Consider the following 144,179-nt stretch of genomic DNA (forward strand, 5'->3'; position numbering starts at 1 on the left):
GGGTGAAGGCCGGCATCACCTGTCAAAACTCTCAAGATGCCTTTTCGCAGGCTATGTTTTACGGCAATGTGTGGTTGCAACAGTGTTGCAGTGTGGCTCCGATGCACGTCAGCGTTGCGTTGTAGCCCCGCATATTGTTCACAGAGCAGGCTACTGCAGGTTGTTGTCGATGTGCTGCCGAGCTGCTGCTGGTCGAGGTGTGGGGAGTATGTGACACGGCCTCGGCTGTGAACGCTCCTCTCTCTGCCAGCCTCACTTCCCGACGAGAGCACTGCGGAGGGGAATCGCGCGAATCAGCATTATATCGATTCAGTCCGAAAGTTGTCCAGTGCATACGTACAGGAACGTAGAGGTGGACAAACGAGACAACCAGGCATTTAGTAAGTGCGATATGTACGTGTGCATTCAAAGTTGTAACTGCACTACTGGCCATTGAAACTGCTACACCAAGAAGAAATGCTGATGATAAACGGGTATTCATTCGACAAATACATTATACTAGAACTGACTTGTCATTACATTTTCACGCAATTTGGGTGCATAGATACTGAGAAATCAGTACCCAGAACAACCACCTCTGGCCATAATAACGGCCTTGATACGCCTGGGCATTGAGTCAAACAGAGCTCGGATGGGGTGTACAGGTACGGCTGCCCATGCAGCTTCAACACGATACCACAGTTCATCGAGAGTAGTGACTGGCGTATTTTCACGAGCCAGTTGCTCGGCCACCATTGACCAGACGTTTTCAATTGGTGAGAGATCTAGAGAATATGCTGGCCAGGGCACGAGTCGAACGTTTTCTGTATCCAGAAAGGCCCTTACAGGACATGCAATATGCAGTTGTGCATTATTCTGCTGAAATGTAGGGTTTCGCAGGGATAGAATGAAGGATAGAGCCACTGGTCGTAACACATCTGAAATCTAACGTCCACTGTTCAAGCTGCCGTCAATGCGAACAAGAGGTGACCGAGAAGGGTAACCAATTGCACCCATACCATCACGCCAGGTGATATGCAAGTATGGCGATGACAAATACACGCTTCCAATGTACGTTCACCGCGATGACGCCAAACACGGATGCGACCATCACGATGCTGTAAACATAACCTGGATTCATCCGAAAAAATGACGTTTTGCCATTTGTGCATCCACGTTCTTCGTCGAGTACACCATCACAGGCGCTCCTGTCTCTGATGCAGCGTCAAGGGTAACCGCAGTCACGGTCTCCAAGCTGATAGTCCGTGCTGCTGCAAACGTCGTCGAACTGTTCGTGCAGACGGTTGTTGTCTTGCAAACGTCCCCATCTGTTGACTCAGGGATCTAGACGTGGCTGCACGATCCGTTACAGCCTTGCGGGTAGGATGCTTGTCATCTCGACTGCTAGTGATACGAGGCCGTTGGGATCCAGCACGGCGATCCGTATTACCCTCCAGAACCCACCGATTCCATATTCTGCTAACAGTCATTGGATATCGACCAACGCGAGCAGCAATGTCCCGATACGATAATCCGCAATCGCGATAGGCTACAATCCGACCTTTATCAAAGTCGGAAACGTGATGGTACGCATTTCTCCTTCTTACACGAGGCATCACAACAATGTTTCACCAGGCAACGCCGGTCAACTGCTGTTTGTGTATGAGAAACTGGTTGGAAACTTTCTTCATGTCAGCACGTTGTAGGTGTCACCACCGGCGCCAACCTTGTGTGAAGGCTCTGAAAAGCTAACCATCTGCATATCACACATCTTCTTCCTGTCGGTTACATTTCGCGTCTGTAGCACGTCATCTTCGTGGTGTAGCAATTTTAATGGCCAGTAGTGTATTACATATAACTAACTTCATTGTACAGTTGTTTCATGGACGCAGAAAACGCTGAACTGACTAAGGTAGCTTCGGGATGGCCAGCGAAGTGAACAGATTCTTCCCGCCCACTACTCTGGCCGATCAGTTTCTGTCACGAGGCCGAGTACCAGGGGGCGTCCTCACACAACGGAACGACATCACCTGCGCAATTCTTTTGTCTCCAACACTGCTAAAATGCGCGTCATTTATGTTGGCGGTCGAGTTTAGTTTCTTTCTGCGCATCTGACGTCACAAAACACAGTCAGCCAATGAACAGAGAATGACGTTGCCAGATCTCGACTGCAGTGCATAGCATGGACGAGTGTCTTCAGTTTTAGAAACTTCCAGTCATAAATAAAGTAATAGAACAAAAACAATGTCTTGATAGCAGACTTTCGTTTATAGAAAGTTTGGAAAAAGCATTCTTTATACCAATCGCTTCATATTCTATTAATTAATTAAACCAAACAAGCAATAAGACTCCTAATTCGGGCGATAGCAAGGAAAGGTGTTTGTATCAATCTCACGAACCGCTTTTTCGCAATAAAGAACAGCGGTAATTGTTTATTTCCTATTGTACTTCGACGAAGCGTGAGTAATTCATAGTCATACCAACAGTGTTTGTCAGTATTTTGCGTGACGTGTTACACTCCTCATGGGGTTGTGTAGTCAGACGAGCTGCGTTAGCGTAACGGTTAAGGTGTTGGGCTTCTATGCGAAAGGTTATGAGTTCAGACCTTGTGGGCTGCTTAATATTTTCATTATTTAAATACAATATCGAAGTGCCTTACTTCACGAATTATATTCGTTTGAATGCAATTTTTTTGAAATTTCTAGTGCTTTGTCTCTTCATTAACCCTTTCGCTGCTGCAGACACGTGCTCCCCGCATTCCGCGCTGTGCGCGATTTTGTCATCACTGCACTGCTCGCCTGTGCAGACACATGGTGTTCCCACTGCTTTGACACACTTATCACTCAATTTCACAAAAACTATTTGGCCCAAAAATTTGATTTTTACACGTTTTCTTGACTGATACCTTCCCCCCATAAATGACTTAAATTTGTTTCGATGTTCAACGCAGTTATTATGCAGCATTACATGTAGTAATTTTATATGAAATTTAGGTATCTTGTCCACATTTCATTCTCCACATTGTGGCAACTAAAATCGACTGTACAGAAAGTATACTCTATGGACTTTTACCTCTGCAAACTCTTCAAAATTTCGTGCAATGGTTTACTACATTTAATGCTACACAATAACTGCGTTGAATATCGAAACAAAATTAAGTCATTTATGGGGGGAAGGTATCAGTCAAGAAGACATGTAAAAATATAATTTTTGGGCCAAATAGTTTTTGTGGAATCGAATGATAAGAGCGTCAAAGCAGTCGGAACACCATGTGTCAGCACAGGCGTGCAGGGAGCACGTCTTTGTAGCAGCGAAAGGGTTAATGCGGCCGTGGTGGCTTTACTTAATGAACTGCGCGCTCCCCCCTAAACGTAAGCTTGCGAACCATGCTATACTATAGCGCTGCTTCTCTTGGCTCGTGCGTCGTTTGCAACTGGCAACGCAGCAATCTCCCTTGTCTGGGCGGGCATGCGCGAGCCGCCAAGATACAAGAATTCAATTATAGTCACTCTCTGCCGCAACATATGTCCGGTCCCGAAATCCTAAACCTCGTCAACTGGATCAGCTATTATCAGTACCACAAGAGAATTGATCACTTTGTGTTAAATAGCTATGAACTTAAAAGTGAAAGACACTAAAAGCAATAACAAAATATTTCGAGGATTTGCAAACAACAAAACTGATAGTAGGAATATTAAGCTGTGAAGTGCAGAGCGCTGTATTACATCGTTCACAATAAAAAAATTCTCCAACACCAACTGCGATCAGACAACTGAATTTTTCGCAGCATACTGTTTCGAAAACCAAAATGTGACTCTTCTATCTGACTGACTATGGTAGAGCTTCAACCATGCATTGTGCATTGCAAATGCTTGAAATGGTAATATAAAGATGAAACCTAACCATTAAGAAACGCTTGTAGAACAACATAACTACTTTCAAAGTAATTCTAGCTTTGATACCCTAAATAAAATGTAACGATTCTGTGTCTCAAAACCAGACTCCTGAAGGTGCACTTGAATGGCTACTCCAAGTTGTTCCACACATTCTTATAGCCGTTCAGGGTATCTATGTAACAAATTAAATTTTGTCGTTTGATTAAGTAGCATAGAGAAAAATATGTATGCCCTTGAACTCGATGTGTCCTAGTCCTCGCAATAATTTCGATATTCTTTTATATGGAACAAACGAAGCTCCTCAGAGTAGTCTCTCCTACACACGCTAGGTTCATGTAAGATCGGTATGTTTGTACCTGTATGTTAACTATGAAAACTACTCTTGCTTTTTACTTAAAATGACTTACTATTTATGGAATACCTACCTTAAAGATCACTAATTGTTTAAAAAAGTTTGTTACCAGTTTCAGCGGTTTAAATACAGATAGAAGTTGACAGTGTTACATTCTTCAGATTTCAGCTTGATAATAAATTCAACTGGGAGGAGCACACCACAGAACTGCTGAAGTGTCTTAACAAATCTCTATTTGCAATGCGAATTGTGTCAGACATAGGGGATATAAAAATGAAAAAGCTGGCACACTATGCTTACTTTCATTCCACAATGTCATATGGGATTATTTTTTGGTGTAATACATCAAGCCAAGCTTAAGTTTTCTGGGCAAAGAAACATGCTGTGAGAGTTATATGTGGTGTGAACTCTAGAACATCCTGCAGAAGCCTGTTTAGGGAACTAGGGATACTAACTACTGTTTCCCAATGTATTTATTCCTTAATGAAATTTGTCATTAAAAATATATCACTTTTTCAAACCAACTGCTCAATCCATGGAATCAATACTAGAAATAAGAATAATCTTCACAAGGATTTAAAGTCACTTAGTCTTGTACAAAAATGTGTGCATTATTCAGAAACACACATTTTCAATAACTTGCCAGCAGCCATAAAAAGCTTAACAACCAATGAAATATATATATAAACTTCTGCACAATTTCAGTGCAGTAACGTGTTGATTGTAAATAAGTATTACAGTAGTTGTATTAGACGTTTATTACCTTATAAATAAATAAAAAAACTTTTTTTTTAAATTCAGTGCATTAGTATTTTTAAAATGGCTCTTTCATGTAGTAAGTTTCTTTAATTTAGGTCTATGGTCACAATCTTTTTTGTTTAACAGATTACCGTTTTCGGTCTTCAATGACCATCATATCTGTTCATAAAAACAGATCTGATGATGGTCATTAAAGACCGAAACCGGTAATCTGTTGAACAAAAAAGATTGTGACCATAGACGTAAATTAAAGAAATTTATTACATATACTGTGTTACATATACTGTGTTTTTTCGCGACGATGTCGCAGCTTGTGAAATCTTTCATATAGTGTTCATTAAAAAATGACGATCATTCCACTTGGGACCTGTGGAATTGTACATTAGCTTATTTATTTTAGTTGTAAATATTTGTCATGTATCGTTGTTTTCCTGAATGTTCGACATCCTGGAGGATCTCCTCACTGCGGATCAATTGGGATGAAAATAAATCTAATACCGCTGGAAAGCGAAACTTTTGGCGATGTGACGATTACGCGCAATCAGCGTACCATTATATACACATTTGCATCCTTTCTCTAACAATAAGAACCTGCAGTCTAACTGTTTTTTTATACGAAGTCAGATTATTCTTGCTGTGCACTGCAACATATTTCATCGCACTGTGCTGCAGTTTAACACGGTCAACCACCAGCCAACTTGTCGCTCTCCTACAGGTGTATCTGTGGCTGGTGTTATAATATGGGGAAAAATAATGGTGGCTTAACTGAAAAATTAAGTACACTTACAGGAAAATAATCGCAACACCAAGAAGGAGTTGCGCGACATCAGTGGTAGTTGCCAGGCATTTTTACATCTGAGAGACGATGCCTGTTCACTTTTCACACCAGCCGCCTAGGAGTGGCGTTGGTAACACCTCTGTGACGAAGCAAATCAGGGTTGCTTTAAATACACGCAATAACGGTCGCGATGGTTACTTACATTTAAGATCAGACGAAGTGAGTTGATGAGAGTCAAGAATGCCTTTAAGGAGAGAGAGATGCCATTACCAACAGCTCATTGAGTTTGAACGAGATTGTGTAATAGAGCTAATAGAAACTGGATGTTCCGCCTGAAATTTCACTATAAAAATACAGCGACCAGCCACTTTTTTAAAATGCGTTTTATGTAAGCCACTGTGCATTTCGTGTTTGCACCCATCTTCAGCTGGCAAATTACACGTATCTTCAGTTTCTACAGTGGGACAATATCGACAGCAGTTTGGATGCTGCAGCTGGCCTGTGAAAGAGCAACGATTCCAATCATTACTCGCGAAATTGAAGTAAATGATTGCTCTTTCACAGGCCAGCTGCAGCATCCAAACTGCTGTCGATATTGCACCACTGTAGAAACTGAAGATACGTGTAATTTGCCAGCTGAAGATGGGTGCAAACCCGAAATCCATATTGGCATAAATATAATGAATTTAAAAAAAGTGGCTGCTCGCTGTATTTTTATAGTAAAATATTATTATCCACGCCCACAGAGCTCAACAGCCCAAATAAAATGGACAAATTGTTATCCGCCTGAAATGTCGGAGAATGATGTGGCAGGAATGTAGCAACTGTAGGTAACTGTTGGCAGCAGTGGTCACAGGAATGACCAGGTTCCGGACAGTCACATGACATTACCAAGAGAAAAGACCATCGCGTTCAGCGAATGGTTGTGGCACATCGTACTGCATCTGCAGCAGCAATTCGAGCACCAGTTGCCACCACCGTGATACAACGAACACTTACAAAATGGTTACTTCGAGGGCAGCTCCGAGTCAGACACGCTGTTGCGCGCACTTTACTGACCCCAAACCACCGCCATTTGCGACTTCAGTGGTGGCCACGCGAGAGCTCATTGGAGGGCAGGGAGGAGTCTGTTGGGAATCCTGACGGAAGCGGGTTCTACCACGCTGGCGGCGACGGCAGTGTTCTGGTCGGTAGGCGTCCAGGTGAGGGCCTGCAACCAAGCTGTCTGCGTGCTGGACACACTGCACCTACTCCTGGATTCACGGTCTGGGGCGCGGATTCATACGACACCGGGAGCACTCTCGCGGTTATCGCACGCACCCTGGCTCAGAAACTGAACGTCCGTCTGGTGACTGGACCTGCTGTGCTGCCATTCATGGAGGTGTTTTCCAACAGGATAACGCTCGCCCACATACCGCTGCTGTAACCCAGCGTGCTCCACAGAGAGTCCACGTGTTATCTTGGTCTGCCGGATTACCAGATCTGTCTCCAATAGAGCACAATGCGACCTCATTGGACAACTCCAGTGTCATCTACAACCACCATTAACCGTCAATATATTGACTGATCAAGTTCAACAAGCATGGAACATCATCGCACAAACTGACATTCAGCATCTGTACAACACAGTGAATCCAAGTTTGCATTCAACATTCTGACAGTTACACCGGTTGTTAATGTACCAGCATTTCACATTTGCCATGTTCTCTCACACTTTCATTAACCTGTGATCTCGTAATATGCTACTGCCAGAATTTCATTACCCGACATTGTCATCTTTTTCAGTCATCACTTGCTGCAGCCTTTGTGATTTATCCCACCTCAAACGACCCAGTATTCTGAGGCACAATGCAATCTGTCCATAGTTCATGGTCTGGTGGCCAGCGTTGCTGCCTCTGGATCACGAGGTCCCGGGTTCGTTTCCCGACCGCGTTGGGAATTCTCTCTGCCTTGGGACTGGGTGTTTGTGTTGCCACCACCACCACCACCACCACCACCACCACCACCACCACCACCACCACCACCACCACCACCACCATCCGTGACTGTGGCTAGATTGGATTGTATAAAAATTGGGCTTGTAAAAAATTGGGACTTTATACAGGTGCTCATGACTGCAGTAGAGCGCCACAAAAACCAAACATCACAATGCAATCTATCATTTCATCTTTACTTTGATGTGATTTACGGGATAAAATTCGCTACAGGGATCCAATCTTTCATCCCTGCTGTTGAGTATATACATCGAAGAAGCAACGACGGAAATAATAGAAAGGTTCACGAGAGGGATTGGAATTCAGAGTCAAACGATTCCAATGATAAGATTCGCTGCTGATATTCCTGTCCTCTGTGAATGTGGAATGAACATTCTAAAGAGAACAGAATATGGACAAACTACACAGTAAAAATACAAAAATAATGAGAAGCAGCAGAAATGAGGGTCACAAGGCACTTAATACCAAATCTGGTTATTACACTACTGGCCATTAAAATTGCTATGCCAAGAAGAAATGCAGATGGTAAACAGGTATTCATTGAACAAATATATTATACTCACGCAATTTGGGTGCATAGATCCTGAGAAATCAGTACCCAGAACAACCACCTCTGGCCGTAATAATGGCCTTGATACACCTGGGCATTGAGTCAAACGGAGCTTGGATGGCGTGTACAGGTACAGCTGCCCATGCAGCTTCAACACGATACCACAGTTCATCAAGAGTAGTCACTGGCGTATTGTGACGAGCCAGTTGTTCGGGCACCATTGACCAGACGTTTTCAATTGGTGAGAGATCTGGAGAATGTGCTGGCCAGGGCACGAGTCGAACGTTTTCTGTATCCAGAAAGGCCCTTACAGGACCTGCAACATGCAGTCGTGCATTATTCTGCTGAAATGTAGGGTTTCGCAGGGATCGAATGAAGGGTAGAGCCACGGGTCGTAACACATCTGAAAGCTAACGTCCACTGTTCAAGCTGCCATCAATGCGAACAAGAGGTAAGCGAGACGTGTAACCGATGGCACCCCATACCATCACGCCGCGTGATACGCCAGTATGGCGATGACGAATACACGCTTCCAATGTGAATTCAACGCGATGTCGCCAAACACGGATGCGACCATCACGATGCTGTAAACAGAACCTGGATTCATCCGAAAAAATGACGTTTTGCCATTCGTGCACCCAGGTTCGTCGTTGAGTACACCATCGCAAGCGTTCCTGTCTGTGATGCAGCGTCAAGAGTAACCGCAGTCACGGTCTCCGAACTGATAGTCCATGCTGCTGAAAACGTCATCGAACTGTTTGTGCAGATGGTTGTTATCTTGCAAACGTCCCCATCTGTTGACTCAGGGATCGAGACGTGGCTGCACGATCCATTACAGCTGTACGGATAAGATGCCTGTCATCTCGACTGCTAGTGATACGAGGCCGTTGGGATCCAGCACGGCGTTCCGTACTACCCTTCTGAACCGACCGATTCCATATTCTGCTAACAGTCATTGTATCTCGACCAACGCGAGCAGCAATGTCGCGATACGATAAACCGCAATCGCGATAGGCTAGAATCCGACCTTTATCAAAGTCGGAAACGTGATGGTACGCATTTCTCCTCCTTACACGAGGCATCACAATAACGTTTCACCAGGCAACGCTGGTCAATTGCTGTTTTTGTATGAGAAATCGGTTGGAAACTTTCCTCATGTCAGCACGTTGTAGGTGTCACCACCTGCGCCAACCTTGCGTGAATGCTCTGAAAACTAATCATGTGCATATCACAGCATCATCTTCCTGTGGGTTAAATTTCGCGTCTGTAGCACGTCATCTTCGTGGTGTAGCAATTTTACTGGCTAGTAGTGTACAAAGTAGCAAAAAGTAGGGAATTCTGCTACCTTGGAAACAAAATAACCCAAGGCAGACAAAGCCAATAGGGCATAAAAATCAGTAGAACAGCCGGCCGAAGTGGCCGTGCGGTTAAAGGCGCTGCAGTCTGGAGCCGCATGACCGCTACGGTCGCAGGTTCGAATCCTGCCTCGGGCATGGATGTTTGTGATGTCCTTAGGTTAGTTAGGTTTAACTAGTTCTAAGTTCTAGGGGACTAATGACCTCAGCAGTTGAGTCCCATAGTGCTCAGAGCCATTTGACCCCATTTTGACAGTAGAACAGATAAAGAGAGTATTCCTAGCCAGAAGTCTAGTGGCATCAAACATAGTCCTTCATTTGACGAAGAACTGTCCGAGGATGTACATCTGAAGAACAGCGTTGTACAGTAGTGAATCATGAACTGTGGAAAAATCAGAGAATCTGAGCATTTGAGATGTGTTTCTACAGAACGATGTTGAAAATTAGGTGGACTGATAAGGTAACGAATGAGGAAGAAAGGAACATATGGAAAACACCGACAAAAAGAAGCAGATGGATGATAGCACGTGTGCTGAGACATCAGGGACTAACTTGTACTAGAGGGAGCTGCGGAGAGTAAAAACACTGGAATACATCCAGCAAATAATTGAAGATGTAGATTGCAAGTGCTACTCTGAGATGAAGAGGTTTGGATCGGAAAGGAATTTGTGGTGGTCCACATTAAACGTATCAGATTGATGACTCAAAAAAATGAATGTATGATAAACATACTGCTTGTTAATATTTACTAATAAAAGCAGTCTTGATCACGATTTATTCATCAAGGTGACCGGTTTCGACCACTACTGTAGTCATCTTCAGACCATTGAGTACGTACCTCTTTCTGTTGGAGAATAAGACATTGATCACTGCTGTTCCCGTAATGCATTCAAAAGTAATACTGCTTGTTACTGACCAAGGTGAAATATCATTTCTACGTGATCATGTACAGAGGTGCTATCTCAGATATTTCTAATATTTTAACATAGGTGCCACACTAGTGATATGGCACATGTGAACAGTCGCTGGAGAGCGGATGACGACATCGTTACTGACGACTCTGCGACTCACTGGGTCTCTCACCCTGCTGGTCTCACACACTGCAGGGCGTTTAAAAGTCATTACATCAAAGCTGTAAGTGTGATGGTCACCCCATGGGTAACTACTTTAGTGTAAAATGAAATCTTTACTGACTCTGACGCCAAATGTCACTGGCAGGTCTTTACTAGTCCAGGGACAATGTCACTTCACGAAACTAGAAGGGTCTACTGTAACCAGGTGTGAACCATAGTACCTAACTCAAACACCTAGAGTGATTTTTAACAAGAAAAGGTTAAGAATGAGTAGGCAGAGAAAGGTATTTCAAAAGTGAATTGGGAAATTTAATTTTGCTGTAACTACTCCCTTTTATGCAGGGCACATGACTGGATTACTGGCAACTCTGCGTTCCTATACCCTGCCGCTTGTCAGAGTCATAACCGACACAAAAGGACATTTAGAGTCGCCTGGAAGTGTCAGTGAATATTCTGGTCCCTATCAAAATCTGTTCTTTATACTGTAATCTGTAACCCACACACAGATGACAAAAAGATGTTGAAACATTCTGTATAGTGCTGGGAGTATCACTAGTCATGAATGTATATTTTGGACCAATCTTTCTCATTATTTGGAGCATTATTTAATTAAAAGTGCACTCAGCACATGATACCACATAATGGTCTGATAATGTGATGTGAATAGCGGTGTCACATTCTGGTACAACATAAACATGTGCTGCATGTGCAGAAGTGAATTCTGTCTGGGCTCAGAGCTAAATATGCAATCAACTATAGAACTGATTTAGCAATAAAATATGTAAAGTGAGAATAAAAAAAGGCTCAGCATTATGTAAGCGCACATGGTTTAAAGTAATAAAATAGCAGAAATGCTTCTTGCTAATGGTGTGTTTATAAATCCTACTTATTTTTGCAAGCTTTGGATGAGAAATATATTCAGACTATTTTCTCAGAACGAAGTTTATCTCTTTCAGCTTACTTTAGTGTTCAGATATTTCGCTTCATCTCTCTTTGCTGGCAGCATTACTAGACTAGTTACATTTACGTTTGTCCAAATGAATAACAGCAGAATTAATTTAACAATTTTTTTCATAATGTGGGGCCACAGTCATAATATACACTCCTGGAAATGGAAAAAAGAACACATTGACACCGGTGTGTCAGAACCACCATACTTGCTCCGGACACTGCGAGAGGGCTGTACAAGCAATGATCACACGCACGGCACAGCGGACACACCAGGAACCGCGGTGTTGGCCGTCGAATGGCGCTAGCTGCGCAGCATTTGTGCACCGCCGCCGTCAGTGTCAGCCAGTTTGCCGTGGCATACGGAGCTCCATCGCAATCTTTAACACTGGTAGCATGCCGCGACAGCGTGGACGTGAACCGTATGTGCAGTTGACGGACTTTGAGCGAGGGCGTATAGTGGGCATGCTGGAGGCCGGGTGGACGTACCGCCGAATTGCTCAACACGTGGGGAGTGAGGTCTCCACAGTACATCGATGTTGTCGCCAGTGGTCGGCGGAAGGTGCACGTGCCCGTCGACCTGGGACCGGACCGCAGCGACGCACGGATGCACGCCAAGACCGTAGGATCCTACGCAGTGCCGTAGGGGACCGCACCGCCACTTCCCAGCAAATTAGGGACACTGTTGCTCCTGGGGTATCGGCGAGGACCATTCGCAACCGTCTCCATGAAGCTGGGCTACGGTCCCGCACACCGTTAGGCCGTCTTCCGCTCACGCCCCAACATCGTGCAGCCCGCCTCCAGTGGTGTCGCGACAGGCGTGAATGGAGGGACGAATGGAGACGTGTCGTCTTCAGCGATGAGAGTCGCTTCTGCCTTGGTGCCAATGATGGTCGTATGCGTGTTTGGCGCCGTGCAGGTGAGCGCCACAATCAGGACTGCATACGACCGAGGCACACAGGGCCAACACCGGGCATCATGGTGTGGGGAGCGATCTCCTACACTGGCCGTACACCACTGGTGATCGTCGAGGGGACACTGAATAGTGCACGGTACATCCAAACCGTCATCGAACCCATCGTTCTACCATTCCTAGACCGGCAAGGGAACTTGCTGTTCCAACAGGACAACGCACGTCCGCATGTATCCCGTGCCACCCAACGTGCTCTAGAAGGTGTAAGTCAACTACCCTGGCCAGCAAGATCTCCGGATCTGTCCCCCATTGAGCATGTTTGGGACTGGATGAAGCGTCGTCTCACGCGGTCTGCACGTCCAGCACGAACGCTGGTCCAACTGAGGCGCCAGGTAGAAATGGCATGGCAAGCCGTTCCACAGGACTACATCCAGCATCTCTACGATCGTCTCCATGGGAGAATAGCAGCCTGCATTGCTGCGAAATGTGGATATACACTGTACTAGTGCCGACATTGTGCATGCTCTGTTGCCTGTGTCTATGTGCCTGTGGTTCTGTCAGTGTGATCATGTGATGTATCTGACCCCAGGAATGTGTCAATAAAGTTTCCCGTTCCTGGGACAATGAATTCACGGTGTTCTTATTTCAATTTCCAGGAGTGTATTTCTTTTAAGTCAATACCGCCATTAGCCTGTTTTTTATTTGCAGTGTGTATTTTAAATACGACAGTGTGCCATCTTAGGGACTGTATAACATTAAATCATTTGACAATGGCACTTTAAAGCCGAAATCATGGTCGAGTAAATGTAACACTGCAAATAAAAAAGTCTAATGGCGGTACTGACTTTAAAGTAATTCAACAACACTTATTTTAAAAAAAAACACTTTTATGTGATACTGTTGTGAGTTTTATTTTGACATGTCTATCGACTCCAGGCAGTTCGACAGCCTAGCAAGGTCTAGGGCAGTGTCCCCGTTGTCATCCTCGAGCCCCTCGTCTGCGCCAGACTCGACCAGCACGGCCGCCACCTCTTCGTGGCCGTTTGCTGCTGCACAGTGCAGTGGCGTCCACCCCCGCTGGCCCCTCACATTGGGGTTAGGGGACGACGCCAACAGTAGCCGCACCACTGCCACGTGGCCCTTCTGTGCAGCCAAGTGCAGAGGTATGTCCCCCTTATCATCTCTGAGCTCTCTATCTGCGCCTGCCTCCAGCAGCACTGTCACCACACCTGCGTGGCCATCTGCTGCCGCCCAGTGCAATGGTGTCCATCCATTTCCTCCCCTTACATTGGGGTGAGGGGAGGACATCATCAGGAGCTGCACCACAGCTGTGTGGCCCTTTCGTGCAGCCCAGTGTAGAGGCACAGTTTTCCACTTGTCCATTGCTTCCACCCGTGCCCCACTGTCCAGTAGGCACCTCACCACATCCAGGTACCCCCTTCCCGCCGCCCAGTGCAAGGCAGTTCTCTTGTCCTCATCCTTGGCCTTCACATCTGCACCTGCCGCCAGCAGCATGCTCACCACTTCTGCGTGGCCATTTGCTGCAGCACAGTGCAGTGGCGTCCACTCGTGCTGTCCTCTCACGTTGGGATTAGAAGGTGACAGCAGTAGCTGCACCACAGCTGTGTGGCCCTTCTGTGCAGCCAAGTGCAAAGGTATGTCTCCCACATCATTTCTGAGCTCTCTGTCTGCTCTTGCCTTCAACAGAATAGTCACCACATCTGCGTGGCCACCTGCTGCCGCCAAGTGTAACGGTGTCCATTCATTTGCCCCTCTCCTATTGGGGCGGCGGGAGGACGCCAGCAGTAGCTGCACCACAGCCGTGTGGCCCTGCCGTGCAGCCCAGTGCAGAGGTACAGTATTGTACTTGTCCACTTCTCGCACCTTTGCTCCTCTGTCCAGGAGACATTTCACAACCTCCACGTTCCCCCTGCCTGCTGCCCAATGCAGGGCAGTCCTCTCGTCCTCGTCTTTGGCCCTTACATCTGCACCCGCTGCCAACAGCACAGTCGCCACCTCCGTGTGGCCACTTGCCGCAGCACAGTGTAGTAGCGTCCGCCCGCGCCGCCCCTTCGCGTCGGGCTGAGGAGAGGACGCCAGCAGCAGCTGCAACACGGCCGTGTGGCCCCTCTGTGCAGCCAGGTGCAGAGGCGTGTCCCCCTCATCGTCCCTGAGCTCCTTGTCCGCCCCCGTCTCCAGCAGCACAGTCGCCACACCTGTGTAGCCACACGCTGCTGCCCAGTGCAGTGGCGTCCACCCACGTTGCCCCTTCACATTGGGGTGAGAACGAGATGTCACCAGTAGCCGTACAACGGGCACGTGGCCCTTCCGGGCGGCCCAGTGGAGAGGAACAGTCTGCCACCTGTCTGTGGCATCCACCTGCGCTCCACTGTCCAGCAGACACCTCACAGCATCGATGTATCCTCTTCCCGCTGCCCAGTGTAGGGCAGTCCTCTCGCCCTCATCTTTTGCATTCACATCTGCACCTGCTGCCAGCAGCGTCTGAAGTTCAACCACCGCCCCCTTCTGAGCTGCACGGATCAGGCGATTGTCGTTCTCGTAGCGAGACCACCTCCTGCGCAAAACAATGAAATTCTGTCATTCAATACTGAAAACATGCACATCTCAGGAACATAAAAATTCGAGAAGTAAAACTGAGGACTGTCACAAATACACAATTTTGTAAAAATAAAACATAAGTCTACATTTCCCTTCTTTCTGTGTAACTGAACTGTGGAGAAGTCTTTACATTAAAGTCAATATAAATAGTTGTGCAACATGGCTGCACTCTTCATTCACTAACCACTCTAAACATTTTCACTCCTTTCTTCAATAAATTCAATTTTTATTGTTTCCTGGCAGAATACTGTTGTTAACCAGCGACTCACCCTGGATGCGTGCACCAATACTTCCACAGACTTGCCAAGCTGACAGACAAAAACAATTATCTCTACGAGTTTAAAGATTATTTCCTTATACGACAGCAATGAAGTTGAGTCCAGTTTTTGACAAACCTCGTGGCAGAGTCTCCAAATAATATTGAACGTTACTGTTTGGGTAGAAACCACCAGGTCAAAATAATTAGGATGTTACAATGATGCTAAGTCAATTGCGCTCCCCCCCCCCCCCCCCCCCCACACACACACACACACATACCCACTCACACACACGCACACACTTACAAGCTAAAGGATTATGACTACTGGCTTAATACCACATTGGTCTTCCTTTGGAATGCATGCAGTTCTCAGTAACATGGATTCGACAAGTCTGACAGTTATCTGGATGCAACTATGTGATCAAAAGTCAGCCAGACACCTGGCTGAAAATGACTTACAAGTTGGTGGCGCCCACCATCGGTAATGCTTCATGACAGCTTCCACTCTCGCAAGCATATGTTCAATCAGATGGTGAAAGGTTTCTTGGGGAATGGCACCCCATTCTTCATGGAGTGCTGCACTCAGGAGGTATCAATGTCGATCGGTGAGGCCTGGCACGAAGTTGGCGTTCCAAAACATCCAAAAGGTGTTCTATAGGACTCATGTTAGGACTCTGTGCAGGCCCGTCCATTACAGGGATGTAATTGTCGTGTAACCACTCCACCACAGGCCATGCATTGTGAACGGGTGGTCGATCGTGTTTAAAGATGCAATCGCCATCCCCAAACAGCTCTTCAACAGAGGGAAGCAAGAAGGCGTTTAAAACATCAATGTAGGCTTGTGCTGTGATAGTGCCACACAAAACACGACCACACCAGTGCCTCTGAATTTCACTGTTGGCACTACACACACTGGCAGACGACGTTCACTGGGAATTCGCTATACCCACACCCTGCCATCAGATCACCACATTGTGTACCGTGATTCGTCACTCCATACAAAGTTTTTCCACTGTTCAATTGTGAAATGTTCACGCTCCTTACACCAAGCGAGGCGTCGTTTGGCATTTACCAGCACTCGACCATGTAATCCAAGTTGCCTCACCTACCGCACGACTGTCATAGTACTTCCAATGGATCCTGATGCAGTTTGGAATTCGTGTGTGATGGTCTAGATAGATGTCCGCCTATTACACTTTACGACCCTCTTAAACTGTCGGCTGCCTGTCAACATACGAGGTCGACCTGTATGCTTTTGTGCTGTAGGTGTCCCTTCATGTTTCTACTCCACTATTACATCGGAACAGTGGACCTAGGGACGTTTAGGAGTGTGGAAATACGGCGTACAGACGTATGACACAAGTGACACTCAATCACCTGACCACGTTCGAAGTCAGTGACCTCTGTGGAGCGCCCCATTCTGCTCTCCCACAATGTCTAATGACTACTAAGGCTGCCACTGATATGGAGTACCTGTCAGCAGGTGGCAGCACAATGCACCTAATATAAAAACGAATGTTTTTGGGGGTGTCCGGATACTTTTGATCACATTGTGTATATGGCACCATGTTTCTACATTCAGCCGGTCGGTGTGGCCGTGCGGTTCTAGGCGCGTCAGTCTGGAACCGCGTGACCGCTACGGTCGCAGGTTCGAATCCTGCCTCGGGCATGGATGTGTGTGATGTCCTTAGGTTAGTTAGGTTTAAGTAGTTCGAAGTTCTAGGGGACTGATGACCACAGATGTTGAGTCCCATGGTGCTCAGAGCCATTTGAACCATTTTTTCTACATTTAGGTTACACAATTCCCATAAATTGTGGGCCAGTGGTTTGTGGGCATGGAAGTGACACCTGACAGACACACACATGTGCAATTTGGCCATGATATAGACACGAGTTCATTATCGTGCTCCTCACACCTCTGTAGGGGCAATCTGGCCTTACATTATGGACAGTTATCCTTTGTAAGATGTCATCGACGTTGGGGAAGCTGCAAGTTAGAAGGGATGCAGACGGTGTGGAATAATGTTCACACCATCCGTAGCTGTCATGGTGCCTCTCATTAGTATCACAGGTCAAATGAAAGACCACGTGGTTGTTCCTGGTAACATAATATTACCCCCACCTGCCAATATCTGTAGTGTGGCATGTGTTTCGAGGAGGCATTGCCCTAGATGACAGCTTATCCAAACAATGACAGCGACCTGTTGCATCAAGAGAGGTGTTTCGTTGGACCAGGCCCCACGTTTTCATCGACCCACGGTTTGCTCTCTATGATCCTGTGCCCACTGCAATGTCACTGGCAAGAATGAAAAAACACAGGGATCAAATGCTGCAAGGTCCCATCTTTAGCAACGAGTGCTGAATGGCAAACTTGCCCCTGCACCGGTACTATACTCCATCATCAGATCTGCCACAATCGCCGCCTATCCTGCTTGACTAGAGTGGGGAAGCCCCCAAACTTCACAGTCACGTCCAGCACCTTGCTGCCTGCTCGAGGTTTCACTGTCGTTGAACCACTGTTCATATATGCTCATGAAAGTAGCACGTAAAACAGCTCAAAAACCTTGCCATTTCCGAGATGGTTGTTCCCAGATGCCTGGTCACAACAGTCTGCCCTTTTTTAAAATAACTCATGGCAGTACATATCGAGAATAAAATTAATACTTATCGGAAAAAGTTGTGCATCACCCCACTTCCCAGAACTCCTGAAGATAGACGTTGACTGTGGATATTGTATCACAGACACAGTCCCTTTGAGTGTTCAGAGATGTCTCTAAACTCCCCCAAAGATGTAAACAACCATGCATGAGTAACATATTAAACGGATGGCGTCCGACAGCCGATCACTTCCAGTCATTCCACCAGGAAGGAGTTACATGGATCGTGATGTCTGTTGTTCAACCATGCCTAGACCGTCAATACCGCGTTTCGATCGTGTTTGCATTGTTACTTTGTGCCAGGAAGGGCTCTCAATAAGGGAAGTGTCTAGGTGTCTCGGAGCGAACCAAAGCGATGCTGTTCGGACATGGCGGAGGTACAGAGAGACAGGAACCGTCAATGACACGCCTCGCTCGGGCCCCCAAGGCCTACTACTGCAGTGGATGACCGCTACCTACGGATTATGGCTCGGAGGAAACTTGACAGCAACGCCACCATGTTGAATAATGCTTTTCGTGCAGCCACAGGACGGCGTGTTACGACTCAAACTGTGTGTAATAGGCTGCGTGATGCGCAACTTCACTCCCGACGTCCATGGCGAGGCCCATATTTGCGACCACGACACCATGCAGCGCGGTGCAGATGTGCCGAACAACATGCTGAATGCACCGCTCAGGCTTGACATCACGTTCGCTTCACCAATGAGTGTCGCATATTCCTTCAGAGGCGAGTTTGGAGGCAACCCAATCAGGTTGAACGCCTTAACCACACGGCCAAGCGAGTGTAGCAAGGTGGCGATTCCCTGATGTTTTGGAGCGGCATTATGTTGGGCCGACGTACGCCGCTGGTGGTGACGGAAGGCGTCGTAAATGCAACCATATCGGCAGAATATTTGCGAGGCATTCGTCTGCGTGGACAATTCGCGCCACCATTGTGCACATCTTGTGAATGACTCCCTTCAGGATAACGACATCGCTCGACTAGAGTGGCCAGCATGTTCTCCAGACGTGAACACTATCGAACGTGCCTGTAAGACATTGAAAAGGGCTGTTTATGGACCACGTGACCCAACAACCACTCTGAGGTTTCTACATCGAATCGCCATTGAGGATGGGACAATCTGGACCAACAGTGCCTTGATAAACGTAGATAGTACGCCATGACGAATACAGGCATGCATCAATGCAAGAGGACGTGCTACTGGGTATTAGAGGTACTGGTGTGTACAGCAATCTGGACCACCACCTGTCAATGTCTCGCTGTATGGTGGTACAACATGTCATGTGTGGTTTTCAAGAGCAATAAAAAGGGCGGAAATGATGTTTATGTTGATTTCTGTTCCAAACTTGTGTAGAGATTCCGGATCTCTCTGAACCGATGTAATGCAAAATTTTTTTTGATGTGTGTAGAATTCGTCTCTGTTCAGCTTGTATACATTCTTTACAACGTCATGTGCCCACGACGTCGCCAGGTGGAATTCAGTCTCGCGGTGTAGTGGTCACGACGATTTGGCTCACCGGTGTACATGTATTTCTTTGGCACTTTTATCAAACTAGGGTCAACTACTTGTACGCAGCCCATATCAAATCCACTTCTACCGATTAATGGCTCTTTGTTCACCGTAACTTACATTTCTGTTGTAGCGTTTAGCATTGCAACATACATTTGTTTAGTATTGTGGATCTTATTTCATATTAGTGAGTTTCCTTGTAAGTGCTATGTTGCTCCCACCACGTGATTCAACATTTTGATTTTTAGAAATTATGTTCTTAATTACGGACAATATATAATGCAGCACCAAAGAAACTGGTATACGCATGTGTATTCAAATACTGAGATATGCAAACAGGCAGAATATGGCGTTGCGGTCGGCAATGCCTATATAAGGCAACAAGTGTCAGCCGCATTTGTTAGTTTAGATACTGCTGCTACAATGGCAGCTTATCAAGATTTAAGTGAGCTTGAACGTCGTGTTATAGTCGGCGCACGAGCGATGAGACACACCATCTCCGTGGTAGCTGCGAAGTGGAGATTTTCCCATACGACCATTTCGCGAGTGCACCGTGAATATCAGGAATCCGGTTAAACATCAAATGGCTCCAGAGGGAAAAAGATCCTGCAAGAGTGGGACCAACAACGAGCGAAGAGAATCGTTCAACGTGACAGATGTGCAACCCTTCCGCTAATTGCTCCAGATTTCAATGCCGCGCCATCAACAAGTGTCAGCATGCGAACCATCATCGATATGGGCTTTCGGAGCTGAAGGCCCACCTGATCGCTGCACGACAAAGCTTTACACTTCGCCTGTCCCCAGGTACATTCTTCTGAGTTTAAACACTTCTGCTGGCCACCAAACTCCCCAGACATGAACATTATTGAGCATATCTGGGACGCCTTTCAACGTGCTGTTCAGAAGAGATGTCCACTCCCTCGTACTCTTACAAATTTACGGACAGCCCTGCAGGATTCATGGTGTCAGTTCCCTCCAGCACTACTTTAGACATCAGTCGAGTCCGTGCCATATCGTGTTGCGGAACTTCTGCGTGGTCGTGGGGGCCCTAAACGATATTAGACAGGTGTATCTGTTTCTTTGGCTCTTCAGTGGAAGAAACTTGAAGCACCTTAGATTCCCAGTGACAACAGATTTGGGGTCTGACACTGTACTTTAAATAATCTCACCAAACCTGATACAAAAGCACTCTTAAATTTTCTGCACGTTTCCTTACATATCATTTTGAACCATTTAGATATCTCAGTCGATGTTCAAAGACAAAGTACCTCAGTTGAGATAAATAGTTTCACCTAAAAGATTATATTTCAAATAACAATAATACAAACTTCAATAACAATGCGTTAATAACTTTCAATATATTTTACGTTGGTAAAATCCAATTTAAAATTCGTACTCTCCTTGTCAAACAGGAGCATTTAATCTGACAACCAAGTTCTGCACGGTTTTCATTTTTGCGGTAGGTTTTATTTTGGTGAGATTTTAGCTCTTCTACCCTCATGTGAACTATGTTCAAAAAACATATTATAAACGTGATTTGCGTCTGAACACTACCAGCAATTTGTAAAGGAGTCCAATTTTTCTCTTTGTGCACTCAATCTTCAATAAACTTGACCTCAGTAATTTGAAACTACATAAGTCATAGTTTGACCAGCCAAACTTTGTAATTAAGATGTATGACATGACTGACACCATACCAATGACGTCAGCAGATGCTGTCTGAACTGAAGGTAGGCAGAACCTAACAGAGTATTGGAGAGTATCAGTAGAATGTTAGAAGTCACAAGTTGGTCTTATATACCGGTATATGTGTACAAGGTGGTCCACTGAACGTGACTGTGCCAAATATCTCACGAAAGAAGCGTTAAACGAAAAAACTACAAAGAACGAAACTTGTCTAGCTTGAAGGGGCAAAGCAGATGACGCTATTGTTGGCCCACTAGATGGAGCTGCCATAAGTCAGATGATATCAACTGTGTTTTTTTAGATAGGAACCCCCATTTTTAATTACATATTCGTGTAGTACGTAAAGAAATATGAATGTTTTAGTTGGACCACTTTTTTCGCTTTGTGATCGATGGCGCTGTAATAGTCACATACATATGGCTTACAATTTTAGATGAACAGTTGGTAACAGGTAGGTTTTCTAAATTAAAATACAGAACGTAGGTACGTTTGAACATTTTATTTCGGTTGTTCCACTGTGATAGATGTACCTTTGTGAAATTATCATTTCTGAGAACGCATGCTGTTACAGCGTGATTACCTGTAAATACCACATTAATGCAATAAACGCTCAAAATGAACTCCGTCAACCTCAATGCATTTGACAATACGTGTAAGTAACGACATTCCTCTCAACAGCCAGTAGTTCGCCTTCCGTAATGTTCGCACATCCATTGACAATGCGTTGATACACGTTGTCATACGTTGTCGGTGGATCACGATAGCAAACATCCTTCAACTTTCCCCACACAAAGAAATCCGGGGACGTCAGATCCGGTGAACGTGCGGGCCACGGTATGGTGCTTCGACGACCAATCCACCTGTCATGAAACATGCTATTCAATACTGCTTAAACCACACGCGAGCTATGTGCCGGACATGCATCGTGTTGGAAGCACATCGCCATTCTGTCATGCAGTGAAACATCTTTTAGTAACATCAGTAGAACATTATGTAGGAAATCAGCATACATTGCACCATTTAGATTGACATCGATAAAATGGGGGCCAATTATCCTTCCTCCCATAATGCCGCACCATACATTAACCCGCCGAGGTCGCTGATGTTCCACTTGTCGCAGCCATCGTGGATTTTCCGTTGCCCAATAGTGCATATTATGCCGGTTTACGTTACCGCTGTTGGTGAATGACGCTTCGTCGCTAAATGGAAAGTGTGCAAAAAACCTGTCATCGTCCCGTAATTTCTCTTGTGCCCAGTGGCAGAACTGTACACGACGTTCAAAGTCGTCGGCATGCAATTCCTGCTGCATAGAAATATGGTACGGGTGCAATCGATGTTGATATAGCATTCTCAACACCCACGTTTTTGAGATTCCCGATTCTCGCGCAATTTGTCTGCTACTGATGTGCGGATTAGTCGCGACAGCAGCTAAAACACCTACTTGGGCATCATCATTTGTTGCAGGTCGTGGTTGACGTTTCACATGTGGCTGAACACTTCCCGTTTCCTCAAATAACGTAACTATCCGGCGAACGGTCCGAACACTTGGATGATGTCGTCCAGGATACCCAGCAGCATACATAGCACACGCCCGTTCGGCGTTTTGATCACAACAGCCATACATCAACACGATATTGATCTTTTACGCAATTGGTAAACGGCCCATTTTAACACGGGTAATGTATCTCGAAGCAAATACCGTCCGCACTGGTGGAAATTTTACGTGGTACCACGTACTTATACGTTTGTGACTATTAGAGCGCCATCTATCACAAAGCGGAAAAAGTGGTCGAACTAAACCATTCATACTTCTTAACGTACTACACGAACATGTAATAAAAAAATGGGGGTTCCTATTTAAAAAAGACGCAGTTGATATCCGTTTGACGTATGGCAGCGCCATCTAGCGGGGCAACCACAGCGCCATCTGGTTTCTCCCTTCAAGCTAGACGAGTTCCGTTCTTTGTAGTTTTTTCGTTTGACGCTTATTTCGTGAGATATTTGGCTCGGTCACTATCAATATACCGCCCTGTAATATATATATATATATATATATATATATATATATATATATATATGGTGGGGAAAAATTGCATCACTAAATTTTAATCCTGGATAGCTGATGCCAGTAGAAACCAAAATTACTAATGTTCTGTGGGTCGACAACGCACAATTAATTTTTAAACTACGGAAACTTGGCGCCACGCTCTCCGATTGGCCACAGCACTGCCCTGTTGCTGGATGCTCTGGACAATGCAAGAACGCAAATGCTGTGACTGCCGCAGATCGCGATGTATCCAAGGTGTGGTCCCGACACTTCCATTTTAGTTTCATGGTAAGATGTACCGGGAACAAATCCGTCAACAGCTGTTAGTTCCCGTACAAAAAATCTTTTACAAATTGTATCGGCTCTTAAAAGGGCCTTTTTTTGTAGATAGGGCATTGTTTACTTAAAGCAGGTACTCGAACTATGAGCCGACACAAGCTCGATAACGTCGAACGGTGTTTTGCCGACCTCTTTCAAAGATTCCTGGCATCGGCCTGATGTGATAGGCGGCATGCTGAATGCGATCCATTAATTCCTCTTCGTTTGTAGGTAGTTCGCATCTGGGAGGGTGAACTAGAACGTTGAAGAACCCCGCAAAGGAAAAAGTTCGTTGGCGTGGGGTCTGGAGATCGCGGGGACCATATCCTATGACCATCTCTGCCAATTATCTGGCTGCCGAAGAGTTCATTTAAATATCCCCGCACAGCACGACTGTTATGTGCGGGCGCCCCACCATGCTGCAACCACATGCATAGGCGTACGTCCAGGGGCACATCTTCCAGCAGGCCAGGTAGAGTATCTTGCAAAAGGTGAAGGTAATTTGCCCTGGTAAGTCGAGGAGATAGACGGAACAGCCCCATCAGATGTTTAGGACGGGTGGTAGGGACAGAGCATCGAGTGACATTATACTGAGTGCACTATCCGAAAATTACCTCGAGCAATTAAACAGAGAACCGACTCATGGAGATAACATCTTGGACCTACTGAAAACAAACAGATCCGACCTTTTCGACTCTGTAAGTGCAGAACAGGGAATCAGTGATCATAAGGTTGTTGCAGCATCCCTGAATATGGAAGTTAATAGGAATATAAAAAATGGGAGGAAGGTTTATCTGTTTAGCAAGAGTAATAGAAGGCAGATTTCAGACTACCTAACAGATCAAAACGAAAATTTCTGTTCCGACACTGACAATGTTGAGTGTTTATGGAAAAAGTTCAAGGCAACTGTAAAATGCGTTTTAGACACTTACGTGCCGAGTAAAACTGTGAGGGACGGGAAAAACCCACCGTGGTTCAACAACAAAGTTAGGAAACAACTGCGAAAGCAAAGAGACCTTCACTCCAAGTTTAAACGCAGCCAAAACCTCTCAGACAAACAGAAGCTAAGCGATGTCAAAGTTAGCGTAAGGAGGGCTATGCGTGAAGCGTTCAGTGAATTCGAAAGTAAAATTCTATGTACCGACTTGACACAAAATACTAGGAAGTTCTGGTCTTACGTTAAATCAGTCAGTGGCTCGAAACAGCATATCCAGGCACTCCGGGATGATGATGGCATTGAAACAGAGGATGACACGCGTAATGCTGAAATACTAAACACCTTTTTCCAAAGCTGTTTCACAGAGGAAGACCGCACTGCAGTTCCTTCTCTAAATCCTTGCACAAACGAAAAAATGGCTGACATCGAAATAAGTGTCCAAGGAACAGAAAAGCAACTGGAATCACTCAACAGGGGAAAGTCCACTGGACCTGACGGGATACCAATTCGATTCTACACAGAGTACGCGAAAGAACTTGCCCCCCTTCTAACAGCCGTGTACCGCAAGTCTCTAGAGGAACGGTGGGTTCCAAATGATTGGAAAAGAGCACAGGTAGTCCCAGTCTTCAAGAAGGGTCGTCGAGCAGATGCGCAAAACTATAGACCTATATCTCTGACGTCGATCTGTTGTAGAATTTTAGAACATGTTTTTTGCGCGAGTATCATGTCGTTTTTGGAAACCCAGAATCTACTCTGTGGGAATCAACATGGATTCCGGAAACAGCGATCGTGTGAGACCCAACTCGCTTTATTTGTTCGTGAGACCCAGAAAATATTAGATACAGGCTCCCAGGTAGATGCCATTTTCCTTGACTTCCAGAAGGCGTTCGATACAGTTCCGCACTGTCGCCTGATAAAGTAAGAGCCTACGGAATATCAGACCAGCTGTGTGGCTGGATTGAAGAGTTTTTAGCAAACAGAACACAGCATTTGTTCTCAATGGAGAGACGTCTACAGACGTTAAAGTAACCTCTGGCGTACCACAGGGGAGTGTTATGGGACGATTGCTTTTCAAAATATATATAAATGACCTAGTAGATAGTGTCGGAAGTTCCATGCGGCTTTTCGCGGATGATGCTGTAGTATACAGAGAAGTTGCAGCATTAGAAAATTGTAGCGAAATGCAGGAAGACCTGCAGCGGATAGGCACTTGGTGCAGGGAGTGGCAACTGACCCTTAACATAGACAAATGTAATGTATTGCGAATACATAGAAAGAAGGATCCTTTATTGTACGATTATATGATAGCGGAACAAACACTGGTAGCAGTTACTTCTGTAAAATATCTGGGAGTATGCGTGCGGAACGATTTGAAGTGGAATGATCATATAAAATTAATTGTTGGTAAGGCGGGTACCAGGTTGAGATTCATTGGGAGAGTCCTTAGAAAATGTAGTCCATCAACAAAGGAGGTGGCTTACAAAACACTCGTTCGACCTATACTCGAGTATTGCTCATCAGTGTGGGATCCGTACCAGATCGGGTTGACGGAGGAGACGGAGAAGATCCAAAGAAGAGCGGCGCGTTTCGTCACAGGGTTATTTGGTAACCGTGATAGCGTTACGGAGATGTTTAGCAAACTCAAGTGGCAGACTCTGGAAGAGAGGCGCTCTGCATCGCGGTGTAGCTTGCTCGCCAGGTCTAGAGAGGGTGCGTTTCTGGAGGAGATATCGAATATATTGCTTCCCCCTACTTATACGTCCAGAGGAGATCACGAATGTAAAATTAGAGAGATTCGAGCGCGCACGGAGGCTTTCAGACAGTCGTTCTTCCCGCGAACCATACGCGACTGGAGCAGAAAAGGGAGGTAATGACAGTGGTACGTAAAGTGCCCTCCGCCACACACCGTTGGGTGGCTTGCGGAGTATAAATGTAGAATGTAGATGTAGATCAGATGGTCACCCACAATGCCGGCCCAAATGTTGAGCGAAAACCATTCCCGTTGTTCGTGGACGTACGTGACATGGGGATTACCCCTTGCCCAGTAACTAACATTTCGAGAGTTGTAAAGGCCCTCCCGAAGGAAGGTGCACCCGTCGGTAAACAACAAAATGGCGGGGAAGTCAGGGATCTCGTGCAACACGTCGCATAAACCACCGGTTTCACATGTGCCTGTGTTCACAGTCCGCCACAGAATGTAGGTCTTGGAAAGGATGGAAACTAGATGGATGCTGGCAGTAATCCCTCAAAACCTCACAGAAGAGCCGATGGGTGCAGCCCATGTCGTGTCAAACTGCCCGAGTGCTTGTTGTAGGTGCTTCCTCGAAGTGCTCAAGAGCAGTCTCTTCAAATGCGGCATCGCATCGTGTTCCAGGTCTTCCAGCATCACCACGATGTCCCGCTAGTTGCGGGTGTGGGGGACGTCTTGCTGGGTGCCGTTCCTCACACAACCGTCGAGATGCATGCGCATTACCGTCGGCTAGTCCACAAACAACAACCACATCTCGTTGTTCTTCAAACGAGTGCTGTGCCACCATGACACTATGAGTAAATCGCAGGTGATATGCATGTGTGCTCTGAAGAAAAAAAAAAAAAGTTCAAATGGCTGTAAGCACTAAAGGACTTAACATCTGAGGTCATCAGTCCCCTAGACTTACAACTACTTAAACCTAATTAACCTAAGGACATCACACACATCCATGCCCGAGGCAGGATTTGAACCTGCGACCGTATGAGCAGCGCGGTTCCGGACTGAAGCGCCTAGAATCGTACGGTCATACGGCCGACCACCATGTTTCCATACTTTACTAATGTTGTGTAGGTTGACAATGCACTATTTCTAATTTTGGTTCCTACTGACATCAGCTATCCAAGGTTAATTGCAGCCATACTGGAACAATTCATATACATTTTGAATAAAATAATTTTGGGTACTAGGCCACATCATTATTAAAGCAACTAAACTGCTGACGTTTCAAAAGACTTGGAAAAGTTCTCCTCAGGACAGTTACCTGCTGGATACTTGTGAAATCTTGCCTTATACAGTGTGGAAGGGTTCTTTTTCGATAAAATGAAGATTAGGGACCCTAGGCGGGTCCGCCAAATGTCGGGGGTTTTTAACTAGAATGCTTTTCCTTTTCACTTTCCCTGCTGGATCGGGTCGTTGGCTCTGGCTGAAGGCCTGTTATGAGACCCAACCTGTTAATTAAAACTGTTCCATTACTAATTTTGATTAATATTTAATAACTAAATAGTGTTCAGGGAACTGATCACTACTAAACAAACAAGAATAGCATTGAAAACATTTATTGAACAATAATCTTCCTAACATCAAACTGAACAATGACATATATTTATAAGCGATAAAATCAAGCTAGTAATGGCAATGGCCCTTAAATTCCGAAACTATAACGCATCTATACTTGTTATTTTCTACTGTCTCCCCTTATCAGACGGCATAAAATACGACAGACAAACCTATTTGAATTACCAAATTCTCAGTAAGAGCGTGGCTGGAAAACTGAGCTCTGGTAATCACAGGCGTGCGTAATATCGGATTAAATGCCGAAGCCGAGCATCACGTTACCAAATGCAGCGTCGTGGACAGGTCAGCAAGCTGCCGATGGCGTCTGTGTCGTCGAGGAGCCTCAATTGCAACAAAAATGAATTTATTTTCGCGAACAGGCTACCTGTTCGTAAACTCCTATTCGAAAGCTAATTCTGCTTTCTTTCCGATCGTCTCGCACTCGTTAAGACGGGACTCACCAGCCCAAAGGCGGAATCCGGTAACGTCTTTGATAAAGTGTGGCTCGAGGAAATTGCTCTGCTCCTGTATGCTTCCTGTGAGACAGCATTCCCAACAGTAATTAGCGGAATCGGCCTGTCTCTAACAGTAAAACACGACAGTACCCCAAACTGAATACTAGTTTCAGTTGCAGCTGGCAGACTTATTCAAAGTAATGCACAGCACACTGAAAAGAATTTACTCTCCTACAGCAGAGCCCAAAGCACGACGTCCGCTCGCTACAGGAGCTAAGACGCTTCTCCCCGATAACAGCTCCAAAAGCTTCCCTCTGCAAAAATCAGCACCCCCACGCTATTTTTCGAGCTGGCCAATACCGAGGCTCTAGACCAGCACAGTTCGCTCCCACTATTATTTCCTGGCTTCTTCCAGCAAATTAAAACATTCCGCGCCTTACTGCGCCTGGAATGTTCTGGAACAAACTCCGTTCAAAATTGAACCCACCGATCGTGTCTCTCTGTTCGCCTTCGCGCGGGAAGAGGTCATCGCACTAGCTTAACCGCATTTCTTAGAAAGGCCCAGAAAACGTTAAGCCTCGTGGGAAGGCTCCCTTAGGCGCCAGCTCGTCTCGGCGTAACGCCCAGCGCCACCGAGGCGCCGTCCTTCGAAGGCCTGCCTCTGTTCTCCGCCTACCCGCTCCGGCGGCGCGTCTCCCCCAGAGGGACGCTTTCGCAGAATGCCGGACATTTGCCACGCCGGACATTTGCCACACTTGCCCCTTCGTCAGGTAGCATGAGTAGCGATCCCTCAGGTAAGGGACGCCCTACCTCTTACTACTTCTGTCCGCTTTCAAACCGCTGTCTCCACATCTTACTCGATACAACCAGTACGTAAGGGACCTTCTTCTTCGACATCTTGGCCAAATATAGAGCTTCTTCTCCGAAATCGAAATACTTATAACTTTTGGGAAACGAAAGCAATACCGACGAATATGTCAGTATGTAATTAGTTCTACCAAGTATAAATATAGATCCCTCTGTCTGTAGGTTGCTGATTGCGATAGAAACAGTCCATCGGCATGGGAGCAACAAGGAAGGTCTCGGATGAAACAGCTGCTGAACAGTTCAAAGAAAACTTGAGTCTCATCACAAATAGGTACGCTACTCATACAATTATAGTTGGCACGGACTTCAATCTACCTTCAATAAGTTGACAAAAATACATTTTCAGACCCTATTGTAGATAGAAAACAACTTCTGCAATTGTTCTAAATGCTTTTTTTAAAATTATTTTGAACAATTAGTTCACGACGCCACTCCAATTGTAAATGGTAAAAACACAGTCGAGAGAGTGTCAAGTCCGTAACAAAGAAATTCACCAAAACTAAACGTAAAATATATTTATAAAAGCAGCTAAAAATTCGATTGACGTCTTTCTAAGTGACAGTCTCAAGTCCTTTCAAACTATGTTAGTGAAGACCATATGTGGCTTAAGTTCAAAGGTTCAATGGTTCAAGTGGCTCTGAGCACTATGGGACTTAACATCTGAGGTCATCAGTCCCCTAGAACTTAGAACTACTTAAACCTAACTAACCTAATCACATCACATACAACCATGCCCGAGGCAGGATTCGAACCTGCGACCGTAGCGGTCGCGCGGTTCCAGACTGAAGCGCCTAGAACCGCTCGACCACTCCGGCCGGCCTAAGTTCAAAGAAATAGTGTCAACAGTACTCGAGAGATTCACACCAAATAAATTAATAAGAGACGGAACTGATCCCCCGTGGTACACAAAACACTACAGAAAGCTGCTACAGGGGCACCGAAAAGGGCACGTATATTTGAGACGGACACAAAATCTCCAAGATTGGCGAAGTTTTACTGAGGCTCGAAATTTGGTGCGGATTTCAATGCGAGATGCATTTAATAGTTTCCACAACGAAAGTCTCTCTAGAAATGTGGCGGAAAATCCAAAGATTCTGGTCCTATGTTAAGTAAACCAGCGGAAAGACTTAGTAAGTACCTTTACTGCGCGACAGCGATGATGATGAGGAGGAGGGGAGACGGGGGATCCGACCCTTCGGAGCAGGTAACGGCGTGGCAAGTGCCTGGCGTGGCAAATGTCCGCACACCAGTGGGACGCTTTCACGTGCCGACTCATAATGGTCGGTTGTAAACTTCCGCACCCCTCTGCCCTGTCTTTGAGCGGTGCTGCTCGTCCGCTCCAGCCAAACTCCGTGAAAATATCATCTGAACCCCGACTTCATGCAACATGCGAATTTCTTAAAGTTAATACACATCTTATGCTGTCTGATATTCCCAACTATATTAATTGAAATAGGCTGATTGTCTGATAAATAACATAATAACCGATATGTATCTCGCCTTTGCAACAATTCTTATATTACAGTAAGGTGCAAAATACTGCCACCTTACAAATGTATTTCGGTTATGTGGTGACTACTGATGTCACATATCACAGACGTCACTGGACAATTTGAAGAGAAGTTGTTATGGAGGGGGACAGCTGTATTGTAGGCTGTTGGTAGTGCTACTCTGGTGGCGGATTGGAATGCAGTTCTAGTAGGTGATTAGTCGGCAGTAACATATCGGTTAACTGTAATCTCTCGTTGGTAATTGGAAGGCAACAGCAAATCGACAGCTTCTGTCTAAGGGATTTTGTTTTCCTGCAGCAAAGTGTTATCACCGCACGTCAGCTGTCACGCAGCTGCTGTTTATGTTGTTAAATCTGGGTCGAGTGGTACTGCTGGCTGCTGAACACACACTGCACATCAGACTGGGATCGCTGGTAGCCAGGCTGTAAGTAACTTGTAGCCTTCCTCGTTTTTCATGCTGTTAGCATGTTTGATTGTTTAATAGACTCGTTCCGCTGCAGCATGCATGGCTCGTGAGTAAGCATGGGTGGTTCTTGAAAACAGCTAAATTCCTGCTGGTGTTCTGCTACAGCAGACTTCTTGATCTGTACCAGTCGTATGTAACGTTCGTGCTCCGACATGTGAGTGCGAATGAGTCTCCTCGTTTCAAAACACAGACTTCGGCACATTCACACCAAAGTTGGTAAGCATCTATAGTATGGAGAGCTTTGACGGGATCCTTAGTTGATCTCAAGAGACGTCAGATCATGTGCTCACTCTACAATATGGGTTTGATTTCTCTGCAACGCAGAACGTTGCCGCTGACACGTCTCACACACAAGGTTCACTATGTGATCAAAGTATCCGGACACCCCAAAAACAAACGTTTTTCATATTAGGTACATTGTGCTGCAACCTACTGCAAGGTACTCCATATCAGCAGCCTCAGTAGTCATTAGACATCGTGAGAGAGCAGAATGGGGCGCTCTGCAGAACTCACGGACTTCGAACGTGGTCAGGTGATAGTCACTTGTGTCATACGTCTGTACGCGAGATTTCCACACTCATAAACATCCCTACGTTCACTGTTCAAATGTGTGTGAAATCTTATGGGACTTAACTGCTAAGGTCATCAGTCCCGAAGCTTACACACTACTTAACCGTAAATTATCCTAAGGACAAACACAGACAGCCATGCCCGAGTGAGGACTCGAACCTCCGCCGGGACCAGCCGCACAGTTCATGACTGCAGTGCCTTAGACCGCTCAGCTAATCCTGCGCGGCGCGTCCACTGTTTCCGATGTGACGGTGAAGTAGAAACGTGAAGCGACACGTACAGCTCAAAAGCGTACAGGCCGACCTCGTCTGTTGACTGACAGAGACTGCTGACAGTTGAAGAGGGTCGTAATGTGCAATAAGCAGACATCTGTCCAGACTATCACACAAGAATTCCAAACTGCATAAGGATGCACTGCAATTGCTATGAAAGTTAGGCGGAAGCTGAGAAAACTATGATTTTAAGATCGAGCAGCTGCTCATAAGCCACACATCACGCCGATAAATGCCAAACGACATCTCGCTTGGTGTAAGGAGCATAAACATTGGACGATTGAACAGTGGAAAAACGTTGTGTGGAAACGAATCACGGTACACAATGTGGCGATCTGATGGCAAGGGGTGGGTATGGCGAATGCCCGGTGAACGTCATCTGCCAGCATGTGTAGTGTCAACAGTAAAATTCTGAGGCGGTGGTGTTATGGTGTGGTGGTGTTTTTCATGGAGTGGGCTTGCCCCCCATGTTGTATTGCGTGGCACTATCACAGCACAGGCCTATATTGATGTTTTAAACACCTTGCTTCCCACTGTTGAAGAGCAATTGGGTGATGACAATTGCATCTTTCAACACGATCAAGCAACTGTTCATAATGCACGGCCTGTGACTGAGTGGTTACACGACAATAACGTCCCTGTAATGGACTGGCCTGTAGAGTGTCCTGACTTGAATCGTATAGAAAACCTCTGGGATGTTTTGGAACGCCGACTTCGTGCCAGGTCTCACCGAACTCTCCTCAGTGCAGCACTCCGTGAACAATGGGGCTCCCATTCCCCAAGAAACCTTCCAGCACCAGATTTAAAGTATGCCTGCGAGAGTGGAAGCTATCATGAAGGCGACGGCATACTGAATTCCAGCGTTACCGATGGAGGGCACCAGGAACTTGTAAGTTATTTTCAACTGGGTGTCCGGATACGTTTGATCACATAGTGTATGTACCAACAGGAAGAGTTTATTGTGTACCTTTGTCGGTATTGTCTTCGCTGTACCTCATAGCACGTACGTCTCCACTGTTGTATCCATTCGTACAGAACACTGTCTTGAGCGCGTTCAGTTCATGTTGTACGTGGTTGACGCCACTAATCCAGTGAGCTAACGCTGTCAGGCTGCTTAGCGCGGCGTTCTTTTGTGCTGGACGGCGGTGCGAATCCGAATGTAGGTATCTGTTGGTTTGCATCGGATTCGTATACGCTTTACGTCCCAGATTGCCACGAGGTGTTCCGTAATCCCCCACATCCAAGAAAAGGAGTTACTCCATTGTTTTCCGTTTCTAGCGCGATCTTTATGTTCTCATGTAACCTGTTGATTCATATACATAATTTTCTCTGTGCTGAATGTGGATAATAAGCGGATATTCTGTACACTTTAATTCAAACCCCAGTAGAACCTCATACTGAAATTGAAGCCTGGACCTGTATCTTGGAACAAAACGACATCAACTGAGATCTATACTTCCTCTGGAACTGTTGATTTGGATATTTACTAATAGGATATTCTCAGACTGGGCGAATATTTTCGAACTCACTCTCCAAGGCCAGTTGTGGTGGAGTGCTTCTATGCTCCCCGTACCCTCCTTAAATTGCCAAGCCTACTATGTTTTGTTGTCGGTTGCGTTACTGCCTTCTGTGTTTATTGTTGACACGTGTTACTGACAGGTGTTGCAGTCTCCTAGACCGTGTCTCGTGAACTACGTGCCTGTTCATCACTGTTTCTGCAACTGTCAGATGGTTTGGCAAATCGTTTATGTACACCAAGAACAACAGAGGGCCTAACACAGAACCCTGGGGCACTCCATAGCTAGTTTTTTTTTTTTTTTTACTGGAAGATACTCTTTGCCTTCATGACATATTTGTACTTTCTGTTGTCTATCAGAGAGATAAGACGAACCATTTGAAGGCAAGTCCACGCACCCCATAACATTCTAGTTTCATAAGCAATAAGTCGTGGCTGATTTAATCAAATGCTTTAGATAAATCTAAGAATATTCCACAGCTTAATTCGTTCTTGTGCAAGGCATTTAGAACCATTTTCATGAATTGGAAGACTGCCGTTTCTGTGGATCTGTTCTTTCTAAACCCATTTTGAGCATTAGTCAGTATTTTATTTTTATTCAGGAAGTCAGCCAGCCTTTCATACATTACTCTTTCAATTACTTTAGAGAAACCTGACAATAATTACTGTGGCCTATAATTATTTATGTCAGCTGTACTCTCCTTTTTGTGAAGTGGCTTTATTATGGAGAGTTTTAGTTTTGATGGGAACACCCCTGTCCTGAAAGAAGTGTTAATAATGTAAGTTAGGTGAGTATCTGTAGTGGTAGAACTATGTCTGTCTGGAATTCTGTCAATACCACAAGACATTTTATTTTTTAGTTTATTAATAGCATTTGTAACTTCACATTCTGTTAATGGGTGCAGAAACATTCTTTTCACAAGTTGGTATTTTTATATTTTTGTTGTTTGAATTGCATAGGCTTTTAATTAGGTTCGGTGCTACGTTCACATAATGTTCATTGAATATATTGGCTACCTGTTGAGCATCTTCTACACTTTACCCTGATTTTTAATTTTTAAATTATAGGCCTTGGTTTTACATTTTCCTATCCTATTGTTTATAACTTTCAAAATCGATTTTGATTTATTGCTTCCATTATTAATGTATGAATCATTGCTTAGCCTTTTTGCTGCCTGTAAAACTTTCCTATAGACCCTTCTATATTTCCTATAGTATGGTTTTTTTGTTGTATTTATTTTAGCATGTTTGTTTAGGTTTCTAAGGGTGGTTGCTGATTCTTTAATCCCTTGTGCTACCCATGTATTTGTCTTCTCACTGACTTTAATTCTTTTTAACGGGAATGCTACATCGTAGCAATATTTATAGTGAGAAAACTGTCATATATAAGTTAAACGAAACAAATACTGAAGCCGACCAACAACTAGCATATGTTGATATTAAATTGAGAAATCTACAGGAACTTGGATTGCAACACATTTTCACAGCAACTTAATGTTAACAGTCACCCATTAATTTACCAGCTTAATTTAAAAGATATTAGTTAAAATTTTTTGTATAGAACCTGACACGGATTTTAGCGGCTCGAACTGTCAACACCACTGACATTAATATGTACACTAGTCATCTTTGCAGTGGCGTGAGAATTACACTGGAGCAGGGCTTCTGGATCATCCTTCGTAAAGGAACATTTGAAACTGGAGTTAAACATTCTTGTCTTTTCTTTGTTGCACTCTATTTCAGCTCCCATGTCACGAATGAACTTCCGAGCACTATCTCTGGTGCCACTATAGTCTTCAAATATGAGGAAAATTCCTTTGTGTTTTGTGATGTATATGCCAATAACATTTGGTACGGTAGTCAGTGAAGGGACCTTGCGTTTTCCTTTTGACTGCTGAATTCATTTCATTTAACATCTATCTACTATGCAGTGCTACTGTTTCTTTACGTTGAATATGTACCACAGAGGGTCGTTCCCATCTTGAGCTGCTCCGCTGCGTACATACCTACCCAGTGCTTGGCCAACCAATCCTTTTAAAGATCTCTTACAATATGACGCCACTGTATCTTTATATTAGTTACTGAACCTGTAATTTTCTACTTGATTTTACTGTCCTTCGTACTTCGACAATCACTACTGCTATGACACCTTGAGGTCGCCGATATGTAAACATCTTCAAAGAGCTCAGGTCTGTTTGTTGCCATTAGATCTATTTTCAACATATGTGGGCTTCTGAATTATTTGTTAAAGCAGTGTAGAGAGGAAGCATTTATTATTATTTCGCAAGGTATCTTGTCGCCCCCACTTACATCTGGGTATGACTGTGTTGGCTGATGCTATCAATTGTGAACTAATGCCCACATCTGATACTGAGCCTTTTCCAAACATTCGTGCATTCAGCCTGAGTTTCTGACCTTGCGAATCTGAGTTTCTTGACTATGTGAAGAGCACTATTTTTTTCAGCACTGCTTCAGATTTTGAGAGTTTGTTGTGAATGGTTCAGCAGTTGATTGTTAGGATTTTAACTGCTTCATCAATGGGAGCATTTCTTTGGGTTTGCACTGATACTTCACGATCTGAAACAGTTATCATTACTGGACTGGATGGTGGTAAGTTGTATAACCTACCACCCTTCGATACAGTTAACATACAACCAGCTGTGGGGTCGCAAATGGTGATTTGCAGTGCACATCTGACCCATTTAAGGGCACCGTACTGTTCTCAACCCTGAAGATCAAATGCAGGGAGTCTCAGTCTCGCTTGTCACAGTATGTTCGAAGTCTCCAGTTCAAGTCATTCGTTAGGTGCACAACCAGACCGCCATAGTTCGGGGTACAGTGTGGGAAATCGGTAAATTTCATTACACCTTCGTGGACAAGGCTTGTCTTCTCAACATTTTTAGCCTGTCATTGGAATGATCCAACTATGACATCAGACTCTAGCCGACAGGCGCTATTTGTGCCAACATGTGTCACATTCTTCCGCTAGTTGCACCTTGTTCCCTCAGTGACTGCTGGAATAGCCTCTTCAATATGTTGCGTGAGGCTCTCAGCTATACACACTACATGTAGGTGGTGACTGTTCCATTTCCTTAACAGGTACTATTATTCACTGTAAATTTGAAATGTAGACCATTAACAGTCTCCTGACTTGTCTTTCTTTCCTCACATGCAAAGCCTCTATTGCTAGCTCAGTTTCAGTGGAAGACAGCACCTCAAACTTTTTGGTCAGGGGTATGAGTGTAATTCCCCCAGTTCTCCCTGGTCCCAGTCTCTCCTGCACAATGGCTGTAGACCGACTGATATGTCCCTCACAATCGGGTTGACGTGTGACCATAGATTATGTACTTCGACAAACTGCCTATTGGCTTCTGTCTCGGGTTCTTCGGCCGACGTTCATCTAATGATTTTTCTGACGTTTCGCCAGCACGAGTGGCTGGCATTGTCAAAGCTTCACCCTCCATTGCCGGTGGTGAACTGGAGCCGAGCTCGCGGCCGCAGACTATATGTACCTGGCGCGCCAACGTCCGAGGGCTTCTCCGCGGTCATTTCCGGTGCGGTTCTCCTCTTGCTACCTGCGACGGTCGTTCGCTGCAGTACGGGAAGCCAGGATCCGTTTACCGTGGAAGTAGAAAAGGACAAGAAACTGCCATTTCTAGATGTGCTGGTCACAAGGGACGGCGAAAACCTGGGACACAGCGTGTATCCAAAACAGACACACACGCGGACCGGTACCTGCACAAACTGTCAAACCACCACGCGAGTCAGAAAAGAGGCATGATTAGTACGCTCGTAACGAGAGCAGGACGAATATGTGAGCCGCAACACCTCAAACGAGAAATGCAGCACCTGGAAACTGTCCTGAGGAGCAATGGGTACTCCAAAAATTATATTAGAAGTGTAACAGAGCCGAACACTCGATGTAAGGAACCAGAAAAAGAAATGTCGGGTATGGCCTTTCTGCCATACATTCCCAGAGTGACGGACAGAATCGGCCGTATATTGCGCAAACATGGCGTAAAGACGATTTTCAAACCGACAAGGAAGATCAAAGAGTGTCTTAGATCGGCGAAGGAGAAAAGAGACCCACTTGCAATGTCGGGAATATACCGTATACCATGCACATGCGGAAAAGTTTATGTCGGAATGACTGGACGATCCATCAACACCAGGATCAACGAGCATAAGCGACATTGCAGGTTGAGGCAGGTGAAGAAATCGGCCGTGGCAGAGCACGCACTCAATGACACCGACCACGTAATAAAATTCGCCGACACGGAAGTTCTGGCTGTAGAGAAGCACTATCACACACGCTTGTTTAGAGAAGCTGTAGAAATACAAAAACACGCGGACAGTTTCAAAAAGAAAGAGGAAAGCCTTAAGGTAAACGGATCCTGGCTTCCCGTACTGCAGCGAACAACCGTCGCAGGTAGCAAGAGGAGAACCGCACCGGAAATGACCGCGGAGAAGCCCTCGGACGTTGGCGCGCCAGGTACATATAGTCTGCGGCCGCGAGCTCGCCTCCAGTTCACCACCGGCAATGGAGGGTGAAGCTTTGACAATGCCAGCCACTCGTGCTGGCGAAACGTCAGAAAAATCATTAGATGAACGTCGGCCGAAGAACCCGAGACAGAAGCCAATAGGCAGTTTGTCAACAAGTGGCCACGAAAGCTTTAACAATTTTGTATTATGTACTTCCTATAGACGCTGTGAAAATGGTTGTCCATGTTCCCATGGCGCTTACCATTGTGGCATGTGTGAGACGACATCTGTGCTACAGTCCAAATAAACAGTATTTGATTATTCATTTTTGTCCTAAAAATTTAATTTCTTATGTTGTCTTCATCTAAACAGCCTTTATTAAAGATCTTTTGTAACATACTGATAATTACGAATACATATTTGTAACGAAAACTGGAATTCTGCGTGCAATATGTAATTTAAGAATAAGACGCATTTTTAATTTAAAATCATGATTAAATACGTGTGAATTAGCATATGTTTGATGAATTTTACGTTTAAAAGAGAGGTAGGTATTCGAAATTGGACGAAAAAAAATGAACGACAAAAGCCAGATCAGTGGATTACCACTGTACGACGCCACTGATCCAGCTGAAGTTATGAAGCCCACATCGAGAAATTCGTTAACTTTGGGAAAAACAGTCCCTCAGAAAACTTCAAAGCTGATTTTTTGTAAACTTATGGAAAAACATTAAAAACAATCTGTTTCTCACCACTTTTTAACGGTGTTTTACGCACATGTTTCACTATGGAGCCTCAGCCATTTTCACACTACAGCGCTACAGTCACAGTACAGTGCATAGATTGTGAAGGTACACGATTTTTGTAATAACAGCTACAGAGCTAAAATATGATTAAGAAAAACATCGGTGGCTGCTAATGCATTAAAATGTCTTAAAGTTTCACTTACGATAACACAGTGATAAGACATTTAATCATAAGCAGGACCTGCACTATGAGTGGAACAACATCTGTCTATGCGTGCCACGATTGCTGACCAATCATCACATTTCTGTTTGATTACATCAGGTTCATTATTATGGTGAACTAAGTGTAGTATAACTTCAAATACACTTAACTGCCTCAATTACGATGTGTTTGCTTAACTCTGTCACTGATGTGGCTTGTTGCTGGAATGTAAATTACTACTTTTCCTTCATTTACATCTCAGTAGTAACATTAAGAAGGGACATTTATTTTTCCAGCATCTTCCATGAAGTCGAGTGTCGCCTTTCAGCAGAGATGCTAAAGCAGTGTGCTCAGAGCTCTGGGTAACCTGGAGTACAAGTATTAACGTAGTATGTTTTTCTTTGTAGTGACAGTTTCATCTGCTATGACCAAATGTGAGGGAGACCAGAGGACGCCAAAGAGAGTGAAATGTCTGTAACCCAGACTATTTTTTGTGTGGCACAGCAGGGAACAAAGTGACAGCTATCTACTGGTCATTAAAATTGCTACACCTCGAAGATGACGCGAAACTTAACTGACAGGAAGAAGATGCTGTAATATGCAAATGATTAGCTTTTCAGAGCATTCACACAAGGTTGGCGCCGGTGGTGACACCTACAATGTGCTGACGTGAGGAAAGGTTCCAACCAGTTCTCATACACAAACAGCAGTTGACCGGCGTTGCCTGGTGAAACGTTGTTGTGATGTATCGTGTAAGGAGGAGAAATGCGTACGATCACGTTTCCGACTTTGATAAAGGTCGGATTGTAGCGTATCGCGATTGCGGTTTATCGTATCGAGACATTGCTGCTCGCGTTGTTCGAGATCCAATGACTGTTTGCAGAATAAGGAATCGGTGTGTTCAGGATGGTAATACGGAACGCCGTGCTGGATCCCAACGGCCTCGTATCACTAGCAGTCGAGATGATAGGCATCATATCCGCATGGCTGTAACGGATCGTGCAGCCACGTCTCGATCCCTGAGTCAACAGATGGGGACGTTTCCAAGACAACAACCATCTGCACGAACAGTTCGACTACGTTTGCAGCAGCACGGACCATCAGCTCGGAGACCGTGGCTGCGTTTACCCTTGACGCTGCATCATAGACAGGAGCGCCTGCGATGGTGTACTCGACGACGAACCTGGGTGCACGAATGGCAAAACGTCATTTTTTCGGATGAGTCCAGGTTTTGTTTACAGCATCGTGATGGTCGCATCCGTGTTTGGCGACATCGCGGTGAACGCACACTGGAAGCCTGTATTCGTCATCGCCATACTGGCGTATCACCCGGCGTGATGGTATGGGGTGCCATCGGTTACACGTCTCGGTCACCTCTTGTTCGCATTGACGGCACTTGGAACAGTCGACGTTACATTTCAGATGTGTTACGACCCGTGGCTCTACCCTTCATTCGATCCCTGCGAAACCCTACACTTCAGCAGGATAATGCACGACCGCATGTTGCAGATCCTGTACGAGCCTTTCTGGATACAGAAAATGTTCGACTGCTGCACTGACCAGCACATTCTCCAGATCTCTCACCAATTGAAAACGTCTGGTCAATGGTGGCCGAGCAACTGGCTCGTCACAATACGCCAGTCACTACTCTCGATGAACTGTGGTATTGTGTTGAAGCTGCATGGGCAGCTGTACCTGTACACGCCATCCAAGCTATGTTTGACTCAATGCCCAGGTGTATCAAGGCTGTGATTACGGCCAGAGGTGGTTGTTCTGGGAACTGAGTTCTCAGGATGTATGCACCCAAATTGTGTGAAAATGTAATCACTTGTCAGTTCTACTATAATATATTTGTCCAATGAATACCCGTTTATCATCTGCATTTCTTCTTGGTACAGCAATTTTAATGGCCAGTAGTGTACATATAACGCATACATCTGTCGTCAGTAACTTTTGCTTGGAACATGCATATGTTATAATATGGCATCTGACTTAATGTCGTAATTAATAACCAACCTGATAGCCGAAAAATTGCTGTGACCTGGAGGAAAAAATAGCTTTTTTTCGACAATTAGCGCTTCATGCAATATAGGCTCGAGATTTGACCACCCCAAGCGTTACTGAATGCTACAAGACTCATAAGTTATATGTAACACTTATATGTCGCTTTTACATCGGTGACTCGGCTGTCCAGTGTACAGCACCGAATGTGGATGATCAAACCAAATTCGTATTGGTCTTTTGCTTATGGCCACCACTCAAGTCTTGTATTTTATAACCAACAATGGAAGCATCAGGTAGAAATATCAACAATGTAGGAAAAGACAGATTGCTACTGCCTGTAAAGAAGACACATCAAGTTGCAGACAGACACGATTAAGACACTTACATAAAACTTTCGGCCAAAAGATTTTCATCAGTATGAGAGAAACACACACCACTCAACACAAAAGCAACCACACCTCACGTACACACGACTACCGGAAGGTGTTCTACCGGAAGGTGTTCTACCGGAAGGTGTTCTACCGGAAGGTGTTCTACCGGAAGGTGTTGGTTAATGAGGGCTGAAATTTTCCCAGTGGGGGCAAAATAACCTGCCACCAACGACCAACAGTACCTGCACTTTGACAGTTATTTCTTTCCCACCAAAAAATCCATCCCACGCTGCCTGGCCACGACATGTCTGCAGTGACGAAAGCTCTCTTGCTCAGAATGCTGAGACTCTCACCAAGACCTTCACAGGCATCCACCCAACCCCAGACCTAGTGTGCAACCAGATCTCCTGTGCTATTTCCACTCACAACCCCAATCGTCCCACCACCCCCAAGAACCAGCCACAAAGGAGTGTTCCCTTCGTCACCCAGTAGAGCAAAGTAGACCACCCTGTGCCACAACATGCAGCTGAACATAACGCAGTTGATTTCAATGGCTGCTTTACTACCCAAGCCATCTATATCCTTCCCTCCAACACTTTATTTTCTAAACTGCACAAATGGGAGTTACTCTTACAAAATATTCTCTAGTCCCATAATTATCCTAGCCTCAACCTCTGGTAACAGACTGTTCCCACACATTCCATCAACAGTTTCCACCCCCTTTGTTCTACCCTCTCCTCCCCATTCTCATCTCCCATCCTATTTATTTGCAGCCCCCTGCCAATGCATCCACCCACCTCTCGCCACATCTCTCCTTTTTCCTCAAACTCCTTGCCCCACAACCTCCTGACACTGTGTCTGTTGGCAGTCTAGTCTGTGCACACACCATCAGAAAGCGTTCCTTCTCTCTCCACACCATACACTACTATCTCTTCCTTTCACTGCCCCCTCCAGATTGCTGCTTGCATCCCACATGATAAACTATGTGATCAAAAGTATCCGAACACCCCCAAAAACAGACGTTTTTCATATTAGGTGCATTGTGCTGCCACCTACTGCCAGGTACTCCGTATCAGCGACCTCAGTAGTCATTAGACATCGTGAGAGAGCAGAATGGGGGCACTCCACAGAACTCATGGAACATGGTTAGGTGATTGGGTGTCACTTGTGTCATATGTCTGTACGCCATATTTCCACACCCCTAAACATCGCTAGGTTCACTGATTCCAGTGCCATAGTGAAATGGAAACATGAAGAGACAAGTACAGCAAAAAGGTATACAGGCTGACCTCACCTGTTGACTGACAGAGACCGATGACAGTTGAAGAGGGTTGTAATGCATTATAGGTAGATATCTATCCAAACCATCACACAGGAATTCCAAATTGCATCAGGATCCAATGCAAATACTATTAACAGTTAGCAGGGAGGTGAGAAAATTTGTATTTTATGATCGAGCGGCTGCTCGTAAGTCACACATCACACCGGTAAATGCCAAACGACGCCTCACTTGGTGTAAGGAGCGTAAACATTGGACGATTGAACAGTGAAAAATATTGTGTTGAGTGACGAATCATGGTACATAATGTGGCGATCCGATGGCAGGGTGTGGGTATGGCAAATGCCCGGTGAATGTCATCTGCCAGCATATGTAGTGCCAACAGTACAATTCTGAGGCGGTGGTGTTATGGTGTGGTCGTATTCATCATGGAGGGAGCTTGCACCCCTAGTTGGTTTGCATGGCACTGTCACAGCACAGGCCTACATTAATGTTTTAAGCACCTTCTCTCTTGCCACTGTTGAATTCCAGCATTACCGATGTATTGTGCCACGAACTTTTAAGTTGAAACTTCCTGGCAGTACTGTGTGCCGGACCGAGACTCGAACTCGGGACCTTTGCCTTTCGCGGGCAAGTGCTCTACCAGCTGAGCTACCCAAGCACGACTCGCGCCCCGTCCTCACACCTTTAATTCCGCCAGTACCTCGTCTTCTACCTTCCAAACTTCACAGAAGCTCTCCTGCGAACCTTGCAGAACTTTTAAGTTATTTTCAGCCAGGTGTCCAGGTACTTTTCATCACATAGTGTAGTTGCATTCCGGCTGGAGTTGGCAATCATGTCTACGTGAGTTGTGCTTGCCTGCGTGTATGAATGGTGGGTGTGTTTCTTACAATTGAAGGTTGTGGCTGAAAGCTTTATGTATCTTATTTTATAACCGTTTGTTAGACTCATTTCGGTTTGTTTGATGTGAAAAGGAACACCAAGCAAGTTTCTTTCATTTGATGAGATGATTCATCAAGTTTATGGAACTAGTCACATAGTATGAAACAGTGCAGGACATGAACGACCATCCTTTGGGTTAGTGGAATTATATCAGAATATTGGCAGACTCCTCTACATATTAGTAAATATGCGTAAAATTTTAGGAATATTTCTGTTGAATTGTTGACTAATCTAAGATGGACTGAGTACTCAGTCTACATAAGATCGTCCGCTTTTTCTTCATTACAACACACAGTTTCAGGTAATAAAATGTGGTTGTGATGTAACATAACTAACAATGATGGCTACAATACAAAATTGTTTTAAATTATTTGTTTTTGTACACAAGTCACGTCCTCTTCCATTGATGCTTCCTGTATTCGTCATGGCATAGTAGCCACAGGTTCATCAAGGCACTGTTGGTCCAGGCTGTCCCACTCCTCAACGGCGATTCGACTTAGATCCCTCAGAGTGGTTGGTGGGTCACGTCGTCCATAAACAGCTCTTTTCAATCTATCCAAGGCGTGTTCGATAAGGTTCATGTCTGGAGAACATTCTGGCAACTAGTCGAGCGATGTCGTTATCCTGAAGGAAGTCATTCACAAGATGTGCACAATGGTGGCACGAATTGCCGTCCATAAAGACCAATGCCTCGCCAATATGCAGCGGCGTACGTCGGCCCCACATAATGCCACCCGAAAACCTCGGGGAACCAACACCTTGCTGCACTTGCTGGGCAGTGTGTGTAAGGTGTTCAGCCTGACCGCGTTGCCTCCAAACACGTCTCCGACGATTGTCTGGTTGAAGGCGTATGCGACACTCATCTGTGAAGAGAACGTGATGCCAATCCTGAGCGGTCCATTCGGCATGTTTTTGGGCCCACCTGTACAGCGCTGCATGGTGTCGTGGTTGCAAAGATGGACCTCGCCATGGGCGTCAGGAGTGAAGCCGACAATCATGCAGCCTACTGCGCACAGTTTGAGTCGTAACACGACGTCCTGTGGCTTAAGCATTATTCAACATGGTGGCGTTACTGTCACGGTTCCTCCGAGCCATAATCCGTAGGTAGCGGTCATCCACTGCAGTAGTAGCCCTTGGGCGGCCTGAGCGAGGCGTGTCATCGACAGTTGCTGTGTCTCTATGTCCTCCATGTCCGAACAACATCGCCCTGGTTCACTCCGAGACACCTGGACACTTCCCTTGTTGAGAGCCCTTCCTGGTAGAAAGTAATAATGCAGATGCCATCGAACCACGGTATTACAGTCTAGGTATGGTTGAAGCACAGACATCACGAGCCATGTACCTCCTTCCTGGTGGAATGACTGGAACTGATTGGCTATCGGACCCCCTCCATCTAATAGGCGCTGCTCATGAACGGTTGTTTACATCTTTGGGCGGTTTAATGACATCTCTGAACAATCAAAGGGACTGTGTCTGTGATACAATATCCACAGTCAACATCTACCTTCACGAATTCTGGGAACAGAGCTGGTGTAAAACTTTTTGATGTGTGTAGCTTTGTAAGCGTAGGTTTCGCGGCCGTTGACACGGTCAATAAAATTCTTCTGGGTTTCAGGGCGCATTGTCTTCTGCGAAATTCCGACGTTTCGGCGACTGTTGCAAGGCGCCTTCCTCAGGATGTATTGCTAACTGCTGCATGAGCACTAGTTTGGAATGGCTCTAAGCACTATGGGACTTAACATCTGAGGTCATCAGTCCCCTAGAACTTCTAACTACTTAAACCTAACTAACCTAAGGACATCACACACATCCATGCCCGAGGCATTCGAACCTGCGATCGCAGCAGTCGCGCGGTTCCAGACTGAAGCGCCTAGAACCGCTCGACCACAGCGGCCGGCTGCACTAGTTTGGATACTTATATACTATGGAGGAGTGCTGTCATTGGGTGTGAGGGTCAGGAAGAAGCGTATTAGGAGTCTTTGCATTGCGTGTTGTCATTGGTGGATATGGGCGTTTTCCATTGGAGTTTCCTCTACCGCTTGCCATTGATGGAAATCGGCGAACAGGAGACTGAGCGGCGACTGCAGCGTAGCGCTGCTCACTAACTGCCCAGTATCGACCAGGCCGCGTCATCATCACTGTGTGTTCCCCCCACCGCTGTGGCCCACCGCGCGCCTGTTGCTCTGCGAGAGCTGCCCGTCCGCAAAGCTGTCACAGCTGACAGCCAAGACGCTTCTCTATTCATGTTGTCGGGTCGCTTGGATATTTCTTTAGCCTCTCTCATCTTCCTCCTCCAACTAAACGGCTGTTTCACGGGCTTCTCGAAATTCGATCTTCTTATAAAGCATAGCATAGTCTTCCTAAAGCCTTTGACACACTTTGTTACTGCCAGACGCTTGAATGAGCACTGTTTTGTTGTTGTATACGGCGCATTTCCTTTGCAACTTAAGTTTTATTGTTTTTTTCTTTGTCTCGTTCATGTTTTGTTGCTGCAGTATTATTCTGCAGTTACGGGATACAGTAATATCATTTCTTAGAGTTTTCGTTCTTACCAGTCAAAATCACAAAAATTTAACTGAAAACTAAAACAATGAAAAATTCCCCGAAGTCTAAACAATTCCCGAGTTCTTCCCGGTTTTCTCCCGGATGAAAAAATTCCCGGGTTTTAACTGGATCTCCCGGTTGTCCCTGGTCGCGTACACCCTGTTGGACATGTTCTGAGGCATCAAGGGGTCACCAATTTAGTATTGGAGGGCAGCGTGGAGGGTAGAGCAAGAGATGAATACACTAAGCAGATTCAGAAGGTTGTAGGTTGCACTAGGTACTGGGAGATGAAGAAGCTTGCACAGGATAGAGTAGCATGGAGAGCTGCATCAAACCAGTCTCAGGGCTGAAGACCACAACAACAACAAAATATGAAACAAGAGTTGACGATGGTAAAAAACACAGCAAGCAGACAGATACAATAGTAGACAGACAATTAAAAAACACTGCGAAAGTCTGATTTCTGTTCGCAAGAGAAAGAAAAAAAATCACACCTAGCAACATTATGGGTTCTGTTTGCTACACTTTGGAAAAGACGCACAACGCGTAACACTTACTTAAAATACTGCACTAAAAAGTTGGCACGGAGATGACACACCACAGCCTAGGGCAGAGGTGGGGCAGACAGATGAGGGGAAAGAAGGGTGTAGGAGAGGAATAAACAAGGCACCTTTGGAAAGGAGATAAAGGGTGTAGAGGTGGAGGGTAGGTGGGACACAACAGTGAAGGCACAGCAGTGGGTGGGGTTGGAGAGGAGCAAACAGATGGGGGGCATCAGGTCTACAGGAAGTGCAGAGGACTCATATGTTCAAGGAAAAGGTGCAGATGGGGGAAAGGAATCAGGTCCACATGGGAAACGGGGTGGGGTGCATGGTGCCTGAGGATCTGGAGGGACTTATAGAATTTGGGGGAGGGGGCAGAGATCCAGGTGGGAGTGGCATAGTATGGGACAGGTCAAGGATTTGTAGGTGTGGAGGATGGTACAGGGGTTTAATCCCTAAGTCCAACCTGAGAGGAGTTTAAGGAGATGGAAGTGATTGTGGGCTTTGGATTGGATAAAGTGGAGATGAGGGGTCCAGGTAAGCTGAAGGTCAATGGTGAGTCCAAGGTAGGTGAGGGTGGGTGAGAGGTGGACAGGATGGGTGCAGATGGTAAGGGAGAAAACAAGGAGCCACAAGGAGGGAGTGGTATGACCTACAATGATTGCCTGGGTGTCGGAAGAATTCATTTTTAGGAGCCACTGGTTACACAATGTGCAAAAATGTAAAGATGATTCTGGAGGAGGCGTTGGGATCATTGAAGGATAGGAGCAAGGGCAAGGAAGGCAGTGTCATCAGCAGACTGCAGGAGGTGGACTGGAGGGGGGGGGGGTTGGGGCATATCTGCTGTGTACAAGAGGCAGGTGAGAGGGGAGAGGACAGAGCCCTGAGGAACACCCATGGAGGGGTAGAAAGTGCAGGAATTGGTATTATGGATGCTGATGTAGGAGGAGTGGTGGGAGAGGAAGGAGGCAATCAGACGGACATAGACGATAGGAAGGGTGTGAGTTCAGAGTTTAAACACTGTGATGCCATATGCAGTAATAGGCCTTTTGGAGGTCTAGGGATACAAAAATGGCAGAGCGGCGGGAGTGATGCTGGAGGGAAAGGTGATGGTTGAGGCATAGGAGTTGGTCATCGGCAGAGAATGGCGAAAGGGAGGTGGTGGTGGTGGTGGTGGTGGTGGTGGTGGTGGTGGTGCTGGTGGCGACTGATGCGACAGGTAAGGATGGATACTAAGTCTTACTGATCACCGTGGTGAGACACATAGAGCGATAGGAAGAGACATCAGACGTATACTTGTTAGGTTCAAATGACTCTGAGCACTATGGGACTTACCATCTATGGTCATCAGTCCCCTAGAACTTAGAACTACTTAAACCTAACTAACCTAAGAACATCACACACATCCATGCCCGAGGCAGGATTCGAACCTGTGACCGTAGCAGTCGCGCGGCTCCGGACTGAGCGCCTAGAACCGCAAGACCACCGCGGCCGGCAGACTTGTTAGGTTTGGGGAGCGAAACGACCCAGGGACCCACTGTGTAGTATTTGAGGGTAACAATCTGCATCTTTTGGGAACTACACTTGACACACCCTCGTGAATACTTTGCAACTTGATGTCACTGGAACCAGTGCGGCCTGTACCCTATGGGGGTGATGGGCTGCGCTATGCAGCGCAACAGAATGCATCAGACCGGTAGTTTTTATGCTGGGAGTTTAGAAAATGTGCTCATATAGTGACAGAACTCACTGTGTGTGGGAGATGGTGGCGTCACCGGGCGAGGTAGTTTGGCGGACTGCCGCGGGCGGCGCTGCTGCGGCAGAAGTCCTGCCGCGGTCCCTGTGGCGGCGATTGCTAGGCGCCACTCTGCCATCCATACCTGCCAGAAAATAAAAAAATTAAAATAAAAAAGAATTGGTTGTGCCACACCATCAAGAACTGTGACTCTTCTCCATCGGCTTGTTGTTGTGACGCAAGCCACTGAAAAATGACGACAAAGAAATGAGTTTTAGCTTTTAAGAGACATTTCCTTGACAATCTTAACTTTTGCACATAACTTAACTCTCTGGTGGCGCGCCTTCTGATTTCATGCGACTGGGCGCACAACCGCAATTTCCTCTTCACATATCGTTTTCGGCCAAACCAAAGGGTAAAAACTGAAATAAAACAGATTGTCATTGCATTATTTATTTATTTCAGATAGAAAAAAAAGAAAAAAAATCAGCCCACTCTATTATAATAGGTTACATAAACAAACATCTCCAGTCAGAACAAATTACCACCCTATGGTCATTAGCATCACAAGAGAAACACACAACATTCTGACGAGAATGCTTCTTACAGACATTGTTTCCACAATTGTTGCACGATGTCTTCGCCCTGACATTTTTCTTTTGTGTCGTGCCCATTTGTGACACATTACAGGTGGAGGTTCGTCATGAACTGGACCTCCTTTTCTGAATTTTTTCGAGAAATATTTTTACATCTTTCGGAAGGTTCGTTAGTTTCGCTGATTGTCCTGGATGAGCGTTCATAAGACTATACGATAGGTTTTTTTAGAAATAAGCCATCGTCTGTCTTTATTGTCTGGGTTGTTGTGGCTGAAGATGACGTTCCAATTTATTGCCGCGATATCAAGATGTCGATAGAATAATACTAGCGGCCACCTCCTCGTTGTTCTGACTACTGTATATGATGCACACATCTGATCCACAGTATCCACTCCTCCCTCAGTTCTGTTATAGCCCACATTTACTGCTGGTTTCCCACTCTACTAATTTCACTTTATCATGCACAGGTTTTTTTCTTCTTTTTTTTCTTACTGAAAGCCACTGAATGTCGATTTGCTTTCCCTCGTGTTCCCAGTTTGAAATTCGGGTGAAATTTTTTTTCCCCAAAGTGCTGATGGTGGTCGACTTTTTATCGGGTAGATTCTGAGCTAGACTGTAACAGGTGTAATAGTTATCAGTCGTAACATTTCTGTTCGTGCCCTCTACGGGAGTTACCAGTCTTTCGACATCTTCAGGTTTACATGATTTCAGATATGGCCCAGCGATCTCTTTGCCACACTACACTTCGAAATTGAGGGTATAAAAAGTTTTTGCGTCACTAAGGGCGTATATTTTGATACCGTACTTTGCAGGATTATCTGGAATGTACTGTACAAACCCACCAAGGCCTCTAAAAGCCTGCAGCATTTCATCAATTGTCTCAAATTCACTGACATTACAGTGAGCAATACGTTTATTTACAAATTCTTGGTGAAACTCACCAAGAGGTGCCAGTTTATCTGTAGACCTTCGTTCAATTCTTGTTTCTATATTGTCAAACCTATCGCTCTAAGAAGAAACGGAAACATTTATAACTGAAAAGCGATCGTAAGATAGTAACATCAGATGCCCACAGTTCACTGCTGTTGGCATGATGTCCTTTCATATTGCCAATCAAAAAAAGTGCTCCGAAAGCAGCATGAATTTCTTCTGCTGAAGTGTCTTTGCAATCGCGAGCTCTAGAATAGTTGATATCACTACGTTTTTTCCGAATCCATCTGTTGGTATGAGCTACAATTTCTTTTATTACATTTTTAATGACAAAAAGATAAAACGCATCTGCACTTTTGGCAGTTCTGGTAATGTTTTAGCATTTGTTTTCCCTGTAGTTATGGGCTGCCTAGTCCAAAGAGTTTCACCGTCTTTTCCAGTATAAAATGTAATATGTGCCGCTGTTTTCTGGCTGACTTCTTCCTGCGACTGTTCGGATTCACTACTGTGATTTTCAGCTTCAACAATTTCCTCTTAAATATCAAAATCATCTTCAGATTCGTCACACATCAACACATCTTCCGAAATTTCCGCTAGAATTCGTAGCATTTCTTCAGTATACCTTAAAATATCACTTTCCCTGGAAATAAATATAGCGTATCTGTAAAACACCAAAATAACACTCTAAACAAGAATAAATGATGAAAACGTGTGGTTTGTAGGGGTTTTAGGGCGTAAAACATCTAAGGTCATAAGCAGCCAGTATAGAACCATAGAATGCTGGGACCGCGAGGGCAAAAAACTGTTTCGAGGTCCAGTACAGAAAGGAAGAGAAAACAAATCTAAAACGTCAAGACGTTTCGGAAGAGTATCTAAAAGACGTCGGCAAGACACCAGAATCACGAGGTAGAAGTCAAATCTCTTCGTCATATTACTGCTTTTAAAAAAACTTAAAACGCGAGCCACAGCTAGCACGTCATCCGCTAAAATGTCTGGCAAAGCGAGCGGCAGCCCGACCCTGAGACGTAAGTGGCTAAAATAGGGGCAGAGGATCAGGAAATTTCTGACTGTTAATGGCTGGCTACACAAAGGACAGCTGGGTGCAGGGTCGCCACTCAAGTGGCGGTGGCTAAAGCGGCAGTGCCGTATTCACAACCGAGCTAACATTACTTCCTCATGGCGAGATGGATGGGAGGAAGTCGACCAGGCTGTTGGGAGAGGTTTCATTTCTGAGTTTGTTCCCATGACGGGACCACCAATGGTCATGCCAAAGTGATGGGACACGCCGATAGAGTAAAGTACGAATATAATGCGATGGAACAGAGTAAGAGCCGGGCCGACAGAGATGGACTGCGGCCTTGGCTGCAGCATCAGCAACATCAATCCCAGTAACACCAACATGGCCAGGAACCCACATGAACATCACTTGGGCTCCCCCATCCAGGAACAAATGGGGGAAGTCCTGGATCCGTCGAACGATGGGGTGGACTGGATCTGGATCTCCAGACTCTGAAGGGCACTGAGGGAGTCAGAGCAGATCACACAGCGAGTGAGCTGGTGCCTCTGGAAGCAGTGAACAGCCTGATAGAGGGCAAAAAGCTCTGCAGTAAAAATTGTGCACTGGTCGAGAAGGCAGTATTGAAAGTTGTTATCCCCGACGACAAAAGCACAGCCCACACCGTTGACCGACTTGGAACCATCAGTGTACAAAAATATGCTATCGGCAAGTTATGAGCGAAGTTAGAGAAATTTGCAGTGATAGGTCAGCTCTGGAGTCGAATCCTTCGGGAACAAGCTGAGGTCAAAATGAACACAAACCTATGCCTGAAGCCAAGGTGGTGAAGGGCTCTCACCCATTCTGAAAGTGGCATTAAGTGTGAACTGCAGCTGCTGAAGCGGGTGACGAAAGCAGATGTCGGGGGCCGGAAAGAAGAAACGTACATCTCGTATTGGCGGTCAAGAATGTCATCAAAAAAAGGTCAAAGGTTGGGTGGCCTCGCATGGAAGAAAGCCAACATACATACCTACTGAGTGGGATTTCTCGCCGGTATGACAGTGGTTGTTCACCGGCTTCTGCGTAGAGAAACTGGGCTAGTATGGGAGGCGCCAGTGGCGAGGCGGATCCTCAAATGACAATTAATGCAGTGGGGAGAAGGACGTGGACAGGCGCCCTCCTGTGCACCCCTGCTACAGGAGACACACTTGGCTGCGATTTTACATGACGTGCTGGTATGGTTGAACTGGTGGCACTTATAACACCGCAACGGATTGGGAATGTAAGGGCGCACAGAGATGACCTCATAGCCTGCCTTTATCTCAGTAGGAAGCGTTAACCGATCGAAAGTCAGGAACAATGTGCGAGTGGGCACCAAATCGGCAGCTTCCTTCTCCACAACTCGATGAACAGCAGTAACGCCCTGATCCGAGAGAGATAATTAGTTATTTCGTCCTCCATCCAACCATCAAACAGCCAGGTGTAGGTAACACCGTGCGACAAGAAGGGACATTGAGGCAGGACCTTCATTCCACTTCCTTTTATGTGAAAAACTTGGAGAAAGAGAAGGAAAATCAATTGGGAAGAAGTCCCTGATGATTGCCAGTGTCTCCAACGGCGCGCTCCTTCCAGCCAGAGGACCTCCAAAGGGGAGTCCCCCAACTTAGGTGATTGTCCTCATCTTAGGTCACACCTCCCGAAAGACAGACAGAGGGACCAATCGCCAGAGGAGGAAGGTAACGACAGCTCAGGCAATCACCACTCCCTGGGCCTGGCCTGTACCAGAGGGTAAGTGCAGGCCCTACATGCCAAACTGGAGCCGGGAATTACCCGTTACACAGTCTCCTGCTACACATCAAATGTGTGGGTGGCCGTCACGTACACACAGGGAGGGAAAGGAAAGATATAAAGGAAAGGAAGAAAGAGAGGGTGGCCCCCAGCGCCACAGAGGGGCGCAGTACCGGGGGGGAAAGGGGCGCAGTACCGGGGGGGAAAGGGGCGCAGTACCGGGGGGGAAAGGGGCGCAGTACCGGGGGGGAAAGGGGCGCAGTACCGGGGGGGAAAGGGGCGCAGTAGCGGGGGGGAAAGGGGCGCAGTAGCGGGGGGGAAAGGGGCGCAGTAGCGGGGGGGAAAGGGGCGCAGTACCGGGGGGGAAAGGGGCGCAGTACCGGGGGGGAAAGGGGCGCAGTACCGGGGGGGAAAGGGGCGCAGTACCGGGGGGAAAGGGGCGCAGTACCGGGGGGGAAAGGGGCGCAGTACCGGGGGGGAAAGGGGCGCAGTACCGGGGGGGAAAGGGGCGCAGTACCGGGGGGGAAAGGGGCGCAGTACCGGGGGGGAAAGGGGCGCAGTACCGGGGGGGAAAGGGGCGCAGTACCGGGGGGGAAAGGGGCGCAGTACCGGGGGGGAAAGGGGCGCAGTACCGGGGGGGAAAGGGGCGCAGTACCGGGGGGGAAAGGGGCGCAGTACCGGGGGGGAAAGGGGCGCAGTACCGGGGGGGAAAGGGGCGCAGTACCGGGGGGGAAAGGGGCGCAGTACCGGGGGGGAAAGGGGCGCAGTACCGGGGGGGGAAAGGGGCGCAGTACCGGGGGGGGAAAGGGGCGCAGTACCGGGGGGGGAAAGGGGCGCAGTACCGGGGGGGAAAGGGGCGCAGTACCGGGGGGGAAAGGGGCGCAGTACCGGGGGGGAAAGGGGCGCAGTACCGGGGGGGAAAGGGGCGCAGTACCGGGGGGGAAAGGGGCGCAGTACCGGGGGGGAAAGGGGCGCAGTACCGGGGGGGAAAGGGGCGCAGTACCGGGGGGGAAAGGGGCGCAGTACCGGGGGGGAAAGGGGCGCAGTACCGGGGGGGAAAGGGGCGCAGTACCGGGGGGGAAAGGGGCGCAGTACCGGGGGGGAAAGGGGCGCAGTACCGGGGGGGAAAGGGGCGCAGTACCGGGGGGGAAAGGGGCGCAGTACCGGGGGGGAAAGGGGCGCAGTACCGGGGGGGAAAGGGGCGCAGTACCGGGGGGGAAAGGGGCGCAGTACCGGGGGGGAAAGGGGCGCAGTACCGGGGGGGAAAGGGGCGCAGTACCGGGGGGGAAAGGGGCGCAGTACCGGGGGGGAAAGGGGCGCAGTACCGGGGGGGAAAGGGGCGCAGTACCGGGGGGGAAAGGGGCGCAGTACCGGGGGGGAAAGGGGCGCAGTACCGGGGGGGAAAGGGGCGCAGTACCGGGGGGGAAAGGGGCGCAGTACCGGGGGGGGAAAGGGGCGCAGTACCGGGGGGGGAAAGGGGCGCAGTACCGGGGGGGGAAAGGGGCGCAGTACCGGGGGGGAAAGGGGCGCAGTACCGGGGGGGAAAGGGGCGCAGTACCGGGGGGGAAAGGGGCGCAGTACCGGGGGGGAAAGGGGCCAGTACCAGGGGGGAAAGGGGCCAGTACCAGGGGGGAAAGGGGCCAGTACAAGAGAGAATAGTCCTACAAGCAAGCCCATGAAGGCACGAGACATCGCCCCAAGAGAGGGGAAAAGGACAGGAGAAGACGAGACAAACAGCACAAGGTCTGGGCCCCATGGTCGCCAAGCACTCTGCAGCAGAGTGTTCACTGATATGAAACTTCTTGGCAGATTAAAACTGTGTGCCGGACCGAGACTCGAACTCGGGACCTTTGCCTTTCCCGGGCAAGTGCTCTACAAACTGAGCTACCCAAGCGCGACTCACGCCCCGTCCTCACAGCTTTACTTTGGCCAGTACCTCGTCTCCTAGCTTCCAAACTTCGCAGCAGAGCTTCTGTTAAGTTTGGAAGGTAGGAGACGAGGTACTGGCAGAAGTAAAGCTGTGAGGACAGGGCGTGAGTCGTGCTCGGGTAGCTTAGTTTGTAGAGCACTTGCCCGTGAAAGGCAAAGGTCCTGAGTTCGAGTCTCGGTCCGGTATAGTTTTAATCTGCCAGGAAGTTTAATAAGTAATCAAATATTCGCCACAGTGAGAGCAGCAAAATGGGTTGTACCAATCACAGACGGGAGGTGTGGCAGAGCAGTGGCAGGCTACTCTGCATCGACAGCCAATGCTCGAGCAGAAAGCGTCTGACTGTACACAGGCATACCAACTAACTCCCATAAGTGCTTCTCGCATCTGCAGAAACGCTTCTCCCACCTAACTCATGGAAACGCATCTCCCATGTAACTTGCAGAAACGCTTCTCCCACCTAACTCGCAGAAACGCTTCTCCCATCTAAGGCAGTGTCCTACGTGAGCGACAGAAGCGAGCGACTTCTGGATACGCGAGACTCCAGCGACAAGCAGCAACACCGAGCGAAAACCTTGGGTTTCCTGCGTGCGAGCGACCATGTCGGGCTACAAGATGGCTGCTTAGAGCCAACCAGCTGCTTCTATAAAACGGCGTCCTTAACCTGTAGAATAATGTAGCTGGAGAGTAACGCTACAGAATTAGGTTTACGTAAGACAATAAAGCGAAAAGGAATGCTGTGCATGAAATTTACAAAAAGAGGAATCTCCATGGAGAATTTCGTAAGTATCGTCAACTACGAAGATCACCAGACATGTTCTTCGAATACATGTGAATGTGCGGAGGAGCATTCGACTGTCTCATCAATAAATTAAATACGAATGTTTTTTTCGTGATCAAGAACTTTTAACAGCAATAAATGCAGAGGAATGACTTTTACATGACTAACTGCGCTAAATACAAACATAAGGATACAGTTTGATAACATTGAGTAGTAGCTAGCTGTGGTGGAGGGGTAGCATATGCAGTTCACAAGTATGTGTGAGGGAAAGGGTCCTGGGTTCGATTCCCGCCAGTTCTTATATTTTTACCGACTCAGCTACGATTCTGTATATTAAGTTTTATGTATACTGTTTACATTGCATCACTATTATTAAGGTCTTGCCAAATAACTTGATCTTCACACCTATCGCAGTATATCACACACATTTAATTCCTAATAAATTACAATGAACCATTTAATTTTACATATATTTGATGTTGCGAACGTAATTCATCAGCAGTCAATGTTAAGGCCAAGCGTTTCATTTACTCTAAATACTCTGTAAAAGGAAAGATTACAAAATTTTTGAAAAGAAAGTAAAAACGCTTTGTGTAATAATTTGTCTAAAAGTATCAACTAAAAAATATTAGATGAACGTTTGGTGCACCTCATTTTCTGTTCATGATTTCGAGCATCATTCAAAGGCGCGTAGAACGTACGTTTCTCTGATCTACTTATTTCTTTTACACAAATAATGTTATAAAATATTTCACTAATTTCTTCCATTTTCGACATTTAAATACCGCACCAATGTATGCTTTTATGTGGAAAATAGCTAGGTGCCGGCCGCGGTGGTCTAGCGGTTCTAGGCGCTTCAGTCCGTAACCGCACGACTGCTACGGTCGCAGGTTCGAATCCTGCCTCGGGCATGGATGTGTGAGATGGTTTTAGGTTAGTTAGGTTTAAGCAGTTCTAAGTTCTAGGGGACTGATTACCTCAGATGTTAAGTCCCATAGTGCTCAGAGCCATTTTAACCATTTGAGCCAAAATAGCTAAGTCTTGAACAGATGACATTTTTGACACTTCATTTACAGCAGCTTTTCGTGAAACATTTCAGTTTTTCCTCAGTTTATTAATTAAGTTTTCGTTCATTACCCTAATTACTTCCAAGCAGTTAAATATTTTCATGCCAAACTAGACCTCATGCTGGTCACTTTGATACCCCGTTTACCTGTTTCTCTTCCTTTGTTTGGATATGAAAATTTGGAGAAAACCTCAGAGTGTAAGTTATAGGGAGTCTTGTTTTCGCTCTGCTCACGCGTTTACAAAATCGTATCGAGTGTTAATCACATGATAAAATAGCCCTTTCTGCGTGCTGTCATTTCAAAAATTCATCTTTTCGATATATCCAACCTTTTATGAGATACGACGATTTTTACGACCACTTGATTCCCTAAGCGTAGGAAAGGTTGGGACGGGCCGCAAGCGACCCGTCCGCGGATATCACAACCAATATGTCAAGAGTGAAGAGAGATGTCATTCCGATCTCAACTTTTAAATACAAGTTAGATATATTGGTTACATTTCATATGAAATATGTATGGCCTTAAATGAACTATACGGAAAGTCTAAATGTGATTTTACCTCTTGCAAATTCCTAAAAATTTCGTGCAGCCATGTATTCAATTTCGTGTAGCACAGTAACTATGATGAATAACGAAAATAAATTCAGACCTTTATCGAGCAAAGATATCAAGCTTATAAGATGCGGAAGAATCAAATTTTTTCACCAAATAGTTTTCTTAAAATCGGTTGTTAAGTAATTGATAGCTGCCGTCGCGTCCGCTCCACTCATTTGCCGAGAAGACACGTGGCTGTCACTCTGTGTCACGCGTGCTCCAGCGACAAGATTCATACACGTTTGAACTCAAATGTCGCCAGTCGCAGCGGGAGACAGGCAGCGACACAGATGTCGTTCACGTAGGACAAATGATTCAAATGGCTCTGAGTGCTATGGGACTCAACTGCTGAGATTAGTCCCCTAGAACTTAGAACTAGTTAAACCTAACTAACCTAAGGACATCACACACATCATGCCCGAGGCAGGATTCGAACCTGCGACCGTAGCAGTCGCGCGGTTCCGGACTGCAGCGCCTTTAACCGCACGGCCACTTCGGCCGGCTCACGTAGGACACTTGTGGAACTACACCAGTGATTGTGTTTCGTCTCTTGAAGCTGTCGCGCACTGTCTCTCACATAGGACACGGCCTAACTCGCAGAAATGCTTCTCCCATCTAACTGAGAGGTATATTTTTCCTAACTCGCAGAAATGATTTTCCGAGCTAACTCGCAGAAACGATTTTCCGAACTAACTCACAGAAACGATTTTCCGAGCTAACTCACAGAGACGATTTTCCGAGCTAACTCACAGATACATTTATCCCACATAACCCCCAGAAATGATTTTCTGAGCTAAGTCACAGATACAAAAGAACTTACTGGCAGATTAAAACTGTGTGCCGGACCGAGACTCGAACTCGGGACCTTTGCCTTTCTTGGGCAAGTGCTCTACCAACAGAGCTACCCAAGTAAGACTCACGGCCCGTCCTCAGAGCCTTAAATCCGCCAGTACCTCGCCTCCTACCTTCCAAACTTCACAGAAGCTCTCCTGCAAACCTTGCAGAACTAGCACTCCTGAAAGAAAGGATACTGTGGAGACATGGCTTAGCCACAGCCTGGGGGTTGTTTCAATAATGAAGATACATTTCTCCCACCCAACTCCCAGAATGGTTCCTCCCACCCAACTCACAGAAAGGTTCCTCCCACCTACATCACAGAAATTTTTCTCCCATCTAACTTACAGAAATTTTTCTCCAATCTAACTTACAGAAATTTTTCTCCCAACTACCTCGCAGAAATGTTTCTGAAATTTCAGCCTTGCGTCTGCCTCCATGTGATGAAAACAGCAGAAATGATAATTAGACCTCCCTGGTAAGGAAGATATGTTGCTGGCAGCATTCGTGTACTGTCTAGTTGCAAGTAAGGGAAGAGAGATGGCTATAGTGTCTTCCTCTGGAAGTTACTAAACTCAGTAGTATATTTCATAGCTTCATCGCCACTGACGCCAAGGGCACGCAAAAGAGTCTTTTCCGTGGTCTGGGCCTGCTCTTCAGGGTTCCCAGTCAGCATTTTTCTATTTCTGTTCGGCACAAGTCCCCTGTCTACTTTCTCTCACCTTCAGTGTGACAGTTTTCTGAAGGTCGTATTTGCACATAGCTACATCCTGCCCGTCACTAATCAGTTCTTTCGCATCTGGCAACGTCTATTAATGTGAAAAATGCTGAGTTACGCCAGGTCCGAGTCCAGCTCATGCAACCGACGGGAGCTGTTGCAGCAGTCCTGTGCTCAGACTCACAGAGTGTGCAGAAGGTGTGCTAGTGGTGGGGCGTGTGCCGCTTTCAGGACGCCGGCCAACTGTGGCGTCTCTGCGCCACAGGATGGCCAGCCGAGGCGGTTGGAGGGAAGGTCTCCCAGTAAAGTGGCCTTGAGTCGTGCAACTCAGCGAGTTTCCTTACCGGCAGAGGACGACCTGACACCTCCCTCTGCTCTGTACGTCTAATCCAGAGGTACAGGGTGGAGGAAGTTTTGCTGCGAGATAGCCAGCTGCTTTGGGCACGAAGTGTGCATCCAGTCTGTCGACTCAGATCACGCTGTAGCGGCGACTTTGGTCGGCCTCGGGGCACTCGTCAGCGCGGTTGTTTCCCACACTGTTGTTTCCCTGTCAATAAGACGTCACCAAAGCAGAGGCTCAGAGGCTTGCCTCAGATTTGCTAGGAAAAGGCAGTCAAGAAGGGCTCCTACATTTGAATTCAGGGAGCTAGAAATCGAGCTGCATGACCTGATAAAAAAGTATATACAGGGTGTTACAAAAAGGTACGACCAAACTTTCAGGAAACATTCCTCACACACAAATAAAGAAAAGATGTTAGGTGGACATGTGTCCGGAAACGCTTGATGTTAGAGCTCATTTTAGTTTCGTCAGTATGTACTGTACTTACTCGATTCACCACCAGTTGGCCCAATTGAAGGAAGGTAATGTTGACTTCGGTGCTTGTGTTGACATGCGACTAATTGCTCTACAGTACTAGCATCAAGCACATCAGTACGTAGCATCAACAGGTTAGTGTTCATCACGAACGTGGTTTTGCAGTCAGTGCAATGTTTACAAATGCGGAGTTGGCCGATGCCCATTTGATGTACGGATTAGCACGGGGCAATAGCCGTGGCGCAGTTCGTTTGCATCGAGACAGATTTCCAGAACGAAGGTGTCCCGACAGGAAGACGTTCGAAGCAATTGATCGGCGTCGTAGGGAGCACGGAACATTCCAGCCTATGACTCGCGACTGGGGAAGACCTAGAACGACGAGGACACCTGCAATGGAAGAGGCAATTCTTCGTGCAGTTGACGATAACCCTAATATCAGTGTCACAGAAGTTGCTGCTGTACAAGGTAACGTTGACCACGTCACTGTACGGAGAGTACTACGGGAGAACCAGTTGTTTCCGTACCGTGTACAGCGTGTGCAGGCACTATCAGCATCTGATTGGCCACCACGGGTACACTTCTGCGAATGGTTTATCCGACAATGTGTCAATCCTCATTTCAGTGCAAATGTTCTCTTTACGGATGAGGCTTCATTCCGACGTGATCAAATTGTAAATTTCCACAATCAACATGTGTGGGCTGACGAGAATCCGCACGCAATTGTGCAATCAGATCATCAACACAGATTTTCTGTGAACGTTTGGGCCCCATGTTCTTCCACCTACGCTCAATGGATCAAGTTATCACGATTTCATACGGGATACTCTACCTGTGCTGCTAGAACATGTGCCTTTACAGGTACGACACAACATGTGGTTCATGCACGATGGAGCTCCTGCACATTTCAGTCGAAGTGTTCGTACGCTTCTCAACAACAGATTCGGTGACCGATGGATTGGTAGAGGCGAACCAATTCCGTGGCCTCCACGCTCTCCTGACCTCAACCCTCTTGACTTTCATTTATGGGGGCATTTGAAAGCTCATGTCTACGCAACCCCGGTACCAAATGTAGAGACTCTTCGTGGACGGCTGTGATACAATACGCCATTCTCCAGGGCTGCATCAGCGCATCATGGATTCCATGCGACGGAGGGTGGATGCATGCATCCTCGCTAACGGAGGACATTTTGAACATTTCCTGTAACAAAGTGTTTGAAGTCACGATGGTACGTTCCGTTGCTGTGTGTTTCCATTCCATGATTAATGTGATTTGAAGAGAAGTAATAAAATGGGCTCTAACGTGGAAATTAAGCGTTTCCGGACACATGTCCGCATAACATATTTTCTTTCTTTGTGTGTGAGGAATGTTTCCTGAAAGTTTGGCCGTACCTTTTTGTAACACCCTGTATAGGTCACATAGGATACGGTCGTCGACGCGCAGTGACCAGTTTTCGTCAAAAGCGCCGTGCGAGATCGTTCGTTTGCTCAGAAGGGGGGCCTAGAGAGCCTATATAGGGACAGAGTGGCCATTTTTCTGCCAAACTGCGGTGGGACTTTTGAATGGCCAGTAGTGGAGTACACACTCACCGAATAAAAAGCACTAGACAATATGGCGAAATGATTCGTTAAATGCCTTTCTTTGCAGCTATAATATACTCATCAGTAGCCTGCTACGTACAGCACAGGAAAATTTGATACAGTGGCTGTAAAAATTATTCGTTACTTGCATTTATCTCCTTTAAAGGTCGTTTACTAGACATATTACAATGAAAGTAACGTAAATAAAAAAATATAGTGTATAACATTTGTTTCGTATCGGAAGTGCATAACACTAAAGATTTAAAGTACCTGTATTACGTCAGATGAATGAAACTCGTAAGCAGTTGTTTACTTGTGACATGCAAAAAGTGGGAGACGTATTAGTACTTCTTGTCACGTCTTCAAACGTTTTGGAAATCACAAGTAAACAACTGCTTACGACTTTCTTTCACACACACACACACACACACACACACACATATATATATATATATATATATATATATATATATATATACCTCTCGTAGATAAACGAAAAAGATTACAAAAATCAGGTAATGTTAAATGTAGGCTACTGTAATAACGACCAAATATAACAAGAAAACTAGCGTATCCCTTCTGGCCCACAGTAAGTGGGCCTATTAAAAACTGTCTTCAAGAGTACCTACAATTATTTAGTACGAATAATGTTTTAGCAACCAGGACAACTGTGGAAATTGCGCGGAAATGCTAACATGCCAAATCCACCTCCGCCTCCATTGGAACAACCAAATGCAGCAGAACCTGGCATCGTTTACGAACGTCTGCAGAACGAATTACAGAGGTCAAAAACAATACTGTACAATTACTAACGTGTTTACTTCAAACATGTAGGCCTACCGACTTCATCACAAAACGCTTCATTATTTCAACTCGTATTTAAGATCGCAAACGCTAATTACGTACTAAAAACGATATACAACTAAATCGAACATGCATGCACAACGCATAACAAGTCTTTCAATAATTCAGATATCTTTTAACCGTTTCCAAAACTCCTCTGAACTTCAACTCAAAAGCACGGTGAACGTAGGAAGCGCGAGAGACGATTGGCAGAAAAATGGCGCCAAAGCTAATCAACCAATCACGGCCAACTTCACCTATGGCCACTCTCTCCCTATACAGGCTCTCTACCGACGCGCACGCCCTGAAATCTTCTGGAAACGATTTTACAGAAACTATCTGGCAAAACAGCTTCATTTTTTCTTTACTTGTAACTTTATATGTCAGATGCATTAAGATGTGCCCATCACTTCGTTTGTTGTTGTGGTTTTCAGTCCAGAGACTGGTTTGATGCAGCTCTCCACGCTACTCTATTCTCTGCAAGCTTCTTCATCTCCCAGTATTCATCTCTTGCTCTCCCTCTACGATTTTTACCCCCCACGCTGCCCTCCAATGCTAAATTTGTGATCCCTTGATGCCTCAGAACATGTCCTACCAACCGATCCCTTATTCTAGTCAAGTTGTGACACAAACTCCTCTTCTCCCCAATTCTTAGCAACAAGGATTACCGACCACAAGGCAGTAGCTGCTAGGCTGAATACTGTAATGCCCACAATCATCACAAAGAAAAAAGTACACGTATTTAAAAAAGCTAATAATTTTTAAGAGACAGTCTCCACTCCTTCCGATCTGATCACGTAAGCGTAGAAAAGTTGTGGAATGTTTTCAAAGAAATAGTATCGACGGCAATTGCGAGATATGTACCACATAAATTAATAAGTGGTGGGACTGATCCCCCATGGTACACAAAACGGGTCAGATCGCTGTTGCAGAAGCAGCGAAAAAAGCATGCCAAATAGAAAAGAACGCAATATCGCGAAGATTGGCAAAGTTTTGCAGAAATTCTAAATAGAGCGCGTGCTTCAGTGCGAGATGCTTTTAATAAATTGCACAACGAAATTCTGTCTCGAAATCCGGCAGAAAACCCAAAGAGATTCTTGTCATACATAAAGTACACCAGTGGCCAGACGCAATCAATATCTTCACTGTGCGATAACAACGGTGAAGTTACTGATGACAGTGCCAATAAAGCAGAGTCATTAAACGCGGTTTTCCGAAACTCCTTCACCAAAGAAGACGAAGTAAATATTCCCGAATTCCCATCAAGAACAACTGCGAAGGTGAGAAACATAGATGTAGATATCCTCGGTGTAGCAAAGCAGCTCAAATCACTTAATAAAGGCAAGGCCTCCGGTCCAGAAGGTATACCAGTCAGGTTCCTTTGATAGTATGCAGATGCAATAGCTTCATATTTAGCAATTATATACAACCGCTCGGTCATAGAAAGTTCCCTACCTAAAGACTGGAAAGTTCCCCAAGTCACACCAATACCCAAAAAGGGAAATAGGAGTAATCCGCTGAATTACAAGTCCATATCACTAACGTCGATTTGCAGTAGTGTTCTGAAACATATACTGTACTCTTAACATTATGTAGTACCTCGAAGAAAACGATTTACTGACGCGCACTCAGCACGGGGTCAGAAAATATCGTTCTTACGGAACACAAGTAGCTCATTATACTCATGAAGTAATAAGTGCTGTCGACAGGGGATGTCAAATTGACTACATAATTTCAGATTTTCAGATTTTCAGAAGGCTTTCGACACCGTTCCTCACAAACATCTACCCAAACTGCGTGACTATTGATTTGCGCCTCACTTGCGCGACTGGATTCGTGATCTCCTGTCAGAAAGGTCACAGTTCGTAGTATTAGACAGAAAGTCATCGCGTAAAACAAAAGTAATATCCGGCTTTCTCCAAGGAAGTGTTATAGGCTCTGTTGTTCCTGGTCTATATTAACGACGTAGGAGACAATCTGAGTAGCCGTCTTAGATTGTTTGCAGATGATGCTCTCATTTACCGTCTTGTAAAGTAATCAGACGATCAAAACGACTTGCAAAATGATTTAGATACGATTATGGTGCGAAAAGTGGCAATTGACCCTGAATAAAGAAAAGTGTGAAGTTATTCGCGTGAGTACTAAAAGAATCCCGCTAAATTTCGATTACGCGATAAGTCATACAAAGCTGAGGGCTGTAAATTCAACAAAGTGCTTAGGGACTACAATTACAAATAACCTGAATTGGAACAATCACATAGATAATATCATGGGTAAAGCCAACCAAAGACTGCGATTCATTGGCAGAACACTTAGAAGATGCAACAGGTTGTAACGCCGGAAATGCATATCCTCCTATTTCCATCTATTGTACTGTGAATTTTTTCCTTATTTTTGTTAACTGAATATATGACATTTCTGTGTCTTTACATATTGTACTTGTTTTACTATATATATATATATATATATATATATATATATATATATATATTTATTTATTTATTTATTTATTTATTTATGCATTTTTGTCGATGTATAATTGGTTTGTTTCGTAAATATTATTTGTATTTTTACGCTGGGTCTTGCCTAGGGAAAACTGCTATCGAACGATTACATCGATAGATCGTGTGAAGAATCAAAGTGTGTATGATCTTGGGTAGTGTGAACTCTGCCGCGTGGAGCGCGGGCAGAGAGAGAGTCTGGCTGGAGTAGCGAGTGGAGCAGGTGTGTTGTGTGTAGCTCCCGCGAGTTGCCGCGCTTTCGGGGTTTGGCAGCATGTAATTGCGCTCGACTTGCGATGATAGTTTCTGACATGGTGTCGCGGACGGGAAGCATTAGCTGGCGCACATCAAGAGCCCGTTTCGTCTGGTGACCGTGTTGAGAAGAAGGCGCGCCAACATCCAGCTTCTGCAACAGCGACGGCCGACAATGAGTGACTGTCGCCACCTCTTCGATCGACGGCTTCAAACCTTCAATCAACCAACAAGGAAGACTAAAAGCACGTAAAGTTTCAGAACTGTATGGCAGACCTCAGCTTTTCAAATTGTTCCATTTGCCTCGCAAAATTACAGCAACTTAGCATGAACCTTTGTTGCTCATTGCCCCAATTGCATTGCCAAGCAGGGTCCCTTCCTTTTCCGAAATGAACCCGAGTGTCGTTGAAATTCAAACGCCAGCATTAAAATAATATAATTAGATTTCAATGCTTTAATTTCAAAGTTCAGTTAAAGTATTCATAGCTGGCTACAATATTTGGGATTACACGAGCACAAATGAAGAGTGCGAGTTTTGTTAGCATATTTTATCTTACCTGTGACTGCAGCTCAGCTTGGTACGTACTAAATTTTACTATTGTTAATTGTTCAGAATCATTTAATTCAAGTTCAAAGTTAAATCTCTTATTTCTAAATTGCGTAGATTCAAGTAGCTTTTGAAATGATTGTTGAGGTAGTCCAAGACTAACCGTATTTTACTGTATTTCGATGTGCTTCAGAAAGAAAGTTCACTATTAACTTCAGTCACTAAATTAACTTTCGATTTTCCGGTTTTATTAATTCTTTTGCTACATTAAGTCAGAGTGTAGCGAAATTTATTACTTCTGACAAACTTTCAGTTTTCACACTACATGTGTCAACCTTCAGTTGCCACGCTTCTAGTGCTAATTATATGTGTAATAACCTTTCTTTTTCAGTTACTATAGTAATTGTCCATAGGACTGGCGACCGTAATTTTCCCCAAATCTCAAATATCTAATTACCGCTAGTTAATTGTTAACGTAACGGCCGTACATTTACTTCTTTATTAACTTAACCCGTTTTCAAAATTAATTTCCACCAGTTTCATTTGCATTTTTCCTTTCATTTAGATGTAACCCTTTCCTCCCTCTTTACCGACAGATTAACTTCGGTGACGATTGCTTTCCCAAATTTCCATTAGGTACACGCGGTTTAATTTTTCACTGTCATTAAGGTCGATAAGTGAGGGTGAGGTTACAAGGTCTACCAAAGAGACTGCTTACACTACGCTTGTCCACCCTATTCTGGAGTATTGCTGTGCGGTGTGTGATCCGCATCAGGTGGGACTGACGGATGATTTCGAAAAAGTACAATCGTGGACAAAACTAGCGAGACCCCTCGCCTTTTCGTTATGCTGATCCGCACAGATTTACCGTCTGCTACACAGCATAACAGGCAAAGCGACGAAGTGGTACTCACATACTCTGCACAGGCGTGAAATTGAAAAACTATCCGAGCTTTGTCAGACTGTTTTCAGTCATCTGTAAGACTATACTAATGCTTATTAGTGTGTTAAATACAACATGTAAATATAAGATATAAATAGAAGAAACGATAATTAGTATTAATTGTATTAATAAAAATGAATGTCAGCTTATCGAGATAACTGTTTTAGTTAGACAAAGTACCCCACATCGTTACGAATTAGCAAAATATTATGCACGCTCGGCCGCGAAACGGTCTGTGTTATCGTTCAGATCAGTCATACTGGATCCTAACATAGAAGCTCACTTTTTTACACCACCAAGCGACCGTATACCGCAAGAAGTGCGATACATTTCGCTTATTATGTCTACTCGAGGTAAACGGGTTTTAAGAGTTGGGTAGACAGACGGTCAAGAAATTGAGACTACTAGGCTTCCATTTTTACAGATTTAGGTGACGAAATCCTATGACCGAACTAGCTACGACAGTTACTGAAGATGAGGGCCGCATAAATAATTCCCCTACTCTTTATTCAAATTTGTTCTAGTTGCAGTCGATACATCAGCATATTAAGCGTAGCTACGCTTTCGAACCCGTTTACAGGAATGCAAATAAAGTCCATTTGCCTATACACGTGATAATTCAGATCCCAGTATTAATGCCAATGCGTTTTAGAAGAGCGAGCAGTCCCATTGCTAACTAGCTTAGGGAACACTTCGGCCAATGAACGTATTCTCGCTGTGGCGAGTCTAATGGAGAATTCGAAACATTGTAGAATATGTCGCCGTTTATTTCCTGGGGTGGTGCAGAATTATCCTACTAAATTTATTCGCTAGTAACAGTATTTTGTTATTTCGATAAACATTCCGAATGATTGTAACATGAGCGGTGACATAAAGGTAGAAAATTAATGTTTTTGAATCCAGAAAGCTCTATGCAACAGAAACTGAAAATCATTTTGCATTATCATTGCGAAATTGCGAATAATATAGGGCTGTTTGCCTGGGTTGTCTGCTAGTGTAGTGAAAGGTGTTTGCTACTGCAACGGAGGTCTGGTTTGTTTTGTGTTCTAATTTCGAAGGAGGCAGATAGATTATCAGTAAAGCAATTTCAAGAAATTCTCGCGCCCCCAATACCTTTTATTGCTACTTTTATTCTGTACTGGCTCCCTGTGGATGTCAATATGAAACTCTTGTAGGATTTCATACTTGTTACTGCCTACTTTTTCCGCTTCTGTCAACAGTTGAATTGACTTAAGTGTTGCAATGAAATATTTTTAACTGAATTTCGTTACGAATCTTCACGCACTGCTAAATTTGCACACTTTTATGGTAGGTCAGCTACAATAATCAAGTATCACTTGTCTGAACGTTGACAGACCATTCCGCGGCCGAATGCGCATATATTTAATAGCCAATCTAACCCGATAATTACTTCCGTAGTTAAATCTGGCACGACGACAAACTCTTGTTCAAATCGTGCCCCACATATCTCGAAGTGGAAAAAAATCTGTTTTGTGACCGGTTTACTGGCCTTCCCAGTAGCACCGATAATTTTCACTCCTGCTACTGGCATAACTACGATGCCAGGTCTGTCTTTCAGTAACTCAAATATTTTACCAGATACAGCACTCAATTCTGCACCGGTGTCAATCAACACGTTTAGTTGTAGGTCGTGCATATTAACAGACACTACTATCTGTCTACACTTGTTGTCGACTGTTTCTTTATTTTCCCACAGTAAATCCTCGTCTATATCCAGGCCATTCCAGAAAAAACCATCCGGCTTTGATCCTAAATCCGGTTTATCTGGCGGCTTTTTCAGTCTCTGTTCACATACAGTTTTAATTTCAACACGTTTGTCCTGAGGCTTAGTCTGTAGCTTCGCCTCCAATACCGAAACCTTATCCTGTAACTCGTCAACTAGTGAGTGTTGCTTTGCTATCAATTCACTAATTGTCACCTTCGTTGATTCCTCTTTAATCAGATTGATCTCATCTGCCAATCTACCTGGAGAAATGTGCCCAGTAGTATCTGCAATTACTTCCTCTAGATCTGCGCAACCCACACTGTTATCTTCTGACCTTTAATGTCAGCTCTAACCTCATACACGCTGTAATCTACGTGCTTTTCTACCAATCGTGTCCGGCTATCACTAAAATTTTCGTAATCTTTCTCCTTAATACTCCCGCAATGTTTAAACTGGAGGCTTGCGTCGGATGGGTCGGCTACTTCTACCACTACGACTTTCGGTAAAGTCTGCCGGTTAGGGCCAGAACTTTCTATCACTTCACAAATACTATCTTCCTGTGGGACGAAACGCGGCAAATCCTGCCCGCGCTCCCCATAAACACTTCTCCCATACAGGCCCCTATAATCTCTTAGTTCGTCGTATAAGCGACCGAACTGCCTTAACCAGACCTCATCCCTCTCTGCATCCCCTCGCTCGATGACGGACGTTTTATCCGACATCTGATCTTGTCTCAACACTTGCGAATCATTCTTAAACTCAATCTCCAGTTCCGCTGTGGGTATTACAGCTGCCACTTTATAATCGATTTCCGGAACACTACTTAAATTGTTCTCACTGACAGTGAATGTATTTTCTACTGCCGTGTCTACAGCTGATCTACTACTAGTGGGCGCACTCCTTTCTCCTAACACTGGCACACTCTCCCGCCGTTGATTATTCCATACGGAATTCTCATAACGACTACACCTCTGTTTTCTACTGTTATTGGGCCGCCAAAATTTCTCCACGCCCGGTCGGCCCCTCACCGGCGCGGCTAATGGTTTCCCTGGTTCGTCCCAGCAGATACGCTCCCCGGATGCTGCTGAGGCGGCTGATCACACACACTGGCGTTATTACTATTCTGCGAAGCCCGTATCACGCTAGTATGATACTGGTTTCCGTCATTCCTGTTATTATTTGCATTGTATCGATTGTCATTACGGCCCGAACCACTATTGTTACTGCTGCCAAGATTGCGGTATGCATTATTCCCATAGTTATGATTGTTGTGGTTGCTGTGGTACCCGTTGTTGTTACCACGACCTCTACCAGTATCGCGATTATTGCGCCAATTGTCCTCGTCCTCAACTCTTTCCAGGAAATCATTGATTGTCCTGTAATTGCTTCCTACGTAGCGTTTTGTATCATCTGGAAGCTTCTTGTAGAGTTCCCAAACTATTTCGGTTTCCGTGCGGCGATCACGCAAATATTCCAACTTGCGGATCCAGCCCTCACAAAACTCCTTCATCGAGCCGCGCGAATTCGCATCGAAAGGCCTCGATACGACAAATTCGCGCCAGACACTTTGCTGTTTTTGCTCTGACCAGTATTCAGCCAGAAACAAATTTTTAAACTCGTCAAAGGTCAGGTTCGTAATGTTGAGGTTTAAGCCCCAACGCTTGGCATCACCAGCCAACACATCAATAACCGCATTAATTTTTTTCTCATTAGTCCATGATCTGGGTAAAACTCTTTCACAGTTTTTAATGAAATCCGTCGCGTGTATACCGCCTTTTTTCAAGGGGTCGAACCGCTCCTCTTTCGTCAACAATTCCGAACTATGTGCACAGATTGGCACATAGCTCTGTTTTTCTTCAAGTTTCTTTTCTAATTCCGACACTCTCGTAATCACTTGGCAAGTGGTTGTCGCAAGCGTTTCCACTTCCCTCTTTTTCTCTTCGCAGGTATTAGCCTGCTTCCTCACTTTGGTATCTACTTCGGATACTAAAACCTTTAAAGTTTCCACCTTCTGTTGATCGTCTTTTCTCACTAATTGAATTTGTTCCGTCACCTTATTCTCGATGATCGGAGCAACTGGGTCTCCTACACTTTTCTCGATTCTGCTAATTTCGGAATTAAAACGCGTATTTATGCTCGCAATTTCCGCCTGAACGCCTATCATTTCCTGTTTAAGATTACCGATTTCGGTATTAATCACAACAATATCTTCTTTGATTTTATCAACTTTTGTGTTAACAACTCCAACATTGTTGTTAACAACATTAATAGCTTTGTTCTGATTGTCTAGCTTCCTGTCAATTTTTTCAGACTGAGCTTCTTGCTTGGCAGCCTGAGCTTTAATTTCTGCCGATTGAGTTTCTATCTTGCTAGACTGAGCCTTGATTTCGTTAATCAAAACATTCAATAAATCAGTTAAATTCCCGGAAACTACCGGTTTTACTTCCGTAGCGGCTTCCTCTTTAATTGTCCCCCCGTATTCGTCATCAAGGGATTCCGATTTGATTTTCACTTCCGATTCCGAAACATTTTCTAATGTTTGGAATTCCATTTCTGCTCTTTGTTGCGTCTCGGCGGTCGCGTCTTTCATGCTAGCCGCCTGCCCCTGAACAATGGGTACCGCGGTGCGCGTTTCCCACTGTTCGACCGATTGTTCCGTACCCAAGTCTACCAAATTTTCGTAATTGTTGCCTTCACTCATTTTAATAATTTTCAATATAAATAACAAACTTCAAATCTAATTAGGATTCCTCAGACTAATATTCTCGCTGACGTATCGACCATTTCGTAACCAGTACTTTGTTACGAGATTTGCACAATGCAAAATTCGTGTCCAGAACAACCTCAAATTTGAAGATTGTCCTGTCACCAGGTCGCCACGTGTAACCTCCCCCTCACTTATCGACCTTAATGACAGTGAAAAATTAAACCGCGTGTATCTAATGGGAAATTTGGGAAAGCAATCGTCACCGAAGTTAATCTGTCGGTAAAGAGGGAGGAAAGGGTTACATCTAAATGAAAGGAAAAATGCAAATGAAACTGGTGGAAATTAATTTTGAAAAGGGGTAAAGTTAATAAAGAAAGTAAATGTGCGGCCGTTACGCCAACAATTAACTAGCGGTAATTAGATATTTGAGATTTGGGGGAAATCACGGTCGCCAGTCCTAAGGACAATTACTATAGTAACTGAAAAAGAAAGGTTATTACACATATAATTAGCACTAGAAGCGTGGCAACTGAAGGTTGACACGTGTAGTGTGAAAACTGAAAGTTTGTCAGAAGTAATAAATTTCGCTACACTCTGACTTAATTTAGCAAAAGAATTAATAAAACCGGAAAATCGAAAGTTAATTTAGTGACTGAAGTTAATAGTGAGCTTTCTTTCTGAAGCACATCGAAATCCAGCAGAATACGGTTAGTCTTGGACTACCTCAACAATCATTTCAAAAGCAACTTGACTCTACGCAATTTAGAAACAAGAGATTTAACTTTGAACTTGAATTAAATGATTCTGAATAATTAACAATAGTAAAATTTAGTACGTACCAAGCTGAGCTGCAGTCACAGGTAAGCTAAAATATGCTAACAAAACTCGCACTCTTCATTTGTGCTTGTGTAATCTAACTATTGTAGCCAGCTATGAATGCTTTAACTGCACTTTGAAACTAAAGTAATGAAATGCAATGATAGTACTTGAATGCTGGCGTCTGAATTTCAACGACACTCGGGTTCATTTCGGAAAAGGAAGGGACCCTGCTTGGCAATGCAATTGGGGCAATGAGCAACAAAGGTTCATGCTAAGTTGCTGTAATTTTGCGAGGCAAATGGAACAATTTGAAAAGCTGAGGTCTGCCATACAGTTCTGAAACTTTACGTGCTTTTAGTCTTCCTTGTTGGTTGATTGAAGGTTTGAAGCCGTCGATCGAAGAGGTGGCGACAGTCACTCATTGTCGGCCGTCGCTGTTGCAGAAGCTGGATGTTGGCGCGCCTTCTTCTCAACACGGTCACCAGACGAAACGGGCTCTTGATGTGCGCCAGCTAATGCTTCCCGTCCGCGACACCATGTCAGAAACTATCATCGCAAGTCGAGCGCAATTACATGCTGCCAAACCCCGAAAGCGCGGCAACTCGCGGGAGCTACACACAACACACCTGCTCCACTCGCTACTCCAGCCAGACTCCAACAGAGGATATGCATTTCCGGCGTTACAAGGGGAGGTAGTGTCATAGACATGATACGTGAATTGGAGTGGCAATCATTAAAGCAAAGGCGTTTTTGATTGTGACGGGATCTTCTCATGAAATTTCAATCACCAGTTTTGTCCTCCGACTGCGAAAACATTGTGCTGGCACCCACCTACATAGGGAGAAATGATCACGATAAAATAAGAGAAATCAGGCCTCGCACAGAAAAATTTAAGTGCTCGTTTTTCCCGTGCGCCGTTCGAGAGTGGAACGGTAGAGAGACAGCTTGAAGGTGGTTCACTGAACCCTCAGCCAGGCACTTTGGTTGTGAATAGCAGAGTAATCACGTAGATACAGACCCCGAGTAGGCGGCACTCACCTCAAAACAGACTGCAGCCCAGTGTGGTCAGAAGAAGACTGGACAGGACACGACAGCAAGTGAGGTGCAGCTCGCTGGACAGACCCACGGGCAGCCTGACCTCTGTACCCCCCCCCCCTACCTCCTCCCCACCACTCCACTGTCCCACACCACCCACTCATACACCTGCCAGAGACACCTGCTTCCACCTGGCGACAGGGACGAAGCATCATCTGACCACACCCAGTACTGCAATCTGCGCCGCTCGTGACGCCCACCAGCTCAGCTGTATCTCAAGTGCTCTCCTTCAGATACGACCGTATGAGTCTACCACTAAGCCGCGTAATTAATGATCAGGCAGCCGAAGGCCACAAGAGGCTCTCGTTATCAGGAACACATTCTCTAATAATCCTTTGTGTAACTACACCGACGGAAAAAAAATCGCAGCACCAACAAACAATTAACGGAGAGTAACGAAATTTCGGGAATATACCACGGACCTTGCCGTTGGTGGGCAGGCTTGCGTGCCTCAGCGATACAGATGGCCGTACCGTAGGTGCAACCACAACGGAGGGGTATCTGTTGAGAGGCCAGACAAACATGTGGTTCCTGAAGAGGGGCAGCAGCCTTTTCAGTAGTTGCAGGGGCAACAGTCTGGATGATTGACTGATCTGGCCTTGTAACATTAATCAAAACGGCCTTGCTGTGCTGGTACTGCGAACGGCTGAAAGCAAGGGGAAACTACAGCCGTAATTTTTCCCGAGGGCATGCAGATTTACTGTACGGTTAAATGATGATGGCGTTCTCTTGCGTAAAATATTCCGGAGGTAAAATAGTCCCCCATTCGGATCTCCGGGCGGGGACTACTCAAGAGGTCGTCGTTATCAGGAGAAAGAAAACTGCCGTTCTACGGATCGGAGCGTGGAATGTCAGATCCCTTAATCGGACAGCTAGGTTAGAAAATTTAAAAAGGGAAATGGGTAGGTTAAAGTTAGATACAGTGGGAATTAGTGAAGTTCGGTGGCAGGAGGAACAAGACTTTTGGTCAGGTGAATACAGGGTTATAAATACAAAGTCAAATACGGGTAATGCAGGAGTAGGTTTAATAATGAATAAAAAAATTGGAGTGCGGGTAACGTACTACAAACAACATAGTGAACGCATTATTGTGGTCAAGATAGACACGGAGCCCACGCCTACTACAGTAGTACAAGTTTATATGCCAACTAGCTCTGCAGATGACGAAGAAATTGATGAAATGTAAGGTGAGGTAAAAGAAATTATTCAGACAGTGAAGGGAGACGAAAATGTAATAGTCATTAGCGACTGGAATTCGAGAGTAGGAAAAGGGAGAGAAGGAAACATAGTAGGTGAATATGGATTGGGGGGAAGAAATGAAAGAGGAAGCCGCCTTGTAGAATTTTGCACAGAGCATAACTTAATCATAGCTAACACTTGGTTCAAGAATCATGAAAGAAGGTTGTATACATGGAAGAATCCTGGACATACTAAAAGGTATCAGATAGATTATATAATGGTAAGACAGAGATTTAGGAACCAGGTTTTAAATTGTCAGACATTTCCAGGGGCAGATGTGGATTCGGACCACAATCTATTGGTTATGAACTGCACATTGAAACTGAAGAAACTGCAAAATGGTGGGAATTTAAGGAGATGGGACCTGGATAAACTGACTAAACCAGAGGTTGTACAGAGTTTCAGGGAGAGCATAAGGGAACAATTGACAGGAATGGGCGAAAGAAATACTGCAGAAGAATGGGTAGCTCTGAGGGATGAAGTTGTGAAGGCAGCAGACAATCAAGTAGGTAAAACGACGACGGCTTGTAGAAATCCTTGGGTAACAGAAGAAATATTGAATTTAATTGATGAAAGGAGAAAATATGAAACTGCAGTAAATGAAGCAGGCAAAACGGAATACAAACGTCTCAAAAACGAGATCGACAGGAAGTGCAAAATGGCTAAGCAGGAATGGCCAGAGGACAAATGTCACGATATAGAGGCTTATCTCACTAGGGGTAAGATAGATACGGTCTACAGGAAAATTAAAGAGACATTTGGAGAAAAAAGAGCCACTTATATGAATATCAAGAGCTCATATGGAAACCCAGTTCTAAGCAAAGAATAGAAAGCAGAAAGGTGGAAGGAGTATATAGAGGGTCTATGCAAAGGCGATGTACTTGAGGACAATATTATGGAAATGGAAGAGGATGTAGATGAAGATGAAATGGGAGATATGATACTGCGTGAAGAGTTTGACAGAGCACTGAAAGACCTAAACCGAAACAAGGTCCTGGGACTAGAGAACATTCCATTAGAACTACTGACGGCCTTGGGAGAGCCAGTCCTGACAAATCTCTACCATCTGGTGAGCAAGATGTACGAGACAAGCGAAATACCCTCAGACTTCAAGAAGAATATAATAATTTCAATCCCAAAGAAAGCAGGTGTTGACTCATGTGAAAATTACCGAACTATCAGTTTAACAAGTCACGGCTGAAAAATACAAACGCGAATTCTTTACAGAACAATGGAAAAACTGGTAGAAGCCGACCTCGGGGAAGATCAGTTTGGATTCCGTAAAAATGTTGTAACACGTGAGGCAATACTGACCCTACGACTTATCTTAGAAGAAAGATTAAGGAAAGGCAAACCTACGTTTCTAGCATTTGTAGACTTAGAGAAAGCTTTTGACAATGTTGACTGGAATACTCTCTTTCAAATTCTAAAGTTGGCAGGGGTAAAATACAGGCAGCGAAAGGCTATTTACAATTTGCACAGAAAACAGATGGCAGTTATAAGAGTCGAGGGACATGAAAGGGAAGCAGTGGTTGGGAAGGGAGTAAGACAGGGTTGTAGCCTCTCCCAGATGTTATTCAATCTGTATATTGAGCAAGCAGTAAAGGAAACAAAAGAAAAATTCGGAGTAGGTATTAAAATCCATGGAGAAGAAATAAAAACTGAGGTTCGCCGATGACATTGTAATTCTGTCAGAGACAGCAAAGGACTTGGAAGAGCAGTTGAATGGAATGGACAGTGTCTTGAAAGGAGGATATAAGATGAACATCAACAAAAGCAAAACAAGGATAATGGAATGTAGTCTAATTAAGTCGTGTGATGCTGAGGGAATTAGATTAGGAAATGAGACACTTAAAGTAGTAAAGGAGTTTTGCTATTTGGGGAGCGAAATAACTGATGATGGTCGAAGTAGAGAGGATATAAAATGTAGACTGGCAATGGCAAGGAAAGCGTTTCTGAAGAAGAGAAATTTGTTAACATCGAGTATAGATTTAAGTGTCAGGAAGTCGTTTCTGAAAGTATTTGTATGGAGTGTATCCATGTATGGAAGTGAAAAGTGGACGATAAATAGTTTGGACAAGAAGATAATAGAAGCTTTCGAAATGTGGTGCTACAGAAGAATGCTGCAGATTAGATGGGTAGATCACATAACTAATGAGGAGGTATTGAATAGATTTGGGGAAAAGAGGAGTTAGTGGCACAACTTGACAAGAAGACGGGACCGGTTGGTAGGACATGTTATGAGGCATCGGGGGATACCAAATGTAGCATTGGAGGGCAGCGTGGAGGGTAAAAATCGTAGAGGGAGACCAAGAGATGAATACACTAAGCAGATTCAGAAACATGTAGGTTGCAGTAGGTACTGGGAGATTAAGAAGCTTGCACAGGATAGAGTAGCATGGAGAGCTGCATCAAATCAGTCTCAGGACTGAAGACCACAACAACAAACAGTCATTTAGGTAACATATTTGAAGTGATTAACATTGAAAGATTACTGGACAATGTAAGCGCGAGATAAACCATTGCAGAAGTGAAGTGCTGGCACATTAATAACCGGTGTAACCGCCAAAATGTTGAATGCAAGCTTGCAAATGCTGATGGATTGTATCGCGCAGGTGCCGGATGTCAATTTGTCGGATGGACTTCCGCGCCTTGCTCGGTGAATAATATAAAAGTAATTTCTGTAACATTTGGGACATCATCATTAGTGTATCGCGTCACCTCTGAAAGCATTTCACTTGTGAGAGACCGCGTGCGTGTCAGCACTTGCATGCCACCGGCGCCTTTTTAGTTCAGATGGCTCGACTTGATACGATCGAGAATATTCGCTGCCTCCGGAAAATTTTTAATTTGCAGCTCTAATTGACTCTTCATCACTGCACCCATCACTCATATCGCCGATATACGCCATACAAAAGTATGTCTTTGTACTTGCGGGCCAATATTTGCGTTGAGGTCGCGTAAAACTTACACTATGTCACCGAAAGTTTCCAGACACCCCCAAACACATACATTTTTCGTATTAGGTGCATTGTGCTGCCACCTACTGCCAGGTACTCCATATCAGTGACCTCAGTAGTCATTAGAGATCGTGAGAGAGCAGAATTTGGCGCTCCACGGAACTCACGGACTTTGACGTGGTCAGGTGATTGGGTGTCACTTGTGTCATACGTCTGTACGCGAGATTTCCACACCCCTAAACAACCTTTGGTGACATTAAAAGCAACGGTGGTAACATTAAGAGTGCAACGGCAATTCCACTGTTAAATGCAGAGGAGAGAGCAGATAGGTGGAAAGAATACATTGAAAGCCTCTATGAGGGTGAAGATTTGTCTGATGTGATAGAAGAAGAAACAGGAGTCGATTTAGAAGAGATAGGGGATCCAGTACTAGAATCGGAATTTAAAAGAGCTTTGGAGGACTTGCGGTCAAATAAGGCAGACGGGATAGATAACATTCCATCAGAATTTCTAAAATCATTGGGGGAAGTGGCAACAAAACGACTATTCACGTTGGTGTGTAGAATATATGAGTCTGGCGATATACCATCTGACTTTCGGAAAAGCATCATCCACACAATTCCGAAGACGGCAAGAGCTGACAAGTGCGAGAATTATCGCTTAACAGCTCATGCATCGAAGCTGCTTACAAGAATAATATACAGAAGAATGGAAAAGAAAATTGAGAATGCGCTAGGTGACGATCAGTTTGGCTTTAGGAAAAGTAAAGGGACGAGAGAGGCAATTCTGACGTTACGGCTAATAATGGAAGCAAGGCTAAAGAAAAATCAAGACACTTTCATAGGATTTGTCGACCTGGAAAAAGCGTTCGACAATATAAAATGGTGCAAGATTCTGAAAAAAAAGTAGGAGTAAGCTATAGGGAGAGACGGGTCATATACAATATGCACAACAACCAAGAGGGAATAATAAGAGTGGACGATCAAGAACGAAATGTTCGTATTAAGAAGGGTTTAAGACAAGGCTGTAGCCTTTCGCCCCTACTCTTCAGTGTGTACATCGAGGAAGCAATGATTGAAATAAAAGAAAGGTTCAGGAGTGGAATTAAAATACAAGGTGAAAGGATATCAATGATACGATTTGCTGATGATGTTGCTATCCTGAGTGAAAGTGAAGAAGAATTAAATGATCTGCTGAACGGAATGAACAGTCTAATGAGTACACAGTATGGTTTGAGAGTAAATCGGAGAAAGACGAAGGTAATCAGAAGTAGTAGAAATAAGAACAGCAAGAAACTTATCAGGATTGATGGTCACGAAGTCAATGAAGATAAGGAATTCTGCTACCTAGGCAGTAAAATAACCAATGACGGACGGAGCAAGGAGGACATCAAAAGCAGACTCGCTATGGCAAAAAAGGCATTTCTGGCCAACAGAAGTCTACTAATATCAAATACCGACGTTAATTTGAGGAAGAAATTTCTGAGGATGTACGTCTGGAGTACAGCATTGTATGGTAGTGAAACATGGACTGTGGGAAAACCGTAACAGAAGAGAATCGAAGCATTTGAGATGTAGTGCTATAGACGAATGTTGAAAATTGGGTGGACTGATAAGGTAAGGAATGAGGAGGTTCTACGCAGAATCGGAGAGGAAAGGAATATGTGGAAAACACTGATAAGCAGAAGGGACAGGATGATAGGACATCTGGTAAGACATGAGGGAATGACTTCCATGGTACTAGAGGGAGCTGTAGAGGGCAAAAACTGTAGAGGAAGACAGAGATTGGAATACGTCAAGCAAATAATTGAGGACGTAGGTTGCAAGTGCTACTCTGAGATGAAGAGGTTAGCACAGGAAAGGAATTCGTGGCACGCCGCATCAAACCAGTCAGTAGACTGATGACAAAAAAAATCCCTAGGTCCTCTGTTTCCGATGTGAGACTGAAGAGGATGTACAGCACAAAAGCGTACAGGCCGACCTCTTCTGTCGTCTGTCAGAGACCGCCGACAGTTGAAGAAGGTCGTAATGTGTAAGAGGCAGACATCTATCCAGACCATCACACACGAATTCCAAAGTGCATCAGGATCCACTGCAAGTACTACGATACTTAGACGGGAGGTGAGAAAACTTGGATTTCACGGTCGGGCGGCTGCTCATAAGCGACACATCACGCCGGTAAATGCCAAACGACGCCTCGCTCGGTGTAAGGAGCGTGAACATTGGACGACTGAACAGTGGAAAAACGTTATGTGGAGTAACGAATGACGGTACACAATGTGGCGATCCGATGGCAGGGTGTGGGTGTGGCGAATGCCCGGTGACGTCATCTGCCAGCGTGTGTGGTGCCAAGAGTAAAATTCTGAGGAGATGGTGTTACGGTGTGGTCGTGTTGTTCAGGGAGGAGGTTGGCACCCCTTGTTTTGCGTGGCACTATCGCAGCACAGGCCTACATTGATGTTTCAAGCACATTCCTGCTTCCGACTGTTGAAGAGCAATTTGCGGATAGCGATCGAGCACCTGTTCATAATGCACGGCCTATCGTTGCACGACAATAACATCCCTGTAATGGACTGGCCTGCACAGAGTCCTGACCTGAATCCTACAGAACACGTTTGGGATGTTTTGGAATGCCGACTTCGTGTCAGGCCTCACTGACCGGCATCGATACCTCGCCTCAACGCAGCACTCCGTGCAGAATGGGCTGCCATTCTCCAAGAAACCTTCCAGCGCCTGATTGAAGGTATGCCTGCGAGAGTGGAAGCTGTCATCAAGGCTAAGGGTGGGCCAACACCGTACTGAATTCCAGCATTACCGATGGAGGGCGCCATGAGCCACGAGCTTCTAAGTAATTTCAGCCAGGTGTCCGGATACTTTTGATCATATAGTGCTAATGGTTTTGTGAAGCCCAAGTTGCATCGAAGTGTACTACAAAACTACTGTCCTCAGCTCGCAATTCGTGCAGTTTACACAAAATTTCGTTCTTGCTGCTGCAATGTATCTGCATTCCATTAAAAATTTTCGTCCACAATTACACTTCCTGTATCAGAAAACAAGTGGACGGACAAGATAAAGGACAGACGCCTCTGAGCCAGAACGCTTAATTTTTTCACCGAGAAAACACTTGTTCTAGCCGTTGAATACTCTTTCCTGTCGTAGCATCACCAAACCTTTTGCCACTCTCTTGCAATTCCGTAAATTTCTGTTTCTGTTTTTTATCCCTTCCTTGTAGAATCGACTGCCGGTGTTACTGAACTGTTAATGCGGAATACAGTCGACCCTGGAATACCACAAGGTTTCCTTGTCATGTAATGAACCTGTGCAAAATATATATTATTCCTGATTTCTTCACTGATAGCCGGATCAGTGAAAAACTTCAGTGCATTCGATACAATTTTAGATCGTTTCCGAATGCCTTTTCGCCCTTAACGCAGACCGACTGGATTGCAGTCACACGTGGGACCTCGCTCCTACACTACCAAACACACGCCAGTGCGCCATCACGCGGAACACTGGGAGCACACGTTGACAAGCGATATCGCACAGAACGATGAACATTAATAAATAAATATATATATTACAGCTAGAATGGTAAAACCTGAGACTATTACGTACAAAGTAACACTTGACAGTTTTTGCAATTTTTGTTTGAAAATGCGCGTCGACATACATTTTATAAGGAATTCATTTTTAAGTACCATTGTTACTATAATGTACCTTTTATCTTAAACTGATCAGGCGATAAAACTGGAATTTCACAGTTTACATCTGCATAAGAGGCTCATAAAACGTGTGGAACAGATTTTTCTTTAAGACCACAGTTGCTTTGAAATTAATTTTTCTGTTTTGTGTTACCCAGGACTGCTAGATTTTTCTCAAATTTTAAATGAGAAGTTTCCTCTGAGAAAAGATAACGGAAATGTGCTACAGAGTATTCTTCAATAGGTAATTCTTAAGAACTAAGCCAGATTTCAGGATGTTCGCTTTGATAGTTCTTGAGAAAAGCTAAACAAGTCTGTTTATGGGAATTCGCATTTAAAGTTTTTATTTCGATTTTTGACAATATTGCTATACCTCTTGACCAATGCTGCCATACTCTTCCTGGAGTAATCTCTTCCCCTGCCTGCTTTGCCTAGCCAACTTCTGCGTTTTATCTTCTGCTGCCTGAGCTTCGTCCAGTCGCATTTCATCGGTGCTTCCGAGTATCTTCAGTGTGAATGCACGTGGATACAAGCCTAGTCTCTGCAGGCACTTAATCCTACCTACATTTCCCCTACTGAACACTAGACAGGCATCACACACACCTATCTTCACAACAACTGACGACACAAGTGCTGTTTTGGACAATGCGTCAGTATAACTTGATTGATAGCTCTCATTTGTATTCTGTACTTTCCCAAAGCACACATTTTTTTCAGCAGTTCAGGACTGACCAGTCACCTGAAAGTTTGTTTTATAAAGTCTAAAACAGCAAGTGGCAAACCATGTTTGTAGGTATACGGCTTTCATCTGGGTATTGGCTGACGATATTTGCACCACGGTATGTCACAAAGAGATTGTTGAGAATTATTGTTTGTGGAATGTTTGCGAAAGAATATTGCCCACACGGCTTACTTCAATGTTTTCACACTATGTAATTCATCCCTGATAGCTTTTCCATATTATGTTTGTAAAATTTTTGGATGTTAGGTCCGCCAGTTACGCAAAACACCGTTTTTCTCAGTACCCAAACATGTTTCGGCACCACTGTGCCTTCATCAGTGGGTTTTCGTTTTTATTTATTCTGCAATGTGAACATTTTTGTTAAATGATTATGAAATTATGTGCATTTTAGTTCAAACAACAGATCGTTTCTTTTTGTAAATACCTTTACATGTGGTGAGCATAATTTTTCTGGATCACTTTTGTGTTAATTATTGCAGGTAGCTTGTGATCTGGAACCAAACGATATTTATGAGAAAAGTTTTTTGCTGTGCGTTAACCTATCTTCTAGAATGTAATTTAGTTTTTCGTGATGTTTTCACGCCCATTTTCGTATTTACTTACGATTTCGTGTGGCAAGCACTTCCATTCTCGGCATTCGTGCACCCAGGTTCGTCGTCGAGCACACCATCGCAGGCGCTCCTGTCTGTCATGCAGCGTCAAGGGTAACCGCAGCCACGGTCTCCGAGCTGATAGTCCGTGCTGCTGCAAACGTCGTCGAACTGTTCGTGCAGATGGTTGTTGTCTTGCAAGCGTCCCCATCTGTTGACTCAGGGATCGAGACGTGGCTGCACGATCCGTTACAGCCATGCGGATAAGATGCCTGTCATCTCGACTGCTAGTGATACGAGGCCGTTGGGATCCAGCACGGCGTTCCGTATTACCCTCCTGAACCCACCGGTTCCATATTCTGCTAACAGTTATCGGATCTCGACCGACGCGGGCAGTAATGTTGCGATACGATAAACCGCAATCGCGATAGGCTATAATCCGACCTTTATCAAAGTCGGAAACGTGATGGGACGCATTTCCCCTCCTTACACGAGGTATCACAACAACGTTTCACCAGGCAACGCCGGTCAACTGCTGTTTGTGTATGAGAAATCGGTTGGTAACGTTCCTCATGTCAGCACGTTGCAGGTGTCGCCACCGGCGCCAACCTTGTGTGAATGCTCTGAAAAGCTAATCATTTGCATATCACAGCATCATCTTCCTGTCGGTTAAATTTCGCGTCTGTAGCACGTCATCTTCGTGGTGTAGCAATGTTAATGGCCAGTCCATGAACCATGGACCTTGCCGTTGGTGGGGAGGCTTGCGTGCCTCAGCGATACACATGGCCGTACCGTAGGTGCAACCAAACGGAGGGGTATCTGTTGAGAGGCCAGACAAACATGTGGTTCCTGAAGAGGGGCAGCAGCCTTTTCAGTAGTTGCAGGGGCAACAGTCTGGATGATTGACTGATCTGGTCTTGTAACATTAACCAAAACGGCCTTGCTGTGCTGGTACTGCGAACGGCTGAAAGCAAGGGGAAACTACAGCCGTAATTTTTCCCGAGGACATGCAGCTCTACTGTATGATTAAATTATGATGGCATCCTCTTGGGTAAAATATTCCGGAGGTAAAATAGTCCCCCATTCGGATCTCCGGGCGGGGACTACTCGGGAGGACGTCGTTATCAGGAGAAAGAAAACTGCCGTTCTGCGGATCGGAGAGTGGAATGTCAGATCCCTTAATCGGGCAGGTAGGTTAGAAAATTTAATAAAGGGAAACGAATAGGTTAAAGTTAGATATAGTGGGAATTAGTGAAGTTCGGTGGCAGGAGGAACAAGACTTTTGGTCAGGTGATTACAGGGTTATAAATACAAAATCAAATAGGGGTAATGCAGGAGTAGGTTTAATAATGAATAAAAAAATAGGAGTGCGAGTTAGCTACTACAAACAGCATAGTGAACGCATTATTGTGGCCAAGATAGACACAAATCCCACACCTACTACAGTAGTACAAGTTTATATGCCAACTAGCTCTGCAGATGAAGAAATTGAAGAAATGTATGATGAAATAAAAGAAATTATTCAGATAGTGAAGGGAGACGAAAATTTAATAGTCATGGGTGACTGGAATTCGAGTGTAGGAAAAGGGAGAGAAGGAAACGTAGTAGGTGAATATGGATTGGGGCTAAGAAATGAAAGAGGAAGCCGCCTTGTAGAATTTTGCACAGAGCATAACTTAATCATAACTAACACTTGGTTCAAGAATCATAAAAGAAGGTTGTATACCTGGAAGAATCCTGCAGATACTAAAAGGTATCAGATAGATTACATAATGGTAAGACAGAGATTTAGGAACCAGGTTTTAAATTGTAAGACATTTCTAGGGGCAGATGTGGATTCTGACCACAATCTATTGGTTATGAACTGCAGATTGAAACTGAAGAAACTGCAAAAAGGTGGGAATTTAAGGAGATGGGACCTGGATAAACTGAAAGAATCAGAGGTTGGAGAGAGTTTCAGGGAGAGCATAAGGGAACAATTGACAGAAATGGGGGAAAGAAATACAGTAGAAGAAGAATGGGTAGCTCTGAGGGATGAAGTAGTGAAGGCAGCAGACGATCAAGTAGGTAAAAAGACGAGGGCTAATAGAAATCCTTGGGTAACAGAAGAAATATTGAATTTAATTGATGAAAGGAGAAAATATAAAAATGCAGTAAATGAGGCAGGCAAAAAGGAATACAAACGGCTCAAAAATGAGATCGACAGGAAGTGCAAAATGGCTAAGCAGGGATGGCTAGAGGACAAATGTAAGGATGTAGAGGCTTGTCTCACTAGGGGTAAGATAGATACTGCCTACAGGAAAATTAAAGAGACCTTTGGAGAGAAGAGAACCACTTGTATGAATATCAAGAGCTCAGATGGCAACCCAGTTCTAAGCAAAGAAGGGAAGGCAGAAAGGTGGAAGGAGTATATAGAGGGTTTATACAAGGACGATGTACTTGAGGACAATATTATGGAAATGGAAGAGGATGTAGATGAAGATGAAATGGGAGATAAGATACTGCGTGAAGAGTTTGACAGAGCACTGAAAGACCTGAGTCGAAACAAGGCCCCAGGAGTAGACAACATTCCATTAGAACTACTGATGGCCTTGGGAGAGCCAGTCATGACAAAACTACCATCTGGTGAGCAAGATGTATAAGACAGGCGAAATACCCACAGACTTCAAGAAGAATATAATAATTCCAATCCCAAAGAAAGCGGGTGTTGATAGATGTGAAAATTACCGAACTATCAGTTTAATAAGTCACAGCTGCAATATACTAACACGAATTCTTTACAGACGAATGGAAAAACTGGTAGAAGCGGACCTCGGGGAAGATCAGTTAGGATTCCGTAGAAATGTTGGAACCCGTGAGGCAATACTAACCTTACGACTTATCTTAGAAGAAAGATTAAGAAAAGGCAAACCTACGTTTCTAGCATTTGTAGACTTAGAGAAAGCTTTTGACAACGTTAACTGGAATACACTTAGAAAATGTAACAGATCTGCTAAGGAGACTGCCTGCACTATGCTTGTCCGTCCTGTTTTAGAACCTGTCCTTACCAGATAGTACCAACGGAGAAAAAAATTAAATGTCGTGTGGCTAGGGCCTCCCGTCGGGTAGACCGTTCGCCTGGTGCAGGTCTTTCGATTTGACGCCGCTTCGGCGACCTGCGCGTCGATGGGGATGAAATGATGATGATTAGGACAACACGACACCCAGTCCCTGAGCGGAGAAAATCTCCAACCCAGCCGGGAATCGAACCCGGGCCGTTTGGATTGACAGTCTGTCAGGCTGACCACTCAGCTACCGGGGGCGGACACTAACGGAGAAAATTCAAAGAAGGGCAGCACGTTTTGTATTATCGCGAAATAAGGGAGAGTGTCACTGAAATGATACAGGATTTGGGGAGGAATCTTCTAACGAAATTTCATTCACCAACTTTCTCCTTGGAGTGCGAAAAAAATTGACTCCTACCAGCACAATCATCATAATATAATAAGGGAAATTGGAGCTCGCACGGAAAGATACGGGTGTTCGTTTTCTCCGCGTGCTGTTCGAGGTTCGAATAACAGAATTACTGTGAAGGTGGTTCCATGAATCCACTGCCAGGCACTTAAGTGTGATCTGAGGAGCAGCCACGTACATGTAATTGAGGATGTAGACAAGAAACCGAAAGTGGTTGTTTCAGAAACTGGGTATGACAGGTTTTCATAGACTGCCTCTAACGGACAAGGCAGTCTGGTTGCAGCAGCCACCAAAGAAAAAAAAAAAAAAAAACAGTGACGTCAGGTTCACAGTATGGCGCTCCCTGGGCTGCGGCCAGGGGTGTCCGGATTCCGCATTCCGCTGGCCATGCTTGCCTGTCAGCCAGGCAGCCACACTGCCCCACGTTATCAACAGCAAGGGCAGGCTGCTCTGCTCCCATCCAAGCCAAGCTGTGCCCAACCCAAGCGGGCTATAGGAGTCTTGCTCGCATGTTGTCAAGTGTTGTCGGTGGATCACGATAGCTATAGCAATAGACGGCAAATCATCAAGTAAAACTGAAGTGATATCAGGTGTTCCCCAGGGAAGCGTCCTGGGACCTCTGCTGTTCCTGATCTATATAAATTACCTGGGTGACAATCTGAGCAGTTCTCTTAGGCTGTTCGCAGATGATGCTGTAATTTACCGTCTAGTAAGGTCATCCGAAGACCAGTATCAGTTGCAAAGCGATTCAGAAAAGATTGCTGTATGGTGTGGCAGGTGGCAGTTGACGCTAAATAACGATAAGTGTGAGGTGATCCACACGAGTTCCAAAAGAAATCCGTTGGAAATTCGATTAGTCGATAAATAGTACAATTCTCAAGGCTGTCAATTCAACTAAGTACCTGGGTGTTAAAATTACGAACAACTTCAGTTGGAAAGACCACATAGATAATATTGTGGGGAAGGCGAGCCAAAAATTACGAACAACTTCAGTTGGAAAGACCACATAGACAATATTGTGGGGAAGGCGAGCCAAAGGTTGCGTTTCATTGGCAGGACACTTAGAAGATGCAAGTCCACTAAAGCGACAGCTTACACTACACTCGTTCGTCCTCTGTTAGAATATTGCTGCACGGTGTGGTATCCTTACCAGGTGGGATTGGTTAAAATGGTTCAAATGGCTCTGAGCACTATGGGACTTAACATCTTAGGACGTCAGTCCCCTAGAACTTAGAACTACTTAAACCTAACTAACCTAAGGACATCACACACATCCATGCCCGAGGCAGGATTCGAACCTGCGACCGTAGCAGTCCCGCGGTTCCGGACTGCAGCACCTGGAACCGCGGCCGGCCAGGTGGGATTGACGGAGGACATCGAAAGGGTGCAAAAAAGGGCAGCTCGTTTTGTATCATCACGTAATAGGGGAGAGAGTGAGGCAGATATGATACGCGAGTGGGGATGGAAGTCATTAAAGCAAAGACGTTTTTCGTCGCGGCGAGATCTATTTACGAAATTTCAGTCACCAACTTTCTCTTGCGAATGCGAAAATATTTTGTTGAGCCCAACCTACATAGGTAGGAATGATCATCAAAATAAAATAAGAGAAATCAGAGTTCGAACAGAAAGGTTTAGGTGTTCGTCTTTCCCGCGCGCTGTTGGGGAGTGGAATGGTAAGGAGGTAGTATGATTGTGTTTCGATGAACCCTCTGCCAAGCACTTAAATGTGAATTGCAGAGTAATCATGTAGATGTAGAACCTTCAACTTTCCCCACAGAAAGAAATCCGGGGACGTCAGATCCGGTGAACCTGCGGGCCATGGTACGCTGCTTCGACGACCACTCCACCTGTCATGAAATATGCTATTCAATACCGCTTCAACCGCACGCGAGCTATGTACCGGACATCCATCGTGTTGGAAGTATATCGCCATCCTGTCAGGCAGTGAAACATCTTGTAGTAACATCGGTAGAACATTACGTAGGAAATCAGCATACAATGCACCATTTAGATTGCCATCGATATAATGGGGGGACAATTATCCTTCCTCCCATAATGCCGCACCATACATTAACCCGCCGAGGTCGCTGATGTTCCACTTGTCGCAGCCATCGTGGATTTTCCGTTGCCCAATAGTGCATATTATGCCGGTTTACGTTACCGCGGTCGGTGAATGACGCTTGGTCGCTAAATAGAACGTGTGCAAAAAATCTAACATCGTCCCGTAATTTCTCTTGTGCCCAGTGGCAGAACTGTGCACGACGTTCAAAGTCGTCGCCATGCAATTCCTGGTGCATAGAAATATGGTACGGGTGCAACTAATGTTGATGTAGCATTCTCAACACCGACGTTTTTGAGATTCCCGATTCTCGCACAATATGTCTGCTACTGATGTGCGGATTAGCCGCGACAGCAGCGAAAACACCTACTTGGGCATCATCATTTGTTGCAGGTCGTTGATGACGTTTCGCATGTGGCTGAACACTTCCTGTTTCCTTAAATAACGTAACTATCCGGCCAACGGTCCGGACACTTGGATGTCGTCGTCCAGGATACCGAGCAGCATACACAGCACACGCCGTTGGGCATTTTGATCACAATAGCCATACATCAACACGATACCGACCTTTTCCGCAATTGGTAAACGGTTCATTTTAACACGGGTAATGTATCACGAAGCAAATACCGTCCGCACGGGTGGAATGTTACGTGGTACCACGTACTTATACGCTTGTGACTATTACAGCGCCATCTATCACAAAGCGAAAAAAGTGGTCCAACTAAAACACTCATATTTCTTTACGTACTACACGAATATGTAATAAAAAAATGGGGGTTCCTATTTTAAAAAACGCAGTTGATATCCGTTTGACCTATGGCAGCGCCATATAGAGGGCCAACCATAGCGCCATGTGGTTTCCCCCTTCAAGCTAGACGAGTTTCGTTCTTTGTAGTTTTTTCGTTTGATGCTTATTTCGTGAGATATTTGGCCCGGTCACCATCAGTGGACCACCCTGTATACCCGCTTCACACAGTCAATGAGAGACATTGGACGTGATGCAAGTTCAAAAATTAGTAAGACTCGTTCACACAGTGAAAGTGAAATTATGTGCTACTACAATTTCAAAAGAACACATATTTATCGAAAACTGCGAAAAAATATAAAATGAAAATATCTTATACGCTGCTGCCGTTTGTTAATAATGTAACGAAAAGAATAGGAAGATACAGGAATACCTTAAGCCTGCCAAGGACGCTCGGAAACCATTGGAAAAAGCTGGAGTGTATAGGATCCCATGCAGCTGTGGACATGTTTAAGTGGGCGCCAATAAAATAACTGTTTCAAAACGTTTGGAAGAGCACAAGGGAAATTGTAGAAACGGAACGATTAGCTGTTGCGGAGCATGCTTTCCAGCCAAGGAACCACCATACCCGCTTCGAGGAGACGCAAGTACTAGCGGCCACGAACGGATATTACGAAAGGCTCTACAGGGAGGCAAACGAAATAGCCAAACACTCTAATAATTTCAATCGAAAGGAGGAGGGCGTGAAATTAAACGGTGTATGAATGCCGGTGTTGAAGAAGATGTGCACCACCCGTCCACTACTGGGTGATGGCAACGGCGATCGACGGCGACGGACAGCGGCCAATTGCACTGACGTTTTCAAGACACGTGACGTCACGCCTCGGGCACGGAATTTAGCGGCAGTCAGTAGCGAACCAGTGTGTGTGTGTGTGTGTGTTGGACGTTCCATCGAGCTACAGACCCCCTTGAAGATGTCTCCCGCACTCGGAGACGAAACGTTGGGAATTGACACAGAAATCGTGAGCCGACCACGGCATAACACCCCGGATAATTATAATGGACATAACTCAGTTGTTGTTTTTGTTGTGGTCTTCAGTCCAGAGACTGCTTTTATGCAGCTCTCCATGCTACTCTATCCTGTGCAAGCTGCTTCATCTCCCAGTACCTATTGCAACCAACATCCTTCTGATTCTGCTTACTGTATTCGTCTCTTGGTCTCCCTCTAGGATTTTTTCCCTCCACGCTGCCCTCCAATACTAAATTGGTGATTCCTTGATACCTCAGACCGTGTCCTACCAACCGATCCCTTCTTCTAGTCAAGTTGTGCCACAAACTTCTCTTCTCCCCAATCCTATTCAATACCTCCTCATTAGTTATGTGATCTACCCATCTAATCTTCAGGATTCTTTTGTAGCACCGCATTTAGAAACCTTCTAGTCTCTTCTTGTCCAAACTGTTTATCATCCATGTTTCAGTTCCATACATGGCTACACTCCATACGAATACTTTCAGAAACGTCTTCCTGACACTTAAACCTATACTCGATGTTAACAAATTTCTCTTCTTCAGAAACGATTTCCTTGCCATTGCCAGTCTACATTTTACATCCTCTCTACTTCGACCATCATGAGTTATTTTGCTCCCCAAATAGCAAAACTCCTTTACTACTTTAAGTGTCTCATTTCCTACTCTAGTACTCTCAGCATCACTTGATTTAATTCGACTACATTCCATTATCCTCATTTTGCTTTTGTTGATGTTCATCTTGTGTCCTCCCTTCAAGACACTATCCATTCCGTTCAACTGCTCTTCCAAGTCCTTTGTTGTCTCTGACAGAATTGCAATGTCATCGGCAAACCTCAAAGTTTTTATTTCTTCTCCATGGATTTTAATAGCTACTCCGAATTTTTCTTTTGTTACCTTCACTGCTTGCTCAATATACAGATTGAATAACATCGGGGAGAGGCTAGAACCCTGTCTCACTCCCTTCCCAACCACTGCTTCCCTTTCATGTCCCTCGACTGTTGTAACTGCCATCTGGTTTCTGTACAACGAACCTGCCGTTTTAGTCAAAGAGAGCAAGTGTGCGGTCGGTCTTTACTTCGTTTCGTCAATCGCACGCAGGCCGCAGAGCAATTATTCCTTTGTTTCGAAATTTGTCGTGTGAAAAACCTTTTCATACATACATACCTACATTAATAACCGGTCCTAAAAAGTGAAAAGTGCACACTGAAAATAGGAGATTTTTGACTGAATGGACTGAACAATATTGTTTTACGCTGCCTGATAGGGCTCAAGCGGTTGCAGTTTGCTTAATATGTAACAAAACTGTCGCTGTTATTAAAAGTGGCAAATTGAAGCGACACTATGAAACAACTCATCAGCAATTCCACAAAAACTTTCCTCTTGGCAGTGAGGCTCGTAAAGAAAAACTACAGGTAATATAATTCTATTACATGATGTATAAATGTGATATGTACAACTGCTTTGAAAACTTATCACGATAAAATTTAAATTTAAATTACAGGAATATCTCACTTCTTAGCACGAAATTGCTGGTTCGCTGCATGAGTGAGCAAGAAAAATTGGCAGAAGCAGCGTTGTGTGTGTGCTGGACACTTAGCAAACACCAAAAACCACTTTCAGATTCTGAAATAATGAAAGAATGTATGTTGGAAGCAGCCTCGGCACTTTTTGAAGAAAAAAAGGACGTTGTCGCTGCAATTCAAAGTATTTCAGTAGTCCAATGTCGGCAAAAAGTAATACGAGAAGAACGGAAATTTTAGCTACTGATATTAAAAGCACTCTGCTTGAACTTCTGGAAAATGCACCGTGCTGCGCCATTGCACTTGACGAATCATGTGACATTGTTGATGATGAACAAATATATATTTTCGTGAGATTTTGCGACACTGAAAATAAGATATTCACGGAAGAATTGCTCGCAATATTGCCTTTGAAAGGTAAGACTCGAGGAGAAGATTTGTTCAAAGCTATTGACGAATTTATTAATAATTCCAACATTCGTTATGATACAATAGTGTCGCTTTCAACTGTCGGCGTCCCGGCGATGATTGGAAAAGAAGAAGGTGTAGTGGAGAAAATCAGGGACCAGAATCCCGGTCTAATATCGTATCAGTGTATAATTCATCAGACTGCCCTTTGTGGAAAACTCAGTGCTACACTGAAAGAAGTAATGGACAGCTTGGTGCAGTTGATTAATTTTATGAGATCTCATTCTTCCCTTCAACACCGGAAGTTCAAGAAGTTTCTTTCAGAATGTGATGCAGCGTATTCTGACATATTGCAATACAACAATGTTCGTTAGTTAAGTAAAGGTCAAGTTGTTGAGCGTTTCTGGCTAAGAAAGAAAGAAGTAAGCTGCTCCTTGCAAGTCTTGGATACACAGGGAGCAAAGAACCACAAAGAGTTCATAACAAACGAGCGCAATATGCTAGCCGTGGCTTTTGTGAAGGATATTCTGAAATATTTAAATGCACTCAACACAGAGTTACAAGGGAATGGGAAATTAATATGTGATCTGATACAAAGCGAGTCTGCTTTTCGTCGTAAGATGGATATTTTTGAAAAAGGTATTAATGCAAGGCACGAATTTATTCATTTCCCAACAATTCTCGAGTATAAAGAAGAGAACTCTGAAGAAGACATTGCAGTGTTTGTAAGATTTCTGTCAGATATAAGGCACGAATTTGGTACAAGATTTCGAGGCTTTGCAGAAATTGGAAAGCTGTCTCAGTTCCTAAAATTTCCTTACGAAGTTGATGCATCGGCAGAATGGACTGATGTGGCTGGTAAGTTGTTCAGCGTTTCAAAGTCTTCACTTCAAGTGGAGATAATCGACTTGCAAGAAGATATTTCTTTGCACATGTGTAAAACTGTATGCGCTGAAGAATTTTGGGGTAAACATGTTAAAAAAAAAACGTTCAAATGGCTCTGAGCACTATGAGACTTAACATCTTAGGTCATCAGTCCCCTAGAACTTAGAAGTACTTAAACCTAACTAAACTAAGGACATCACACACATCCATGCCCGAGGCAGGATTCGAACCTGCGACAGTAGCAGTCCCGCGGTTCAAACATGTTTCAGAAAAATATAAAAATTGTAAGAAAGAAGCAATCAACCTGGCCACTATGTTTGGTTCGACAAGTATATGCCAATCATCGTTCTCGAAAATGAATTTTTCGAAGAACACATATCGGTCAAGGTTGACGGACGCCCACCTCGTAGACATACTTCGCATTTGCTGTACCCCTCGGACACCGAACTTTAAAAAACTGGCTCAAGACCGTCGATGTAATTTCTCACACTGAACATATTAAAGTATTAACTGAGAACTACTTGTTTTACTTGGTTTACCCTTTGTTTGGAAACTAACTCGACTTGAAAACAAAATAAAAAACAGTACCTTTTAATTATTAGTTTTTTTCTGGACCTCCGTAAAAATTTTTACACCGAATCCGGACCCCACTGAAAACTACTTGCCGACCCCTGATCTAGCAGAATCCGGGCGGGCGCTATCGTGTCGTACTGTAGCACCCACCATTCGTTGTTCTCGGACTGCGTCTGCAAGGCGTCTTAGTTGTTGACAACACTTGGTGCGTTATGGTAAAGCCGCAGATTAGCAAACAGTTTATAAACTATATCATGACTGTCCAGCAAATGTACGATGAATGTGAGTGATACTTTTCATGTGAAGTAACAATAAAATATGAATAAAGTACTATCATTCGGAGTATTACTTCTGGTAAATATTAAATGTTTCTCATAGGGGGCAAAACACAAAAACAAACCTACATTCTGATTTCGTACAGAAATTTCGATCTTTTGTTGTGCACGAAAAAAATCAAGCCAAAAGTTTACGGTACACAGAAAGGAATATTCCAGGTCCAGTAACTACGCTTGAACAAACAGTTTAACGGAAAAATGTACTTAAGAAAAGTGTTTTAAATTGGGATTTAACGACTACTGTGAGCAACTCAATGGACTAAAAGCAGTCAGCCGTCCGTGACAGTGACTCCAGGGATGGGAAAGGGCCAGTGTCTTTAGACAAACACAACATCCATGCCACACCGGGATTCGAACCCGGACTCATCTCTGACGAATGATCAGGAGGCAGTCACTTAGATCAATGCGCCACCATTGCGGCTAACGAAAGATGTAGAACTCTCAATTGAAAATACAAACAAGGAGATGTCATTTATTTATTTAATAGTAAGAAAGTAGGTACTAAAAAGGGATTAATTCTCCATTCTAAAAATATTTCAATTAAAACAGGAACGAAATAACATCACGACTATCGAGATGACCTAGTCTGATGCTTCGGCATCTCTCCCATCAGTGTAGCATAATTTCAAAATTCGACACCCGTCGGAGGTTCGAGTCCTCCCTCGGACGCGTGTGCGTGTGCGTGTGTGTGTTTGGTACCATAAGAAATTACCACAAATTTTCAAAATTCAAGGAAAAAATCTCGCACCAGAAAATAGTTCCACAGCTTTATTAGTCCATTTTCTTGCAATTAAATAAACATCTGATGTAAATTTGGTTTCATTGGTACATTCAGTTGAGTTCTAGTTCAAAATGTTCAGCCGATTCTTCCTATTTCAGTTATTTTGGGACATTACAAAAATTGAGCACAAAAAATTAGACACTGAAGACATTTTTTATCCTCAGTCAGTTACAGATTGAGAACAAAGTATGAAAATTGAGGGTCTTCCCCAGAAAACGTGTGCATCTGGTCACCTTAGTTTAATGATAGAAAGTATATATAATACGAGATTTGCACTGTTGTGCCGTTGGATGTTGCTGGTGATGGAGGGAGGGGGAGGTGGATGGTAGCGAAGGCAGGAATGAACGAGATTGGGTTTCACGTCCCGTCGACATCGAGGTCATTAGATACTTTAGTGCAAGCTCTCATTCTGGCACGGATGGGGAAGCAAATCGGCTGTGCCCTGGAGCTATTTAGGGAAATCAGGGAAAAAATGAATATGGATGGCCAGACAGGGATTTGAACCGTCGTCCTCCCAAATGCGAGTCTACTGAGATAACCACTGCGCCACCTAGCCCAGCGATGGAAGTACACTACTTGGCCATTAAAATTGCTACACCAAAAAGAATTTCAGATGATAAACGGCTATTCACTGGACAAATATTTTATACTAGAACTGACATGTGATTACATTTTCACGCAATTTGGATGCATAGATCCTGAGAAATTAGTACCCAGAACGACCACCTCTGGCCGTAATAACGGCCTTGATTCGCCTGGGCATTGAGTCAAACAGACCTTGGATGGCGTGTACAGGTACAGCTGCCCATGCAGCTTCAACACGATACCACAGTTCATCAAGAGTAGTGACTGGCGTACTGTGACGAGCCAGTTGCTCGGCCACCATGGATCAGACGTTTTCAATTGGTGAGAGATGTGGAGAATGTGCTGGCCAGGGCAGCAGTCGAACATTTTCTGTATCAAGAAAGGCCCGTACAGGACCTGCAACATGCGGTCGTGCATTATCCTGCTGAAATGTAGCGTTTCGCAGGGATCGAATGAAAGGTAGAGTCACGGGTCGAAACATCTCAAATGTAACGTCCACTGTTCAAAGTGCCGTCAATGCGAACAAGAGGTGATGCGCCAGTATGGCGATGACGAATACACGCTTCCAATGTGCGTTCACCGCGATGTCGCCAAACACGGATGCGACCATCACGATGCTGTAAACAGAACCTTTCTTCATCCGAAAAAATTACGTTTTGCCATTCGTGCACCCAGGTTCGTCGTCGAGTACACCATCGCAGGCGCTCCTGTCTGTGATGCAGCGTCAAGAGTAACCGCAGCCACGGTCTCCGAGCTGATAGTCCGTGCTGCTGCAAACGCCGTCGAACTGTTCGTGGAGATGGTTGTCATGCGAACGTCCCCATCTGTTGACCCAGGGATCGAGACGTGGCTGCACGATCCGTTACAGCCATGCGGATAAGATGACTGTCATCTCGACTGCTAGTGATACGAGGCCGTTGGGATCGAGCACGGCGTTCCGTGTTACCCTCCTGAACCCACCGATTCCATATTCTGCTAACAGTCGTCGGATCTCGAGCTACGCGAGCAGCAATGTCGCGATACGATAAACCACAATCGCGATAGGCTACAATCCGACCTTTATCAAAGTCGGAAACGTGATGGTGTGCATTTCTTCTCCTTACGAGGCATCACAACAACGTTTCACATGCAACGCCGGTCAACTGCTGTTTGCGTATTGGAAAGTTTCCTCATGTCAGCACGTTGTAGGTGTCGCCACCGGCGCCAACCTTGTGTGAATGCTCTGAAAAGCTAATCATTTGCATATCACAGCATCTTATTCCTGTCGATTAAATTTCGCGTCCGTAGCACGTCATCTTCGTGGTGTAGCAATTTTAATGGCCAGTAGTGTATATACATAATACGAGATTTGCACTGTTGTGCCGTTGCATGTTGCTGGTGATGGAGGGAGGGGAGGTGGATGTTAGCGAAGGAAGGAAGGAGGGAGATTGGGTCTCACGTCCCGTCGACATCGAGGTCATCAGAGACCGAGCGCAAGCTCTGGATGTGTCGCGGAAGGGGAAGCAAATCGGGTGTGCACTGGAGCGATTTAGCGGAATCAGGGGACACGGATGTCAACCGTCGTCCTCCCAAATGTGAATCCAGTGTGATAACCACTGCGCCACCTCCCTCAGTGATGGAAGTAAAAAAGAGGGAGCATCATTTTTCAGTTTTCGCTTGTGGCGGCTAAACACCCAGCAAAGGTCCTGATATGACGATAGATAAACGCTCCGAAGAAAACATCAACTCATCCAGTTCACTACACCTCTGACACAAAAGCAGAGAATAAACCAAATTTTCTGGCATTACAAATGAAACAGGCACGAAATGTCGATATGCAAAAGGAATGCAAGCGTCTGTTCAGACATCCACTACAGAAATAATCTAATTGTATAGATTTACTGGAAGCATTGAATAACGCGATACAACCCATCTGTGACCAGTGTTACCAACAGCCAGTATGGCGGCCATGGAGTTTTAAATCGCGCGTATTTCAACACGACATAGGTGTGCGAACTATATCTGAGCAGCCGGCTTCGCTTGTTTGCAGATGACGCTGTCGTTTATCGACTAATAAAGACATCAGAAGATCAAAACAAACTGAAAAACGATTTAGAGAAGATGTCTGAATGGTGCGAAAAGTGGCAGTTGACCCTAAATAACGGAAAGCGTGAGGTCATCCACATGAGTGCTAAAAGAAACTCGTTTAACTTCGATTACACGATAAATCAGTCTTATCTAAAAGCCGTAAATTCAACTAAATACCTACGTATTACAATTACGAACAACTTAAATTGGAAGGAACACACAGAAAATGTTGTGGGGAAGGCTAACCAAAGGCTGCGTTTTATTGGCAGGACACTTAGAACATGTAACAGACCTACTAAGGAGACTGCCTACACTACGCTTGTCCGTCCTCTTTTAGAATACTGGTGCGCAGTGTGGGATGCTTACCAGATAGGACTGACGGAGTACAATGAAAAAGTTCAAAGAAAGGCAGCACGTTTTGTATTTTCGCGAAATATGGGAGAGAGTGTCACAAATGATACAGGATTTGGGCTGGAAATCATTAAAACAAAGGCGTTTTTCGTTACGACGGGATCTTCTCACGAAATTCCAATCACCAACTTTCTCCTCCGAATGCGAAAATATTTTGTTGGCACCGACCTACATAGGGAGGAACGATCACCACGATAAAATAAGGGAAATCAGAGCTCGTACGGAAAGATATAGGCGTTCATTCTCTCCGCGCGCTATACGAGATTGGAATAACAGAGAAATGTGAAGGTGGCTCGATGAACCCTCTGCCAGGCACTTGAAAGTGATTTGCAGAGTATCCATGTAGATGTAGATCAACTATGAGGCTTTGGCTGGCGATATTCTTGTTATTAACAATTTTAAAGTATCCAGAATGAGATTTTCACTCTGCAGCAGAGTGTGCGCTGACATGAAACTTCCTGGCAGATTAAAACTGTGTGCACGACCGAGACTCGAACTCGGGACCTTTGCGTCTGGCAGAAGTAAAGCTGTGAGGACCGGGCGTGAGTCGTGCTTCGGAACCTCAGATGGTAGAGCACTTGCCCGCGAAGGCAAAGGTCCCGAGTTCGAGTCTCGGTCGTGCACACAGTTTTAATCTGCCAGGAAGTTTCAATTTTAAAGTATATGAAAAATCTGAAAAGGTCAAACCACTATAGGAAATAGATGTTTTCGTGGGGGCGTATATATAAGTACGGAATGCACATAAATAAAATAATTTTGGCTCAGTCGCTGGCTTCACCAATTCACAACCACGCTACGACCCGCCTCATAGAGACCTCACACAACGCTACATTCGTCATCCCTGTCATGAGCAAGAGGTGAAAGGTGTACATTTTGTGTTAAGTGCATGTGCATCGAACATTAAATTCTAAATTTAAAACACTTCCTGCGTAGATACCCAACACAGTAGGACGAGATACCCAACACAAAGTTCCTTACATCAGTTTTAAACTCCAGGATATTATGTACGCAGCATTTAATATCCTCTAGCAGGTTGTTGAATGCAGGTTTACCTACGTCTGACTCCTTTCAGTCTGTTATCACAATCTCCAACTGTGGGGTTGCTGATGAAAGCAGAGAGAGAATACGGCTTTCAACACACGCGAATGACTTGGGTATTATAAACATGGAAACTGTTCCTAACACAAGAGTTTATACACGGACAAGGAAAAAAAATCACGGATTTCCCGGCTAAAAATACAGTTTCTTCCGTGTGAAAACACTTCTTCCACCTTAAATGACAGTAGATTTTCCCTCATAATTGTAAAACTTATCAATCCCTTGAACGGTTATGTTTTTATATAAGGGAATAGAATTTCTCGGCACTTTAGAAAACGAAACTCAGGGGGAAAAAATGTTTTGGAAAGATCTTTCATGGGCAGCAACATGTACGCTGCGTATTTTCGTATTACGAAAGTATAAATTCGAATTCCACCAAAAACCGCAGGTTATTTTCCGAATCATTGAAATCGAGACTGCGATGCGCCTTTGCAAGCCATAGCTCCTGTCACGTGACCTCGCCAGCCGATGACAGCAGATATTCAGACCATAGGAGACGTGATGTACTCAGCCAATAGCAACATCACATTTAAGCAGCACGAATACACAAGCAGGGAAAGTTAATGTTTTAAATTAATATACGTAGTGTTGCTACCAGAAAAGCAAAGCTTTCACATACTTCAAGAGAAGCTAAGCTTTCATATATAACGTTGATTTTTTTTTGCGAGTGTTACACCTTAGGATATATCACAAAAATGTGCCAGAAGTCGGCCGGGATGGCCGAACGGTTCTAGGCGCTACAGTCTGGAACCGCGCGACGCTACGGTCGCAGGCTCGAATCCTGATTAGGGCATGGATGTGTGTGATGTCCTTAGGTTAGTTGGGTTTAAGTAGTTCTAAGTTCTAGGGGACTGATGACCTCAAAAGTTGAGTCCCATAGTGCTCAGAGCCATTTTTTTGTGCGAGCAAAATTTTTAGCCGAATCCAGTGACTTATCCTCAAAGTGTTCCACAAATTAGTTACCAGGGAGGAGACACGGCATCCCATAATACTACATCAATTTGCTCGTAATAACGACATAGGTGTCTGGTCTTCTGAGCTCGAAATTCCTCTAAATGGCTCGTCACCAAAGAGTTAATTTTTAAATGAGAGTCAAACGCTCTGTGATTTAAGAAATTCATCGTACATTCTCGCACATAGTCCAGCTTGCGTAAAAGGAAATTTACTTTTAAAGTAGCTCTTTTCACACCACCATTCGCTACATTTTCCCACGACATGTTAGAAACAGGTTCGTTCCTGCAGTTGTCAGAGAGCGCCAGATAACAGGCGACACCGCGCCTGAGCAGCCACCATGACGCACGAAGTCCGGATGTTCGTATGTGTAAAACACTAAAAGATCTTACATTGCGTCATAAAATAAGCAAGACATCAGAGGATACTTCAAGAGCAGCGGAATTTCGTGAACCATACTACATTGTGGACATTTAAACTGCATACTTAAAGTGCACATTCGTATGTCCAGATTCCCAACGAAGTAGGCCTCGACCTTACTAAGCTTTTCAGTGTGGTTTTCGGGATGTAAATTTCCTTGGAGTACCAGTACTATACTGTCTCATGTTTGGTTCTTTATTATGGGACAATGCCATATGTACTAGAAGATGTGCACTTGAAATGCAGCGAGGAGTTGAAACTAGCCGCGTAGTGTGGAATTAAACACTTCATTTCAAATACATTGACTGTCTCAGCGGCAAAGTTTAGAAACACCCAAATTTCTTTAGCAAACCGACAAAAATAACTTCATTGTTCTGCAAGGCGATTAATGCTTGACTGTCAGAAAGATGGAAATAAAAATAAAATCTCACACTAATAACATATTTTAGCCTTGCGTAATTATGTGAATGTATTTTAATTCACTCGATAGCTCCCAGCCACAGAAATCCGTTTCCTTTTCATTTGACGCGAGAGCAGTAAACGAAGAAAAAACAGCAAAATCACTAAATGTAAACACGGGTCACGTGGAGACTACACACTTCCCCACTAATGCGTTCCTTTCAGATTACGCTGATAACAATAGCTCCCTACTTAGCAGTCATATACAACCGCTCGCTCACCGTTAGATCTGTACCTACAGATTGGAAAATTGCGCAGGTCGCACCAGTGTTTAAGAAGGGTAGTAGGAGTAATCCATCGAACTACAGACCTATATCATTGACGTCTGTTTGCAGTAGGGTTTTGGAGCATATACTGTATTCAAACATTATGAATCACCTCTAAGGGAACGATCTACTGATACGTAATCAGCACGGTTTCAGAAAACATCGTTCTTGTGCAACGCAGCTAGCTCTTTATTCGCACGAAGTAATAGCCGCTATCGACAGGGGATCTCAGGTTGATTCCGTATTTCTGGATTTCCGGAAAGCTTTTGACACCGTTCCTCACAAGCGACTTCTAATCAAGCTGCGGGCCTATGGGGTATCGTCTCAGTTGTGCGACTGGATTCGTGATTTCCTGTCAGGAAGGTCGCAGTTCGTAGTAATAGACGGCAAATCATCGAGTAAAACTGAAGTGATATCAGGTGTTCCCCAGGGAAGCGTCCTGGGACCTCTGCTGTTCCTGACCTATATAAATGACCTGGGTGACAATCTGAGCAGGGTTGTTCGCAGATGATGCTGTAATTTACCGTCTAGTAAGGTCATCCGAAGACCAGTATCAGTTGCAAAGCGATTTAGAAAAGATTGCTGTATGGTGTGGCAGGTGGCAGTTGACGCTAAATAACGAAAAGTGTGAGGTGGTCCACACGAGTTCCAAAAGAAATCCGTTGGAAATTTGATTACTCGATAAATAGTACAATTCTCGAGGCTGTGAATTCAACTAAGTACCTGGGTGTTAAAATTACGGACAACTTGAGTTGGAAAGACCACATAGATATTGCGGGGAAGGCGAGCCAAAGGTTGCGTTTCATTGGCAGGACACTTGGAAGATGCAACAAGTCCACTAAAGAGACAGCTTACACTACACTCGTTCGTCCTCTGTTAGAATATTGCTGCGCGGTGTGGGATCCTTACCAGGTGGGATTGACTGAGGACATCGAAAGGGTGCAAAAAAGGGCAGCTCGTTTTGTATTATCACGTAATAGGGGAGAGAGTGAGGCAGATATGATACGCGAGTTGGGATGGAAGTCATTAAAGCAAAGAGGTTTTTCGTCGCGGCGAGATCTATTTACGAAATTTCAGTCACCAACTTTCTCTTCCGAATGCGAAAATATTTTTTTGAGCCCAACCTACATAGGTAGGAATGATCATCAAAATAAAATAAGAGAAATCAGAGCTCGAACAGAAAGGTTTAGGTGTTCGTTTTTCCCGCGCGCTGTTCGGGAGTGGAATGGTAGGCAGATAGTGTGATTGTGGTTCGATGAACCCTCTGCCAAGCACTTAAATGTGAATTGCAGAGTAATCATGTAGATGTAGACGTAATTCAGACTGCTGTGTGAACCGGCTCCGTATCTACGATATTTCCGCACCTGGGCGACACTAGATAGTGCCCCTCCCCCATCGAGGGTTTGAGATAGGACGTCAAAAATTTAAAAAATCGGATTTTCAAAAATATGTTCATTTGTACCGCACACCTTTCTGAAGAGTGATACACAAAGCAAATGTGCTCGAGGAAATGTAAGGCATGTTATTTGGTCTTAAGTGTGCCAAAGTGCAGTGCCAAGCCTCTTCACACAGCACGTCACTGTATTTCGCCCTGTGTAATTGAAAAACGCGTATATCTTGTAATGGATGCCATCAAACTATATTCAGGACAGTGGAAATTAAAATGTCCTGTAGTGTCTCTCCTGCTCCCAGACGGCCAGTTTGACATCCTCCACCTCTTTTTTAAAAAATAATAAAAAAACCGCAAATATTAGTTGTGGGATTATTTGTAATCGGGAGAACAAGAGCTCAGAAAATATGCGCTCTTTATTGACTATTAGGCCATCATTTTCTCTTTTGCTTGGCATAAAATGGCGTGCTTCCCTTTCTGCGAAATAATCTATTACCTCAAAAAAGTTCGTCAAACATTTTGCTACACGAAAAATCGAAATGTGTAATACTGCAAAAGGTGTTAATACAAATAGTACCCAAGACTGGTGTGGTTTCTCGAACTTATTACGTCTATTTTGTCACTGTCTGCTAGATAAAAGAAAGTAGGCTTTCTAATACAGCAGCAATTTTAACACACATCAAATAAACCAGGCTGTTTTGGCACAAATGGTCATTTTTATAACACGACAGTATATAATTCACGAAGTGCCAATATCAAATGCCTATTACGCTTACTGCAGGCGAAGAGATTTATGTTAGTTTCACATTTCATTCATACGCTCCAGTTTCTCAAGCATGAGATGGGAACGTAGTAGCACGACATTTTTATAAATTTGTAATCGTCATACTCTTCCATAATTTGTGTGATGTCCCTGTTTCTTCTCCTTCCTCATTTTAAAAAACAATCTTGTCACCACTAATTCCGGAACCATTCCTGCCACTGTCGAAACTTATTCGCCGGTTAACTTCACTAACCTTGCCAGAATCACCGGTTTAGTTATCGCGCGATTATCTTCAGGTTAGGCGTTTTTACATGTCCGTACAACGCGTCTTCCGCGCTACTTCCAGAGTAGAACGTAATCGAGTGCACTAGTGTAGCGATCTGACCAAAAATTTTCTGGCGAAATTTCATTTTCTTTTATACACCGAGGAGATAATACGTAATCTTTCTTACCTGTTATTCCGGTTAGTCGTTTATTTCCACTCTGGTAGTCTGAATCTATGGCTTTCGCTAGTAATTACAACAGCGCTGGTCATTCGCAAACCCAAACAACCACATAAGCAAGCAGCAGTTGGCATTAACCTGTTCGGCTTTATTCTGCTCAGCTCGTATAGCCCCATCCCCTTTAGCCTGCAGGGAAGTTTATTTCTAAATGCGACGAGGATTCCCCTGACATAGACATCACGTACACTATGCACGCATTCAAAAATCAACTTACGATTCATTCAGAAATCAGCTTAGAATTTGTTCAAAAACCAACAGGGATGCGTTTCAAAATCATACGAGTAATCGATAGACCAATGTGCGCTGGATGCTAGGCGCTTTGTGAAACAAGGTTTCTTCCTCAAGAATATGAATTCCCCCCTCCCGCTTGGTGCGACTGCTTACACAGCCAACAACAACATTTCTGTAGCCAGAAGCGGGAAAAGGTACTACTCATCCGCGACTCAACTGCGCATGCGCAAGAGCCCGCTCGTAACAGCTAAAACGAATCTAAATGTAAACAATTGTGACGTCACGCTCATCGGACAATTTGTTGTTATGAAGCACTGCATAGTTGCCCTAAAGCATTAGCACATTTTGCCGTTGGCAGACGCTTGGATGAGCACTGTTTTGTTGCTGTATATGGCGCATTTCCTTTGCAATTTAAGTTTTATTTTCGTTTTTTTTCTAGTTCATGTTTATTGCTGCAGAATTATTCTGCAGTAGCGGAATACAGTAATATCTTTTGTTAGAGTATCGGTTCTTACCAGTCAAAATTAAAAAATTAACTGAGAACTAAAACAATGAAAAAATCCCCAAAATTCTAAAAAATTTCTCGATTTTTCTCGGTTTTCTCCCGGATGAAAAAATTCCAGGGTTTTTCCCGGATCGTATACGCCCTGTAATAATAACGCGGAAGCAACAGTAGTAAGTAAGACAGCACAAATAAGTAACAAATACAGCTTCAGAGCGAACACCAACGGAAAACGAAACAAGGAAATTAAACCACCTTCGTCACCTAATTTCAAAGCAGATAAACGACACAAACTGCCAACTGTAAAATATCAAAATTCGAATCAAACTATAATTGACACGAGGAATGGTACAAATGATATAACACGGCCGAGGCCACATACTAGCGAGTACATAAAACACGGTGTAAAAAGCTTCGTAAACACAATTTTAGGATGTTTATAGGAGTTAAAAATAAATCCTTTTTTATGTGACAAAGTTACCCCACTAGACGTGCACGGAAGTTTTGACGCTAATGATGTTCAGTGACGGTGCTCTAACTACCGAGTCACAGTACTCTGTAGTGAATCCCGTTTCATAGACGTTGCTCGAAAATATCCTCCGTTTACACTAAATGGCAACTGGCATCTACATAGTATTGAGTGTCTGACATGCTCAAAACAACCTGCGTGTTTTGCGAACAATGGATGCAGACAAAACAATCAGCCTGCTCTTGTGGGATTTCGCTCTAAAATTTTGTATTCGTGGGTTTCAGCAGAATACAGACCAAGCAGGCCATCACAGAATAAAGGAAGGAAACGTCAGATACGTATGTCGACAATGATGACGCTGAAGGTATGGGTTCTATTGCTACTTCCGTATATCAGTGTATGTGGGTCAGAAGTCGAGAAAGGCAACACAAGCTCTGAACTTTTAGAGGCACTGAAGTGTGCTACAATTAACACTCCGTACCTGCAGACCGTCCAACAGCACACAGTAACGGTACTGTGACACAAACACATCTCATTCCAAAGTACAGTAACAGTCATTACGTAAGGGGTGAAGCAATTAAAAGAAGCCGCCTCCCCTTTAAATGCGAATAAAATATTTCGACTTCTGAAACAGAATAAACAGTTTCAATAATGGCCAGTTTTATGCAATAATCGATTGTCTGTCTATAGTTTTAAAAATGGCAATGTATTTTCCAATGGCACACTGCAACATCAAGCACGTAGTTGCTCAAACATAACAGAGAATTGAAAGGAACAAATGCAAATTTGACAATAATACTTCCAACAAAAACACAGTGAGTTTCCATTACAAAGAATCATCGAACTAAATATCAGGCTAGTAAGTAACTACATTTTTGCAGAAAGGTATCTGTACCAAAGCATTTTTTGTAAGTCCATTAATTCGCTAATCAGTAAACTAGGCTCTGAGCCAGACACAAGCGCGTGTGAAGGTTACACACAAAAGCAATTTTGACAAAAATGCTTCCAGCAAAAGCACATAGTGCGTTTCCGTTGCAAAGAATGGCACTTGTGCAGTTTAGGGGATACATGCGCTGATCACGAGGAAAGCACCTATTGATCACGAGAGAAGTACCTATTTTTGAAGGAAACGCGTATTTCTGAAGATATAAGCAAGACAAGAGCTGCTTCGTCGGGAGAAAGTGTCATCGAGGTCATACAGTGCTGGAGCAATGGGTCTTTCATGGTTATGACGTTGAGGCAAAGCAAAGCTTTGTGGTTGCTGTGCCACAACGTGATGCTACCAGTTTGCTGCCAATTTTGCAACAGCGTTTTTTGCCTGGAACCACAGTAGCTTCCGATTTGTGGCAAGCTTACACCACCATAGGTAACATGGGCTACAATCATCTGACTTAATCATTTGCTTTATTTTGTCAATCCCTTTACAAAGGCAACCACAAATCACGTGGAGTCAGTTTGGCAAAAAGCTAAAGAATAGAATAAAAGGCGTTTCGGAACTCACCGTGCTATGCTGAATAGCTATATCTGTGCAAAATAAACAAATATGATTTTTTGAAAAAAAGTTATTAATTCCATCCTTTTTGAATAAAAAAAAAAGTTTTTGAAATACCGTGCATCAGATATCACTGTAACACACAATTTTTGAAATAAAAGCTCTCGTCTTGCTTATATCTTTAGAAATACGCTTTTCCTTCAAAAATAGGTACGTTTCTCGTGATCAATAGGTGCTTTCCTCGTGATCAGCGCATGTACCCACTATACTGCATAAGTGCCGAATGATCGAACTAAATATCAGGCTAGTAAGTAACTACATTTTTGAAGTAAGGCATCTCTACCAAAGCAATTATTGCCTAGTCCGTTAATTCGCAAATTACTAACTAGGCTCTGAGCGAGACACAAACGCGTGTGGAGGCTACACACATGCACAGCTGACTTACCTCCGTCTGTTTTGTGAAGTGCTTCCGCAGTTCGACGCGCGATGTTATTACACTGCCTGCAGACATGCCGGTAACAAACTGCGGCGCAGAACAGCTGGCGCTGCAGTGCTGCCGCCAAGCGGCCGAACCGGGACTCGCAGACAACTGCGAAACGGCTATGAGCTCTGCACTGCGAACGCATGCAATAATAAAATATACTGAGATGACAAAAGACGCGGGACAGCGGTATGTACATATACTTCGCGTACACGACGTATAAAAGTGAAATGCATCGGCAGAGCTCTCGTTACTACACACGTGATTCATGCGAAAATATTCCCGACGTCATAATTACCGCTCGACGGCAATTAACTGACTTTGAACGCGGAATGGCAGTTGCAGCTAGACGCAGGCGACATTCCGCATCCGAAATCATTAGGGAAATCAATATTCCGAGATCCATAGAGTCAAGAGTGTGCTGTGAAGACACGATTTCAGGCATTCCCTTTCAACACGGACAACGAAGTAGCCGATGCCCTTCACGTAACTAACGAGAGCAGCTGCGCCCGCGTGGGGTTGTCATTGATGACAGACATGCAACAACGATGGTGTGGTAGGACATAACACTCCTTTATTGGCTCAGTTACGACTGCGGTAGAAATTAAGTCGCTGGCTTTTTAAAGATGCGAGCGTGGAGCATTTTTCAGCGATTAAATGGCCTATACTGGGACTTGTAACGGAACCTATTAAAGGCTCTACTTTACCGAAGTATGCGATACCCTCCAAATTCAACCAGTGTAACGAGTATTTATGATTATAGAAAAGTTATTGTGTATGTTAACAATGATTGCATAACATATCTCCATAAACAGTCAGCCCGTTAAATTATACTGAGTAACTGACCCACACAAAAGTTAATATCACTTGATCACTGATACAGCAAATGTCATCACGTAAAAACAATAAGTTCATCTTAAATAATTAATATGAAGTACGAAAAGTAGTGGCCAACTTAACGTATTTTGGATCTCCTTAAATAAAAATCACCCAGTGAAACCTATTTGTTCACTAGGACCGTTTTCACTCAGTATTCACGTAAACACTCCAATTTTAGACGAAAATCAATGTAATTCTTAATAATTCAAGTTATTTACTTATTTATGCAAATTAGAGAAGTCAATTGACAAACTTCTAAAAAACGCCCTTTTTGTAACAAAGAATTGTTCTGTCAATTCAACAAATCTGTCTGTCATTTTGATAACCTGTTAAATTATGTCACTCTATATAAATTAATAACTTTTCTGCACAAATTACGATAACAGATGTACATGTGACCTATAAACTATATCCATTTTTAGTAGTGCTTTGACAAGGTTATAAATACAAGCAGCAAGAAGGGTCGGGAGCGGAGTCTGAATGTCACTTTGGTAAAGTGTATGTGTGTTATTGTTCGAGGTGGATAAACATTGCAAAGAACATGTAAAAGAAGTGCTAATTTGTGTTGTGTCATTCTCTTTGGTGGACAGAGGAATTAAGATGGCCACCAGAGTAATAAATATTTGAAGTTTAAATATTTGTTGGTTTCGCTCGTTATTTATCATCAAAACCACATCAAAAACACGGGACCTCATCTTTTTACCCCTAGCCAACCAGATTTAGAGCCAGCATTAGCATCGAGACACAGCAGTGATCCAGCAAACAGCAGCGGTTACCACAATGCATTTTAATGGCGCCAACCTAACATCAAGTGCTAACAAGCTCCGTAAATGGGAGTGGAATAGTGCGATTATAACAATATCTGCGACTAGGCGACCATTATAGATTGCATGGTGTACTGGGTGACGTGTTAGTGGTGTCGATGCTATTCACATACCGTTGAGGAAATCTTTGATAACTGGAAATTGAATATGGCCTATAATCAGCGGTAGTTCGGCGTTATGATTTAGCAGCATATCTACATCTTCGTGATTACTCTGCTATTCACAATAAAGTGTCTGTCAGAGGGTGCAACGAATCACCTTGAACGAGATGATCATTTCTCCCTATGTAGGTGGGTGACAGCAGAATGTTTACGCAATTGGAGGAGAAAACTGGTGATCGAAATTTCATGAGAAGATCCCGTCGCAACGAAAAACGCCTTTGTTTTAATTATTGCCAATCCAATTCACGGATCATGTATGTGGCACTATCTCCCCTATTTCGCGATAATACAAAACGAGTCGCCCTTCTTTGAACTTTTTCGATGTCATCTGTCAGTCCCACCTGATGCGGATCCCACACCGCACAGCAATACTCCAGAATAGGGTCGACAAGCGTGGTGTAAGCAGTCTCTTTGGTAGACCTGTTCCAGCTTTAATTGTTCTGCCAATGAATCGCAGTCTTTGCCTTGCTCTACCCACAACATCACCTATGTGATCGTTCCAATTTAGGTTACTTGTAATTGTGATCTGTATTTAGTTGAATAGACAGCCTTCAGATTTGTGTGACTTATCGCGTAATCGAAATTTAGCGGATTTCCTTTAGTACTCAAGTGAATAACTTCACACTTTTCTTTATTCGCGGTCAATTGCCACTTTTCACACCATGCAGATATCTTATCTAAATAGTTTTGCAATTCGTTTTGGTCATCTGATGAGTTTACAAGATGGTAAATGACAGCGTCATCTGCAAACAATCTAAGATGGCTACTCAGGAACAACTGAGGGCTATAACACATCCTTGGGGAACGCCGGATATTATTTTTGTTTTACTCGATGACTGTCTATTACTACGAACTGTGACCTTTCTGACAGGAAATCACGAATCCAGTCGCACAACCGAGACGCAATTCAGTAGGCATGCAGTCCGATTAGAAGACGCTTGCGAGGAACGGTGTTGAAAGCCTTCTGGAAATCTAAAAATGTGGAATCAATTTGACATCCCCTGTCGATAGCACTCATCACTTCATGAGTATAAAGAGGTAGTCGTGTTTCACAAGAACGATATTTTCTGAATCCGTGCTACGTGTCAATAAATCGTTTTCTTCGAGGTAATTCATAATGTTCAAACATAGTATATGTTCCAAAACCCTACTTCAAATCGACGTTAGTGATATGGGTCTGTAATTCTGCAACCATCTGCTCATTTGTGCCGCCGCAGTAGAACTCGATAATTCTCATATTACTAATGTGATCTCCTAGAGGCACTGTTAATGCTAAAATATTACGGGCTAAATTAAAAAAATTGCATGAGCGGTTTAACAGCACATCACACCCATGCAGAACATATTTCAAAAATATTTTAATAACTGTTGTAGTCTTCTGAACTGAATAAATTGTGTATCGATTGAAAGGGGAAAGTCTGTAAAGTTTTAAAATGTAAAAAAGTAAAAATGGAACATTTCATGATTTTGGACCTTTCTGGAGACCCTTAACAAAACTGTCTTCGCATCTGCGATACGTAATATTAACTGTAGCGCTTAGCTTTTAATTGTAGCGCTTAGCTTTTAATTGTAGCGCTTTTGTCAACAGAAATGATATTAGTAGTGTACTTTAAAATTGCTTTGTGGTCATTTAAAAACTTTAATAATGCTGAAATAGCCATAGAAGCTTGAGGTAAGTCAATTACTCTGAAATTTGTAGATTGGAATAAAGACAGGATGAAGAGATGAATCGCCTGTGCTTTATGCCAGACTAATCAACTCATTTTCCACCTAAATTCCTTTTTGATGACAGAAGTTGTTTACGTACTTGTTGTGATGACACTGCTCAGAAAATAGATTGTCTATTTTCTCTACGATAAGACTGTATATAAGTTGAGAAGTATATTGATACAGACAGAAGGAATCTTTTTGACATTTTGCATTCACGCTCAATGAATTTTTAGTTCCAGCACAGGTTTCAAGTCAAAGATCACGACAAATTTTTCATTAATCTGTATATTATTCCTGCTTGCAATGGAGAGCAAGTAAAAGCTGAAATTCAGTCTGTGCTGTACCAAGGTGTCATCGAACCGGCACTTAGTTCATATAATAGCCTGCTGCACATAATAGCGAAGGAAGATGGGCTGCAGACGAACACCGTTAACTTACCTCAGACAGACAGACCGCAAACTTCAGATGAATTACTTCAGAATTTTTGCGGTGTACACATCTCTCTGTGGTGGACTTCAGAAAAAGTTTCTGGCAAGTAGAGTTACACCCAGAGTGTAGAAAATATATTGCGTTTCCCTGTTTTGGAGTATGCTATATTTCCCAAGTTATCGTTTAGTCTTAACATTTCTTCTTCCACCTTCACTCGCAGTTTAAACCCTGTCTTACCTGAATACTTGCAGCAACACTCTCACATATGTTGATGACATCCTCATAACTGAAAAGTCTTGGTCACAACATACCTGTATATTCAATAGTTTAATTCCTGATTGTTCAAAAATCTATAGGACTGTCCATCTGGAAAAATGAGAATCTGGCAACACCAGAGTTCAATTTCTAGGATATGTCATCTTGTCTGGAGGCATAGAGCCTGATCCCAAAAGACTAGAGGCAGTCAGAGCCATTACTGTTCCTACCACCAAAATACAAGTTCTAGCTTCCTTGGTTTAATAAAGGTTTATCGCCACTTCTTGATTATGAAAATTCTTGCCACAACAAAACTTTGTTCTCCTACTGGTAAAAAGACAATATGACTGTGGGATGAACAGGTACAAGTAGAGCTACTAAGTCCAAACGATCCCAAGTCAAACATTGCACTTAATATTATGCAACATTCATTATGTACTTCACTACTGAGTTAGTTGTATGGTTTTTACTGAGCACACAATTAGTTCCTTTTGGCATTTAATCAGATTCATTTTCCTTTATTTCAAATTTTTCATTCCACTTAGTTTTATTCCATTACACTGCTCACATGGGCAACACAGGGCCAACCAACAGTCAGTTTTGCTAGAGACTTGGGCAATGGAGGGTGAAGCTTTGACAATGCCAGCCACTCGTGCTGGCGAAACGTCGGAAAAATCATTAGATGAACGTCGGCCGGAGAACCCGAGACAGAAGCCAATAGGCAGTTTGTCAACAAGTGGCCACGAAAGCCTTAAAAATTTTGTAAGAGATGTAAAGTTACATAAGAAGAAAGTTTTTGATATCTATATATTCAGTTTTCTCACATACAGAGAATGTTTTATAGAGAGCTCGCATAGCTTATCGCACCCCACACCATAAGGCCTCTGGCGGGGCAAGTGTCTTGGACGAATGCACTCCATGAGACAGTGCTCTCCAGGGTCTGTCGTATGTGCAGACGACCATCACTCTCGGCAGAGGTTCGAGTCCTCCCTCGGGCATGGGTGTGTGTGTGTGTGTTGTCCGTAGGATAATTTAGGTTAAGTAGTGTGTAAGCTATGGGACTGATGACCTTAGCAGTTGAGTCCCTTAAGATTTCACACACATTTGACGATTTGAACGACCACCACTTGCATGCAGACACAGTCTGTCTTCATCGCTGAATACCATAGTGTGGCTTTCCTTCAGCCAAATGTTCCTCTGACGGCCCCAGTCTAGGCCTGCACCTCGATGCTTTGGCTTGAGGAGAGGACGGGCTAGATGTGTGGACGCCTGCAGCCGTACTTCTAACAAACAGTTCGCAACAATTTGTGTCGACACGTTTGGGCTCGCAAGCCATCTTATCTTGCTGCAGTAGCTGTACGACCGGCCACTGCTGCCTTTACGACGAACCTGGAGGGTGTCTACGCTGCAGTGAAGTCCAGAACCTCATTTACAGATGAGAATGTTCATGGGACCACTGATCCCAGCATCGTTGGATATCTGATGCGGCACAGCCAACCTTCGTCGTAATTCTCCGAAAGGAACCCACTGCCACTCGGAAGGCCACAGTCTCAACCCTTTCAGCCTCGCTCAGTTGGCTGTAGGAAGCACGAGTGCATTGTGGCATGGCTGGCTGGCTGCCTGCTTGCTTCACACGTTTGCACCACTCTAATAGAGAACCAGAAATTTCAGAGGGTAGACACAGCGTAGTGGCATAGCTACCAGAGCGCCATGTGGCTTACGGCAGACGATATTGAAATTATCAGTACATTTACATCTCCCAGGTGACATGTGTGATCACCAGATCAAAATCGATATCGTCTTTACACTATGGAAAAAAAATGGTATACATGGAGATTACAAATATCCTTAACGAGCAAAAAGTTGTTTGAGGTGAAAAATTTGCCACCTTACTCTGCATAATAGTTTTTGGTCCTGCTAAAGCAGCTACGGGAACTTCGACTTTGTCCAAGTACAGAAACAAACAGAAGTACTCAGTCTCGGCGGGAATAGTGCAACGTACTGATGCTTTCATAAATTGTTCAGAGGCTAGGGGTGTTTCCCATTTCCATCCCTTATGTGGCGTATGTGATAAGTGACTGCTCTGACGTGGATGAGATTAATAAGAAAGTGGTTCAAAAATGGCTCTGAGCACTATGAGACTTAAGTTCTGAGGTCATCAGTCGCCTAGAACTTAGAACTAATTAAACCTAACTAACCTAAGGACATCACGCACATCCATGCCCGAGGCAGGATTCGAACCTGCGACCGTAGCGGTCACGCGGTTCCAGACCGAAGCGCCTAGAACCGCACGGCCACAATGGCCGGCTAAGAAAGTGGTCTGCAGGACTACGACAGAGGAGAGATTGCCAGTCCGAAGAAAATCCGAGTTGATCTGAGCCATAAGACCAGTTGGACAATTTTGGATGAACGATTTTGCCACCTCAGAAGATTTTAATACACTGAGGTGACCAAAGCCACGGGATACCTCGTAACATCGTGTGCGATCTCCTTTTGCCCGGCGTATCGCAGAACTCAACGTGGGAAGGAATCAACAAACCGTTGGAAGTTCCCCACAGAAATATTGAGGCATGCTGCCTCGCCGGCCGGAGTGGCCGTGCGGTTCTAGGCGCTACAGTTCGGAACCGCGAGAGCGCTACGGTCGCAGGTTCGAATCCTGCCTCGGGCATGGATGTCTGTGATGTCCTTAGGTTAGTTACGTTTAAGTAGTTCTAAGTTCTAGGGGACTGATGACCTCAGAAGTCGAGTCCCATAGTGCTCAGAGCCATTTGAGCCATGCTGCCTCCACAGCCGTCCATAACTACGAACTTGTTGCCAGTGCAGAATTTTGTGAACGGACCGATCTCCCAAGTATGTCCCATAAACATTCGTTAGGATTCACGTCGGCAATATAACTCGTCAAATTATTCGCTCGCATTCTCCAGAAAGTTCTTCGAACTGGTTACGTGGCGCATTGTCAGCCATAAAAATTCCGTAGTTGCTTGGGAACATAAAGTCCAGGAATGGCTGCAAATAGTCTCCACGTAGCCAAAAATTACCATTTCCAGTTAATGATCTGTTCAGTTCGACCAGAAGACTCGGTCCATCCCATACAACACACCATGACACCGAGCGAGGTGGCGCAGTGGTTAGACACTGGACTCGCATTCGGGAGGACGACGGTTCAATCCCGCGTCCGGCCATCCCGATTTAGGTTTTCCGTGATTTCCCTAAATCGCTCCAGGCAAATGCCGGGATGGTTCCTTTGAGAGGGCACGGCCGACTTCCTTCCCCGTCCTTCCGTAATCCGATGAGACCGATGACCTCGCTGTCTGGTCTCCTTCCCCAAACAAACCAACCAACCCAACACACCATTACGGAGTCACCACCGCTTGCAACTTGGGTCCATTGCCCCGTTGGATCTGCACCACACTCTAACCCTACTGTCGACCCTTAAGAACAGAAACTGGGAGACATCGGACCAGGCCACGGTTTCCCAGACGTCTGAGGTCCAACCGATATGGTCACAAGGCCAAGAGAGGCGCTGCAGGTGATGTCGAGCTGTTAGCAAAGGCATTCGTGTTGGTCGTCCGCTGCCATAGCCCAATGACGCCAAATTTCGCTGCACTGCCCCATCGGATACTTTCGTCATATGTCCCACATTGATTTCTGCGGTTATTTCAAACACCGTTGCTTGTCTGCTAGCACATTCAAATCTAAGCAAACGGCGCTGCTCTCGGTCGTTAAGTGAAGGCTGTCGGCCACTGCGTTGTCCGTGGTGAGCGGTGAGGCCTGAAATTTGGTGTTCTAGGAACACTGTTGACACTGTGGATACCATTATCCTGAACTGACCAAAAATTTCCGAAATGGAGCTTGACGCTTGGGACATTCCAAATGGCAGTTATAAGAGTCGAGGGACATGAAAGGGAAGTAGTGGTTGGGAAGGGAGTGAGACAGGGTTGTAGCCTCTCCCCGATGTTATTCAATGTGTATATTGAGCAAGCAGTAAAGGAAACAAGAAAATTCGGAGTAGGTATTAAAATCCATGGAGAAGAAATTAAAAATTTAAGGTTTATAATTTATATAAAAAACAGCTACCAGCCACATGTGTGGTTTAAAAAGGTTTATTATCTTCAGACCATGACCGGTTTCGGATTTTTCATTACAAATCCATCTTCAGATGGCAGGTTACAAGCATTCTTAGTTGGACCTAGTTTTGTTTATGTTATTCGCTTGCTGCACTGGGAATCGATATGACAACAAAAATATTTCTTTTCTTTCCCAGTGCAGCAAGCGAATAACATAAACAAAACTAGGTCCAACTAAGAATGCTTGTAACCTGCCATCTGAAGATGGATTTGTAATGAAAAATCCGAAACCGGTCATGGAATGAAGATAATAAACTTTTTTAAACCATACATGTGGCTGGTAGCTGTTTTTTATATAAATTATAAACCTTAAGTACAACAGCCACGTTTCTTAACATGTCGACTTTCGACAAAATAGCGTAAAAATTTAAGGTTCGCCGACGATATTGTAATTCTGTCAGAGACAGCAAAGGACTTGGAAGAGCAGTTGAACGGAATGGACAGTGTCTTGAAGGGAGGATATAAGATGAACATCAACAAAAACAAAACGAGGATAATGGAATTGAGTCAAATTAAGTCGGACGATGCTGAGGGAATTAGATTAGGAAATGAGACACTTAAAGTAGTAAAAGAGTTTTGCTATTTGGGGAGCAAAATAACTGAGGATGGTCGAAGTAGAGAGGATATGACATGTAGACTGGCAATGGCAAGGAAAGCGTTTCTGAAGAAGAGAAATTTGTTAACATCGATTATAGATTTAAGTGTTAGGAAGTCGTTTCTGAAAGTATTTGTATGGAGTGTAGCCATGTATGGAAGTGAAACATGGACGATAAATAGTTTAGACAAGAAGAGAATAGAAGCTTTCGAAATGTGGTGCTACAGAAGAATGCTGAAGATTAGATGGGTAGATCACATAACTAATGAGGAGGTGTTGAATAGGATTGGGGAGAAGAGGAGTTTGTGGCACAACTTGACTAGAAGAAGGGATCGATTGGTAGGACATGTTCTGAGGCATCAAGGGATCACCGATTTAGTGTTGGAGGGCAGCGTAGAGGGTAAAAATCGTAGAGGGAGACCAAGAGATGAATACACTAAGCAGATTCAGAAGGATGTAGATTGGAGTAGGTACTGGGAGATGAAGAAGCTTGGACAGGATAGAGTAGCATGGAGAGCTGCATCAAACCAGTCTCAGGACTGAAGACCACAACAACATACATCACGTAAGTAATTTTTAATTTAGTATCTAGAAATGTACTCACACAGATTTGTCCTATTATATTTTCTGAAAAAAATATTCAAAGTTTTCAATAATTTGACTGATATTATATCTGTGGAAGAAGATTTTCCCACAGATAGTCAACGTGGTTCTACAGGCATTGTTCCTTTTTCAAACTGAGTCTCAAGAATAACGTATTATCTTCGTAGGCAATGACATTGTTGGTTCCATGAAAACATGGTACAGTTTCGCAGTAGACTTCTCACACTGTGGAAATATTAGTGAAGCACATGTGTAACACAATTACGACAGTTTCTTGTCCTAATGCGAACAGTGTGGCTAGTGTGGAAGAAAGCTCTGATACTTGATCCTTATTTACAGAAAGCTGAAGTTTAAATTCTGCATTTAAAAAACGTGTTCATGTGAGAGAATATGATCGTAGCTATGTTTGACCGCTGCACAGTGTCTCAAACGAGATGTATCCTTATTAGCACCCCGGATATTCGAAACCACTTAAGATTACTTCAAGGCAACAAGGTGTCAGCACAGGCTGTGACGAAACTCCAGTTGGATTTTACACTAAATATGCAGCGCAGTTAAGTGCTTTCCTAGCTCAAATATATCGGGAGTCGCTTGTGGAGCGAGAAATCCATTGTGGCTCGGAAAAGACCACAGGCTACTCATGTTTACAGAATGACTAAAAGGTGGCGTGCGCAGAACTGAACGACAGTATCGCAAACCTGTGTTTCAGTGTCCTCCAATTCAAACACTGTACAAATATTGTGGTCTCACCGCTGTGATAGTGTTCTGCGGTCGGCAGGAAAGAACTAACAATCAAGTTTGAACACCCTTTAGTGCAGGCCAAGAAGGCATTTTAGTTACAATAATTTCCAAACGCAAAAACAACACAAAGTAGAACAATTCTTGTGGTGGCAGAAATCAGATAAGGGTACAAGACAATGGAAAGAAAATAATAACCAAAATACTACTCTACGCAATTACAAAGATACAACGTTCTAATAGATGCTACAGCGAGTGTCTGCTGGGTCAGAGCCGGCGTAGGTACTGGCTGGAGCTATTACTAGCTGTAGGTACCCACTGCCAGTCTGACTCTGCTGGCGTGCTTACAACGCCGATTGGGTGGAGTGCTACACATAGTAACATTAGTTCCAATTGACGTATCATTGTCGTATGACGTTTCACGAAGTAGTTCCGTGTTTATGCAGAAAGCCTGTTGGTGTTTACATCCACTGGCGATGTTTTGATATGAGCTCTGGAATGGAGGTCGGCAACCGACCTTGCTTGGCTCTGGTGCGGGTCCTCTAACTGACAAGGGGCCGCAATGACAATATTCGTATGCATGTGTATGTTTGCTGGTGAATTATAACCTCAACAAAAGAGATATTCCATAGAAACGAGCTATTAGAAAAATAATAGGTGTAATACAAAATATATGTGGTTGAAAATAAGAAGTACTGAGGAGTTTGTACTGTGCCATAATTTTAGTCAATGCGTGTTGTGGTGAAACTAGTTCTGCCTCAATGTTTGGTCGTTCCTCGTCCCAGGACGAGGGGGAGAGAGGGGGAGAGGGGAGAGAGAGAGAGAGAGAGAGAGAGAGGATCTTAAAAAATATATCCACTACATACCTGCTACTAAACGGAGCAATAGTTTGTCTGTAGTCCTCGAAAGCTCACAGGTGGGGCTACAAAAACTCCAATTATTGTCAAAGAAAATGAGCCTTAGTGGTAACTGTCATAACGATTAATGCGATTGGAAGTGTTCAAAAACCATCTAGTCACGATGCGAAAACTTAACGCTAATTGGAATGGTTCTACCTTCAATGAACAACACTTTGTTTTGCAAACTCGCCCTCCTTTTCAGTAGTTTGTATACAGTCACTTTGCTATAGTGACATTCTGTAAATAATTAACTCGCTATCACTTGACACTGTAGGTGTTGACGGTCCACATATTTGTGATTCAATCTTCATACAGAATCAGACTAACGCTTTAATTTGTTACATGTATGAACATAATACTCCTTAAAATGTTTTGCTGAGTGTATATATGAGTCTGGTAGAGTGCTAGTACACAATGACATGTAATAAAATTCGCGTCCCTTCTTTCAAAATGTGATTTTAAATGAAATAGCACTCATTAATAATACACTTGCCATACACTGTAGGCAACTTACGCTCAGTGTGCATTCAGTATTAGTTGAAATATCGACATATTTAATAAATGATGTCTCGTCTGCATCAAAGAAGTAATGTGAACCTGTGTCAGCGTTAACGACTCAGTCAAGCTTGGAACTATAGAATCCTTTTATCTCGATGATAACTTTTCCCTACTTTTTCTCCGTTTCTTATCAGACATATGGTTAGTTGCTATTGGAAAATACTTTACAAACCTCTTTTAATATTTTAATGACATTATTAATAACCTGATTTAAATTGCTTCTGTCGCATTTGGCTATTCTTTCATAAATTATATCTGTGAGTCAGTTGCGTTTCTGCCACTGTTTCGATACAAGCATTAAACCCAATATTAAGATCCTCATTATTTATCGTAGATTTTTTCCTTTTCAATGATGGAATAAAGATTCAATGGGAAAATTAAAACTTGTGGAACTCAAGATTAATTCTATCTTACTAGCACTTTATTTGTTGTTCTTTTCATAATTCAATTACAATACGTTCTCGCATCGTATAAAAGTAATAAGAACTATTCCCCTAGCGATTCGAGATGTAACACACAAAAAAAAATCAAACAAAAAGTCTGCTTGCAACCTTTACTTGTCTCCCAAATTAGGATAATTCTACAGCAAAATTATGCATCACCAAAGTAGGATAATTCTACAGCAAAATTATGCATCACCAGGTGTTAGGATCTGATAGACGTAACGTGATAGCCAAGTTGATTGTCACTCGCCACAAAAAAGTATTGGTGGTTTCTGCGTATGAACGATTCACCTAGGGTACTACTAATTAAAAACCACAGAAAAATCACAAATCTCATCTGGCAGAGTACGCTATGTAAACATGACTAGTTCGTCTCCGTATGCCTCAGTGCCAGGTGCCGACTGATGAATTACTACTTTGAACAGCTTCACCCAATCAGCTTTGTGTGGCGCCTTTACCAGTGTGCTGGTGTGCGCAATAAAGGTACACATGAGAACACTATGGACCTTTTTCAGGTCAATGGCTGGATCCAGTACTTAAGACTCACTAAGGCACCGATTCAGTAGTGACATTGTGTAGAATTGTTAAACCCATTCCATCCAAGAATTTTGTGACTCCATGTCATCAACCACAATTAAACCTTCGAGGAACCAAAACTGAAGTACAATCAGTTAATACTTTAAGACGTACTCGCGTAAGGTGACTGGATTTCGGCGCAGTTGCTCCGTATGTTTCGGCGAAATCACGTGAACCACTAAATCATCCTCAGAACATAGGGTAAATCCGGGAGACGCACCGCTTGCGGTGTACACCGCGCACCCCCTCGTAATTTTGGCAAACACCGGCAGAGTGTACTCGTATCGCCACTGCAGTTGCTCAGTGGATGCCAGGCTATAGGAAAAGTGTTTGCGTTTCGGTAGAGGACGTTTTACGTAAGCTCTGGTGGAATAACTGAGGTAGGTCTATAACTATCACTTAAAAATCTTTTTCAGCATCACGAGCAGTTCTCAGTCTATCATAAACAGTCAAATATTTCCAAATGTTTGAGTAAATGTACTAACAGTAAGTTCTATTGGGTGTGTTTTGACTCTAGTACGGCAATCTTCGTTATCAAGGTCATCAATTTATAAGAGGCAGCATCTCTTCCTACAGATCGGGATACATGCCCCAGTAAAATCAGATACACATGTGGCACATTTTTTCGTTACCGATACTTCCCACATAAAGCAAACGACAATTTTCAGTAAGTGAAAACATTTCTGTTTTGTGAGTAGCTTCTTTCAAATGACTTTCCATATACAACGTTTCTGATCCCTACGACCTGGATGAAGGAAAAAAAAAAAAATATATCCCTAGTTCTGTGTGAAACAGTGCGGAGAATTATACCTGAAAATAGCAAAAAAAAAAGGTGTGCAACTTGTGCAAGTTTTCTTACATAAAGATTGCACCATTTTTGATGGGTTTTGTCTATTGTGGCCGAGAAAGTAGGAAGAAAATCAAATGAACTAAGTTTATAAATTTTATTTTTGTTTCAGATTCAATATTTCACCAGGGTTTATTGAATGTATTAACAAATATAAATGGATAAAGATAAATAGATTATATATCTTAATTTTAATGTTTCCAACTATCATCAGTTGATTAGTTATCTAAACGAGTGAATTACTTAGATACAATTTGTACAAAAACCAGATGGTAGTTATAAGAGTCGAGAGCCACGAAAGGGAAGCATTGGTTGGGAAGGGAGTAAGACAGGCTTGTAGCCTCTCCCCGATGTTATTCAATCTCTATATTGAGCAAGTAGTGAAGGAATCAAAAGAAAAATTCGGAGTAGCTACTAAAATCCATGGAGAAGAAATAAAAACTTTGAAGTTCGCCGATGACATTGTAATTCTGTCAGAGGCAGCAAAGGACTTGGAAGAGCAGCTGAACGGAATGGACAGTGTCTTGAAAAGAGGCTATAAGATGAACATTAACAAAAGCAAAACGAGGATAATGGAATGTAGTCGAATTAAGTCGGGTGATACTGAGAGAATTAGATTAGGAAATGAGACACTTAAAGTAGTAAAGGAGTTTTGCTATTTGGGAAGCAAAATAACTGATGATGGTCGAAGTAGAGAGGATATAAAATGTAGACTGGCAATGGCAAGGAAAGCATTTCTTAAGAAGAGAAATTTGTTAACATCGAGTATAGATTTAAGTGTCATGAAGTCGTTTCTGAAAGTATTTGTATGGAGTGTAGCCATGTATGGAAGTGAAACATGGACGATAAATAGTTTGGACAGGAAGAGAATAGAAGCTTTCGAAATGTGGTGCTACAGAAGAATGCTGAAGATTAGATGGGTAGATCACATAACTAATGAGGAGGTTTTTAATAGGATTGGGGAGAAGAGAAGTTTGTGGCACAACTTGACCAGAAGAAGGGATCGGTTGGTAGGACATGTTCTGAGGCATCAAGGGATCACAAATTTAGCATTGGAGGGCAGCGTGGAGGGTAAAAATCGTAGAGGGAGAGCAAGAGATGAATACACCAAACAGATACAGAAGGATGTAGGTTGCAGTAGGTACTGGGAGATGAAGAAGCTTGCACACGATAGAGTAGCATGGAAAGCTGCATCAAACCGGTCTCAGGACTGAAGACCACAACAACAGCATCGTTCTTGAAACTAACATGGCGAAATAGAAATAGAATTACCTTAGGGAGAGTTGTAAAGAAGAACATAAAAATCTGTACAAAATGCTGTCAGTTGATGCACAGAAAAGTCCTCCGAAATGTGGCTCCATTAGGCCTTGGTTTCATTAAACGGATTTCATGAGTTATTCTGACTCCATGAGCTATCCACAGCTCCTTGTCAGTGGGAGCTGAACCAGCTCATTGTTTAGCATTATTTCGCCTACTCCTCTGTTTTGCAAGATGACGATTTTGAGAGGTCGTTATTCAATACCAGTCGATAAACCAAAGAACTGGTGGGACAAATATTGAAGTAAATTAGGAATTGGAGAAAGACAAAGACCCAGTGCTGTGCAGCCAGCACGCAACGAGTTCGCACTGTGCACTGGGATGAGACAGATGATAGGGTGCAAATGCACTTGTTCGATTTTCACATTCTAAATCCACTTGATGGTGTATGTGACTACACCATATCGTTCTACGAACTTAATTTATTTCGTAAATGCTTTACCTTCTTTGTTGTAAAAACAAGACACCTAGTTTTCATTTCTCGATGTATTTTAGTTCCGAAAAGTTTAGCAATCGATTTCGGAGAAAGTATGTTGCTAAAAAAACTCTTACTATCCACACTGGTGTAGCATCTCAGCTTCTAATTAAATCACTCCTTTTTTCATAATTCGTAATAGTCGTTGTGAAATGGCTCTACTTGTCATCAATCGCTGGCACTTGATTTATAAATCTCGTAGTGAACAAGTCTGATACTGTGTAGCTTACTGTTCGATACATTTTAGACTATAAATTACTGCAACTGAAATACCGCTAAAATACAGAAGTTTTTGAAATGGTAGTGTCACTGCTGTGTCTCCTTTCACAAGTAAATCCGAGTTATCGCCTGGCTGTCAGCGCCGAAATATCGAGCCTTCTGAGTTTGCGCGGATAGCAGAATAGAAGAATCGAATTACTACCGATCAGTGAAGGGCTAGTATCCCTCCTGTGATAGCACAAAATCACGGTCACAAAAGTCCAAATATTTATAATTTATTTCCACTCGGCGAGAAGAAATTGTACTGGACAATCATCTGTTATGGTTTTACCGTGAGCCACACTGTACATTATTGAAGATTAGCAATTATTTCTTATGCATTTCTTATTTAGAACTAGGAGGCAAGAATAGATTAACGTAAGGCAAGAATTTGCTGTGGATGGACTATAATAAAAGCATGCATCATCTATTTAACTGGTTTCCAGTTGTAATTCTACTGGTCATCTGCCGTTTTTCATCTACATTTATAAATGTTCCTACCCCTAAGTCAGGTTTTAAGATTTACAAACATTTGCGTCTAAAGAGGAGTTTATTCGACTCCTAATAAATATCAGGACGTGCTTAGTGTCAGCTTTGGTAACGTTTTTCTGTACCTACATCACAAGTATGTTGTTCTTTAAATTTCTTCAATATTGTCTCACCAGTTTTTTGGTTCAGCGACTGAAGTCAATGACGACCTCTTAGAGTGGTCTTCATCTTGTCACGCGCACACACACTCACACACACACACACACACACACACACACACACACACACACACACACAGAGGTATGCGAAATAGCTTTCAACCAGTGGCCGAAGCTGCATTATTTAGTCTCCACTGACAAGGAGCTGTTGACAGCTCTTGGAAGTAAAATGTATATTAAGAAATTCATGCAATGAAACCATGGCCTAGTGAAACATCATTCTGATGGACTTTTCTGTGGATGAGCTAATAACATTTCGCCCAGATATTTAAGTTCTTCTCTGTTACTGTGTCTCAGTAGTTTGTATTTCGATTTCACTACTTTGAAGAATATTGAGAGCGTGCAAGAAAATGTGGCTCTTTTGTTCCCTATAGTAGTTGTTGTTGTTGTGGTCTTCAGTCCTGAGACTGGTTTGATGCAGCTCTCCATGCTACTCTATCCTGTGCAAGCTGCTTCATCTCCCAGTACCTACTGCAACCTACATCCTTCTGAACGTGCTTAGTGTATTCATCTCTTGGTCTCCCTCTACGATTTTTACCCTCCACGCTGCCCTCCAATACTAAATTGGTGATCCCTTGATGCCTCAGAATATGTCCTACTAACCGGTCCCTTCTTTTTGTCAAGTTGTGCCACAAACTCCTCTTCTCCCCAATTCTATTCAATACCTCCTCATTAGTTACGTGATCTACCCATTTAATCTTCAGCATTCTTCTGTAGCACCACATTTCGAAAGCTTCTATTCTCTTCTTGTCCAAACTATTTATCGTCCATGTTTCACTTCCATACATGGCCACACTCCTCTTCTCCCCAATTCTATTCAATACCTCCTCATTAGTTATGTGATCTACCCATCTAATCTTCAGCATTCTTCTGTAGCACCACATTTCGAAAGCTTCTATTCTCTTCTTGTCCAAACTATTTATCGTCCATGTTTCACTTCCATACATGGCTACACTTTCAGAAACGACTTCCTGACACTTAAATCTATACTCGATGTTAACAAATTTCTCTTCTTCAAGAAACGCTTTCCTCGCCATTGCCAGTCTACATTTTATATCCCCTCTACTTCGACCATCATCAGTTATTTTGCTCCCCGAATAGCAAAACTTCTTTACTACTTTAAGTGTCTCATTTCCTAATCTAATTCCTTCAGCATCACCCGACTTAATTCGACTACATTCCATTATCCTCGTTTTGCTTTTGTTGATGTTCATCTTATATCCTCCTTTCAAGACACTATCCATTCCATTCAACTGCTCTTCCAACTCCTTTGCTGTCTCTGACAGAATTACAATGTCATCGGCGAACCTCAAAGTTTTTATTACTTCTGCATGGATTTTAATACCTACTCCGAATTTTTCTTTTGTTTCCTTCACTGCTTGCTCAATATAAAGATTGAATAACATCGGGGAGAGGCTACAACCCTGTCTCACTCCCTTCCCAACCACTGCTTCCCTTTCATGTCCCTCGGTTCTTATAACTGCCATCTGGTTTCTCTACAAATTGTAAATAGCCTTTCGCTCCCTGTATTTTACCCCTGCCACCCTTAGAATTGGAAAGAGAGTGTTCCAGTCAACATTGTCATACGCTTTCTCTAAGTCTACAAATGCTAGAAACGTAGGTTGTCTTTCCTTAATCTTTCTTCTAAGATAAGTCGTAGGGTCAGTATTGCCTCACGTGTTTCAATATTTCTACGGAATCCAAACTGATCTTCCCCGAGATCAGCTTCTACCAATTTTTCCATTCGTCTGTAAAGAATTCGCGTTAGTATTTTGCAGCTGTGACTTATTAAACTGATAGTTCGGTAATTTTCACATATGTCAACACCTGCTTTCTTTGGGATTGGAATTATTATATTCTTCTTGAAGTCTGTGGGTATTTCGCCTGTCTCATACATCGTGCTCACCAGATGGTAGAGTTTTGTCATGACTTGCTCTCCCGAGGCCATCAGTAGTTCTAATGGAATGTTGTCTACTCCTGGGGCCTTGTTTCGACTCAGAGCTTTCAGCGCTCTGTCAAACTCTTCATGCAGTATCTTATCTCCCATTTCATCTTCATCTACATCCTCTTCCATTTCCATAATATTGTCCTCAAGTACATCGCCCTTGTATAGTCTCTCTATATACTCCTTCCACCTTTCTGCATTCCCTTCTTTGCTTAGAACTGGGTTTCCATCTGAGCTCTTGATATTCATACAAGTGGTTCTTCCATTTGTTTACCAAAATGACACATAGTTTATACTGCCGACACTTCGACTGTTGTTCAGTTATTTTCTAATTCAGTGCAGATACAAAGCTATCTGGGGCAAGGGACAAAACGAAATGTAATAACGCTGTAAGGAGCTGCCAAAATAATCAGGAGCTATGCTAGGATCCGATTGCTTCTAGGTGGAGTATGTGTCATTATCAAATAAAAAACTAACACAGAACAACAGGAATAGTGGAAGAGTCATTTTTAGCAATTATAACCTCGAGAACAGAGAGTAAGTCCACCTTACTCTAATCCTCTACACAATTATATGCTGCTGTCTACATAGTGAGCTGGTGCATTGCTGGCGCCAGTTTGCATCGACTGTCTTTTGATCGTTGAGTTGACTTCGAAGCTTATTTGTCTTCTTCACACCTTTGGCGGCAGGGGATTTTAACTAGAGTGCGCGCGCTCTGCGTGGGAGTGCTGTCGGACGATCCGGGGTGGTGGCTAGAGTGACGTTCGGACTGTGTCTGTATGCACCACGGCGAGACGCCGTGTCGGCACGACAAAGGAGCGTGGGTAGCCGCTACTGCATGTCCGACCGTTACAATGCAAATCCTCTGCCCATGGTGACTGGGATTTCCTCGAGCATGGAAGGACAAGTTGTCGAGCTGCTTCGGTGGGTGCAGTTCACGTTAACTAAATATTCCAGTGTACTAAAAACCGCTTGGAATTGTTCCAGTTGCTTATCACTGAATTTGGTGTCGTCACTTGATACCTTGATGGCGGTTAGGGAAGTGTGGCTACGCCCACCAAATAGACACAAAGCGTGTCTGAACACATAGCTAGAAGTGTAACTAAGTAGTGCGCAAGTCTGTGTCTGCTATTCTAATTTTTATGCAATGATGGTAGTGAGGGTTGTAGGGAGGGTTTTAAGGGATTGGCTAATCAAATTTTAAGAGCAGTGACTGGCCACTTATTCATGGAGCTTAATTCTGTTGGATTTAATTTTGTAGTATATCATTGAAAGTTATTGATAATTGGTTGTGTAGATAGGATTGTGTATCTCATGCCTCAGAATATTGTCTGCCTCTGACGTGTCTTATGTTGCAGATAATTGGCAGTGGTTGACGCGAACAAACTGGGATCGGATTACCATGGCGGCAGAGTGATATTTAAGGCCCTGCCGCCCTACGCCTTGGGTTACGTTGTTACTGCCTTGTAATTTCATCCTTTTGGTGGAGAGTTATTGTTTCTGAACCTCCATTGCAGTGCAAAGTTGAGTACCTTTTTATTTCATTTTCTGTCCTGTGGATGTCTTGTATTGGTTAAAATCTTTGGGTGTGCTCACGTCCATCACTAGTTCTCATGTAGAGTGAAAGGAGCCCATCTTAAGGTCTTTTGGAAATATCTTCTCATTATAGTCTGGTAATGAAATCATACGAACCTGGTACATGCAATTAGTATTGTTCTAATTAATGAAAAGTTGGCCGAGTAAACTTTAAAAATTTTGGTTGTCAAGTTAGTCATCTTTTACGAATCAGGATTTTATGAACATTGTATTAATTAATGAAAAGTTGGTTAAGTAAACCTTAAAAATTTTGATGTTTGTTGAATTCAGGACTTTCATCTGAGATAGTTATGTCAGTCACGCTTTTATGAATATTGTGTTTAAATTAGGAAAAGTTAGCCAAGGAAACCTTAAAACATTATTGTCTGCTGAAAACGGAACTTCGATGTGGGTTGGTTATGTCAGCCATATTTGTATTAATATCGGTTTTATGAATGTTGTTGTTGTTGTCTTCAGTCCTGAGACTGGTTTGATGCAGCTCTCCATGCTACTCTATCCTCTGCAAGCTTCTTCATCTCCCAGTAAATACTGCAACCTACATCCTTCTGAATCTGCTTAGTGTATTCATCTCTTGGTCTCCCTCTACGATTTTTACCCTCCACGCTGCCCTCCAAAGCTAAATTTGTGATCCCTTGATGCCTCAGAACATGTCCTACCAACCGGTCCCTTCTTCTAGTCAACTTGTGCCACAAACTCCTCTTCTCCCCAATTCTATTCAATACCTCCTCATTAGTTACGTGATCTACCTATCTAATCTTCAGCATTCTTCTGTAGCACCACATTTCGAAAGCTTCTATTCTCTTCCTGTCCAAACTATTTATCGTCCATGTTTCACTTCCATACATGGCTACACTCCATATAAATACTTTCAGAAATGACTTCCTGACACTTAAATCAATACTCGATGTTAACAAATTTCTCTTCTTCAGAAACGCTTTCCTTGCCATTGCCAGTCTACATTTTATATCTTCTCTACTTCGACCATGATCAGTTATTTTGCTCCCCAAATAGCAAAACTCCTTTACTACTTTAAGTGTCTCATTTCCTAATCTAATTCCCTCAGCATTTCATTTAATGAAGAATTGGTCGAGTAAAGCTTAAAATATTATTGTTTGTTGATCTCAGAACTTCTATCGGAGCTAGTTATGTCAATCATATTTTATGAAGAGTGCTTTCATGAATACGGTATTTTTAATTACGAAAGGTTGACCATGGAAGTCTTAAAACATTACTGTCTGTTGTACTCCGAAGGTGGATGTGATGTTAAGATAGGTAAAAGGGTTTCTATGTAAGTGATGAAGTAGGTGTGGTTTATTTGTCAGTAATATTGTATTAATCATGGGTCCATGGACATTGTTTACATTAATGTAAGTTGTTGGAAGGAAACGATATATGACATAAATCTTGAAAGATTTTGTGTTCTATAAGACAAGCTTTGTTGTAATTATGGTTATTCTTAATGGACTGTGTTTGTACTGATTTCGATTGTGATTTCGGTGTGTCCTTAGGGACACACTCCATATAGTACTGTTGGAAACTACACCAATAAATCAAACAAATAACACACAAGTACACGTGTTCAAAGCACGATTCAGTTTCTAAAAGGTATCTAGGTAACGTGTTAAACAATGACACGAAATGACGGATCTTCAAGTCTACAATCACAATGTTAGCACACGCCAGCTGCTACCAGAATGCCAGTTGGCATGTGAAGACCGCAGCTCTTCACAGTGGTTTGCAGGGCACCCAACACATCCAGAGTTGCGGCCTTCCCGCCTCAGTGCTGGTGGGGTCTGCCTCCCACACTCCCTGGCTCCTTCCCATTGTCTCACTCTTGCATGCTCCTTTCTCTCCCTCCTTCCCTCCTGAACTCATTCCACCCTCCGACCCTCCCATCCTCCCTCCCTGTCTCCCAACCTCACCTCCCTCCCTCCCAACGTCACTTCCTTACCTCCCAACCCTCCGATATATTGGACACACACAGCGCTGCATAACACAACGCATCTCTGAACATCTGAGAAGCGTCGGCCTCGGACAAAAAGAAAAATCCGCGGTAGCGGAGCACAGCCTCAGTGAAGGACACACGTTTCAATTTCAAGAAACCAAGAGACTGTGTAGAGCGAAAGGTTCTGGGACTCTATTATTAAAGAGGCGGTGGAGATATGGGTTGTGGGGCGGCGGGTGGAATAATAGAATACATGTTTTGTATTTATGCTGTTTCCCGTTCTCAACACTGACTACAATATTGGCAACCAGAAAGTGATTAGCAAAATGTGAAGCCTGTAATTAGAATTCCTAGTGCCCACTTCATCTGAGAAATACACTTATAGCTACAGCTTATAGCTCTGATGAATTAGGAGATTGTCTGGGATTCATAATCAAAAACCATTCTCTCTAAAATGTTCACTATATTCTGAAAGTCACAGACCAAAAAGAATCCACACAATCCAACTACCAGAGCAGTTCAGAGTCTAATGCGCTGATGCTACTATACATGTTCAAATTAAATGTTTAAGTGAATGCTCGCCATAATTTGATGGTAATGTTCATCAAACGCTACGCTAATAATGGTGGAATGTCTGTCCTGCGGCGGCACGTGAAAATACGACATACGCAAAATGAAGATAGATCAATAAAGTCATCCCAGAATTAACACTTGACTCGAAAACGATTTCATGGTTATGCGAATCCCGAGTAAACTTTTTACTGCATCCGAGGCTGTTTATATCAACGACACCGACGCGACGCGACTCCCGGCACAGGTGGTGCGCTAATCAGCGTCTGGAGACAACTGGGGCCTTTTTTTTTCGCGCAGCGTTCTTGTATATAAAGCCGCGGTGCGGGCGGCTAAAGGAACGCCTGATCAAGTCTGCTCTCCCGACTAGCCGCTGGGCACCACTTTAAGATATTGAATAAATCATTGCTTCCTTTGCTGATGGCCGATGAAGCTTTCAATTTAATTGTGCAATCAGCACACAAGTAAGTAATCATAATAAAAGTCTGACGTGGCTAAGTCAAATATTTTTGGCGAGAGAATTAATTTAATTACACTACACGCAGTAGACGAGCTCTGAACTCACTCTTTGGAGATACGCTAAAGCTATAGTTTTATAGTCATTCTGTTGAAACTTCTCACATTTTTGTGATTATAGCGGATCTCCTTTCTACTTAAATTTAAACATCCTAGCTTTATTTATTCGCCTACTTAATCTGCCTTCCTTCCTTAATTTCTAAGACAAAAACCAGAAAATCATGAATTTCAACTAAAATTTTAATTTGTGAGCTCCAGAATACTGCTTCTGCTAAATTATTATGCAAAAGGAATCTAAATATAAATTTTTAAGTTTCTAACTCTTTTCTGTTGCGCCAATGATTTTCACAGGAAAACGTCCAAATTTCGAAAATGGTTAAAGTTATTGAACTTACTCCTGACATGCTAGAAACGTTTCAGGTTATTTACTTCATTTTAAAGCATTGCGCATTATTTATGACGTCAGAGCTAGTTACAGCGGACTGGCTGGCACACAATGGAAAGACTGGTGTGAATTTTATAGGGCGTGAGTAGGCTGCTTCCCTACAGGGTCAGTGATAACCTGGTCAATCGGGATAGTGGCTTCCAACTCAGCAGCGCGTGGAACACAACATCATCACGAATGAGACAAGAGCGCACCAATTGAGGCAAGTCGGTGGCGGCGGATGGAATAAACAGGAAAGAGGCCGCACCGAGACGAGACGCCAGGACCCGGCGCCCGCGGCTTCCCCCCCCCCCCCCCCCTCCCTTCTCACCATGCACATCGCCGCGCCGGTACCGCTCCCTCCTGATTGGCCCGACCGGCGCCGAGGATGGAGAGAAGCCTGTGGTCCAGCGGCTGTAAAGATCCGGACGAGACATGAACCCGACACGTCGCCTGAAGATGACAAGTAAGAAACTTCCTGAAACGTTGCTGGAAAACAAAACATTGACTCAACTGTCAACCTGAGAAGATTTTATCACTGATCTTATGGTTGTTGCTTATTTAAATGGTTAACTGTTTCATTGTAATACAATTTAATTGTAACATTTATTAAGTTAACACTATCACCCAATATTCATTTAGTTTATATATTTTTAATAATGCAATATTAAACAATAGGAGCTTTCGCTTTTCTTCTATGGTAATAAAAATGCACATTTACATTTAGATTAATTGTCAATAAAGAAGTACATTATTGCTGGGTATGGCATTGTTGTAGTCAGCCTGTTCTGAAACCTCTGTTAGAGTGGATGTACATACTTCATCGAAAGTGTAGACTGTGTTACGTGCTTTGTTCTGTGTGTAATTCGTAATTAATTTTGAGAGATTAACTGGAATGCAATAACATGAATGAACAGTGCTCTGTTGGACAGATAGCAAGTGAAGTGTGTCACAAAGCAGTTTTTGGTTCAGTTTCAAAAAATTTGAAAAATGTCAATGCCTTTGATGAAGTATAATTTTGTTTAAATTTCGCGTAAGTTCTCCTGTAACATCAGTGTCCGAGTATCAAGAGAAGAAATATATTCTGAAGTACAACCAAATTTTTGTAAGAAAGTGCTGTGATCCACTTAAAGTTCATAAAAAGCCTATTTCTAAAGGTTTGAGGGAAATAAAACTTGAACATCTGTCCCTGTTATGTGAGAGTGAAACAGCTTCCCAAGTGAAATGTAATGTGATACCTGGAAATTCCCTGTTACTCAAAAATGTTTGTTGTGAATCCAGAACCAGAGTCATACAACCTTGCTAACGACATTTATATTCCTAATGAAGGAGCTGTTAGCATATTGGATTTTGCTTCTTCTAAGTTAGACGTATCTCCTGCTTCGAAAATAATAAAATTAAGTAGTAGAAAATGAAAAGCAGCTACTGAAAATAAGGTACAAAAACATTTCAGACAAAATTAGAAAAGATTTGGAATCATGCTTTAATAATACAGATACCAACATTATTTCTAAAGAAGAACAAAACCTACCTCCAGCATCATCTGACACTGAATATTCGAGCTTAATAGAGAAATTAAAAATTAAATGTTCAGTGATCTCTAAAGAGGAAAAAGTTGAAATTTTAAATTTGCTCCCTGACTCATGGTCAGGAGAAAAAATAGTTCACGAATTCAACGTTTCTCATTGTTTGGTTAAACTAATTCGAAAATAGAGCAAGGCATGCTCCCAGTTTTAGGAAAGAAGAAATGAGTAGGTATAAGTGAAGAAACAATTAAAAAGATCCAGCAGTTTTTTGAAGATGAAAACAGCAGAATGTGCCCAGGTTGCAAAGATAGCAAAAGAGTTGTTATAAATGGAGTGTAAGTAACAAAGCAGAAACGACTAGTGCTGTCATATTTAAATGAACTTTACGTAGCTTTCAAAAATTCTCATCCTGAATGCAAAATTGAAAGGACAAAATTCTGTGATCTCCGCTCTAAGTGCTGTATTTTGGCTGGATCCTCAGGGACACACGCCGTATGTGTTTGTTTATATAATCAAAATGTCAAACTGATGATTTCGGGTGAAAAACTCAGTGACCTAATTACAAAGAGTTACCAAATTTAATGGTCTGTGACACTAACAGTTATGACTGCATGATGAGTTTGTGTAATAAATGCCCTGGTAAGGAAACCGTTATTGAATTGTTTCGCGAATATGACGAGGAAATGCTAGACAGTGTTACCTTCAAACAGTGGCTCACAACTGACAGGGCATAAATGATAACAGTGGTTAAATATCAGGAAGACTACTTGGAATCTTTAACTCAACAGTCACCACTATGTTTCTAAAATCCAAAGCAAGTTTTTGAAGGACAAAAAGCACAACTTCATGAAACTGAATGCATAGTGCTAGCTGATTTTGCAGAAAATTCTACATTGTGATTGAGGATGTAATACAAGGGTAGAACTGGGTCAATGAGCAGGCAACAGTCCATCCATCTATTCTCTACTTTTATAATAAGAAGGATGAAGTTTGCACTTCTTCAGTTTGCATTCTAAGCGACTACTTGGAGCACAACACTTTTGCTGTACATGTGTTTCAAAAGCATGTAATAAATTACATAAAAGAAAATTTTCCCAAGGTTGAGAAGCTGATATACTTTTCAGATGGAAGTGGTAGTGTGTATAAGAATAAAAAGAATTTTTCAAATATGTGGAACCACAAAGTAGACTTTGTGTTGGAGGCTGAATGGCACTTTCTTGCATCTTGCCTTGGTAAAAAGGCATGTGATGGAGTAGGAGGTTCAACAAAACGTGAAGTAAGTAAAGCCAGCCTACAAAGACCAAGAACAGAATAAATTCTCACAGTACAGGACATGTATGTCTTTTGCAAGGATAATATTAAAGGCATTACCTATTTTCTGGTCAAGAAAGAAGAAGTGGCTCTGCATATGGAACACTTCAAACCAGATTTGAAATGTGTATAGCAATAAAAGGAACAAGGCATTTCCACAAATTCCTTGGCATTGCAGAAAATTTTGTTCGATGCTATGTAACATCAGAAACCGAAATTTATGATGATCATTGTGTCAGTAAAATTACTTCTCTGTCTTTAACGTTGAATGACATAGTGGAATGTGTGTATGATGGACAGTGGTAGCTTGCAGAGGTTGAAAGAATACGTTTGTGAAAACAAAGATGTTTTTGTGTATTTTTACCACCCAGCTGGCCCAAGAACATAATTTAAGAAATCTACTAGTGACAAAGTTTTGATACCAATGAAAAATGTTTTAAGGAAACTTTCAGTGCTTGAACTCACCACAGCAACTGGGAGGTCTTATTCTATATCACAGAAGCTGTCTGAAGAAATAAGTGTTCTTAACATTCACCACCAGGTCTAGGAGCAGTCGCATCTCGAAATATGTTAATTGAAAATATTTAGTTTAAATATGTCAAAATAATATAAAAGGGTAATTTCAGTGAGTTTCCACTTTTTGTATATAATTCAGTACCTTACTTCGATAATAATGGATTATATACCGCCAATATCACACATGGATAGGCAATAGCCATAAGATCAGTTGTAGAGTGATGTGAATTATCTTCCCATTAAAAAAATTCATATCTTTGTTCACAGTCAGATATCAAAGTTGAAATTTTTACAGTACGTTGCTATCATATAGGTGTACAAACTGTGAAAAAATCATATTTTTATATTCAGTCACACCTGACATAACTAACCCCAAACTTTACAAAAAATGAAAATTTTCACGTTTCAAAAAGTCGTAAAAAATTAAGGAAACATTTGTAAGTGTTCTTGCTCAATATGAGGCTAGTAGTGCATGATATTTAATTATAGGAAAAATACACTCTCATAAATCACTCCTTGTTTGTTATTTTTGGGCCTAAAAACTGGATTTTTGAAAATTTGGATACCAAACTTTGGAGGTCACTTCGATCTGTTATTTTTTAATTTAGGGTATTTTGTGTAACAGACAACGTTGTAGAGGACACTTTTCTAAAAGCAATTGTGTCAATTGCAATGTTGTAACTTAACACAGTGCAGAGATATTCATATTTTTGCTAACGTCTCTAAATTGAAACATTGTCACGACCTTACAACCGAAAATGGCCGCCATTCAGTAAACGTGAAAAGTAAAATATTTTTAAAAACCGTTTCGAACTTCTCAGTTATAGGGTAATAACATGTAAAAAATTAAACTATTTAAAAATGGTCAAGCAACCAACTTAATTTTTATTGGACCACTTGATTTGGATTTACCCTGTGTGAATCAAATAATGAATTCACCTCTTTCTGAAGGGGTCACTTACATACCTGAAGCTGTCCCTGGTTATCTACTCTAGCGCTTACCGAATTTAATATGAAATTTCCCATTTAATGTGAAATTGTTTTGCCATCATCAATTTTATTCTCTTACGTAGGTTACTATTGTACCGAATTACAGACTCAACAGTTTCATATTTCAACACTTGGTTACACAGGTATATATATATATATATATATATATATATATATATATATATATATATATATATATATATATATATATATAAATTTTAACTTACACAGCATTTTGCACGTGGAGGACCCACTTCTTTGACAGTGACAGGAAATCTTCTGATTGGGGCATAACGACGACGAAAACAAAAATCCAGAAGTTGTTGAGTTCAACCCTGGCTGAAAAGAAGGGACGAAGGCAGAGGATTATATTCAGTGTTTATGAAAGAACCGAGGCCCGAAGATGCACAAGAATATCGGAACTTCATGAGGATGGACAAGGCCGCTTTCGAGAGGGTGCTGTCTATGATTGAAGATGGAATAAGCACGTGTTACACAGTCGTGAGGGAGGCTGTCTCACATTCTCGAAAGTAAGCATTACGTCATATGTTTATATGTTTTACGATCATACCAGTCTACATTACGAATAAAATACCGTTATACGCCCTGTTGTGATGCAGGCTGGTTGTAACATTATAGTTCCCGGCAATTAATCATGGAATGGAAACACACAGCAACAGAACGTACCAGCGTCACTTCAAACACTTTGTTACAGTAAATGTTCAAAATGTCCTCCGTTAGCGAGGATACATGCATCCAGCCTCCGTCGCATGGAATCCCTGATGCGCTGATGCAGCCCTGGAGAATGGCGTATTGTATCACAGCCGTCCACAATACGAGCACGAAGAGTCTCTACATTTGGTACCGGGGTTGCGTAGACGAGAGCTTTCAAATGCCCCCATAAATGAAAGTCAAGAGGGTTGAGGTCAGGAGAGCGTGGAGGCCACGGAATTGGTCGGCCTCTACCAATCCGTCGGTCACCGAATCTGTTGTCGAGAAGCGTACGAACACTTCGACGGAAATGTGCAGGAGCTCCATCGTGCATGAACTACATGTTGTACTTGTAAAGGCACATGTTCTAGCAGCACAGGTAGAGTATCCCGTATGAAATCATGATAACGTGCTCCATTGAGCGTAGGTGGAAGAACTAAAACGAGCTCTAACATGGAAATTAAGCGTTTCCGGACACATGTCCACATAACATCTTTGTGTGTGAGGAATGTTTCCTGAAAGTTTGGCCGTACCTTTTTGTAACACCCTGTATACAGAAGGTCGTAACTGTGTGCTATCAGGACAATGGTCCAAATTTTCGCGTGGGATCGATTGCTCGGGCTGATATTTTGCTAATCTCCATTTTTTGCCCTTATAGTATGAGGTCGAGTTGGTGGTGCTGCAGACTTCCTTAACTCGTACTAATTCTCTTTGGCTTTTTGTCCAAATACGCATCGAGATAAAGTTACGTACTGACTGTACAGGCGTTGTCACTTTCAAGATAAGTGGACGACGCTTATCGGCATATCGAACGTTTGGAGTGTTTATTGCCAGCTTCGATTGAAATTCCACTTGCGTTAGTAACACGAAACGATCCGATTATCATTTCTCGGCTAGAGATAGCGTTGGCTGCGGGATCTTTTTTCAGTAAACGTGTGATATTCCGTATCTATTAATGCGACTTTGGTTCATTTGAGGAAATTTATTAAAAAAAAAAGCGGAAATTTACATTCACAGACAAAATTAATTTTCTTTTGTAAGACTTTTAAAGTGTTCGTTTCTTCTGTTTGTTAGTTTTAAATATTTTTCCTCTCAGATTACGCTGTTTTATTTATTTTTACTACAGTGACGGCTGTCTACGCTGTGTACTAGCATCCTTTGAATGTAAGAGCGAAACATTGTTCCAGTTGATCTAAAGCTTTGTAGGCTCACTGGAGAAAACAACGCTGGAGCGCTCTAGGCGGTCACTGCAATGAAGTGGTGTGTGTGTGTGTGTGTGTGTGTGTGTGTGTGAGAGAGAGAGAGAGAGAGAGAGAGAGAGAGAGAGAGAGAGTCGACTCGACGTGTGTCGGTATTGAGACGTGACAGAATGACACAAGGGAGCCATCATATTTGGACGTGCTCATGACTGTACCTGGATCAGAACAAAACAGAGACTGACAGCACACCTTCCACAGCTATGCCGAATCAGGGCGTAAGTTTCGCAACACTTTGCCAAAGAAGGCAGCTGCCGACGGGTGTGACTGTTATCGAACCATCAGTGTAATTCGACTTATTTACAGAAAAAAAGGAGAAAAAATTGTAGAAGCGGCTTTGCAGATGGTCAACTGATCCGGTGGAACGTAGGAACGTGTGAGACAATTCTACAATGTGATTCATCGTAATGAGATTTTCGCTCTGCAGCGGAGTGTGCGCTGATATGAAACTTCCTGGGAGATTAAAACTGTGTGCCCGACAGAGACTCGAACTCGGGACATTTGCCTTTCACGGGCAAGTGCTCTACCATCTGAGCTAGCGAAGCACGACTCACGCCCGGTACTCACAGCTTTACTTCTGCCAGTATCTCGTCTCCTACCTTCCAAACTTTACAGAAGCTCTCCTGCGAACCTTGCAAGTCGACTGCAATTATGTCTTTTGAAACACCGAAGACAGCAGATTTAAAATACAGGGAGAGAAAAATTATCTGATAACTTGTAGAGAAACCAGACGGTAGTTCTAAGAGTAGTGGGGCACGAAACGGAAGCAGTACCGAAGGTGGGTGGGGGGCAGGCCCTGTCGCAGGTTCTATTAAACCTGTACATAGAGCAAGCAGTAAAGGATTACCAAGTGGAACTTTGCAAGTGGTTCTTCGGCTTGTAAAGGAATATGTTTCAAAGTTTCTCAGGTCTGTTGATGAAATTGCAATTCTGTCAGAGGCAGCAAAGGACACGGAAGGGGGACTGAAGAAAACTAATAGTATCTTGAAAAGGTCAACATCGGTAAAGAAAGGGTACTGGAAGGTAGTCGAATTTAACTGGGCGATGCTCAGAGTGTTAGGGTGTTAGGTTAGGAATCAAACACTTAGAGTATTAAATGAGTTTTGTCATTGGGGCAGTTAGGTAAGTCGCGAAGGCCGAATTAAAAAGGATATAAACGGGAAACTGGCAACAGAAACAGATGCACTTCTTAAACAGGCGAATACCAAATATGAATTTAAAATTGTTGGTGAATCGGTTGTGAAGGTATTTCTGTGAACGGCCTCGTAAAGAAGTGCAACCTGCACAATAAGCAGTTCAGACAAGATGAAAATAGAAACCTTTAAAATTTGATGCTACAGAAGGATGGTGAAGCTTCGGTGGCGCATCTTAGCAGGGGAGAAGAGAAAGTAATGCCGCAAAATAAGAAGCGGTAGGTTGATGCGACACATCCTCAGGCATAGAAAGGTCGGTAGTTTGCTGGTGAAGGGGTTTCTGTGCGTTAACTTTCCTATCTGCGTGACTGTCTACTTGGTGGAAGTTTCTACTCGTTGGAGCTATGCGAAACTTCCGTGTTCAGGGTCCATATAGTCGTAAATGTTTCTCGAATGTCGTGTGCAATTCCTATGAAGCCTGCGATTCTGAACGCTAGATACGGTTGCTCATTAACACTATAAACTTTTTACGTAATCCTTGTCTTCGAATTTCTAATACAAAACATTTACACAATACTTTTAATTGTACAATATCGGAATGTAAAATAGTACATAATTCCACTGAACGTAACCTAACCTCACTATTCCCTAAATGCACTAAACATTGCCTGAACGTGGCTCTAATAATCACATGATTTACATGAGTAACAACGAAAACGTATCTCTATTGTGCAATCCAATTATTTGCGACAAGAGGATCTGAACGAAATCGCGCTGCTTTTGATATGTCATGAATAAACTCTGCTGAGTGCAATGCAAGTATGCCGAGCGCCAGCTGATCATAAATTAATAACTGGATCGCGCGAACTGCAATGCATGTACCGACAATTTCTACTTTTCAAACTTCTGAATAGGCAAGTGAAATATAGAGGTTGAATGACGAATGACTTGAAATTAATTCATCAGTATATTAATCAACTTGATTAAAGAATATAAACATGTATCATAGTATTAATACGTGAACACGAAAATTGAAGTACCGATTTCTTAATATGAACTGTACAAGGAGGCTAAAAATCATTCAAATGGCTCTGAGCACTATGGGACTCAACTGCTGTGGTCATAAGTCCCCTAGAACTTAGAACTACTTGAACCTAACTAACCTAAGGACATCACACACATCCATGCCCGAGGCAGGATTCGAACCTGCGACCGTAGCAGTCGCGCGGTTCCGGACTGCGCGCCTAGAACCGCGAGACCACCGCGGCCGGCTACAAGGAGGCCAATGATCCTTATATCATTCGAAAAGTACTGTTCCATAGATGTGCACAAAGAAAAATATGTGTGTATGTAGCCGTTAAGGCTGGTCGAAGGTGTAGAAGCTTTCACATTCAGAACATTGACGTTTCGTTCTGCATCAGGCAGTAAAATCTCCAATACCTGAACATCGAAAATTGAACATCTGCCCTGAGCAGCAACCAAGTGCTATGGTAGAAATGACACACGGAAGTAATACCGTTTCATGAAATCGCAATCTACATGTGTTTCTACCATGTTTACATGGTTCATTTTCAATAAAACATGCATACCGGGCAGCTACAGTGCAACAATCTGCTAGTCCGACGATGTCAGCAGTGAAAATCAACATACTTTAGTAACGAAGCAGCCTGTACATAACGTTGTATATTGCAGTCGGTATTTCGCCTACTTATCTATAAGAGGAACTCTGTGGTTATTTGCTGCCATTACCAGAAAAGTTTGAAGTAAGTTCCTAATTTTTAATTTCTTAATTTTCAATAATTACGACTACACACACACACACACACACACACACACACACACACACACCACAGACACACACACATGTGAAAAATTTTCCTTTGTCTCTGACATTGCTACCACCCGTAACGATCAGGTGCTACGACACAAAGGACAAACGAAAGTAACAACATTTCGTGAAGTTGCAATAGGAGGATCTTCGGCCGCGGTGGTCTAGCGGTTCTAGGCGCGCAGTCCGGAACCGCGCGACTGCTACGGTCGCAGGTTCGAATCCTGCCTCGGGCATGGATGTGTGTTATGTCCTTAGGTTAGTTAGGTTTAAGTAGTTCTAAGTTCTAGGGGACTGATGATCTCAGAAGTTAAGTCCCATAGTGCTCAGAGCCATTTCTTGGGGATGTTCATGTTTAAATGTTGCAGACAGTTCGGTCGTAGCAACACACGCATACCGGACAGCTACACTGTTGATGTTGTCTTCGATTCCCGGTGGGGTCAAGGATTTTCTCTGCCTCGTGATGACTGGGTGTTGTGTGATGTCCTTAGGTTAGTTAGGTTTAAGTAGTTCTAACAAGGGAACCTCCCCATCGCACCCCCATCAGATTTAGTTATAAGTTGGCACAGTGGATAGGCCTTGAAAAACTGAACACAGATCAATCGAGAAAACAGGAAGAAGTTGTGTGGAACTATGAAAAAATAAGCAAAATATACAAACTGAGTAGTCCATGTGCAAGATATGCAACATCAAGGATAGACTGAACGCAGTAGTGCTGTTGTCCCGTGGTTAGCGTGAGCAGCTGCGGAACGAGAGATCCTAGGTTCAAGTCTCCCTTCGAGCGAAAAGCTGAATTTTTTATTTTCAGACAATTATCAAAGTTCAGGCAGTCACGAATAATCAACTTCGGTCTCCAAACTTCCAGGACATGTTCAGATTTTCTTGGACATAGGCAGGAATTGACGGTATACACACGGAAAAATTTGAAAACGTTAAAAACATATGTTTTGACAGAGCACAGAGAAAAGTGAGCGAGTGTGAAACTGTTGGATTCATTTGTTGCAGTTTATGTGACAAACTCTTATGTTTTCATCACTTTTTTGGGAGTAATTATCACATCCACAAGAAAACCTAAATCGGGCAACGTAGAAGAATGTTTTTACCCATTCGCCAAGTGTACAAGTTAGGTGGGTCGACAGCATATTCCTGTCATGTGACGCACATGCCGTCACCAGTGTCGTATAGAATATATCAGACGTGTTTTCCTGTGGAGGAATAGGTTGACCTATGAACTTGCGATCAAATGTTTTCGGTTCCCATTGGAGAGGCACGTCCTTTCGTCTACTAATCGCACGGTTTTGCGATGCGGTCGCAAGACACAGACACTAAACTTATTACAGTGAACAGATACGTCAATGAACGAATGGACAGATCATAACTTTGCGAAAATAAAGACAAACCTCTCGCTCGAGGGGAGACTTGAACCAAGGACCTCTCATTCTGCAGTTGCTCACGCTAACCACGGGACCACGGCGCTCCTGAGCTGAGATTATCCTTGATGTTGCCTATCTTCGCATGGACTACTCAGTTTGTATATTTTGCTTACTTTTTCATAGTTCCACACAACTTCTTCCTGTTTTCTCGATTGGTCTGTGTTCAGTTATTCAAGGCCTATCCACTGTGCCAACTTATAACTAAATCTGAGGGGGGTGCGATGGGGAGGTTCCCTTGTAAGCTCTATGGGACTGATGACCATAGATGTTAAGTCCCATAGTGCTCAGAACCATTTGAATTTTTGTTGATGTTGTCAACAGTGGAAAACGAAAAGTAGTAACGAAGCCGTTGAGGGACAACAAACGTTGTTTCCCGGTGTCGTTGTTTCGCTTATTTTGGTCTAACAGTAAACGGAACTAACTCTGTGTTCGCTTACCGCAGTCAGCAAGGGATTTCGAGTGTTCCTAATTTTCAGTATCTTCATTTTGAGTGTCGTATTATAATTAATTTTTGTTACTGAGAATAGCAATGTTTTCGGATACTGCACACGAATCTCATGAAAATAACACTTTCGATAAAACTTTTTCTTATATTTAGTACTTTGAAGGACAACGGGATACAGGTAATGCGATCCTTTCCTGTGTCGTGCATATTATGAAGTGCTTGAACCAGTAAAATTCTAACAGTTAAAGCACAAATTACGACACTGATATGGAAAAACTGAGAATTCTCGATAAACGCGGTATTCCCTTTCTTGCGTTGTCGGCGCACATGAAAGCAAGTTCAGAGTCTATATTGATTCGTACAGTACGGTATGTGGGGTGCAGACTTTTCGGGGACTGCCCAGAAGTCAGTGGCTCAGTGGCACAAATTAAATAAAGTCAATAATTTTGACGTCAGACTCGGGTTGTTTGTTGAATTGCCTTCCAAAAAATGGTTCAAATGGCTCTGAGCACTATGGGACTTAACATCTATGGTCATCAGTCCCCTAGAACTTAGAACTACTTAAACCTAACTAACCTAAGGACATCACACAACACCCAGTCATCACGAGGCAGAGAAAATCCCTGACCCCGCCGGGAATCGAACCCGGGCGCGGGAAGCGAGAACGTTACCGCACGACCACGACCTGCGGACGAATTGCCTTCCATTTCTTGCGCCACTCCAGCTGATAAATTAATTATCTAAAATATCACTGTAACTCATCTTTAATTATACGACCTCAAACTAATTTCCCATGACGATCTGAGACCAACGACGGCTTCCTCAACCAGCGGACTAGGGGCTCGCGTGGGGGCGGACGAATTTTCAGGATCAAAATTACGGCAAGGTGGCGGAAATCGGTACAGGCTAGCCAGCCATTATCTTCAAATTCAGGTAGCGGCTAGTCTCCGGAGGACATACACTATGTGATCAAAAGTATCCGGACACATGGATGAAAATGACTTACAGGTTCGTGGCGCCCTCCATCGGTAATGCTGGAATTCAGTACGGTGTTGGCCCACCCTTAGCCTTGATGACAGCTTCCACTCTCAAAGGCATACGTTCAATAAGGCGCCTAAAGGTTTCGTAGCGAATGACGGCCCATTCTTCACGGGGCGCTGCGCCGAGTTGGGGTATCGAGGTCGGTCGGTGAGGCCTGGTGCGAAGTCGGTGTTTCAAAACATCCCAAAGGTGTTCTATAGGATTCAGGTCAGGACTCTGTGCAGGCCAGTCCATTACAGGGATTTTATTGTCGTGTAACCACTCCGCCACACGACGTGCATTATGAACAGGTGATCGATCGTGTTGAAAGATGCAATCGCCATTCCTGAATTGCTCTTCTACAGTGGGAAGCAAGAAGGTGCTTAAAACATCAATGTAGGCCTGCGTAGAGAGAGTGACACAAATAACAAGGGGTGCAAGCCCATTCCATGAAAAACACGACCACACCATAACACCACCGCCTCCGAATTTTACTGTTGGCTCTACACACGTTGGCAGATGACGTTCACCGGACATTCGCCATACCCAAACCCTGCCATCGGATCGCCACATTGTGTACCGTGATTCGTCACTCCACAGAACGTTTTTCCACTGTTCAGTCGTCCAATGTTTACGCTCCTTACACTAAGCGAGGCGTCGTTTGGCATTTACCGGCGTGCTGCGTGCCTTACGGCTCGGCCATGAAATCTCAAGTTTTCTCACCTCCCGCCTAACTGTCGTAGTACTTGCAGTGGATCCTGATGCAGTTTGGAATTCCTGTGTCATGGTCTGGATAGATGTCTGCCTATTACACATTACGATCCTCTTCAACTGTCGGCGGTCTCTGTCAGTCAACAGGTGAGGTCGGCCTGTTGCGCTTTCGTGCTGTACGTGTCACTTCACGTTTCCACTTCACTCTCACATCGGAAACAGCGGAACTAGAGATGTTCAGCAGTGTGGAAATTTCGCGTACAGACGTACAACACTTGAGTTCCGCGGACCGGTCCATTCTACTCTCGTACGATGTCTAATGGCTGCCGAGGTGGTTCATATGGAGTACTTGGCAGTAGGTGGCAGCACAATGCACCCAATATGAAAAACGTGTATATTGTTGGGGCTGTCCGGATACTTTTGATCGCATAATGCACGAGAGGCTGCCGTATCCACGACACACCCGTCACAGTAAGAGCACCAACCTCTGAGCCGGGGGACCCCACCACTACACGGGTACGCTGACGGTATGAGCCACGGTGGATGGGTCGGCTATACGCCGCCTTCTTGTCGGGATGGGCTAAACTGTGATTTTCCGACATCAGTGATTGCTGTGAATGCTACTGTTCGGTAACTGTGATTCTTAAATGCGATTTGTCGGAGTTAAGAATTGCAGTTAACGAATTATCTTCTATCCCTGTGCAGTCCACCATAGAGTAATTATCTCTGGAGTGAGATTCTTGAGTTTCTCCGGGCGTATTTGATAATCACCCTTCACAGAGGAATGGGGTGCTTAAAACTCTAGTACATAGGGCGCGCACTATCTCTGATGCAGAGAGTCTACCCCAGGAATTGGAACATCTGAGAACTGTATTTCGAAAAAATGGGTACTCAGAGTGGCAGATTCAACGTGCTCTCCGCCCACCCACTACAGCACAACCTGTGGAGATGGATGAAATCACGAGGGAGGAGGTAGGCACTGCGTTTATCCCATATACAGGCGCACTCTCGGGGAAAATCGCCCGCATTTTGAAGGAACACCGGGTCGGAACTGTGTTTTGTCCTCCGAATAAAACTCGTGCACTGGTGGGGAGTGCCAAAGATGACCTCGGTTTGAGGAAGGCCGGCGTGTACCAGATTCCGCGTCAATGTGGCAAGTCGTATATTGGTCAGACGGTGCGTACCGTCGAGGATCGATGCCGTGAACACCAGAGGCACACTCGACTGATGTATCCGAGCAAGTCGGCGGTCGCTGAACATTGTTTATCGGAAAATCACGCTATGGAGTATGAACGTACGAGGATTCTGGTACAGACGTCGAGATACTGGGACAGCGTTGTTAGAGAGGCCATCGAAATTCGCACCAATGACGACCTCATAAACCGTGACTGTGGCTATAATCTTAGCAAGGCTTGGGAACCAGCGATTGGGTTAATCGAGAGTAAATCGAGCAAATGTATAGTTGTGACGACCACGGCGGACAGAGCCATCACACCGACGTCATCTCAGACGCCGTCGCAATCTGTTCCACCGCGCGACCGTGGCGCGGGGCGCGGACGGCGGAGTAAGCGCGCCGCGGGCGGAGGGTATTTAAATCGGCCGCCGCCGCGACCGAACCCAGTTCCCCCTGAGCAGCCACAGTGTACGGATCTCCGTGCCGGCACGTTCACAGGAGCTCAATCCGTCAGTTCATCTGATGATGGCGACATGTATGATCGCCGAAATATTGTGCCCGTTGGACACTGTAGACCGGCAGTACACCCGTGGATATTTTGATTATCTCTGGAGTGAGCATTGCGTTCTGCGCATGTTGTCGACATTAAACCAGGACTGTCACGTGTTCTCGGGACTTCGCTGTGCGTGTGTGCTTTCCCCATAGTTTGAAGTTTATAATATCAAGAGTTTTTGTTGTGTTTTCACCGTTAGTTACTGTTGTCGCTACGGATGCAAAGAAAAATATGCGAAAGGAGGGATAGTAACTTTTCATGGGTATTATGTTTAAAAATTTCGAGACGCATTATAATTAAGGCTTGATTTTGTAGACCTCTTTTTCTACGATTTTTTGACTATATAATAGATATTACGGCTCGTACAAAAGCTTACAAACAATCGCTTCCTCTCGTAAATTTTCTAGTGGAACAGGAAATGGAATGGTTAGTTGTTTCAGCAAATACTATCCTCCATGCATTTATCAGTGACTTGTCGATTATGTATATAGATTTGAAAGACGGGAGACAGATAAATTCAATAGAATGGGAGTCTGTAATTGTCTTCGTATAATATGTGTGTCCAAACCTTTTGT

At 43.8% G+C, this 144,179-nt stretch overlaps 1 protein-coding gene across 2 annotated transcripts; it reads right to left on the bottom strand.

The window, feature by feature from the left end:
* Window positions 1–13,502: 13,502 nt before the first annotated feature.
* On the bottom strand, window positions 13,503–105,657 carry LOC126213093 (ankyrin-3-like). Of its 2 annotated transcripts, none has more exons than XM_049940691.1 (3): window positions 105,565–105,657; window positions 48,455–48,584; window positions 13,503–15,172 (listed from the first exon to the last, which is right to left on the bottom strand). In XM_049940691.1, exons 2-3 carry the CDS (start codon window positions 48,580–48,582, stop codon window positions 13,507–13,509), a joined length of 1,794 nt encoding a protein of 597 aa, XP_049796648.1. In that variant the 5' UTR covers window positions 48,583–48,584; window positions 105,565–105,657; the 3' UTR covers window positions 13,503–13,506. The 2 variants fall into 2 exon arrangements, with proteins under 2 accessions (XP_049796648.1, XP_049796649.1); XM_049940692.1 differs by lacking the exon at window positions 105,565–105,657 and adding an exon at window positions 72,437–72,516.
* Window positions 105,658–144,179: the final 38,522 nt, after the last annotated feature.

This window comes from Schistocerca nitens, chromosome 11 (assembly GCF_023898315.1).
Source record: "Schistocerca nitens isolate TAMUIC-IGC-003100 chromosome 11, iqSchNite1.1, whole genome shotgun sequence".
NCBI classification, from domain to species: domain Eukaryota; kingdom Metazoa; phylum Arthropoda; class Insecta; order Orthoptera; family Acrididae; genus Schistocerca; species Schistocerca nitens.

Coding starts and splice junctions, on each gene's coding strand:
- LOC126213093 (XM_049940691.1), bottom strand. CDS start 48,582: ATGGATGGCAGAGTGGCGCCTAGCAATCGCCGCCACAGGGACCGCGGC. Junction 15,173..48,454: donor GCCACCATCTCCCACACACA/GTGAGTTCTGTC, acceptor TGTTTTGCGCAG/GAGGTGGTCTCGCTACGAGA.